Source organism: Coptis chinensis, chromosome 7 (assembly GCF_015680905.1).
Source record: "Coptis chinensis isolate HL-2020 chromosome 7, ASM1568090v1, whole genome shotgun sequence".
Lineage (NCBI taxonomy): Eukaryota > Viridiplantae > Streptophyta > Magnoliopsida > Ranunculales > Ranunculaceae > Coptis > Coptis chinensis.
The window spans coordinates 35,681,102-35,808,506 of record NC_141462.1 but is presented as its reverse complement, the minus strand read 5'-3'; the positions used below and the strand labels follow the sequence as shown (position 1 = coordinate 35,808,506).

The following is a 127,405-nucleotide window of genomic DNA, read 5'->3' as shown; positions in this document are numbered from 1 at the left end:
CACATACATGTGGTTGGGCACCCTATAATAAGTGGATGGCCATGCCTTTTGTTAGATATCTATTTGCTTCGAGATTTAATGTTGTCCTCGTACATTTAGGAAGTACGTACTGTCATCTTATCTTGCCACTGAGAACCCAAACAAATCCTGAGAGAGTAAAGAAAGTGTTGGGTACCGCTTACGTACAAGGATGTCATTTTGTCCATGTTAAACTTGTTGATGATTGTCCGGTTCCAAAACTGATGCGAAGATGGCGTAGAGCTCGACACTTAATTGCATATAGTTGGGATACTGCATTACAAGCAAGACAAGCGCAATTTACGGCATTGAACATTCCTAATTTAGTTTTGGAAGACGAGCACACTAATGATGGGTCCGAAATACCCAATAGTACATGTTATCGATTAAGTCTATTTAATTAATGTTCATGTGGTTGGAATTGTAATTTGGTTTTTGATACAATTTTCTTAAATTTGATGATATTCTTTGGTGGAATTAAATGTATGGATGTATGTTTGCTTGATTTGGATGGTTTGGATGTATATTATTTTATATGATTTTGTTTGGATATGAAAGTCCCAAAAAACCAAAAGAATTTTGTCAAGGTTATGTACCAAACGACGTGGCCACATCGCCAAAGCTACTTCCAAACGATCTGATCAAATCGTTCAAGAGCCAAAATTCCAGCAGAATCATTTTTTTGTCTCGAACGATCCCACCACATCACCAAAGGTACTCCCAAACAATCCGATCAAATCGTTCAAGAGCCAAATTTCCAACAGAATCATTTTTTTGGTCTCGAACAATCCCATCAGATCGCCAAAGCTACTTCCAAACAATTTCACCACATCGAGGCACTTTAGTTCCAAACAATGTTACCACATCGTTTGTCTTTAGTTTGAAATGATGTGACCACATCGATGCACTTTAGTTCCACTCAGTAGGGTTTTTGACATATGTATTCAACACAATTTATGCTAATTGAACATTTCAAATTGTGAGAATTGATTAAACTTTATAAATTCAATTAACAATACTTAATTGAACAATAATCGATTAAAACTGATCAATTATCAACCAAATTACATCGACTCAGTGTATATCTAAGTACAGATAGGGTTTAGGGTTTTGACATATGTATTCAACATAATTTATGCTAATTGAACATTTCAAATTGTGAGAATTGATTAAACTTTATAAATTCAATTAAAAATACTTAATTGAACAATAATCGATTAAAACTGGTCAAATTACATCGACTCAGTGTGTATCTCAGTACGGATAGGGTTTTGAAATTTCGGACTAAATTACGTACCATAGTCGATTTGGCAAAATTTTATTTTATTTTAATTAGTTGTTCTAAATAACTATCTTAATTTCAACCATATTTCATTCATAATTTCATCATTAAAAACCACTTGCACTGGATTTAGGGTGGGTTTATGGTTTAGGGTTTATGAAGAAGTGTTTTCGTACGAAAAATTCGTATCCAAATCGAAAATTTGAAAATATTTCATAGAATAACTATATTAAAATAAAAAATATTCCAATAATAATAATTTTAAATTTTCTAAAATTATTTGAAAATTTGTACAAATATCAACTCATTTGTTAGGGTTTAGGGTTTAGGGATTAGAAATTTCGGACTAAATTATGTACCCAAGTCGATTTGGCAAAATGTCATTCCATCTTAATTAATTGTTCAACATAATTATATTAAAATAAAAATAATTTAATCATATTAATTTTGAATTTTCTCAAATTATTTGAAAAGCCCACATCAAAAGCCCATCGATGTGGTGACATCGTTTCTAACAAACACCTATCGATGTGGTCACATCGTTTCGAACTAACAACTATCAATGTGGTGACATCGTTTGGAGCTAAAGAGTATCGATGCGGTCAGATCGTTCGAGACAAAAAAAAAATGATTTTGCTGAAATATTGGCTCTGGAACGATCTGATCAGATCATTTGGGAGTTCATTTCGTGATGTGGCCATGCCGTTTGGGACAAAATTTTGGCAAAGTTCAGTTTGGTTTAGAAACTTTCATATCCTAATAAAATCATATACACCCTGTCAAATCCAAAACAATAGCGATCCAAAACAATCAGTTTACTATAAAACTAAAGACAAATCCAAAATAACCAATTTACTATACAAATCCAAAACAACCATTAAACATAGACAAATACGAAGACGTTCATTTCGAACTTAAAAATACATCAATTCTCATAATACATTAAACACCGAATACATGCCAACACAACCAATTTCCTATCTAAGATGTATCAATCAGCGCGATATCGTCCACCAAAGAACTTGCATTGGGTAAAATTATATGCATTCATGAACTCGTCCCGTGCTTCCTCTGGAATCGCAGTCCCACTAAATTGCAAGCTTCTCTGGAGCAAGCGAGTAGTTTCATCGATGATGGGGTGTTGCTAAAATTAAAATGCAAAACTACATTAGTATATATATACATTTCCAAAAGACCAAAAAAAAAAAAAAAAAAAAAAAAAAAAAAAAAAAAACTAAACTAAACTAAAGTTCGAATATTAACTCACCAGATTATGATATGGACAACTCTATAAAGAGAAGTGAATAGGAAGATCACGGTTAATCATTCGAATATGAGTTTGCTTTTCGTACTAATACATGTACCTATTCTCACACTCGCAAGGATAAGTAGCAGTAGGTCATCGATTTTGGGGTTGTATCACGTGATTTTGCCATCTACCCCAGTAGACATGTGTAATACTATATTTCACGTCATAGCTACGTCCAGAAAGGGTTCTCGTCAAGGTCTTTGGTCTTGGGGGATCTGAGGGTACAAACTGAACCTGTCCCAACTGACGTGTAACCCTAGAAACATTGTAATGCTCCATAACATCAAGAAAACATATAAATCTCTCGAAAAAAGCTATTTCATCCATCGGGCGTGTGGCTCAGACATTATCATAGGGATACCATTCAACCTGTTAAATAGCATTTGATTGAGGAAATCAATCACTAACCACGTACTCCAATAATCAATTAATAAATATAATTCTTTACAAACCCAAATACTTACATCGGAATAAGTAAAATCATCACGTATTGCTCAAGTATAGTTCAATGCTTCTGTTGTGTTAGCATAACTCAACTGAGTAACTGAGTGCCTATATAAGAGTACGCGACATGCTCAAGTTATATTTCAAATTTGGGAATGGCCTGAACCTCGGGAAGTACTCATAAATCCATGCCTAGATTAATATAGACACCCAGTTAACATTCTAATAGATAGATAAAATTAACATTGAAAAGAAAAACGAAAATACTTATACCTGTAGGAGAGTTAAATAGCCTGAAACACCCTTCACCTTGGCACTTGTCGCAGTCCCAAGACCCCTGTGTACAAGTATGTCAGTAAGCCTACACCCCACGCGTAGTCTCTGATCTCGTTAAATTTCAATAGCAGCTTCAGATGACAAACGGGAACTACAGTTCCAGACGTGTCGGTGAATACAGTACATCCAAAGAAAAATAAGAGATAAGCTCTCACTGCAAACTGCAACTCTTTCTGGGTTGACGCCACAACAACCCCATTTTTATCTCGTAAATCTTCATCCGTCACCTTCCCAGCAAACCGCTTCAACAAGAAATCCATCTTAACTCTGGAAGTGAGCTTATTGGCTTTCATCTCTGCATTTACCATGTCCATGGGTATGCCAAGTGATCTTAGCACTTTTCAGTGTTTTTAGAAGTTGACTTACTACGTGCTAAAACTCAATAATTCCTTACTCACTGTTTTTTTTTTTCTTTGAGAATGTCAATCTAGTTCGAGTAGGGATTTCGTTCCAACTTCTAAGACAAGAATTTAAATGATCACAACTGGAATCTACACTTTGGAGAACTAAGTGAGAAGGATTTTATAGATAGATTTTTTTTTACACAAGTTATCTAAAATTTGTAAGTTTGTTTATAGTTAAATGAAAGAGAGAGAGAGATAGGGAAGGATTAATCCTACTCATGCAAGGCCTAGCTACAAGTCTTTTAGAAACAGGTCACTACCATCTCAAATCCCTAACATAATATACCTATCTCTAAACATATCATGCTAGCATGTAGAATTTAAATGATATTTCATCTCTGAAATATCATTCCAACTCCTAGTTCTACTTTAAAAACAATTGATCAGATAATTGTCAATCTCTGTCATCATTTTGGGGACGGGATGAAAAATAGAACCTAAGTATTTTAAGTAGTGATTTTGGAATCCTAAATTTGTAGCATGATCCTCACATGAGCATCATTAACCCTCCCCTTGGGAGAGTTTTAGCTCATGATCCTAGGATTGAATTAAACTACAAGAAGATATGTGAAATGAAAAAGAAAGAGAATGAAACAAGAAAACTACAACCTGTTTACCTAAATGAAGAAGAGTTTATTAAAAACTAGAGAGAGTTCCCCCATTAACAAGTTACAAGCTTTTCTCTAAAAACTAAGAACTAAAAAAACAAAATTAAAGACATGGATGTAAATGAAAAGTAAAAGTCAAGGAAGTAAAAGCTTCCAACTCCCAAAATCAGCCCCCCTTTACATAAGAGAGCCTTTTTCTCTTCTCCCACGTGAAACACTCTCCTCTCATTTATTTTTCACTTATCTACAACTAACCCCCATTTGACACCTTTCATTTTTTTAGATAATCATGACCTAAATCCAACTAACTCATTAACTTCATGCAAGGTGTCAAATTTTCACCAATTATTTGCACCTTTGTCTTGACTTGCATGATGACTCATCAAATCTTATGGGCCCGCCTAGTGGGTCCACGTACAGTGTCCAGTGGCAGTCCGGTCTTTTGGCATTTTTACAACTTCCCACCTATTTGTAGAGTTCATCGCGATGGCGATCGTCGGAGCAGCTCACTCTCAAATCGATTCGAGTCCCTGGTTCAAGAGATATGAGCTTCGGAAGTTTGATGCTTCTGTGCACATAATCCCGTTTCTGACTGGATTCTGTACTATTTGAGTCTTTGGGCTTTAGTCCGAATTTATTTTGCTTCACATGGGCTTGATCGGAAGGCATGTGTATACTCCCTATTCCGTGCTTAAATGCTGGCTTTATCATAATTTTTACATTAGTTGCTCCAACCTGCAAAAAGCACGAAGATGCGATTATTTCATGATTATTAAGCACAAAATTGACCGAAATGTTATGTCTCTACAGATTTTTATAATACAGTTTTGGGTGCTTATCACACCACTCCCAAACAGCATTTTGCTTCTCCTCAAGCAAAGAAGAGACATTAAAACAGATAAGTGGCCAAAACTGTGCATTCTAAGCTAAGTCTCGTTTCGCAGAGTGCGGTTGCATTGACCATATGCAACAAGGCCTTAAACCACTAGGAATTCCCTAGTGGACGAAGATTTATACCCTCGTGAGAGTTTTCAGAGAAGATACTCACAAACTTCATTTATACTACAATGACTTAGTAACAAAAGCTTGTTTCCTTAATTAATCTCAGATATCTATACATCTCCTTAGCGGGGAACGAGGATTAATTCTTTCGAAACTCAAGTTAATATGCATACAATAATTAAAACATCTACATATGAGTATGCATTCAGTGAATTTGCATTGAATGCACATGCTGTGGGCTGTTTTGGATCCTTTGGAGAGTGTACCTAAATGGGTTCTCACATGTATGTGTAGAAACACAAATTCTCTCATAATTTTCCCACTCGGGTTTTTTAACTCCGTGTGCGGTGTGGGCACACTTTTCCTCATATACTTTCGATGGCCGGTCGAGGAGAGCGAGGTCGATCAATCACATCTACTACTTATTATCACACCATCCTACTCCTAATTGAGCTAGAGGTCTTTATTAGGTATTATGGGGCTTAGGTGATAGTGTAGAAAGAAATGGAAGTGGAAGATCAAAAATGATAAGTATAAGAGAATAAGGTCTTCAAGATATTTACACTTGAGAAATTCTTGTTTTTCTTTTCCCCGCCCTACCGAGTTTTTCCATACCATGCTTTTTTTTTTTTTTTTTTTTTTTTTTAGGCTTAAGAAACATGATCCTGTTTATTTTTTTATTTTTATTTTTATTTTTCAAGAAGGTAACTAACTTTTATTTGGAACAAGTCTTCTTTTATTTTTCTACATTTCGTCCTATTTCTCATACTCATCACTTAGGTAGGTTCTTTTATTTGGGGTTAATATATGGGTAAGGAATTTTTGGTGAAAGTGAAAGGTTTGATGAAAGGTTCAGTGGAGTGACTAGCGGTAAAATTTGTAACAGGTAATAATTTATAGCTATGTCGATCCAAAGAATGCCTAAATTCTCGCCTAGGTTCGGATGGTGATCAAGTAAGTCGATGCGTGATTTTCTCTATTCAGAAAAACTACTCCTCTGTGTCATTACTCACAAATCACTCATATCGAGGCTTTTGGTTAGATTCTCACAGGATTGATAGTTTAAGTAGACTAACCGTGGTTTCCAGAAACTTATTGTCATGTACAATCAATGATACTCAGTGCATGAATACTCATAAAAAGATATAAAAACTATTGCGTACGTATTAGCTTAAGTTTCTTAAAAACTAATCATAATTCGAATGCTAATGTGAGACTTCTAGATAATTTTCATCATTGAAAAAGAAACAAGACATTGTCACTAATTACATTTACTAACAAGAAAATAGAAACTATATACAGACTACAAGTTGCACTAGTGTTGCATCCCCTGATTTTACGGATCCAGTCCAGTTGTCAGTTATTACTACAGGCTTGGTACCTAGATGACGGGACTCTGATCGGAGATACAGAACAGGTGGCGACAGCTTTGGGTATTATTCAGGAAGAAGGACCTTCTTACGGGTTGGTTCTTAATGTGGCTAAAACTGAGATATTTTGGCCATCACCGGATCCACGTCGCTTCACTCCTGGTCTCTTTCCTTCAGATTTGTCTCGGCCTCAACAGGGGGTCAAGTTGCTTGGAGGTGCGGTCAGCACGGATTCATCCTTTGTCATGGGCCTTGCTCGCAAGCGTGTTGAAAAGGCTATGAGTTTGATGGACCGTTTAGCTATTTTGGAAGATCCACAGTGTGAGTTAGCGCTCTTACGAGCTTGTCTTTGGGCTTTCTAAGTTGGTCTTCTGCGATTCGTACTTGTCCACCCGCTTCTTTCGAGAGGAGGCTGACTAAGACTTTGATCGGCATCTCCGCAGGTGTTCTCCAGGGTATTGTGGTTTCTGCTGGTCCTGGATTCGGTGATTTGCAGTGGCATCTATCGACACTCCCATTACGTCTGGGTGGGTTAGGTATTTATTGTGCCACTAATGTCTCTACTTTTGCTTTTGTGGCCTCTCGTTGTCGACTTCCGAGCTTTGAACCACATTCTTAGGAGTTGTGGTACGCGGTGCAATGGATGAGATTCTTGATGTTGCTAGCAGTGCATTGAGTCTCTCTCTACCCGATTTTTATGTTAACTCTCGGCTATGAATGCTACCGCCCCTCAAAACCACAAAAGTTTTGGCGAAGGCGTTTTTGATGATAAGATGGTGGTTTGGTCTTGAGAGGGAGTTTTGTTATCTACTCGCCGAAGCGGTTATTGGATGCTTGCAAATCGGAACATGCAAAGGATTTTCATTGGCTATTCCGATGGAGGGACTTGGGGCCGTATGTCGGTGGAGTATCGTTCTATTCTTCGGTACCGTCTCATGATTCCTTTGTACCCGATGGTGGTCTATGCCCCGTTTGCAAAAAAGAGTAGACTAGATGCTTTTCGGGGACCATGCGACACATTGTAGGTATTTCCTGGGTTTCAAATACCCGACATGATCATGTCGAGATATTTTATGTGATGCATTTTGGAGGGTGGGGTACAAGTGAAGAAGGAAGCTCCAGAATTTTTCTCAACGATCCCAATGAGGGAAGATCGACACTTCGACTGCGAGATGTATTGTCTACCGGTTAATACGAGGGAAGGCATCGCGGCGTGTTGATGTAACTGGAGCCTCTCCGTTGGTAGGGCTTGGGAATGGAGTCTTTGAGGTGGGAGAAGCAGCTAATAGAGCATCGGCAGGAAAAATTGAGAAACACGAGGAGGCTTGTAGAGCTAACCAGCATTGTTTCATTCCTTTCAGTTTTGACACTTTTGGTTTCTTGGCCCAACAGTCTGTTGAGCTCCTTAAGAGATTGCAGAAAGTTATGGACTGCAATGTAATGACAGCTGGTTCCAACGAGTTTGTATTTAGGAGGATAGGATTTGCCATTCAGAAAGGACTTGCGGCGCAGCTTGTTGCACGCTTGTCCTAATTATTTGTAAAACTCGTTATCTTTATCAATAAAATTTCCACTTAAAAAAAAAAACACAAAAAAACAAAAAAAAAACAAAGAAAAACAGTAGCACACTATATACAAATATATACAGTTAGATATATGTACAATTCCCTACTCAAGTTTACCATCCAGGATGTGGTGAAGGTCTGGCCTCTTCTTCATTGAAATGCATTTCTTTAGTATCGTGCAAAAGATAACGTATTCCCAAATGGTGGCCCATTCTTGTTCACCAGATTCGTTCAAATGTTTCATCATCTTATCATCGCTTGGATAACAACGAACATGTCTCAAGTATCGTGCAGGACGTTTCCATTGCCTAAACCTTAATGAACGAATTATCTTGTTTGCTGGGCACATAGAATCTACTTTGACCCAGTCATGAAAAGTAGCTGAAAACTGTGGGGAAATGTGTCTTCATAATTCGCAAGCGATTCTGAGGTAAAAGTATACACTGATCCCGAAAAGTACGAGCTCGTTTCAAATTGGAGATAACACAGTTTAAGATATCAAAGAATGTATGACCTCGAGCAAGCGCATTGAAGACTACACATGCAACATCATTGGCGGTAGAAAAATGCCAATCTCCCATGATGTTAAGAAGGACAAACAACATCGCATTTCCCATGTTCATGGTCATGCCGGGCTAAGGGAATGGTGATGTCTGGCCATCTGCCAAGTTTAGTTCCTTCATCTTTAATTTCAAGACCGTCACCGTATGCTGCGCGAAAAGCAGGCCATGAAAAGGAACGAGTAGAGTTGTGATAAATGTATGGCCATGTTGTTGCCGGCTCGTGATATGGAAGATCTAAAGTCAGGGCAAGTGTTGCCTCTGAAAAGACATGGTTTGTGCCACCAACTTTGATTGTGAATCCGTCTAAGAAAAAACCATGAGCAGCGTTGAATGCTGGTGTATCTTCCATATTAGCATAAAAGTAGGCCGCCAAACTTGGAGAATAAGTTTGGTCAGGGCGAATAACAAGGGAAGACCACCCGATGTTAGTAATGCAATCACGGAAATGAAGTCCATAAGTATTGGAATCCATCATGGCCTGAAATGATTGCTCAGGGATGAGTTTCGGAGGTGTCCTGTTTGATGAAGATGCTACGTTCGATGAAGATGCCATGTTTGATGGAGTGGAGTGATGGGGAAAGATATGAGAAGAAATATGTCCAAGAAAATTTTATTTGGATGGAGGAATGAGTATGCAAGAAGATAAAACCTCCCAGTAATCAAGTTTAAAAGAACACGTTAAAATTGTTATTATCACAACTTGAAATATGACAATCCTAGTAGGCATTTCTTACAAAAAGAAGATACAAAGATAACAAAAATTTTAATTAAAGGCGACCACGATGAAATACTTAATAATAATAATTTTGTTTTGTTTATTTTGGGGAAAGTTGAGTTTTGTAAAAAGTAAGCAAACCCCTTTTTATTATTATTATTATTATTATTTTTTATGGTTGAATGATGATAAGGATGGTGATGGGAATGCAGATTGTGGACAACAATCATTCGGGTTCATTAATTTGTTGGCTAAAATTTGGATTTGAAGGGTTCCCGGTTGCCGAGAGATCGTAGTTTGATTCTCTATTAGAAGAGTGTGATTTTCTAATGACCGAGAGTGAGTTTCAATAGTGCCTCTTGATCGGGATCATGCATCGCTTTGACGCGTTCTTGGAAATCCATAAGACTTTTGATGATGATTTCGACGGCGTGCGCGGAGTTCCCTCATTCCTTGATGAAGAATTTGAATACCTTCCATGGGATTAAAAATGTTCTCGATGGCACTTTCATCAAAGAAGTGTGCGAGTTTGAGTTTTGGCCATCCATTTCATCCGGCAGAGTATCCGGCGTCCAAGAACCACCGCACAGATCTTTGTGAAGTATTGTAACAAATGCTCTTTGAAGAGGTATTTTCGAGAAGCTATTTGGATAACCCCAACCCATCATAATTTTCGTGACTAAAGTAGGCAGAGGTGCTAACCTTTTGTTCTTCGGTGATTGCGTTCGGAGGTGTTGGATTATACAAAAATCATCTCTTTGATTCTGCATAATCCAAAGTAGGTGTAATTGAAGCTTGGTGACTTCAGATTGGTGTGACGTACCCACCACATTGTGTCCCAACCGATTGGAGCTGTATTTCGTTGATTTTGTTTCAAAGAGCGTTGAAGAACAACGTGATTTTTATTTCCGACTTCGCCATGAGATACGGTGGCCCGTAGTAATTTTTTGACGGAATTAAATGGGGACTCGAAGATCGACCCCCGAAGTCATTCATTGGAATTTGAAGTATGTCGGAGATAACTTCCTTAGTTAATTCAAAGCGTTGTCCATAGGCATGGAAACAGAATTTTCCATTTTCAGGTCCGCTAAATTGGTAGAACATCAAGACCAAATCTCGGAATAGAACATTCGCATGATATAGAAGAGGCATCCATCCTCGACGTACAATTTCGTGTCATAAAAGGAGAAAATCGGCCATCATCAAAAAAATTCAAGTAGTTCTTCCGGTACTATCTTTCTTGGTTGATCCATTTGGAAGGATAATTGATGGAAGGATAAGTGTAGAAACCGTGAAATGAGAATGGCTGAAATGAAGAAATTTATAGCAAATATAGGATCCGGTGCTAATCAGGATGTCAAGTGCATCTAGATCTCAACTTACAAGTGAAACATGTGATGTTGGTATCCCTAATTATGTAGACAACTATGGGTATCCATAGTATGTCTTTTCATGTCGGTGTCCAAAACAATTAATGAGGTCTTAAAATGATAGAGAATACGGAGGAAAGTTTCACAGGCAGTTAGACCTACGTAATTTCAAAATTTATGATCATACCTCAATAATAGAAGATAGATAGAATAATTTAGCTTCGTATGCGTGACAAGTGTTAAAGCGCATCGTGTAGCGTCGCGCAATCTTCTCTGAAAACAATAAGTTGAGTTTGATTTATTTTATTGCGTTATTGATTTTTCTTATTTGTTATGGTTTTGATAACTATTTTATGTTTATGATAAGGTAAAAATACAACTAATATACCCAATTTATTAAAAGGATGCTCCTCCATTTAGTGCACGTAACCCGCACAAATGGTTGAGAATTATTTAACACACCATAGTAATATACAAAGCGACAAAGGGAAAGACATATGGAGGTTACATAGATCTAGATATTCGGATGAAGTTATGCATGATCGACGAGAGAATAATGACAAAATCGTTATTGTTATACGAATCTGATGACACCCATTCCGTTGCTCCTTTTCCAATCGCTCGATCGGATCCATTGTTTTGAATGAAAAGATAATATGTGAAGATTAAGCTTTGGATAGTGAGAGAATGAGTGAAGGGTGATGAGGAGTGTCGGAATTTATAGGCAAAAATCTGACCGTTTTGGATATCTGACCGTTTGTGGATATCTGACCGTTTTTTTTTTTAATAATTACGATGCAGATAACATTTGGGTTTTGTGACCATACACGTGATTTGGGTCGGTTCTAATTTTTGGTCCAAGCCCAAATGAATTCCGGAAATTTCGCTTATGTCCCAAAATTTCAAACACGGAATTTCGATTCATTTCAATTCCAAATTAAACGAATCGAATGCTAAAATGATCGGCATTAAAAATGCCATCCACTGGAATATGAAGGAGGCACCTTCAACTTTTTTTTATTTTTTTATTATTTTTTTATTATTTTTTTATTTATTTTTTTATATTTTTTATTTTTTATATACAAATGTACAAGTGGAGATGAACATGGCAATGTACAAGGGAAGATGTATGTGTCATTATACAAAAGAACGTGACAACAACACCGGACTACAAGAAGAAAATCATTACAGTAAAATCAGGCAACTGTCATGTCGGCTCTGGGGCAAACCCAATCCAGCCAGACTGTGGCTTAACCTTTATGTTTTGGGGGCCTAGGGTTCAGGACGGTACCATCCCTGACCAATGTGCAATGGTCTAATAATAATATTACCCTTAGTACATATGGTATAGCCTCAAACCGCCCCGAACTGTCATCAAATAGAAAACTATTCGGGGTTGGCCTGGTGAAATCCATTGCTGTGCGATGGGACTATCCGATGTTGTTCATCACGACTCTCTTTGTGCACAATGCAAGGGTGAAAATAAAATACACGAGTATATACATGTGGAGTCTTTTAACGTCAGATCCTCAAGACGAATGTGAGTCTTTTAACGTCAGATCCTCAAGACGAATCCCACCCCTGCGGGGAGCAACGGACGACGGACGAAGTTTATCCCTGAGCTGGTGTCGGACAATAATATACCTTATACCAGCTCATATCGGATAGTAAATCAAGACACTGGACAGAAAGGTGTTTGACAATTCATACACCACCCCATCCTTCAGCGACGCCGCTTTCGAGCAAAAAATCTTTGCGACCATTACCTATTCGAGATGAGTGAGATTTACACCAAATGATGAGCTGGAGTTCGCGAGGAAGAGAATAGAAAAGGGAAGAGAAGAAAGGCTGGGAAATTTTTGGTACCCATTGTTTACCGAAGTCGCGTTTGCTTTCGATGAACGAAGACATTTATACTCGGTTCAAAAATAGAGTTTTTGTGGACTAAGGTTCAGGACGCTTGCAACCACACACTCTAGGAGTTTTGAGAGAAGAAAATAGAAGAGGGCTGGCTACCCTAATGGTGTACTTTCCTTGTTTTAAACACCGAAAAAAAAAAAATACACCCGTGAATCTTTAGTCTTTATAGATTTGGATCTTTGAGAAGAGTCTTTTCGACATCCGGAGAACGCAACTCATGATAATGTTTAAAGGCGTTGGCCATTTACTTGAAATTCATTTGTCATCGTTTTCATTTTTCAAAGAGATAGCCCCATAAGGTTTGACAGTAGAGACAGTGAAAGGACCAGACCATCGAGTTTTTAGTTTTCCTGGAAAAATGTGTAATCTCGAGTTGTACAACAAAACTTTTTGACCAATTTTGAATTCTTTTCTTAATATGTGTTTATCATGCACTCTTTTCATGTTGGCTTTGTAGGATTTCGAGAGATCATAGGCATCACTCCGAATCTCTTCAAGCTCATTTAACTGCAATTTTCGCTTCTCGCCTGCCACATCGGTATTATAATTTAGGCTTTTGATAGCCCATAGAGCACGATGCTCGAGTTGAACTGGAAGATGACAAGGTTTACCAAAAATGAGGCGGTAAGGGGACATGCCTATAGGTGTCTTAAAAGCTGTTCTATATGCCCACAAGGCATCAGATAATCGAAGAGACCAGTCTTTTCTAGATGGATTAACTGTCTTTTCTAAAATTGATTTAATCTCTATTAGAGACTTCTACTTGGCCAATCGGTTCGAGGATGATACGGAGTTGCCACTTTGTGAGTAACTCCATATTTCTTTACTAATGATTCAAAAATTTTATTATAGAAATGTTTTCCCCCATCACTAATTATAGCTTTAGGAACGCCAAATCGAGAGAAAATATGTTCCTTTACTGAAAAAAACGACCGCTTTATGATCATTCACACGACATGCCAACGCTTCAATCCATTTTGACACATAGTCAACAGCTACTAGTATGTATAGGAAGCCATGACTATTTGGAAAAAGGACCCATAAAGTCGATCCCCATACATCAAAAATTTCCACAATTAAAATTGGATTTAAGGGCATCATATTGCGTTGAGTAATGCGCCCTAGCTCTTGACAATGGGCCGGTTGCATGCTTTGCAATACTGCGTGTGCATCTTTAAACAGCGTTGGCCAATAAAATCCACATTGTAGGACCTTGGCTGTAGTTTTCTTACCACTGAAATGACCACCACAAGATTGTTCATGGCAAAAGGATAACACGTCATTATGTTCCTAATCGGGAATGCAACGGCGATATCGGTTGGTCGAACAATACTTAAAGAGGTAGGGATCATCCCAAAAATAAAATTTTCACAGTGGATAAGAACTTCTTTCGGTCCGTTCGAGTCCAAGATGAAGGGACCTCCTCGGTAACTAGGTAGTTTACTATATCAAAGCATACCAAGGAGATGAAAAATGGAATACAAATGTTCATCCGAAATGAATCGCAGATTGGTTCGGACTCATTATTGACATCATTAACGAAGTCGTGATAAATGGTCCGCTACCGTTCTCTCAACCTTTCTTATCTCTAATTTCTAGAGTAAACTCTTGCAAAGGAGGATCCATCGGATCAACCTCTTTGGCATCTTTCTTTGCTAATAGATAACGCGGCGCGCATGGTGGTGGTGTAGACTATTGTAGAAGAACCAACTAGGTAAGGACGAAACTTATCGGGGCATATACAACTGCTAGAAATTCTTTTTCGGTGGTGGTATAGTTACATTGAGCGTCATTAAGAGTTTTACTAGCATAGTAAATGACAATTGGTTTTGTTCTCGGCGTTGCCCCTAAGGCGACTCAATAAGCGTAGTCACACGCGTCACACATTAATTCAAAAGGTTTAGACCAATCGGTGGTTGAATTATCGGAGCTGTAGTCGTATGCACTTTAAGGTCTCAAAAGCTTGTTTGCAATCGAAAAGTGAAGTCAAAATCGACATCTTTAAGTAAGAGATTTGTTAAAGGTCGGGCAACCTTTGAGAAATCTTGAATAAATCTCCTATAGAACCCTGCGTGTCCTAAAATGCACGTATTTCCCGGCTGAAGTTGGTATAGGCAAGGAAGCAATTTTTTCAATCTTTGCTTTATCGACTTCGATTCCGTCCTTGAAACAATGTGACCTAGTACTATTCCTTTTGTAACCATAAAATGGCATTTTTTCCAATTAAGAAGCGAGATTTTTCTCTTCACAACGTACTAAAACCTTTTCAAGATTTGATAAAGCGGTTATCAAAAGAATTACCATATAATGAGAAATCGTCCATAAAGACTTCCATAAAATGTTCAACCATATCACTGAAGATATGAAGCATACAGCGTTGGAATGTACCGGGTGCATTGCAAAGGCCAAATGGCATTCGTTTATATGCAAAAGTACCAAAAGGGCAGGTGAACGTTGTTTTTTCTTGGTCAGCAGGATCTATGACGATTTGAAAATATCCTGAAAAGCCATCAAGAAAACAGTAAAATGCATGACCCGCTAACCGTTCAAGCATCTGATCAATGAATGGAAGTGGAAAATGATCCTTACGAGTGACTGCATTAAGTTTTCGATAGTCAATGCATATTCGCCACTTCACTGGAATGCGAGCGGATATGCATTCATCTTTATCATTTCGCACAACTGTAATTCCAGACTTCTTGGGAACAACATGGACTGGACTTACCCAAACACTATCTGAGATGGGGTAAATAATACCTGCATCAAGTAACCTTAAAATTTCTTCCCGTACCACATCCTTCATGGTTGGATTTAGACGATGTTGCGGTTCACGTGATGTCTTGGCATTGTCTTCAAGATGTATGCGATGAGTGCACACAGTAGGGTCAATGCCTTTAATGTCATCGAGAGACCATCCAATAGCAGAACGGTGTTCTTGAATGACCTTAATTAAACGTGATTCCGGATCAGCAGTCAATTGTGATGATATGATAATTGGGTGACTACCATCTGGATCTAATTGTACGTATTTTAAGTCCGAAGGAATAGGCTTTAAGTCAGGGGTGGGAGGAGTGGGTATTAAAGATTCTTGAGGAAAGTCGTCTTCCACAGAGAAAACAGATTTATGTTCGTCCAAGTCGCTTGATAGGATGGTGATAAGAGCCCAAAACTGTAGTTTTAACCCCTTAATAATCATACTGTTAGACCAATTATGTGAATAATAAGTAAGAGTTAATACTGATTACGTGTGTTTATGCATTTCAGGCTTCAAAGTCCATTATGTGCAGAAATGTGCCACTTTAGCGAGATAAAGGAGCAAAAGTCAGCAGAACTTCCGAATGCCATATCTTTGGACTCAGACCTCGGATTGAGGCCTACCTTATGTCAAAACGACCGGCTCGGAAAGAGCTTTGCAATGGTCCAAGCCTTGACCCAATCAGAGGAGCAGAAGTGGACGAAAAGTCTGTGGAAGCCAACTGCAGCTGAAGAGGCTTTTTGATTTGAAGAATTGGGTTTTGGGCACGATTCTCGGCCCAAAACATGGCTCCAAGCCCATGCACGATTTTGGATCTGGATGTATAAAACAAAAGCTTGACTCAGTGTTAATGGCAGTCAATGGCAGTTAGGTTAGGTAGATAGCTTAGAATAGAAAGTAGACATTAAAATAGCTTCTAGATCTAGATTTAATTGTTTTATTTAATTAGTTTCAAATCCTTTATTAGATTAAACCTTTGGATCTTGTTCTTCATTTGATTAGATCAATAAAGTAGTATTTTTATCAATTTTGATTTTTTCATTTCCATTTCTAGATCTAATTTCAATTCTTGTTCTTATTTCATTTTAGTCATTAATTTAGATTTCATTATTGTTTAAATTAGTAAATTTTAATGCTTATTATTATGTGTAGTTTTAATTTAAATGGAAATGATTGGAATGATTCAAGGCTAAACCTCCATTAGAGGGGTTGAGAAGCCTTGATGAAAGCTTGATTCCGTTTATCGTGAGAGTCGCCGTAATTTCTATTCCTATTCCCCGAGAAATAATTAGTTCACCATGAGAATGGGTTTAATTGTTCACATGCTAGTTATTAATTGGTAGAAATGCCATGTGTAATTAGGGATTAGGAAGAACCGATTGTTCGCGTAGCGATTTCAATTCGGATTCTGACGACTTCGTCGCTAGTGGATTAAGTTGAGTTAAGGTGGAATCAATCCCCTCTAACTCCTTAACATCGAAATCAACGTAGCATTCCCATAGTTGTCGATAATCGACTAGTTGCATCTTGTGGGTAGTTGCACCATAGTTTAGTTGCCCCTTCGTAAAGCTCTCATTGACTTTAAGTAGAGTATTGAGACTAGAAAACAAGCATACGGAAGGACTAAGAGTGGAACGAATCACTCTACTCCACTATATCTCATAGGATTGAGAGTAGAAGAAGAAAACTTTGATAAACGCTCTAACAAAAGATAGTTTAGTTTACTTACGTTGTGAATTCATCGTTCATTTCGTAGGTAAACTATTCATTTCACTCTTATCAGATGGTAGTAGAGTCAATTGGTGGTATTGATTCTAAAAACTCATGTACCTCCTTTGAATAATCATCAACATCAAATTCAGAACCGCCAAAAGAATGGAATTGGTGTACTTCATCTTCAGGAAAAGAGTTTGTGAAATATTCTTGTACGAGGGTGTCAATCATGTTAATCTCACCATCAATATCATTCTCTGGAATTTGTTTCATCAACTTGAACACATTAAACCTCGATGTAAAGATTTCGAAGGACATGGTCATGGACCCATCCCCTAGTTTATGAGCATTATTAGCGATTGCGAGGAATGGACGCCCTAATATGATAGGAATGGAGTCACGGGCAACTTACGTATCCAAAATGACAAAATCTACAAGATAAAAAAATCTTGGACTTTTACAAGGACATTTTCCACAATGCCTTTCGGATGTTTAATGGATCGATCGGCTAATTGTAAAGTCATCGTGGTAGGTTTAAGCTCATGTAGACCTAGTTATTTGAATAAGTAATAAGGAAGTAAGTTCACACTAGCTCCTAGGTCTAGTAATGCCGTAGCCGTATACTTATCACCTAATGTGCATGGAACTGTTGGTCTACCGGGGTCCTTGTATTTTACTATACCATTGTATTCAGTGATGGAAGGAAATTGTTCAGTAAGGAAAGCCTGTTGAGGCACATTTGTTCTTCTTTTTGTGGTGCACATGTCTTTCAAAAATTTTGCATGTTTTGGTAATTGCTTTAGGGCATCGAGAAAAGGTAAGTTTATTGTCAAATTTTTAAAGGTTTCCCTAATTTCATCAAAGTTTTCATCCGGTTTATTCTTTGCCAAACGGGCAGGAAATGGTGCCTTAGGGCGGAATTTGGCATAAGGGTCCACCTGTTCGTTTCCCAATTGTTTAGATTGTGATGTTGTTGAACTTGGTGTGTCCATTTGAGGGTCATTATCTGAAACAGGTTCCTTGGAACCTCCGGTATCGTTTGTTTTATCATCTGGCATACGGATTTGATTATCAACGGTTTTCCCAGATCGAAGAGTAGTGATTGCATTCACCTCACCTTGGGTTTGAGTACTTGTACCAGGTATATTGGTGAGTTCAAAGGCAGTGTTTGCTGGCTTAGGGTTCGGAACTGCTTGGCCAGGAAACATGCCTTTCTGGCTCTTGTCTTGTGCTAATTGTTGAATTGATTGTTGGATAGACGTTAGGATTTGTGATTGTTGGTTCATGTAAGCGAAGAACATCTCACTTGTCCTATCAGAGCAGTGGAGGCATAGGTTGTGCAACATGAGTTACTAGTTCACGATTATTCTTTGAGAAGTTGTTGATTATAGCCGAATTTGGATTAAATTTGGAACAAGGCTGCAGTTGTTTTGATAGTTAGCATTTGAATTACTTTGAAATTGATTTTGACTTTGTTGGTATTGCTGATTATTTCCTTGGCGGTATGGAATAAAATTGTTGATTGGTCGAACAGTGGATTTGCTAAAACCTGGAGGAGCCATTTGTTGGTTATTCGGCAAAAGTTTAAATTAGGATGTTGTCTCCATGGTGCATTAGGAATATTGAATGCACATGCCTCCCGGTGTTTGGTTAGGGGTAGCATGTAACAAGGGACAATAAGCATCAAGATGGTCCGGACTAAGACATAGAACACATGGGGAAGTGTTAACGCGTTCATGGCCTTGTTGTGGAAGTTGAAGCGTTTACTTGAACTACAAGAGCATCTACTTTTTTAGTGAGGGTTTCTATCAGTTTTTTCAACTCGGGATCGGGTTTTACCTCAAAAATAGACGTAGCTTTTGTAACATTATCCTTAGATGACCTAGAAGAATCAGTGTTACCCCAATGTGTACCTTTTTTCGCTTGTTTGTCAAGAAAAGTATATGCTTCAGTAGCTCCTTTGTCCATGAAGCAACCGCCGTTCATTATATCAAGAGTTTCTTTTTGATGATCAGAAAGTCCATTAAAGAATGAACGAACAAGGACAGCTTTGTCTAGTTGGTGATGAGGACATTCTAAAAGAAGATCAGTAAAGCGACTCCATGCTTCCGTAAAGGATTCATGAGGATTTTGACGAAAGAATTGAATTTTCTAAAGCATTTAATAGTTTTCTTCTGAGTGTAAAATTGAAGCATGAAAGCTTGAACAAGTTTATTCCATGTGTCTATGGATTGTGGCTGTTGTCCTGCTAGCCAAATTGACGCTTTATCCGCTAAAGTGAATGGAAACGGGCCGAAGCAAGAGTTGTTCCTTAGAGGCGGTTTGGATGGTGAAATGTTGTGGCTACTTGTTGTAGCCTCACGAAGATGATTATACGGTTTTTCATGATCCAAACCATGATACATAAGTAACAAACTAAAAACGTTTTGGAATTCGAAAATCACCGACAATGTCCTCAAGTTTGATGCGGGAAGAAGGTCCTTCCTGTAAAGGTCAGTATAGAAGTCCGAAGGGGCTTTCAAATTTCTTTGGATTTTCGTCGACCATAATGAATGACGGAAAATGTGACAAGGAATCTTGTTGATTAATAGATGAAGAACTTTGTGGAGGTGAGAACTTACGCAATTGCTTATCGTATTTTCTCCTACGATAAGTATGTTCAAATTCTTTAGTAGAACCAGACCTTAATCTCATGCAAGCATAAACTTAGATCTAATTGACAGAAGGAACTTATTATTACTTGAATTTTATAATTATGTTTAATCATTAGAGTTGAACAACGTAGGCCTAAGTTGCTGCTAACGTAGCAGTGAAACTAGGAATACTTGTACATAAACCAACAGCCAGGTCACAAGAGAGATATGATGGAGGTTTTCCGTGCAAGCACGGTTCTAATTCAATCTGTCAAGTTTCCTAGACACCGTTGGAATATGATTAAGAGTTATGGAATTAAAATTTATGCAAGGTCGTTCTTTTTTTTTTTTTTTTTTTTTTTTTTTTTTTAATTTTTTTTTTTAATTTTTTAATTTTTTAATTTTTTTTTTTTTTTTTAATTTTTTTAATTTTTTTTTTTTTTTTTTTTTTTTTTTTTTTTTTTTTTTTTTTTTTTTTTTTTTTTTTTTTTTTTTTTTTTTTTTTTTTTTTTTTTTTTTTACGATTTATACAAGGGTGAAAATACAAACATACAAATATGATCTACTCATACTATACTAGATGCAGTAGCATGTGAAGATACTCTACTCATACGTATAGCTATACGAATAGGCAAGGTTGTATCATCGATAAATATTTCCATACGTACAGGCAAATATACATCAGTAATACGTATATGTATGCTAATTTGTAAATCGATATTGCGTAGTCGTATATCTACAATTACAGGCAAATTTGAATTACTCATACGTATTTAGATATGGTAGCATGTGAAAATATTATACGTACGCATATATATACTAAAATGTGAAAACGTAAACTAAACAGGCAACGTATTTTACCTAGACTAAAATACGACTTTTGTATTGCATAATAATTTGATTTCGTCAATACTCATTGAGATTGCAAATGTCATATAGAGAGCAGCTTCACCCCTTAGGGTTTAGAAACAACTTACCTAACTTAGATTTTAACCCTCGTTGGAATGTTCTCCTCTTTCATGACAAAATCGACTTATTAAACAACACCATTTTCTAAAATGATGATTTTGGAGGGGAAAACAGTTGATTTTGACCTTGAAAATGACTCGGTGGAGACAGCGTGCGCGCCGTCGAGATCTTTCCGAATTTAGCTCACACGCGTGATTCAAAGAACCGTAGCCAAAGTTATGGCCAAAATACCAAAACACATCCTAATTACTATGTATAACTCCTAATTTATAGATGCTAACATGCAAATAATCACTCACTCAGTAATATATATGCTAAACATGTGACTTATATATATATATATATATATATATATATATATATATATATATAATATATATATATAACCATGCGAAACAGTTCTATTTTTATGTATATATACATTAATATGTAATTCATGACCGGTTAACATATATATATATATTCACAAAGTATTCACATGATTCATGCATATTACTAACCTAATACATAAAATATAGTCCATTAACTACAACATAATAACTACATACATGTGAAGCATGCAAAATATTTAAAATTTGGAACCCCGCAAGCTTCTCGCATAAGTCCACCAAATAAAAAAACGTGCACAAATGGACCAAATGTTTCACAGTAAGCTTAGTGATTGTTGTAGCCTAGTTTCCAGGTCCTAGCATTTGGAACCTGTCAGTTCAACCAAAACCGGAATGTTTATCAGTAGCAAAAATGCGGGAAATTTAAAAAAACGAAGAAAACATAAAAAAAAGAAATATATGAAAGGATGAGCGTGGGGGTTTCCCTTGGAGCAATTCAGGTTTGCAAAAGCAGTCCTTGGGTCTTTAGAAATGGCAGTGGCCATTTGATCTTAGCACTTTTCAGTGTTTTTAGAAGTTGACTTACTACGTGCTAAAACTCAATAATTCCTTACTCACTGTTTTTTTTTTCTTTGATAATGTCAATCTAGTTCGAGTAGGGATTTCGTTCCAACTTCTAAGACAAGAATTTAAATGATCACAACTGGAATCTACACTTTGGAGAACTAAGTGAGAAGGATTTTATAGATAGATTTTTTTTACACAAGTTATCTAAAATTTGTAAGTTTGTTTATAGTTAAATGAAAGAGAAAGAGAGAGATAGGGAAGGATTAATCTTACTCATGCAAGGCCTAGCTACAAGTCTTTTAGAAACAGGTCACTACCATCTCAAATCCCTAACATAATATACCTATCTCTAAACATATCATGCTAGCATGTAGAATTTAAATGATATTTCATCTCTGAAATATCATTCCAACTCCTAGTTCTACTTTAAAAACAATTGATCAGATAATTGTCAATCTCTGTCATTTTGGGACAGGATGAAAAATAGAACCTAAGTCTTTTAAGTATTGATTTTGGAATCCTAAATTTGTAGCATGATCCTCACATGAGCATCATTAACCCTCCCCTTGGGAGAGTTTTAGCTCATGATCCTAGGATTGAATTAAACTACAAGAAAATATGTGAAATGAAAAAGAAAGAGAATGAAACAAAGAAAACTACAACCTGTTTACCTAAATGAAGAAGAGTTTATTAAAAACTAGAGAGAGTTCCCCATTAACAAGTTACAAGCTTTTCTCTAAAAAACTAAGAACTAAAAAACAAAATTAAAGACATGGATGTAAATGAAAAGTAAAAGTCAAAGGAAGTAAAAGCTTCCAACTCCCAAAATCAGCCCCCCTTTACATAAGAGAGCATTTTTCTCTTCTCCCCGTGAAACACTCTCCTCTCATTTATTTTTCACTTATCCACAACTAACCCCCATTTGACACCTTTCATTTTTTAGATAATCATCACCTAAATCCAACTAACTCATTAACTTCATGCAAGGTGTCAAATTTGCACCAATTATTTGCACCTTTGTCTTGACTTGCATGATGACTCATCAAATCTTATGGGCCCGCCTAGTGGGTCCCGCGTCACGATGTCGATGGCAGTCCGGTCTTTTTGGCATTTTACAACTTTCCGCCTATTTGTAGAGTTCATCGTGATGGCGATCGTCGGAGCAGCTCACTCGTCGCGATTCGAGTCCCGGGTTCAAGAGATATGAGCTTCGAAGTTTGATGCTTACGTGCGCACATAATCCCGTTTATTTGGATTACGTACTATTTGAGTCTTTGGGCTTTAGTCCGAATTTGTTGGGCTTCACATGGGCTTGATCGGAAGGCATGTGTATACTCCCTATTCCGTGCTTAAATGTTGGCTTTATCATAATTTTTACATTAGTTGCTCCAACCTGCAAAAAGCACGAAGATGCGATTATTTCATGATTATTAAGCACAAAATTGACTGAAATGTTATGTCTCTACAGGTTTTTATAATACAGTTTTGGGTACTTATCACCAAGACCTTTGTGGAGGAGTTTCTTTGTCTGTTCCAGACTCAAATCAGTGTCCCCAGTCACTGCTTTGCCTCTGATCGGAACTCCAAGTAGTTGGAAAACATCATCCAACATGATTGTCATCTCGCCCCATGGCATATGAAAGGTGTTGGTCTCTAGATGCCACCTGTCTACAAACGCAGAGACCAATACAGGATCCTGATGCCTGTATACACCGAATACTAGAGCACATAAGCCTGTCCTTTGAAGCTCCTCATGAAAATGTGAGCAGTCTGAACACTCTCCGACAATATCCCATTGTACCAACTTGGATAAGTGCCCGTTACACTTCAACGCTCCTCGATCCGCCTAAAACAACAAAAACTCGGTATTAATGTATGCACAAGGTTTCATAATAAAAAACTTAAATACTAATAGATACTATATGATATTACCTATCCTTCCCAAACATTGTGAGCCACGTGCACTGCATAGTCATACAAAATATTTGTCTCATAAGGGCCACCTCCATAATTTCTTCTCTGGAACCCCAAGTCATTCTTAGACTTTCTCACAATAGCTTGTGGAGGTACAGGGGCTACCTCGACATTGTCCTCCTCCTCCTCACCCTCCTCTTCATCCTCACCTTCCTCTTCTTTATCATCAACCATTTCTTTGTCATCTTCTTCACCGTCATCTTCTTCACCATCATCCATCATCTACAACTACACTCTTCCCACGATCTATATTTACATCTTCTAAATCTACATCTTCATCTAAATATACATCTTCATCACTATCCATATCACTATCGCTTACATCACTTGGAACACTTTTCTTTCTTCTCTTTTTCTTTTCTAACTCTCCACCACTTACAACTACATTGATGGGATCATCCGCTTTTCAATCCCCTCTACGAACTGATGCCGAGGTGTTATCTCCCCTTTCTCTCTTTTTCTCAGGCGCCTCATCGCGACCTGAACTACTACTCCCCCCACCTAACAATTTCTTAGCACCCGTGTAGAAATTTTTCACTAAATTCTTTGTTCGAGGCATTGCTATAGAATAAATAGGAAAAAAAATAAGTATTAGTACATATAACAAAAGTTCAATCAATAGATGGAGAACTAGAATAACTTCATTTTCCAACAATAATCCACCCATGATTTAGCACCAAGTAAGGCATATAACAACTCTCGTATCAATAGAATGAGAAAACACAAAGTAACTCATTATTGACACTTAACAAGTACTCCTACTACAAACTTAATCACTTTCCCTGTATCCACACAAAAATACTTAAGCCATCCTTTAAGATATTAACAGACCCTATTTACATGCTTTGAGATATTAACATACCTTATTTATAGCTGCTATTCATGATTTAGTGAGCTGCTTCACTGTAGTCACTTTACATGTGTATATAGAGAAGCAAATACAGCTGCAGGTAGGGGTCTGCCTAATATAAGCCTAAGTCTTATTACAACCAAAAAACACCTATTAAGTATTTTAACTATGGCTTGAGTATTGGGTTAGCGGTCGTGCATTTTGCAATGTGCATTAGACAAACCTTACATACTTCCAGACTTACAAAGTAAAAGCTCTTTCTTGCAAAACATATCTCCTTATACAGTCAGAGTCTGTTTATACTCTCTACATAACAAGAACTAATAACCTACAAGAATACTTCTAGTGAACATCCAATCATTTAAATGTGGCACTAGCACACTGCTAAACCTTTATACTCCTTTAGCACAAACCTCTAGACTCTAGAAGTGCGATTAGTATTTTCCATATAATCTACAAGTAGGGAAAGTTTATCCCACCCCCTCAAAAAGTCCCCCCTTCTCCCTCCCCATACACACTTTCGTGCCCACTGTGTCGCAGTAATCTAGAAAATGCTATTGTTGATCCCTAAGCCCTAAACCAATTCCAATGACCCTAACAATTCATCTATATCATAAAATACCAACACAAAGTAATCAACCAACCTCTAGACTCTAGTAGTAAGAATCCAGTATCTACAAGCAGAGCAAGTTTAATCGACTTGAGAGCGGACATAAAGGGCTTAAAAACTCCCTCCATTCTTCTCCGCTCGTGCCCACCATGTCTATGACCTACACCAATTCCAATGACCCTAATAATAATAGCTACAACTCAATACCCTCAATACTCAGATATCCCTCCATACCCTTAACAATCACATAATTCACAGATCCCATCCACATACATGCAAGATACTTGAAAACTGGGGCTTACAATTTATGATCAGTTAAAAGAATCCTTATCTGTTACTGAATACAATTTATATAGCTTCACTTTCTCGCAGCCTTTCCCCACGAGGTAAAAGGTGATAAGGATTCTTTTAACCGATCATCTGAAAACTTTGTTATAAATTCAAAAATTAAAACTACTAAATTTGAACAAAAGCCCATCACACTAGTTGGTTCGTTTGGCATCACTAGAAAAATTAAGATAGAGAGACACTGCCAACAGGAGATGGTAATCATAGGCGAGATACTTTAAGCATTCATCACTTAAAATCTAACAATAGCAATACCTGAAATAGAGAAACGCTGCCAACAGAAGATTTCTTTAACATGGTCACCTGGAAGAAGACATTGATAAAGCAATTAAGTGAAGAAGACGATATCTCTAATCTATAATCAGCAAAATATAAAAAAATATAAAAAAAACACTAATTTTTTAGAGAAAATACCTTTGAAAGTGCGAGAAGAAGCTTGTGGAGTTCAGTTTTAAATATTCACAGTTGAAGTGAGGATGAGAGATCGAGAGAGACAAGCACAATTTTTGTTTTTGTTTGGTAACTGGTTATCTCAGTTGTGTTTTTGTTTGGGTTTGGTTACGGGGTCTGCCCAAAACTCTCGGTTGCGCCCAACACAAATACAGACCCCAAATTGGGCCGGGGTCTGCCCAACACAAAATGGGGTCTGTCAAAAACAGGACCCATATATAGGAGTAGCATAATAGTGAATATATGTTATTAAATGCATGTTTTGTTATAATAATGGCAACAACTACACACACATATACCATGAATTAATTATACACTGTATATATTAACTAATAAACGTGTACATTATAATATTTATATAAGTGCATATGCTTGATATATTACACGTGTATATGCATGTATATCTCTACTAGTAGCATCTCCTATAACTAACTTGGACCCTTAAATTCATCCGGGTATTTTTCTGACGCATAATACCCCTGGATGAATAATTAAATCAAATACCTAGATATTTATTAATGAGGACTACTTGGTCTTTTATGCCTTTGTAAATTCTCAGTACTTATATTGTCCTTAAATTAAAATGTTGCTTAACAGGAGTAATAGGTCTTTTCATATGGCGGTATATTAAAAAACCAATTCCACGCCATTTTGAATTGTACACCCACCATAAATTGCATTTAATTACCAATAATTTGGTAATTTAATTAAAAATGAAAAGTAGAGAATACAAAGGGATAGGGATGGAACCAAATATTATTTTCTTCTTTCTTGCACTGCCCTAAACCTATAATATCCCCACTCCCCAACCATTCTTTTCATTCCCAATTATTTTTGTTCACTCACTCTGCAGTCTCTTTGTATCCATCACTCCGGCACTCGTCATGGAGGAGGTGAATTAATATAAGGGATTTATACAAACTCTTGCGTCTATGTTAATATGATATATTTGGAATGAAGCTGAGTAGACGGGGTCAGTTAAATATTGTATCGGGAAATTGTGAATCGAAACCTCAAAACGTGGTTTTCGAAATCGGGTTCCATACTCAAATCATCTAAGGTTAGTATCTCTTTTTGTAGATGTATTCCCTTAATATTCATTGGTAGACCGTAGAGCAATCTAACATTTAATATACTCGAACAGATATGCTACACGAGTGCCATTTCCAGTAGGTTTGGTTAGTCGTTTGATGGATTTTGTATTATTTCCAATAGTTGTTTTACTCAATTCTTCTCAACCTTCCCCCTTTCTCTTCCGATATCTTCTTCTCAATTTTCCACAATTCCAGTCATGCTTTCTTTCTCTCATTTTCTCTCCTCTCCCTTCTTTCTTATTAGTTTTTTTTTTCCCACATCTAGCTTACACAACACAAGAATGCTCGAATGAATAGTAGTCGTCTTCAATTCTATGAACCGGGTAATTGTTTGATATTTTATCTTGATAATGGGCAATGGTTATGTGCAACTTGATTGGAAATATTTTGAAATAATGGTTTACCAAGTTTGATATTGTTTTTTTTTTTTTGGTTTGGATTTGGATTTTAATGTATTGTTGTGTGTCTCTTCATTTGCAGAAGATGATCTACATGCCATGGAAGTGTGGAACTCATTGCTTTACACCTGCCTATGTTGTATTCCTTACTGGAGAATTCATTATGAAAGTGCTCTATCTCATTTTGAAAATAGGCTCACATAACATTCATCATTTTTTCTGGACACCGATAAAAAAAAATGGGTATACTGTGGTACACTACTTAGCTTTTGGTGATGTGTATGTATACCTTTATTCGTAGTGTACTCTTAATTTACTGTAAGATTCAGATTAGTGTTACCAGATTCACTACCTCCATTTTAAGGTTTTCCAGTTTGTACCTACCCTTTTAGGTTCTGTACGTGCATCGCCAAGTATTATGCCCCCATGACCAAGAGAAGAATAACAGGGAAAATAGAGTAGCAAAAGGGGAAAAAACACCGACCTAGAGGCGATATAGTACTCTATCTGCTCCAGTCTGTCCCTCTCCCTCATTGCCTCTATGTGGTGGTGAATATCAACTCCCATCCTCCTGCCTCCATCTTTAGTTGGCGGCTGACTTTTAGGGGTTTGGGTTAAAGAAAGGATGATGGTTTAGGTTATAGTTTTGAAGTTCGAGTAAACACTAGATTTTTGTTTTTTACGTCATTATAAGCACATTTGAATAAAGCACTGAGTCTAATCCCTTTTGTGCACAGACCCACACATTTTAAGCCAAAATTAAAACTTTATAGATAATATTTGCAGAGCAAACTCTGATTGCATTCACGCTAAAATTGATTCAATTTAATGATAGTTGTTCCTGTTCTTCTCCTTTTGTCATAGGCATTGGTGTTCCACCACTTGAGAAAGTTATAACATTATAATTTTCTCATTTCTCTTTGATGCAGGGATGATGCAGGCAGGCTTGTTTGCACTAAGAGGCTAAGAACCAAAGATATAACTCATACGGTTAAATTGAAGAACTATTGGCAGGTATCCTTTTTACTGTTATTATTACTAATTATTATTAATTACCGAGAATTGTGTCATACTGTCATTATAGCTGTAATTTTAGCACCATATTAGTTATTGTTTTTTGAAAAAGCAGCAGGGTTTAGTAAAATGAATGTCAGCCTTTTGAAACTGAAACTATTGTATTTTCATTATTCTCAATTGCATTCAATGAAACTAAAAAATGGACAGACTCTAACTCGATAAGGATGAGAAATCCCTTGACTTATATTTTGCAGAGAAAACATTGTGTCTGGTCAAGTCTACATGCTTCGCGTGCTTGCAAAGCTAGCTAAGTACTATATGTGTGTACAGAGAACAAACTATTGTTCTGTGTATAGCTAGCTGTTTAGTGAGAGTTATCCAATTCCAGACTGGGTGAGGGTTCCCTTGCCACCCATAGGTGTGGCATACTTTCCATAAAGAGGTATATCATTCAAGTTATGTGAGTGGTCATATTTCTTTTTTTCATGTCCTATGTGCCATGTTTTTGGCTGGTCAGCCAAATAAGACTGTCACAAGATGAGCCTAATTTGGATGGTTCTTCTGGTCTATCATATCATGCCTTTTTATTACGTAATATATTTTGGTGCATGTAGGATGAGGATATTATGATCATTGAGAATTGCACGTTTTACTACCCATTTAAGATCTTTGGAGTTAATTATGTGCTCCGCCTACTGGATTAATTAAATAATCCAATTTGGTTTGTTGTTGGGTGGTTCGCTTATTTGTTCCTCAAGTTATTGTTGTGTTCTGATAATTTGGAAATATGTTGAAGCACGGAGAGGATTCCCTTCTAACAAATGTTGGTAATATAGTGGAGAGGCATGGAATGAATTTATGAATTTCCTTGGTTCTAGGTACATTGATGCCGTTTCAAGTTTTACGATTTCCAAAAGTTTTTTGTCTTTAAGGCAAAGGTATTATAAAAAAATCCCATTATAATTCTTTTTCCTGCTAATATATTAGTTGTCTTAATTGTCTTGAGGCCAACGTATTTCAAAGACGTGCTATATTGCTTTTGTATGATAGACTTAAAACCTTTTCTTAGTATGTAGTGTTCATGGAACATTATCCATAAAAGTATGTTGTGTTCATGCCTTCATGGATTTTTTATTTTTAAAAAAAGGAAGCAATTCTAGGTTCTCAGAGGGACTATCTTGACAAGGTGTAAACATTGAAGATTACTCATCTTTCGAGATAAGGCAACTTCAACTGATGTCAAATCTTGCTTAAGTCAGCCGCTCCGTGAAGTTAGCGCTTTTGGCATTGTTTTTTTTTATGTGTACATATCTATTATTATGATATCCTAACTATAAGTATGCTAAAATAAACTAGAACCCAAATTTAGTATGTTCATAGTCATATACTCAGCTGAAAAGATTTATTTATTTGTTATTCACATGCATAAAGGATTTGAAAACACAATGCTAGGTAGCTTATCACAAGGCTTCATAGATTGATATGGTCGTATTTACTTGACTATCCATAGGTCTAAACTTTTTAGTTGGCTTTTTCTTTGGAGTTTTCCTGCTTTTGGTAAAATCATATCCATTAACACAAAGCCTATAAGAGGCCTTCATGTATAGGCTTCTTTCATCCAAACATTTTGAAATATGTGTAAGATTTACTAATTAAATATTGATAAGGTCCAAAAATGATCTACAAAGGCTACTATATGAGATGAGAATTTGGTTGTCTCATCTCACAAATAGTGCTTCTACGGCTAACATTGTAGCATGAGTACAGGACACTGATAGAAATGACATACCCAAATATTCACTTTGTATTTACTTCCCTTCCTACTTGCTAATTGATTTGTATTAGAAATTGTTTCTGTTTCAAACACGCTAGGACTAATTAGGGGTGTCAGATCTTATGGGAAACATTTTATCTAAATGTTGTGAAGTTCTGATATCCTTTCCATCTAAACTTTCTGCGTATCTATTGTATATATATATATATATATATATGTTGTAGTAAAATCAGGAACTGACATGAAATGCCCCTGTTCTTGTTTGTGAGGGAGATACTATGCTTATGCAGAAAGTTTTCCTTGATTAACTTCTTCACTAACAGTTCTGCAGGTAGTGACACAGCACTTTTTGTTAATCTGACATTGATATATGCATTTGTATATGACTATATGCACTTAAACGTTAATAGTATTATTTGATTGTTTGTTTTCTGGCTGATTTAAGCACATGCACATGTTGACAAGTCAAAATGTGTATTCTTGTGTACATTCAGATACCAATAGAAGATTGACCAAATGTAATTTAACACATTTCTTATGGAGCACAATTAAGAAATTCATCAGCGATGAAGATGGGAAGACCTTTACCTTGCTGACAAGGTTGTAGTACTTCAGCCCTTACACATTGAAGGAGCCTGTAGGACAAACATACTTGTGGGCTATTAGATAACCTATAGCATAAAATAAACCTTAATGACTAGCCTTCCTGACCATCGTCCTATTTTTTTGTACTGTTTAAATGTTTCTTTATGCAACATAATTACTTGGATACATACGCCTCTTCTTTTTGTTGTCACAATGCTTACTCCTATCCTTCTTCATATGGTTAGGTGAAACCTTTGAAGCACTCTTTAGATTTGCCACCTCCAGGAAACAAAAGGCTGGTCGTACTTATATTTGCAGTTGTATGATTTTCCTGCGTCCCACCAGTGGAGCGAAGCAAGTAATGAAGAAGTGGATTGAAGAACTCCAGGGTCAGCCATGGTCCAGAAAAGCCAAGTCTAATGACCAACCCGCTTTCAACTGAGCTTTGAATAAAACTGCTAGACAAGTACTCAATTTCTTTTCTCTTGCTATTTCCCCACATTTTATATTTTTGTTGTATAGTGTGTTTGATTTGAATTGGAATAGGAGAAGTGTTTGATGGAGTGAGTATACGGTAGTTCTCCATTTATTATAAATAAACTTTTTTCTGTTTTTAGGATAACAAAAAGGAAAGAACAACTCTTAAAATAGAAATGTTATTCCTCATTCTCGACTGGAGTTCAAGATGAAAAATGATATACTTGAGATGGATCCTTGGGATTGTTCAATCTGTGTAACCGGTAGCTCATTTACAATTTGAACCACTTTATTTCTGAGTTCATGATGCTAGAATTACAAAAGGAAAATGGAGATAAATAACTGGAGAGCAAATTCGATCCTTATGGCGCTACTATTCATTAGAATGAATAAATAGAGAAGCAAAAATTCTCCCAAACTCATGAGGTGAAAGTGAGATACTTAGGTTCATCATTTGGTGATCGTCAAGAAAGTCAGTCAAATCGGGATGATCTGGATCACATAATTAGCAAGCAACACTTCTAAAATTGTCACCTTTGTGGCTTTGCCTCATCTCTTTCTCCTTGAATAGTGTGTGATTTTTTATGTTTACTTTTTTGGTGCTGGTCGATCTGTATTTGCTGCCTCAAGTGGCATTCCCTTAAGGAGGGTTATACTTCAAGAATCAAACATGGGTCCAGGAAACCAAGGGGCAGCATGTTATCATCCATAATAATTACATCACTAGTTCTGACAAGAAAATAAAGCTTTTTCATGATTTTGGACTCTGGTTGGTGGATGATCATGCACAGGAATCCCCCTTGGCAGAGTATAGAATGACCTTATTCACCAAACAAAGTACACATTTTTTTCGTCCACTAAGCCACAGTTACCAGGTCACTGGTTGCTGATGTTAAAAGGGTCCAATTTGCGTACCTTTGAAAATTCAGTAGATAACATGCAATTATATTCATCATTAGTTGCATGGTATCTTATTTGCTGTTTCCTTCCTGTGCTTATGAGAGAAACAAGGTGTGAATGTTAACTGGAAGGAATTGAAGCAGCTTTCTCTTGCAGATCAAGTAGGAGTTGCTTTTTTAACCAGTATATAATTATACTTGCTGGACTTCATTAGAAGAGGTCGTCTATGTGAATGCATCCAAAACCCCTTAACAACTCCACAACCCAATACATCTAGGAATAACACCATGTGAAATGTTTAGAATTGATTCCAATGATGTAGATTCATTGATTTGGAAGTATGGGGTTATGAAGTTGTTAACTGTATGCCTTACTTATAAGAATGATATTGAAGGACGAAGCAATGTCTGAAATCTGAAGTATGGACTAAAACAAAATTTTAAATGTCGTAATACATACTCTTAAGTTTAATTATTATTTAGCTTGACTATTAATTAAGTTTAATAAATATTGAGCTTGCTCTCTTCCTCTACCTCTTCCTTTCATTGCAGCATTGTGATGTGACGGAGAAAAAAATGGCCACAGAGTTTCATAGAGACAACAAAGCAAAGTTGTAGAGGTACGTATCCTTAGCTACTCTTTCTTCTGTGTACAAAAAATAATCTAAAGAAAAAAAAAGTCATCAAGGTTAGTTGTAGGCAGATTGATTATGCAAGCTAGACATATTACCATAGGTCTAAACTTTTTAGTTGGTTTTTTCTTTGGAATTTTCTTGCTTTTGGTAATATCATATCCATTAACACAAAGCCTGTGAGAGGCCTTCATGTATAGGCTTCTTTCATCCAAGCATTTTGAAATATGTGTAATTGCAAGCAAGCTCTTTGTAAATTTAGAAAAACCTTATAATTATGTCAATTCCACTTTTTCCTGGTTTATTTTCATGAGAAATAAATTTTCTTCTTTGTTAACACTTTAGATTCTGTTTGATCGGTGAGAACAAATATATATGACCGTTTATTTTTAAACATTTCCTCTTCTATAGGAATGAAATGTTGGTAGGCCATTACCATAGGTTTCTTCAGTTGATCCAAGCGCTAACAGTAGATCAAGAAGCTCTTTGAGCTATAAAAAGCAAGAAAGCGAACAACAGACTGGAAGTGTTACACTTCACCTCATCAAGCTATGTCATCATCCCACCATATTCTATCATGTTGAGAGAGGGCGTCTCCTTTATTGCGATATTTATTTTCTCTGAAGTTCAGCCCTCTCCATGTTGTAGAGACGTCAAATTGTTGATACTTGACTGACAATAGGCTCTCATCTTCTTAGATCTTGGCTCCCAAGGCAAATTGCCAAAATTTTAGTGTGTTTGTAAAGCGTTAGGACAAGTTCTTGATGTGTATAGACAATGCAGCCATATCAATTGACTTCACTTATGAGGAGTAGGTGGTTACAATGAGCAGATGGTTGCAGCTTCTTCATATACCAACTGGACAACACCATCATTGTTACTGCATACGAGAACTCACGCAACATTATCATTGCTACTGAGAAGAGGACAAGTCAGAGTGACTAACGCATGCACTCTTATTCTTATTGGTGTAATATCCTCTGTGGATTCAGTATGACCCTTTGTAATACATAGAAATGTTGCATAGATGCTAATATGCTATTGTAATCCATTCTTTGCAGTTTGCATGAATGGTTGACAAACCAATTATACGTAGTGGAGTTTGCATCCTTTTTAATAAGTTTTATTTATCATCCATGTGCAAAAGCATGTGCATTTTGGCTAGTATATGATAATGAATGCGTACAATGCTAACAATTGTTGTACATTTACTTATTCTACATATTAAAATTTAGCGTGCAGTGTGATATATATTTATATATATATGACGTACATCTGTACATATATAGTATATAATGTACACGTGTTCAATTTGAATTGCATATTAATACACGCATACATACATTTTGTGAGATGTATTTAAAATATTTAGAAAACTTTCAAAGATTATTGAATTTAGGACTATTACAAGTGTTATTGTTGCACCAAAAGCCAACTTTTGGTTTTTTAGTAATTTTAATGTATAACCCGAGAAGGAACCGAAACCCGAACTAGAACCGACTTAAAATTATGAGTATGGTTCCGGGTTTTTTAAATATAAGAAAAAAACCAAACCCTATATATAGGAACCGTTAAAAATATAACCGAATCCGAAACAGGTAAGAACCGAACCAATATCGACCCATGAACACCCCTACACCTCACACAATATATATGTCATCTTCCATTCCTATGCGGCAAAATCATTCTAGCTAGTTCTCTTTCAATGAATGAGGCATTCAAAAGTACCGTTGAGAGGAAGTAATTTCCATTATCCAAAAAAAAAAAACAAAAGAACATAAAGAGAGAGAGAGAAAAAAAAAATACAAAGTGATATTAATTGGAACAGATAATATTGGCCACCTCTACAAATTTCTTAAGCTCTCATTGCAATTCATTGAGTCATAGTTGGCTAAGTAGACATTGCAATAGCGAAATTCCCATTATAAGGGCAATACAAATGATCATAAGTCATTAATTATAATGGCAATACAATTGACTAAACTTTGTTTTCCTTTATTTTGTTTGTTTTTTCATTTACTGAATAACGTTACTTTTTTTTAGCATAGTTACAAAAATTTCATTTTTTTTTTTTCAATAAAACGTAAAAAAATCTTTGAATTGACTCATTAGTGATTTAAAATGAATAAATAGCAAAAACTGTAAAAAAAAAAAAAAGAAAGAAAGAGTGGTTTCTATCGATTGTCATTTTAACAATTTTGCCAAATTTTATGATTGTGGATAGCTTTTACGTGTATGTAGTATGTTTAGTATTTTATATCTAAAATTTCAAATGTTTGTAGGACTCTAATAACTCTATAAAGAATAACAAGATTTTTCCAATATGTTTTAGAGTTTTAAATTTATGCTTAAATTTAATATGTGCTCAAGTGTCATGTAACTTGATACACAATCATACACTCCACAATTAACATTGGATATTTTAATTAGTATGACTTTCTTGATGTTTTCCATTTTGTTTTTTTATAGAATATATAAGAATTTTGCGATTGGACTTTTTGTAGAATTGTTCGTTCACTCGTAGTCCTTCATGAACTACCAATGTATCACAAAGATCAGTTCAAGAATTGTTAAAATGTAATATGTTTTTTTTTATTGAGTCGAGGTCAAATGTGTTTATTGTTTTATTGATTTATAAATCAATTTTGAGTACGTACTAAATCATAAATGTATTTGTGCTAAAAATCTTCTATGGTAACTTCTATGCAAGAAATGTTGCAGTGCGAATTTTGGATCGTAGTTTGTATAAACATTTTAGAGGATTGAGATATTATGTGGTACAGCTGAAGCACGGTTTTGATCTATTAAAATTTTATATTTGAAATAAGTACAAAATTTATTGTATTTGGTCCATAAAGAAAGAAAATTAAAGAATCACAAGAAAGTCTCTGCCACCGAAAGTGTTTCTTTAAATGATGTTACCAAATTTGTTGTTGGTCTTGAGTATGGATTATCAGCTTTTTAGTGAGCTTATTTCATTTCTCCAGAAAAGATTTGGTGTTCAAATTTTGGGATTCGATACTAATGTTGTTGATGTTAATATGCTGACTATTGATGATATCGATGTGGTGGCTTTTGAAGCTTACTTAGACTAGCTGTTTGTGGTGGAACTGATAATTATATTTCAGAATATTTTGATAGTGTCTGAAAGCTTGTTTTAATAATTCGACCTATTCATTTCATTTCATTGAGTTCGCATTTTTTTTAAGGATTTTTGTTGTTATTTATGTAGTAAGTCTGATGGAGTTTTATTTTGTAGTTTGTATATGATGTTGCTTAAATCAAGGCTGAAAATCGTAACTCTTATATGGATCTTTGGATATATCCTTTCTGAATATTGAATTTTTTTCAAATTTAATACACATCATTTTTTCAACATTCAATTTGTAAATATTGTCGGATATACATTGTGATATATAAATACTTTGTCAAATGACCTAAAAGATATGCATTACCAATATGTCATCTGATATATCAGATATATACAATATAAAAAGTCAGGAGTCTAATATGTCCAATGATATCGATACTACCGGCCTTGGCTCAAATGAATACAATAAGATGGAATTGGTTAGAATAGTTCTCAAGAATCATAATGCATGCGTCATAATAATAGAGTTCGCAAATTTGCAAGGCCGAATTTTCGCATAGATCCCAAGTGTCAATTACACAGTAGTGTTAGTTACATCATTTTCTTTTGCTTTAATTTGATCTCTGTTCCTATTTAACTTGGATATGTTGCTTGTTTGGTTTGCCAATGTATCAATGGAATATTTAATTTTCTAGTTAGTGAAGGTTTGATATTGTTGAGATATTTATTTCTGGGATGTGTTAAGCTTTGCCATTAAAATATATAACCTTTTGAGCCTTTCTATATGGATGTCAATTTTTAATATGGTATTAGAATGGGCTATTGTGTTTGGTCCATGTCACTCGAATGTGTCTGTCCATAACGTAGTGGTACTTATTAGTAGCAACTAACTGGTCACAATTTCTCTCAACTAATCATCAAGTGATAAAGCTAATTTTATTGCAGACTTGCATCCAAAGTCCAAACACCCTTATTTCGACTTAGCTTGACTAATATTACATAAAAAGTCAAAAAATAGCACCCTAATACACAATACGAAACCCATGCTTGCATGAGTGCAGCAATCACACTTTATGACTTAGCAGGAACCAAACTTTAAGTTACAAGAAACAAAAGATGATTGCTGTGGTCATTAGAATTGTATGTTAGCAGTATTGCAGGCTTTCTACCTGAAGTTCTTGCCTTCAAAGGTCTGACCAAACTGCCAACTAGGGGGCGCAACATGCCAAGCGGTAGAGGTACGTCCATCACTTGCTGTGACTCTGAAGGTAAGTGACTGCTTAGTTAAGACGCAATCTGTTTGCCAATTTTGGCCCCAGTTACGTTTCATATGAACCCATCCTGTCTTCTTACCCTTCACTTGCACTGACTGGACATCTCCAGCTCCTCCAACATTCCATACCATGACCATGTTGAAATAAGTATTCCCACTGATTGTGAATCTAATTCCTCCTACCTTGTTGCATGGAACCCTGCAAAAAAAAAAAAAGCCCCGTCCCATTGAGTATATATATTCATTCATTTGGAAATTATAGTGGTGTTGTTGTGGTCTTGCTAAAGAAATGAGATAGACCTGCGATGTTGAACTGGAACAATTCCAGCCTTGTACTGGGCAATCTTAAGGAATGCTGGTTGAGAAAGATCAAAATGTGCACGAGGCGGGTTGCACCATCCACCATCGTCGTTTGATTGATCGGAATTCGGTGGGCAAAGGTTTGTAGCTGTGACTGTAATAGAGGCCTGCCCTGGCGTGCACCATTCTGGACTATTAATGCATTTGATCTCAAAACATGCTCCACATGCCGCTCCTTCGCTGAACAAAGTTGGGCTCACTGCTGCAGTTTCCAAGCCGTATCCTTGCTTCTGAGTATAACCACAAGCTCCTTCTACAAAAAGGAATAGTTCCATAAATGTTGTACATATAATAAACTACGTACAAACCAAGGCCAAAGCTTCAGTAGTTGCATACTAATATTATTAGTTGCCTGAACATAGCATGCACAACATAGAGTACGACCATGGTCTTCATTTATCTACTGCCTATGATCATTTTGCATATATAGTGTTGAATAACTACAATAAAAACAGTATAACGATATGTTTCTATGACTGAATTATAAATTTTGTATTGAAGTAAACAATAAAGATTTGATAGCAGGGAGCTATTATATTTGACATGACTTATTGGAATGTTACACACCACGATTATCGTACGACCCAAAACTTGTGATTTTTGGTATAAGAGGGAGCAGAAGGTAGGAGCATTCTTGTGAGACTAGTTTTGAGAGAATGGAAACTTATGAACTTAGGCAAAAAATTAAAAAAACTACATTGAAAGAAATTCACCTTTTAATGGTATTCTGAGATGCAAACTAGTATTCTATCAGAATGTTTTTTTCTATGAATTTGCATGTCCCATACTCCCATGTCCTTTGAATGTATTAAAAGTTTCCTCTAAATGTACATGATGAACAATTTGAATGCATTTCAAAGGACCAGAAAAATCACTTAATCTAAATGCATAGATATTCATACCCATTGTGCCTGATCCATCTGTGTTTCCATAGAATGTGGCATGAGCACCATTCCATGGCCCTGGTTTGAACTTTGGCCTATGCATCTTCAAAGGCTTACGAATGAGCATCATTCCGTGGCCCCCATTGCGATGGTGGCCCCCGTGGCCTTTTCGTATGTAATTGGTAGCTTGGACATCAGGGAGGACAAGAACAAGTAATAAAGATAACAACAAGAAGGCGTTCAAAGGCGACGCCATATTTCTGGAGGGTGCAGGGTGTCTGGATGGCCTTTAGGCTTTGTGTGATTTCTGCTTTATGAATCATTGTGTAAATTTTGGTGGCTTAATTATAGTACTATAATTTAGGTAGAGTTTGTTTTGGCTGCTTTGTTTTAGGGGATGTCATTGTATTAGGCCGGTTGCAGGTGCAACAGTATTCATTCTGCCTCTTTCTAACCCGAAACAAAAGCCTAGAGTCTCTCACGTTCTCTTATTTGTTTTGCTGATAGTGTACTCCATGGGGTTGGTTGTCAGTACGATTTAAGACCGAGCGTGGGTAGCATATACTATTAACGATAGATTTTTGTATTGTGTAGAGAGACTATTTTTGTATTGTTTAGAGAGACTAAGAGAGTATGGCTTGATGAAATGTTGAATACTAGCCAAAGGAACCAAGCTTCAGTATGGTCAGGCATGGGCCGCATGGCTTTATCAAATGGTGAAATTAGTATAGATTATCAGCTACAAATAAAAAATTCTCAATCAGCTGATCAAAGTGCTCCCTGTTTATGCATTTTCCATTTGAGCATCAAGAACAAGAAGCGACGGACGCTCGTGTTGTCATGACGACAATGTAAGATAAACACCTTCACCGGGATAAGAAGTGTTTTAGCTATCCACACTCCACAGAAAAAGGGGACAAATAAATTGTAAAACCCAAAATGTCATGAACTTGAACACTTGCAGGGGACGGGGTGCCTCAACATGGTAATAACATATGGATTTATTAGGTATTATGTATGAAGATGAAACAGAAATCATTTTCTCATACACAAGCTTAGATCAGGCACTCCTTGAAATTTCTCAGTTATCCAAAAAAATAAATAAATAATCTAAGAGGACAAATGAATGAAGGAAAGCCGAGTAGTCGATTCTTATTCAGGTCAGCCAGTTTGGAGCCATTTCAGTTCGTTAGTACCGGTGTATGAGTTGCTTGTAAGCATCCTTATTCTTGGAATAGTAGGCAATCTCTGCCTGCAGTATAGGAAAAAGAAACAAACATCAAGATCAAGATCTTCATCCTGCATTTGGTTGATCATATATTCATTTCTTAACTGACTTTACATAGTACCCCGATTTTATTTTACTTCTGTTTGAAAGTGGGATTGCAACGCAAGATCATAATACAGCAGTTAACTAAATGGTTCTTAGTTTTTCCAGACACGTTGCTACACTTGGTTAACGTGCAAAAAGTATACCTTTTGTTGCTCAAGTGTATACTGCTGGTAGTAAGGTGGTTGAAGGCCATGGTTGTCTGGTAGGTGGTCCAACACCAAAATCTCTTTCACAAACTTATTATGCGCTGCACCTTCAACTTCTTTTTAGGTTTGAATGACAGTGAAGCTTATTTGCACTTTGAAGGTATTTGCAGCCCACTTTCATGGAGACTTGGTGGTGGAATCATCTACCGGGACAAACCATGGCCACACGGCCACCTTTAGTTTTAGTATAAAGTATAAACACAAGCAGCAAACTTTGCTTTTATTGTGCATGGTAAAGAAGTGCAGCCTCTGGTATAGGGTGTAAGCAACTTTCAATGGATAGATTGAATAAATATTTAAAAACATTCAAAATACATTCTAGGAAGGATAGTATTAGGTGTGCTGCAATTCAAAGAATGTGAATACTCGTACCACAAAAAGAATCTTACATATGCTAATTTTTTTAACCAAAAAAAAAAGAAAGAAAACAAAATCTTACTCTAAAAAGTTACTCAAACTTTGATTACCATCTTCATTGTAGTTGGGAAAAAGCTCATTTTCTTGAAATATAAAAACGTGTGTAAACATTCTCTCTAGAATATCACATTCTTCATCATATTCTTCCATGACTCACAGTCACTATGTGTAAATAGAAACATCAACTAAGCAATATAGCATATATCTTACCTTGCGAACACCTACAACAGCTGTCACAAGCTTTTCTCCAATAAAATCTTTCAAAACTGTATCTTTCTCAAGAGCTTCTACTGATTCAGAGAGTTCATTTGGCAGTCTTGGAATGCCACCATCAAGACTATAAGGGTTGGTGTCTGTTCCATATCATTATTAAAGTATGAGACTACAGATTTTATTCGTTAAAACACCATATTACATTTTTAATATCTAAAATGACTAAAAGGAGAGAACTAAGGTTGTTAAACGAGGACTTTCTAAGTCCTTTAAAAATCAAAAATGACATTCAGCTCCAAATGACAAATGATAAAAACAATTGTTGCCATTTACCACAGGAATACTAAAAGAAAACCCAAGACCATAGTATAAGAAATGCCATAACATACCAATTGGTTCAGGTAAGCTCAGATGCCTCTGAAGACCATCAATTCCAGCAGCAATTATTGAAGCTAAGCCCAAGTGTGGATTTGCACACCCATCAAAAGATTTAATCTCGAAGTTGCTTACAGTTCCATCAGATATTCCTGGTGGGCATGCAGTTCTCAATGGAGCTTCTCTGTTTTCTTTTCCCCAACAATGGTATGCTCCACTCCATGTATTTGGCTGAAGCCGGTCATAACTGCATTATTAAATCCAATGGTCCAACTTCACATCACATATTCTTGTATACCGAGATCCAAAGCATATAGATGAACAATTTCTCAGTTCATTAAATGAGTAAATACTAAATAGACTATCCAGTTTCTAGTAGAGAGGTGATGTGGTTATACTAAGTTAATATATTGCAACAGCAAGCCTCTCAACAAAGATCCCCAGCAGAAATTTATGTTGCCTGTGCACAGAATGAACGGAAGACCAAACTAAGTAAATAAACAAAAATAACAGAGTCTCAACCTATTTGGAAGCGGAGCTATAAATGCCAGAATTGAAGGAAGGTGACTGAAAACACCAGCCATGAACTCCTCCCCAACCTTAGACATCCCATATCGAGACGAACCACCAGACGCCATAAATACATTTTCACCATTTTCCAACAGACTCACATGCACATGAGCTCCTGAGCCAATATCCTCCATGAAATACCTGACAAGGTGAGAACAGTCAGAATATGATGCTGAAAAAATAAGGAGGGCTTAAGCATTGGAAAAGCAGAAAGGTTTACTGATGAAGGGCTCTGAAGAGTTTTAAAAATATTAGTTCAGGAAGCAATCACAACAAAATTACAATTGAAGAACGTCATATGACCAAATGTCAATGACTTCTCGTGGAAGAGGAAGATGGACATATCCTAACCAAGATATTATAAAATAAATAATCATTACGATAAAATGGATTGAGTAACCGATTATGCTGATATTAGATCAAAGACATTGAGTGCCTGATAAGTTATAAACACACTTACTTGGGTACAAAAGTTGCTAGTAGTCCATGTTTTCTTGCAACAGACCTAATAACCTCACGTGTATAAATCAAGTTGTCAGCAGCATGATTACAAACTGTGTGCCCCAAAGCTAGTTCAAACTGTCCTTTTCCACATTCAGCATGATACTGCCACATTGAGAATGAGCACCATTAGATATTGAGAACAAGCGATTTTTTTTTTTTTTGCTCGGTAAAGGTGTATATATTAAAAATAAAATAGAAAAGGATGAGATATCTTTATGCGTACAACATGAACGGTGAAAAGAAACAAAGAGGAAAGAAACCAAAGAAAAAAACAAAACGAAAAACCTCTATGGGAGTCCTCATAGCATAATGGACTCCCATCTATAGACATAACTCTCAAAAGGTACCGTCCGGAACTCATCATAAATGCGCAGCCAGAAGCAAAGTAGCGCCTTGATGGTCAACACCACCTTCTCCCTAGGCAAAGACACCCCCTAAAAAATGCGGTTATTCCTCTCTAGCCATAGCCTCCATAAGATAGCAAAAGGTAGCATATTCCATACGCGTCTCCCTTTACAAGAATAGACATCCAAGTGCCATGATGCTAGTAAAGCCTTCACCGACTTAGGGCATACCCACGAAACGCCTGATTTCGAGACAAAGAAACACCAAATACTCCAAGAAAAAAGACAACTAAGAAGGATATGACTGACTGACTCACCATCCCTCAAACACAGAGGGTAGAAATTAACAAGCATCTCTTTAATACGCCTTTTCCTAAGATTATCCACAATCAGAATCTTGTTTAGAGATGCACACTATACAAAGAAAGCAACTTTTAAAGGGACTTTAGAACACCATATAATATGACTCGGGAAATCATGCAGCACTCTCATACCTGGACATTGAAGCGTTGAATGAAGGATGGAATAAAATGATCTACAAGAAAAAAATTCCCTTCTTGTCGATGAGCCACAGTCTTTTATCTCTATCCGGTCTCACATTAGGAGAGCCCCATATATCCCAAGGTTCCAAGCAATCGAACCATTATCTTCCCACATGAACTAACGAACTGGTTTATTCTTTGAGTCAGATAGAGCATATAACCAAGGTAACGCCATCATCAGAGTTCTCTCCTCCAACCAAACATCCTCCCAAAAGCGGATACTATCCCCACTACCTAGGTTGTAGCCAATGTTCTTGAGAAAAAACTTCCTGACCTTCTGAATCCCTTTCCATATTCCGCATCCATAAGTAGTATGAACAGGCCCGCTCTCCCAGCCCCCATTTCTTTCCCCAAACCGAGACATAATAACTTTCCTCCAGAAACTCTCTCTATCCTCTCCAAACCTCCAGAGCCACTTACCAAGAAGCGCTTGATTAAACTGCCGTAGACATCTGATACCCAGTCCTCCATCTTCTTTTGGCTTGCAAACCATGTCCCATCGCACGAGGTGAAATCTGTGTCTATCATCGTTGTCGTCCCACATAAAATTTCTCATGATCGATTCCAATCTATTGACAACAGTGGATGACATATATAAAAGAGACATATAGTACACCAGAAGACTTACAAAAAAGCTCTTGATAAGGATGACCCGATCACCCGTGGACAAAAAACGACCCTTCCATCCTGACAATCTCCTGCTAAACCGCTCTATAACCCCGTCCCAGATAGATACAGATCTGTACGAAGCTCCGAGAGGTAAACCCAAATATCTAGATGGGAGATAACCCGTGTTACACCCCACGGAGGAAGCCATAAAGGCCAGGTCCTCCTTTCCCGTTGCTCCAAAAATGGTGCTTTTCCCCATATTAACTTTGAGACTTGACACCGTCTCAAAACAGCACAGAATGCCCCGAAGATACCTCAACTGCTCTAAGCTATGCCCCGTAAACACCACGGTATCATCCACGAACTGGAGGTGCGATGTCAAAACCTGATTTCTGCCCACCCTGAATCCTTCCAACACCCCTAGACAATTTGCTCTGTTTACCACCCTGTCAAACACCTCAACCACCATGATAAAGAGAAGAGGGGGTAAAGGATCCCCTTGTCTTATACTTCTGGAGCTCTTAAAAAAACCCACTGACGTTCCGTTTATGAGAATGGAAAAAGATGCGGAAGAAACACATCTCCGAATCCGACCCCTCCATCTTGCCCCAAACCCCATCCTCCTCATGATGTAATCAAGAAAGTTCCAATGCACATGGTCATAAGCCTTAGCTAGATCAATCTTACATACCATCCCCGACCTATCCATCTTCCTTCGATCGTCTATGGCCTCGTTAGCAATCAAAACGCCGTCCAGAATCTAACGTCCAAAGACCAAAGCCCTTTGTTCCTAAGCTATGACCTTCGACAACACTTTCTTCAACCTGATGGATAAGACCTTAGAAATGATTTTATACGCACTACCAATGAGGCTAATGGGACGTAAATCAGATATGTCTTCCACTCCATGCTTCTTAGGAATCAACTTGATGAACGTGTTGTTAAGACTGTGAGCTAAGAAACTTGTCTCATAGAAGTCCCGCACCATTTCCATGAAGTCCACTCTAATCACTTCCCAAACTGTTCTGAAGAACTCAATCAGAAAACCGTCCGGACCTGGAGATTTATCATTTTTCAAACTCTTCATAGCCTCCCAAACCTCTTTTTCCTCCAAACCTCTTTTTCCTCCATAGGAGTCTCAAGCTCGTTCTGTTCTTCAGAAATGCCTGCCAAATCCAAATTATCCACCCGAGTTCTATAATTATGTGGCTCTCTATACAAATTCGAATAATACTCGACCACCCTCTCTCTAAGACTATCATCCCCCCTCACCTCTTCCCCCTCTATAATCAATTTATCTAAATGTTCCTAGCTTTCGCACACTGATGGAAGAATTTAGTATTAGATTGTGCCTCCTTTAACCACCTCTCTCCTGACTTGCGTCTCTATGACATTTCCTCCATTCTGGCCACGCTCTCAAAATCTGCCTTGAGGTTTATCCGTTTGTTCCACTCTTCCCCGAAAGACTGTGGTCTTCCTCTTTCATATCCAAGTCCCTGATGTTTTTCATTAACGATTCTTTTCTTTTTTCCTCTCCCAAAGACTGTTTTATTCCACATCTTGATCTTATCCTTGACAAATTTGAATTTCTTGGCGAAGATAATACTCGGTCGGTCTCCTTCCTGATTCTCTGTCCACCACCCCTTAAAACTATCCATGAAGGTATGGTCAGAAAACCACATGAGCTCAAAACGAAAAGGTGATGGTCTTCCTACCCCTACCTGTTTTACCAAACAAATAGGATGATGATCCGACGTCGTGCTTGGGACCACAAGCTGAATCAAACGTGGCCACTTTAACTCCTACTCAACTGAAACCAGAAATCTGTCCAAAGTAGTCAAAATAGGGTCCTCCTGCTTATTTGACCACGTGAACTTGCCTCCAGTAAGAGGGATGTCGACAAGCTCACATCTCCTCACCCAATCATCAAAACAGGTCATACTAGGGGTAATGCGGCTACCCCTTTTCTTCTCATGCGAAAATCTAATCACATTAGAATCTCCGCCCACGCACCATGGTAATCCTCTACTGAAAGCAAAAACATCATCCAATTCACCCCAGAAAAGGGCCGAAGACTCCCTATTCAAAGGCCCATAGACTGCAGTAACTAAACAAGATTCAAATTCACCACCAAACTTGCACACAACAGACATCGAAAAACTGCCCATCAAACTGTCTGAAACCTCCACTTTGTCCTTATCCCGGAGAACACGGATGCAGCCGCCGGTGGGGCTCCCACCGCCGGTAACTCAACCCACTCTATGTTATTCTTGCCCCAAACCTCCCTGGCATACCTAACATAAAAGCTTTGTAGTTTAGTCTCTTGAAGGAGCACCATGCTCGGTCGCTCTTTCTTTATCACCTCCTTTATGCTTGGCCTTTTTCTATCATCTCCCAATCCCCACATTCCAATTCAGAATTTTGTGATCCATTAAAACAAACTTTTTTCCCCCTTCTACTACTTCCCTCTATGATGTCCTCGCCATAATGAATGGCTGACTTAAGTCTAAGTAACTCCTTTGTCATCCTTTATCCTTGTTTAACCCCTGAAGGAGAAGCCTCTCTGTCCTTATTGCTCTTCCGAACTCCCGACCTTTTAGATTTTGTCCCATGCCCTGACGATATATGGATAGAACTGTAAATAGATTGTAGCATCTCCAGAACCTCTATCTCTTTTCCTTCACACGACAACCCCGAAATCCTGATTAAGTCTTCCGTATGCTTAGCAAACCATGATGACGAAGACTCTTCTATCGCCTGCTGATTCAGATCTATCATGTTAAGCGGTAGCGGTTCCCCAAAAACCCCTGTACCCTCCATCAAACTATCACCTCCCTGAGACTCGCCCTCATTCTCCTCTTCCCCCCTTCTATCACCACTGATATCAAAGAAACCCACATTATCTGCTCTACCCAACTCGCCGAAGGCCAACCCAGATTCATTCTGTTCCTGAGAAAGGATAATGATGCTATTACTGTGTTCCCATTCAATATCCGGTCTCTCTGTTAGGGGCCAAGAGCTAGGTGGTGCTACCATGCGTGAGAAGTTGGGCCTATTCCTATCAGTGAGACCCTGATCTTTATAAAAGCCATTGGTCACATCAGCAGAAGGTACTTTTTAAGTTAGAGAGATCAAGAAACCCAACACAAATAGCTGCAAAAACTAGAAGATGGGCCTCAAACTATAACAAACTGACATCTCAAACACCTCCGATGTGCTTAAATGCTACAATATAGTAAGTAATGATCAGGCATCATTTATATATTGCTGAAAGAACTTATCCACTCAGAACAAGTGATAACATAGGTATATAATGTGTAAGCGAAAACACTGGAAAAATCAACTCTAATCTTAATTTTATTGTAATTTTTTATTTTCATTTTTTGCTCGGTAAAGTTGAATTTTATTATAACATTAAGGCCACTCCAAAAAATGCTGGACATGTTTGGCGCTCCACTAAGAAGAAGCATAGTCAACTGAGGACAGAGAGTTGAACGCATAAAATAGCAAAATCGCCATTACTATCCCCATATAAACAAGGCCATCTGTGTCCAAATGTACAATTAAGGACATGCGAATCTACGTTTATCATGAGAATGGTTAAACATTATCCTTCAGTTCTACTTTCAGTTGAAAGAAATACTACTAGAAAAGAGTTAGGAATGTAGGATATCAGTAACCAAGAACATAACAAACGTAAATTGTTTACCAACATGTGGGATTTCCCAAAAAATCAAAACTAGCCTTTTTTCCAATATCTGAATTTACCAAAGGTTCCAATATCAAGATTCATTTTAGATTTGTATCGTGAAAGGACAGGCATTGAACATTTGAACATATGTTAAGAACATATATAGACCATACCCAAGTTGAAAATCGTTCCTATAGAGATAAGAATGATTCAGATACCTGTTCCACAGAGATTTTCAAGGCTTGGAGTGCAAAGCTAACTTCTTGCAATAAACTGGACGCAGAATCAAATGCTGAACTGGAGCAGTAGGGAGTTGAATCAAATGGTACCCATTCTTCTATCCCTTCCCTGTGGCAGATTTTAAGATGGTAAAAAATTAGAATACATTAATACATGCATTTAAGAATATATGTAAAATCAATTGCTTAACACCTTGAAACATTCTTCAAAAGATAAAACTCGTTTTCGAAGCCCACATCCATTTCCTGCAGAGAATTCAGGAATTAGAGAAAGAAATGTGTCGCTTTGCGGTGGAGTCAAAAAAATCAAAATTCATACCAGGTTAAATTTATCTTTCAAGACTTTAGAAACCCTTCTTAAGGCATCTCTCGGACAATACTCCCAAGCTTCACCAGGTCTAACTTGCATATCAGCCAAAACCATTTCTTCCTGTTGTGACCTATTTAAAAGACATCAAGAATTAAATAGATGGCGGCAGTAAGAGCACATTCTAAAGAACAATCTCATTGGCAAATAAGAATATAGGTATGATTATTTGGGTACTGAAAGTTGCAGAAAATGTACAACAACGTAGACTGTTTTGATGATGCCATTATTAACCCTCTGTTGTTCAACTAGAATGCAAAAGTCCAATACATTAGTCAACAAAAGAACACTTTTGTGACGAGCAGCCCCAGACCCCTGATACCATTCTCTGCTAACAGGCTGCACTCTAGCACTGTTGCTGTCACCCACTTAACCACCCCTGACAGAGGTTTGGGGATTCTCTGAACCCAAGGCAGTGGATGGAACTGGAACTTCTACCATAACCTTCACCCAAATGCTATGTGCCTTTCTAGCATACCCTAGAGGCCCAATTATCGAGAGTTTTAGTAAGAAACTTGCCGGATGGAAAGGGCGTGTTTTGTCCAAGGGGGATCATGTTATTCTGATAAAGAGCACCTTATCTAGTTTACCGGTATATTACATTTCCCTTTTTCGCTTACCCGTAAGTGTTGCTCACCGTATCGAGTCCATTATTGCAAACTTTTTGTAGGATGACACTGAAGATAGGCATAGATATCATTTAGTGGGGTGGAATAGACTATGCCTATCTAAGCATGATGGGGGTTTGGGCCTTCGTATGCTTCATGAATTCAACCTAGCTTTGCTAGGCAAATGGCTATGGCGTTTTGGGGAGGAAAGAGAGAGTTTGTGGAGGAAGGTTATCTTGTCTAGATTTGGGGACGATTGTTTTGGCTGGGCTAGCGGCCCCGTGACCATTCCTTATGGATGTGGGGTTTGGAAGGGCATTTCCAAAGTGTCCGACGCTTTCCAAAGGAACATTAGATTTTGTTTGGGGGATGGAGAGAGCTTTAGGTTTTGGGAGGATGTTTGGTTAGATGAGAAACCTCTCTTTTTGTCTTTCCCTTGTTTATATGCTTTATCAGACTTCAAGAATCGCCCAGTTTGTGTGTTCATGTGAGAAGATAATGGCCGTATTGCATGGGATCTAGGTATTGATGCGGAACTCTCAGACCGAGACATAGTGAGTGCGGCGACACTCACATGCAAATTGGATTCTATTCCTTCTGTGAGACCGGACAAAGATAAAACGCCCTTGGTCTATTAACAAAAATGAGAGTTTTTCTACAAAATCCTTTTACTTAGAGTTTCTCACTCTTCGCCCCCCTCCTTTTCTTACACCTTTGTCATTTTTTCCTAGCCATTTTATTTAGGGTGCTAAGGTCACTTTCTTTGTTTGGTGTGCTTCTTTGGGTCGTGTGTTAACTATTGATAACCTTCGTAAGAGACGCTTCAAGGAAACTTTGATCAATTTCTGTCCTTTAGGTTTGTCTGATGGTGAATCTGTGAACCATGCCCTTATTTTGTGTCCTTTCTCTTGGAGGGTATGGAGTGTTTTTAATTTTTTATTCATATGTCAGGGGTTCAATGGGTGTGTCCGGGTTCAGTGAAGCTGCTTACAGCCTCTTGGAATGTATTTGCTCACTCACGTAAGGGGAGAAGAATTTGGAGTATGGTTCCTTTTGCCATCTTGTGGGGACTATGGTTGGAGCGAAACAAGAGACACTTTGAGGGAGTTGAGGCATCTTTGGAAGAAGTCATTAATGGCTTTCTATTTTTCTGGTCTAAAGCGCATGAGGAGACCCAAGACATTCTTTTTGAGTACTTTGTGTATAGATGGGAGTCATTCATGTTTTGATTCCAATGTTTTTCTTCCTTTGTAGTAGGTTTCGAGGTGTGGAACCTAGGGAATGATCTTTTTGTTTTTTGTTATTTGTAGTTTGGATATCTCATCCGTTTTGTAATTGTTTTTCTTTTATCAATATATATATCCTAATTTTACCGATAAAAAAAAACATACCCTAGAGACCTAAAGCACACTCCCCATATCACATAATATCTACCTGAAATTTGTGTTGTTCCAAGTATAAAACATTCCAAACACAAAGTTATGATTTTGGATTACTGATTACAGAGGCAGTAAAAATCTGAGAAAAAAATTATTTTCGCATTCGAACTTCAAATAGATAGTTACCCATCACTGACATCAGATGTCGACTTATTCATGCTACACAAGTACGTAGAGTAAAAGTATCCTCGCAAAACTGTTTGAACAAAAAGAGAAACATATATATTTTAATTACCATGGAATCCTCCATTTGGTCGACAAATCAGGTATTATTCTGATCTCACCAACGCCAGTTAGATTAGTCCCATCAGCTGGTGCATCAGCACTTGAACTCATTCCCATAGATGCAAAAGTTAAACCTACACCATTCTTCTTGACAACATCATGAAACCTCTTTGATGGAACTGCCTGGAGCAACAAAACAAAAGATATAAAAATCTTTTAAAGATAAAAAATCTTTTATAGGTAGACACTCTTCATTCTCAATAACCATGAGAATAATATTATTAGTCCAATCATGGCAAACTCTGATGACTTTTACAGCAAGAAATTATAGTTGCAGTTTACTGTCCCTCCCCACTTCTAGACATGTTACTTTCCTACTACCTTCGTTCAATCCAAATAGTTCTTGATATTCATAAATTAGTCCCCCTCTAATAGCTTGAGCTTTTAGAGCAATTGGTGATCCAACTTGGTATGAGAGATTTGGCATACAAGAAGTCTTAGGACCGAGTCTTTTCCACATGACTGGGTATATGTGATTCATAATTTCTCCCCGTCTTATATAGGTATGTCCCACTGGACCTCCTCTTAATAGTCGAACTTCTATAGTAACTGGTAATCTCATAGTTATAACAGATGCAAGTTAAATCAGCAACATTGAGCAATAACAATCTAAGAAAAATATTGCATGATGAGCTTCCAATTTCAGCTAGCATAAACATTGCTTGAAATGCCAGATAAATAAATGTCAAATATAAGCTTAGATTATTCAGCATCATTTACGATCTCAGTTTCACTTTCCTTCTACCACATATGGTCCTATATAAATGCATAAATTTTTTTTGGCTACATAAACTTCTTTATAAAATTAATTGAAATACAAATGAATGAATCACCTTCATCAGGGGCCTCAAAAAATTCTATGGAGAATTTCCACATGAACCCCCTTAAAACACCGTGTCCTATTAAGGTCCACTTTATTGATAAAAGCATTACAAAATATGAGAATAATGTATGGTCATTACATGGAGAACATCCTAAACAAACAGGACCCTCAAAAAGATTAAAATGACATACTGGGGAAATAAAAGGATCCCCTGAACCATACAAAGCCTTTAGTTCCAACAACATTGCCACACAATGCAACCACAGCAAAACTGTTTACTACCAGATTAATGATGTTACTTCAATTCCTTGCAGCGAAGGACCTGCTATACATATTTCTAATACAATAGCAAACTGGATAAACCTGTGGCTGGATTGACAATAACCTCTACCTCTACGTAGAGTAAATGTTCAGTGACCACCAGTATATCCGAAACATGAAGTCATTTTAACTTGTAGTCCAAACTTTACAATTTACTTACAATATTAAGTATAAAAGATATCATTAACCATTCAGTTACAGAGTATAACGCTTATCCCAGAGTTATATTTTGTTATTTATACATCTTCCCGTCGGATATATCCAAATATAAAAATTGTGACTGAAGTTATTGTTGTTATGTATAACTTTTCCTTATCTCGATTGATCTTTCCCCATTGTACAATAGAAAGTGAATACCACTAGCAAAGACATAACCACTCGGAAGGCTATATTAATCAGGGGGGTTAAAAGCGGGCTTACTGATTCTGATTTCTCCTAACCAGATTTCATATGTTTTAACTTATTACCATATTATAACTTTTCCAGGAAAGGACGATACAGGAAAGAAAAAATTATGATAATGATATTAACACTAATGGAGGAGGAAAAAAAAGCAAACTCACACGACATCGATGTTGACCAGAAGCATCGACCCACATAATGCGAACAAATACAGTATCATCTTGTGACAACTTCCTCTCTATTGTTCCTGGGCCATGAGGTATGATATCCTTCGAGGATGAACCAGTTCCATCAATCTTGTAAAGCCGAATTGAATTTCGATTAAATATGTCTTCAGCTGCTTCCAATGCTTCAGGGATGGTAAGATCTCCCTCATCACATGCATCACGTAGAACAGAAAAAACAGCTTTACGTGCTCTCTTTGCACCTATAAAATCATCCAAAAAGGTACAACCAATTACATAAGCCTGACAAGATCAAATTGTGCTTAACAAATAGATCAGAATAGAAATAACCTATGAAGCACGGATACTTCTATATGGGTGAAGTATCCGTGTCCGATACGTATCCGACACGGATACGCCCGGATACGCCTCGGATACGTGTCGGATACGCAATTTGGAGTATCTGATTTTTTAATTAATTTTTTATTTTCCGATACGTGGGGGATACGCGGGGGATACGTGGGGGATACGCGGGAATAGTAATCTCACAAATTTTTTTTGGAACTTCAACAAAAAAAAAAAAAAAAAAGTGAAATAAAATCCAAGATAAGAAGAGATGCAAGAGAATAAAGATGAAGTGAATTAAGATGTAGAAAATGACTTAGTTGAAGTTGGACAACTTGATTGACAAATCCATTGTATTGTTTTGAACTTTTTTGTTGGCATTTGCTTGCAGTGTTATACACTTATACAAAGTTGCTACTTAATGTGTTTGAATTGGTCATTTTATGAAGTAGAATTGCCATTTTAATTTGAATTTGGTGAAATATATATATATATTATTCAAACGTATCCATGACGTATCCGTATCCTATATTTTTGAAAAATGTCGTGTCCGCGTATCCGTGTCGTGTCGTATCCGTGTCGCGTATCCATATCCGTGCTTCCTAGGAAATAACCATGTCGCTACTGATGTATATCTTTCAAAAGTAACCTTTGGCTCAACAGAAGTGAATATTACGTTCTCAAGCTGATTAAGTTTCGAAAACCTAACGATCTCTATATAAACGGAGAAAATATCTTCTTCAACATAGAGAACAAGAAAGAGGTTGAGTACCCTTCCCAAAAGCTTAGATGAATCTACAAAAAAAAAAGTTTGCAAACGTACCGACAAGTTTGGACTAAATTCACCCATATATGTCCACCACCACCACCAGCACAACCTTTTCCTCTTCTTCTTGTTACTTTTACTTCCCTCCCTCCCTTTCCTCCTTTATTTTATCCTTTCTCCTCTCTACTTCTTCTACTACCTTCTTTAACGCAGATGCTCACAGACAGCCCAGAACCCCTACATGAATTTGGCTGTTGTTCCTCTGTATCGCTGTGTAAGCATAAAGTCACGAGTGATCGAACAGTCTATCTGATCACGCATAATCGAAATCATATTTTGGTGGAACCCAACCAAATTCATGCACAATAATGTGCAATCAAACACCTTGGGAGGGGAAAGGGAGGTAGAAATAAATAAAGAAAAATAAAAAGCAGTGGTGGTGTTCAACATGGTTCGTGATGATAGTGGAGAGTAGTTTGGTTATTTTTAAATTTGTTATTCACGTGGAATGTTAAGAGCCTGGGAGGGGGTGGCCTAGTTTCTGCAAGCTTCTTGACATGATCAAAACAGGAACTGTTCACAACTTCAGATTTGAACTTCTGTTTTTTTTTATCGATTAGCTGTGTGCATAATTTGCTTCTTCACAGTGAGCATCTGCTTCACGCAATCAGGTCTTATTTTAATGACTTTGTATGTAGAATGTGATAACTAGTAGTAAACCACTGATTTCAGATGCACTTGTTTTTTACTTGACAGGTGATACCATCAACACTGAATTACACTAAATATTATAGTAATCAAACTTTCTAACTCACCTAAGTAGAAAGTTTCAGGAAATGCAATACCATCGGTACTGAACATCACCTGTAAATTGTAATATTTTCCAATTCCATCAATAAAAAAGAGAAATTTCAGGTACATCAATAAAAAGAATGCAAAGATAAGTAAAGTGCTACACATCAATATAACTGCAGATGAGGCCGGGGAAGGTAGTTATTAAAAAAACAGTAGTAAAAATATGCATAGGAGTATACACTACTTAAGGAGGGAATGAGTTCCCAAATCCATGTTAATTTAGTTGCATTATGATGAATCACTTGTTACATTTTCACAAATGATCTTGATTTAGCTTCCTTATTCATGCTAAGTGAAACCTCAAACTTTGAGATGAAAATTCGTCCAAGTCCTCACAATACTCATAATCAAAGAAAACATTCAAATTGACATAAAGTGAGTTGGCCCAAGATGTGGGATGGAAAAGGAACAGGTGGCTGAGGGCCCCAACCTAGTTAGAATGTCGTAACTCTAACATTCCTGGGCAACCTCAATTAGATAGTTAGATGGCTTGCAGAATGTTTATGGAATTTATTTTATGTAGGCATCATGTAGGAAAAGATAGGATAACAGCATGTTAGGAAAGTAGAAACATTCACACGAAGTACATAAACTCAAGTCTGCCCTTTGGTCCACTGAGTTAGTTATTGTTGAGATGTTTCGTATAGTCCCACATGGAATATTTACATTCAGTATAGTATAAAAATTTCTTGGGGCTATCCACTCATCAGCAATTGGTTTTGACGTGGAGTAAACAGGCCCTTTGGGCCATATACAATAGCCTGATCTGATACCATAGGTTGGAGAATCCCAACTCAAAACCAATTGTGGATGAATGGAGCGGCCATAAAATTTATTTATTTTAATTCAATGCTTTAGATACCTAATGTGGGATTATAAATCTCAATAGTTATCATTTTAAGCAACCAACCAAAGAGTATCTCTGACAGTTATATATCTACAAACAATATCATGGCCAAATAGACCTACTCAGATTAATAAAGATATTGAGTATTGTGCTATGTTGTCACCTTCTTTATAGGAGCCAACTCCAGTAGTTCTTTGACTGATGATACCATTCCATAGACACTAAGCTTTGGCACTGCCAAACCAAAGTCAAGATAGACCTGATTGTGAAAGCATTATTGAATCGGTTAAAATACTTAAATATTGAATGAATGCAAATCTAAAAGGTAGGATCCGTTGAAAATGAACTACCTGGTGGTATACAGAGGCTAGAAAAGATGCTTCTTTAGAAAAAGGATAGGATGCATGTAAAAGCACAATACGACATCTCGAGTATCTCTTGTCTTCAAGAAGGTCCCGCAGATGAAGAGGATTACACAGCCTCAAATCCAAATCCTTGTCTCCAAATCTGTTAGTGATACCAAAAGAATGATATGGAAAGTCAAATCAAGGTTACTGATTCTTAATATGCACCTAAAAAGGGACCAGTTAATTAAGTAGAGGACCAAAACCGAAGATTTCTGACTCTAACATAGTAGTGTTGAAATCTTGCAGAACACTGCTCTAAATATGAAGTGGCCCACTAGAATAAGGCACCTTCGGGAGGATACATGACCTGTATGTGTGTATGGTCCTTGAAAAATTTTGTGTTTTGAAACAAGAACGACATCACAGACTTGTAGGTTACCTCAACCTACATTTTGTTTAACGAGGATATAGATATGAAAAAAAACAGGCAAGTAGTTATTTTTTGTTATAAGTGGCACATTTTTTCATTATGATGATAAGTAGTCGATTAGGAGGACTGCTGTGTCAGTACAGGGAAAATCTTCGCTTTACCGATCAAAAATAAATAAATAAACAAATACATAAAAGAAAAGAAAAGAAAAAACTTAAAAAGAAAAGCAGTTTAATCTCTACAAACTAATTAAAGAAAAAGCTATCAAATGTCCCATGAATCTGACCTATGAACACAAGCTGAGCCGAAAAGAAAGATAGTATATGTATCTATCCTCAGAACCAATAAAAATGAGATTTCATTCTTAAGATGTCTAATAAGTAATAACCAACAAAAAAATATTGGGTGAACTAGTGTTACCCCCCTTCTAGATGAGCCAATTAGGATTTCCCCCCCACTAGATGGGAAATTAGGGTCTCCCCCCTCAATACACACAAAAAAATTTCGGTCAACCCACTTTGACTTTTTTTTTTTGTGTATTTAGGGGGGAGACCCTAATTTCCCATCTAGTGGGGTGGTAATACTAGTTAACCCAAAAATATTTAATTAAAATGCGAAGTGCATTGAGAGAAGGAAAAAAGAAAGAGATTCTATTTCTAATTCTGCTGAAACTCTTTGGTACCCTGTGTGTATCTGTAGAGGCAAGTCGAAAGACAAAGCAACGTCCAAACTGCACAGAACAATGTAGTCAATAAAGCTCTTATTCTGGATGCGGACAGGCTTCCCAGCTGCAAAGAAAATTGACAGAAGTTTCGTTTATGCAGAAAACAGATAACAATAAAATCATATGTAAAACATTATTTATTCCTCACAATTTTCCTCTTACATTTTAAGATATCACAAAGTCCTTCTGCGGCATCTTTCTTACTAACACATGGGTCTATTTCTAGACCACTTCGATATGCAGCTATGGTCTTCATGGCAACAGCTTTATCAGCAACTGTAAATAGATGTGCTAAGGAAAAATAAAGCGTGTGTACCGACTTTGTTTAGCAACATGAAGTGATTCCTGACGTCTTGTTGTTAGGGTATAAATCTCATAATAATAGTGTGAGCTTGTATAGTTCCCTTTGCAAATGATGTAAACCATCAGTTCAAGGCACAGACAGAGATACCATTATCAGTATTTACACACAGGCTCGTGAATTTATCACATTACCTATCATGTGATGTTATTCGTAAAAAAGGCTGTGACAACTGACAAACATCAGATGTGAAATCTCAAAGGATATGATTTTAACATTTTAACGAAAACATCCATGAACAGATCCAGTGTCCAATTTGATCCATTTGGTATCTCCTGAAAGGGAAAAACGGGGAAAAATAAATAAATTGTTAACAACGTAAGCAATATTGTGTGGTTTTACTTCTTTAAATAGCATGTAATAGTGAACAATGCTACTACATGAACATTAAACAGATTTCTGTGACTTTTATGATTCCTACCCTTTGAAGAGACATGAAATTATCAATGAGAAAATACAAAATTATGTTCTATGTGCTACACCTAAAGTTTCCATTATTATCACAAAACCAAAAAACAAAAAACAAAACAAAAGCGGGAAAATACCCAAATTTCATCCCTATCATGTTCTCTAAGGTGTTTGAGGCTTATGCCTTGAGATTTGATACAGAAACGGCTGCTGAAATGACATTAGCCTATGAACAGACCCTTCCCAACTTATATCTGCAGTCTGCACTATTAGGCTTCAAGGTAGCTCGAGCTACTTATGCATTGCTGATATTGATTCTACGAATTATGGAAAGCTCTCTATGGATCAAGGTACTGATTTGGTTTTTTCAAAAATAAATGGATTCTTAGGCACTTTCAAGGAAATACTCTGTATAGAGTCTAATTGCAAATTTCATTGAACGCTGTACTGGATATGGTGGAAGAGGAATAGCAGATTATTCAGAGATGAAGAAATACCAGAAAGCCAGATCTTCATTTCATATTAGTGAGGTAAGAATTAAGTTCTTCTTCAACTCTAAACACTTATATAATAGAATGTAGAACAGAAGGGCTGCCAAAAACATTTTTGGGAATCAAACATTTTACTTGCACGTCAAGGTCTACATCTCTCACCAGGGTGCCTCCTAAATGCAGGTTCCAAATCCTTATTTTTTTTTTTTTTGATAATTGAATTTTATTAATGGAAGGAATCAATTACATACCTACATATACTTACCACTTCAAACCAACAGTATTGATGTACTATGGTGACAGAGAGGATCACCATTAGCACAAACAAGACAGAAGCAAAGAGCTACACCAACTAGAAGAATACTCCAACCTGAAAGGATAACACTCCACCAGTTACAAAGCACTATTTATGATCCCCTGCCAATTAAGCACCAAGTCCCTGAACCTGTAGTCCTTCCTTTCTAGTGTTGCCGAGGACCAATACCATAAGAAAGCCTTCACTTCCACACAAGCTCTTTCAGCCGTAGTACACTTGTTTCTGAAGACTATTGTTTCTTGATTTCCACAATACCCAAATCACTGCGTACGGAGTCATTCTCCATACCTTAGCAGCGAAGCCAACTCCTCTGAGTTTAGGCCATGCCACTAGCCATTCCTCCAAAGAATCTACCCGAGCTATCCGAGGAAATGCAATGCATACCGGCTGCATAATAAGCGCCCACAATTCCAGCGCAAAAGAGCAAATGAAAAAAAGGTGAAAAACATTCTCGTGAAAGGTTTGACACAGAGCATACAGGGGAGATGTCCATTCCTCTACGAATAAGGAAGTTTGTTGTTAAAGTTCGTCCATGCACTGCTACCCAAAAGAAGAACTTGACTTTAAGTGGAATGGGGAGTTTCCAAACCAACTTTGTGGGGAAGCTTGTACTGCCATGAGCATTGCCAGTATTACTTCCCGTCAAGGCGTCATAGAAGGAACTAACAGAGAAAACACCATTATTAATCAAACGCCAACACCACAAGTCCCATTGATCTGTTAAGACAATGTTGCCTAACATAGCAGTAAATTCTGCATATTGTTGCATTTTCCAATCATTGCTAGCTCTCCTGAGATGAAGGTTCCAAGAGATACTAGTCGAATCCATATTGCCAAACTCACTGTCCATGCCGTTCTTCAAACTTGAAGCCTGAAAAATGAAAGGAAACTTCACTCGTAACGGTTCAGCACCAATCCATAGGTCCGACCAAAACCGAATGCTATTACCATTCCCCAAGACAAAGGATATGCCATTTCGAAAGTCAGGGAGAGGTGTGAGAATTCCTTTCCAAAGACACACACTATGTGAGTGTGTAACCTGGTTAGGCCATCCACCATACATACTACCTCTGTATTTCGCAACAATCACCCTCTTCCATAAAGGATCAACTTCATCTCCATATCTCCACGACCAACGTCCCAAAAGTGTTTTGTTCATTGTCACAAGGTTGCGGTAACCAAGACCACCACTCTCCTTGGGTGTGCATACTGCCTTCTACTTCACTAAATGGTACTTCTTTTTAACTTCTGTGGAACCCCAAAGAAAATCTCTAATCCTTCTTTTGATTCTCTCAGCCACACTAACCGGGATTGTAAGCAAGGACATGTAGTAAACTGGCAAATTTGCTAACACACTTTGCATAAGAATCAATCTCACACCTTTAGAAAGAAGTTTCCTCTGCCACCAACCCATTCTTCTTTGAACGGTTTCTATCACGGGATCCCATATCTTTTTATTCTTGTACGATGCACCGAGAGGTAAACCCAAGTATCGACAAGGCAGAGTATCAATACCACATCCCATAATTCGAGCCAACTCTTCCAGGTTATCAGCCTTACCCACTTCATACAAATTGGTCTTCGTCATATTAGCCTTCAAGCCTGACAACGCCTCAAAAATCAGAAGTACTGCTTTTACAACCAAAAGTTGAGACACTGAAGCATCTATCATAAACAAAATATCGTTGGCAAACTGTAGAATGCCCACCTCCGGACCAGTAGGAGCTGGTTTAAAGCCTTTCATATATCTCAAGTCCATAGCTTTTAAGGCTAAACAGCTGAGAGCCTCCATCACAATATTGAACAAGAACGGAGATATCGGGTCTCCTTGCCTCAAACCCCGATGGCTTCTAAAGTACCCTGTAGGCAAACCTTCAATGAGCACAGAAAAAGAGGCCAAAGAGATACTCAATCTGATCCACCCTCGAAATTTATCACCAAAACCCATCCTTTTTATCAAGTAATCAAGATAATCTCAGTTAACACAATCGTATGCTTTGGTTATATTCACCTTCAATAATATGCCACACTCCTTCATTCTAATTCTAAGATGGGTGTCGATACATTCATTGGCAACAAGAGGGCCATCCAATATCTGTCTACCACCAACGAATGCACTTTGCACACACGACACAATTGTCGGTAAAACTACCTTAATCCGTGTAGCCAAGACTTTGGAGATTACCTTATAAATACCACCGACCAAGCTAATAGGTCTATAGTCACCAATAGATAATGCACCCTCCTTTTTAGGGATTAAGGTAATGAAAGTTGAGTTGTTTCTTCTGTCCATAGACGTAAGCTCCTGAAATTCAGTTACAACAGCCATAAAATCTACCCGAAATGTTTGCCAACACTTCCGAAATACGGTCATTTGGGAACCATCTAGCCCTGGAGCTCTCTCCCCGCCCAATTCCTTAATTGCAGCCAAAATCTCAATTTCTTCAATTGGGACTTCAATACCCGCTGATTGCTCTTCAGAAACTCTGATAAATTCCATTCCATCCATCTCGGCAGCCTTCACTAGCGGATCCTCTGAATAAAACGCTTCATAGAACTCAACTATATGATCTCGAATGGCTGTTTCATCACTAACTTCATCGTTCCCAATAACCAAACGGTTTATACTATTAACTCTTCTTCTCGCGTTAGCAAACTTATGAAAATAGCTAGTATTATCTTCACTTTCTTTGAACGACCGAGTTCTAGACTTCTGCCTCCAACATATTTCATTCTTCCTCATGAGACTTCTCAGCTCACTCTAAAGACACGCCCTGTACACTTCTTCGTCTAGTGATAGTGTAGATGTTTCCTCTTTTTTGTCAAGCTCATCAATCTCTTGAGCCTTAGATTTGATAAGCAAGTCCACCCTGCCAAAAACTTTTTTGTTCCACACCCTCAATTTTTTCTTGAGTTCTTTTTATCTTACACCACCACACAAAGCTTGGAGGACCCTCAAAATCAAAAGAAGACCACCACTCATCAATCAAATGCCTTAAATTCTCATCTTCGAACCACATAAACTCCAAACGAAACGGTAAAGGTCCTCTTGTCGACTAACTGCAATCCAACAGTATAACCCGGTGGTCAGACATATATTTAGGATAGGCAATTTCCTTAGCTTGAGGAAATTGTTCATCCCATTCCACTGAAGCAAGGAACCTATCTATCCTATTCAAACTTCGTCTATCTGCCCATGTATACAAGGCCCCATTTAAAGGATAGTCGACCAAGCAGTTCCTAGAAACAAAATCATCAAACTTACGCATATATTTCGTAAGTCTACTCCCACCACTTCTTTCATGACTAAACCGTATAATATTAAAGTCACCACCATTACGCCATGGTAAATCAGACCACGCCCTTATATCTTCCAGCTCATTCAGAAAATGGGTGTGACTACTATCATCATTTGGGCCATAGACCCCAGTCATAAGCCAAGATAAATCGTTTGTTTAAAGATTGCACTTCACGGATAATGAGTATGCCCCAAACAAGCTGTCTGTAACTTCAACTAAGTCTGAATTCCATGCCACCATAATTCCCCCTGACAATCCACTTAAACCCATTGCTGGAACACATACATACTCCCATGGTTGTCTCCACAAATCCCCAAGAAGTGAGTGTTGTCCCGCCCCCAGTTTGGTCTCTTGTAATAATAAAATTACAGGGTTATGATTCCTTATCAGTAACCGTAAGTTATTGCATGTTTCATCGTTTCCGAGACCCCTTAAATTCCAAGACACAAATTTAATCGACATGGGTACTGATTTGGTTTTTTCAAAAATAAATAGATTCTTAGGCACTTTCAAGGAAATACTCTGTATAGAGTCTAATTGAAAATTTCATTGAATGCTGTATTGGATATGGTGGAAGAGGAATAGCAGATTATTCAGAGATGAAGAAATACTAGAAAGCCAGATCTTCAGTTCATATTAGTGAGGTAAGAATTAAGTTCTTCTTCAACTCTAAACACTTATATAATAGAATGTAGAACAGAAGGGCTGCCAAAAACTTTTTGGGAATCAAACATTTTACTTGCACGTCAAGGTCTACATCTCTCACCAGGGTGCCTCCTAAATGCAGGTTCCAAATCCTCTTCCATCATATATCTCGAGAAGACTGCAGTTTTCAAAGGCTTGGAGGTAGCTCTCTTGCTAGGTTATAAGAAGATTATATTACAGGGTAATTCTACCCCAAGTATGTAACATCAAGGGAAAATTTCACCCTACATGGAGAACCAAATGCGTCATTAAATACTCTAGCTGATGATTTTGAAGTTTTAAATGTCATGCATATTTTACAGGCAAGCGAATTCTATTGAAGACATTTAGTTAAAGCTTGCCCTAGAGCAGATGAGCCCATGCATATCTTCTATCCTTTCAATGGTGCTGATGAACTTTTGTATGTAAAATGGCAAAGTTGTTTAAGAAAATCTATTAGAGGTCTGCCTAACCCCACCTTGTTTATTCCACAAGAGAGTGAAAAAAGGGAAAAGAAAAATCAGCCCTTCCCCAAGTCACAGCACTACACACTAGTCAAGGATGTTGTACACCTTTTGGGAAGCACATGGCTTTCATGGTACCTACGTCAAAAGCTTAACGTTCACACACTCTCTCTGGTCATTGGCATTATCAAATAATAGTTCCTGGAATCCTTACATGAAGGCTCAAATGATAAATAATACCTCTTTCTTCAGATCCCAGTCTCTCTGAGCCCAAACTATCTGCAGCATCAAGTATCTCAAATCTCCTTGTGCTCTTCTCAACTGTTCCAGATTTCATATCCTCTTCCTATGCTAAAATACTCAGAACTTGCCTTCTTGGAGCGGTTATTATCTTAAGGATTTAAAAGTCAGAAAGACAAGAAACTATGGTTGTGGGTTTAACATCAATATATTAACTTGTTGGTATACTCGTTGATGACATATCTCCATAGAAAAACCTTGCTACCTACTGTAACCAAATAATCAACATCCATCTCAATCTTCTATTTGAAACTCAATGGAGAGAAAAACAAACATAACCTTGCTTCAAAAATCTAAGATACATCCTTGACTAGAAGTGGACAAGGACTCAAGGTTGATCATGGCGAGTATTTTCAGACAAAAATCAAATCAAACAATCTTGAAGTGGCTAAGGAAGGGCTTACATGAGAAGGTAAAAAATAGTGCCAAGTAGACAACTGGAGACATGACCCCCCGAACCCTTATGTCAGAAGTGGAAGATAGTCTGCTGATATGACCTTCCAAACAAGTATATTATGACAAGCATTATCTCCATCGACATTTTCTCATTAGGCGCAGAGTTATCAAGCCAAGAATGCGACTCACAAGGGGGAATGTGCAGTAAGTTCTCTTCAATCCAAACACAAACAATGTTCTCTGTCCTGCAAATCTAAGTGCTAGGGAAAGACCACCCTCATGGAAATCTGGCTAGACTAAAACACTAAAAAGGGCAATGTACTATTTGAAGTTTACCAATTGAAACAATATACTATTTTTTTGACCAATTTATGCAATGTACTATCTCAATTTGAGCAATTGACATAACGACTGTAATTCATGCCAAATTAGATTGCCGGAGTGACGACGTGTCAGGTGAAAAAAACCCCTAAATTGAAATTGACAAGAAATTCAAGATCACTTCAACATCTATTGAAGTAAGTTTTCACATTTTCATTGTATTCAAATCTTATTTTACCTCTCTTTACAATTTTGTGTTTTAATTTAGGGTTTTTTTTAACCTGACACGTCATCCGGCAATCTAATTTGGCCTGAATTACAGTCGTTATGTCAATTGCTCAAATTGAGATAGTACATTGCATAAATTGGTCAAAAAAATAGTACATTGTTTCAATTGGTAAACTTCAAATAGTACATTGCCCTTTTTAGTGTTTTAGTCATCTGGCTAAGATGTCAGCAACAATTACAATTAACACCTAGAAGTCAAGCAACAGATGGTTCATATTACCACAATAGATAGTTTTTGGTCACTACAATTCTAAATACTAAATATCCTCGGACATAAAATGGTTAAGTGCCAATACAAAACAGAACAAGAAAAAAAATATATCCGTAACAACAATGCACCTAACAAAATCACAAAATTGACAGTTTGTGTTATCAAATTGCATGTTACTTATTGACCAATGTTAGGAGGTCACTTGGGATGGGGGGATGGGTGGGTGGGTGAAAACATAAGATGGCTGTCCGTCATCAATCTGTTGACCATCACAACTCCCTACTTTTCTCCTTCCTCTTCCTCTGTCATCTCCATTTTTCTCTCATCACCAACCAACCACCAAAATCCCCCCTCTTCTTCTTCCTAACTTTTATAATACCGGGTGCTTGACCACAAGAAACAATGACTAACATCTCGAGCATCACAAAATACCTTGAGACCTAAAATCACCCAGTCTACAACACCCAAAATGGTAATTCAAATCACACACGATCACATTTCCCATGACAATATCAACATTTTGACATCACATTCTCTAAACTAAGGGTGTGTTTGTTATGATGGAAACACTATAGAAAGGAAAGGAAAATAAGAGTGGTCTACCTTTTCCATAGTTTTCAAGTCGTTTGTTTACCCATAGAAAGGAAATGGGCTTTTCCATATGGAAACAAATGGAAAAGGTTTTGTGTCTTTAGCTAACCCCTGAAAATTTTGTGGAAAGGAAATAGATAGATAGCGACTTACTACTAATACACTCCACTCAACAATACAATTATTCCTTTCCATAGCTTTTGCAAACAAACATGATTATTTCTTTCCCCAGTTTTTACTTTCCTTTCCCCAGTTTACCAAACACATACCATTTAAAATTATTTCCTTTCCATTCCATTCCATAGTGGACCACCCATTTTATTTCCTTTCCTTTCCATGAGTTAAAATTTAACAAACACACCCTAAATTGCAATTTAAAATTTAAACAATTTATCAAGTCAAGAAAATACTCACATTGTTAAGAATCGTCTCGGCCAAATGCTCGATTCTTACAATCCGACCAACAAAGGGTACAAAGCTCTTATGCCAATCAAGATCACACACATTCTCAAACTCAATTCCATCATCAATAAGTAAAGCAGAAATCTTGGCAGCTTTAAAACACTTTGAACTAATCGAATCCAATCCCAACGCTTTACGACACTTCTCAACTCCATCTAATGACTTCTCACAGTCATACAGTTCAGCAATATCCCTCACACTTCTCTGTAACAACAAATAAAGTGTCACTATTTTATAATAAACTATCAAAACTATGTAAAAAAAAACAGTAGGACAAAAACATGCCTTGAAAGAAAGAGAGTGTGGTACAGAGGATAAAGCATCACCATCAGCTTCAGAAAAGCATTTCAAGAAAGGGAATAAGTTTGAGTTTGAGTCAAGGGGAATGATATTGTGTGCATGGGAGTCTATTAGTTCAATGTTATCTACTGCTTCTCTCAGCTCTTCATACTTGTCCATTTTTTTCTCTATGTGCTTTACTTGTTCTCGTTCTCGTTCTTTGCTTATTATCAGGTTTATTTTCTTCTTCTTATTTTTTTTCCTGTTAGTCAACGGCTTTTATTGAAAGGTTGCACGAGCACGACTATGTTGTTATTATTGTTGAATTTCAGATGTGTCACGTCATGTGTTAGGATAAAGACAGGAATGATGCAGATAGACTCTGACAGATTTTGTATTTCTTTGCTCATGGGGTACTGTCTGTTCATTATTGAATTTGTACGTTCTTGTGATTTTTTGTTACCCTACTTTGACCCCAAAAAATAAAATGTACATTGTCTGTGTTCTACAATCTCCGAATTAAGTGACCAATTTTATCTTGGACAACTTCCTAAATCACTCCTCACCTTACGAGAAAAAATTCGCTCCGCTTGGGACCATACCACCAATCTATTATCTTTCTATTGATTAACCTTGAGTTAATTAAAAACTAATTAAATATTTATTTTTTTGCTCTCTCCAAATTATTCTATTTTTTCTCTATAAATTTTTTAATTTTTGTTTGTTTTCATAATAAAATAAAGAAATTATTAATTTCAATTAAAAATTAAAAACTTGCAAATTAATTTTTAATTTTGTGTTGCTGATTTTTAATGGGATTCTCTTTAGTTCAATTACAACATGAACTTCTCAAAGTTATTTTGTATGGGCTATTATTATCAGTATTTTGGGTTGTAATAAAATTGTAATTTGTAATTGTATTTATGTTTTTTTAATAATTATGATTAAATTTAAGAGTTTTTCCATAAATATTAGTGTAGTTTTCATTTTTTTTAATGTAAGGATATTATTTCTTTATAGAAAAAAAAAAGTATACAAAAAAAAAATTGAAATAGATAACAATAAATAACAAGATGGTAGATTTGTGGTAGATGGGTGTTTAGGAGACTTTTCGTTCCTAAACGCTTCCGAGCAAATTTTTTCTCTCATTTTATCCTTCATTTTCTATTCCTTTCACTTTCTCACTTTATTTAGTAATATATATATATTCTTTCAACTTCCCAAAATTCACAAAAAAAATGATATATACAAAGATCGTTTTGTAGATTTTAATTGCAAGATTTTGAATTTTAAAATAATTTGGTTTCCAAATAAATAAATAAAATAAAATATTGTTTTAAGTTGGTAAGATTTGGATTTAAAATAGAAAAAGAAAAAAAATGAAATATCTATATATCTCCACGGAATTCGACAATTCTTGTATTTTATGATTTACGATAACTCGGTTTGTCAACAAATTTTGGGAAGATAAAACGAAATATTTCTTTTGACCCATTAATGTTTAGGATCATGTCTATTATTCTTAGAGAATCCAAAATTTTTGAAAAAGGTTTAGTCAACCATGCATAAAGGAATTGGTGTCGCAAGTTTTAGAACGGATTTCCATAGTGTTAGGCAGGTGTATATATATATATTACTATTATTAGTGGAATAAACACAATAACACATCCAGTGTTAGCGGGCCTCTAAAACAAAAAGTTACACAAAAATTGGTGATGACTACCACATTGTTTTTAGTTTTATATTCATCTTTCACAAAAAGTTACACAAAAATTGGTGATGACTACCACATTGTTTTTAGTTTTATATTCATCTTTCTATTTCAACTATTATCTATATTATAGAGGTTACTATTGGTGTTTCATAAATATATTGGGGGCAAAATAGTTTTTTTTTTTTTAAAAAGGTTGAAGAGATTTTTTTTCAAAAAAAAAAGAAAAAAAAAAATCCCTATTGCAGGACTGTAGATAAGGTCACGATTTTTTAAGTAATTTAGACTTTAGATAGTATCAGGAATGTTCTTGTGAACCAGAGATTGTGTGACTATTCCTTTCCGGCCAAATGACACTGAGTCACTGACATATGCACAAATAAAAGCTCTAATGACTTCAGATTTGACTTTAGGCCCACACACAGTCTAAAATCTAAAGATACTAGCCTAGACCAAAGTGTTAGAACATCAATAGTAATCTCACTTTGTACAATCTAAACTTTGTTTATATTTAGATATCACAAAATTAATGATTCTAGCAATCAAACCAATGAACAGACGAGAAGAAAATCAAAACACAAATAAACTTTATTGTGTTATAGTGTTATACAAGGATCCTGTTATACAATAAACAAAATAACTTACTCTCTGATCTTGATATTGCTTAAATGACAAAGTTGTGTGTTGCAATAACACAAATCGAGATTTTTATTTATTATTATTATTATGAGCCTATTATTATTATTTTTTTTTTTTTTTTTTTTTTTTTTTTAACGATATATCATATATTAGAATGTGGGCCTGTACAGGTGGGGATGGTGCTTTTGTCTATACTTATAGTATCCACTAGCCACAGAGGAGGATCTCCTTCCCATTGATAAGAGTCCCTTAGCAGTATTGCTTTATGAGATAATATGTCAGCAGGTCCGTTTATCACACGGTTACTATAACGCCCCGTGTTTTTATTCTTTTATTTTCCTAATAATAATAATAATAATAGATAATAGATAAAATAAAATAGGATAAGTGTTAGTGGAAATAGAAAACGTGGGTTTATAGGATAAACCCTTTTCCTTATTTCGGTGGTTTTTAAAAACAGAAAAGAAAAAAGTAGGGTTGGTAAAAAATGGAGAGTTTTACAGAAAAGAGAGTTTCACAGAGAGGAAAGGGAGAAGAGAAGTTTCTTGTTGGAGATCTTGCTGACAGCAGAAAAGAAAGTTTTTCTGTTAGCTAGCTGATAGTCGGAGCGCGCTACAGGTGAGTAGAGAATACCTCAATTCATTTAAACATGAAATTTTCTTACTCTTACAGTATGTTTTGGGTTTACCGACAAAGTTATCTCGCTATCGGTTTTTACCTTTCTTCGCTCATGTTAAGTTTCTGTGTTTACTCTCTCTGTATCTATGTGGAGGAATTGGAGAATACCTATTGTGTTCACATGATAAATTTTACATGGTTTAACTACTGTTATCGTTGGTTCGAGATTGTCGACAGAAAATCTGCCCCAATCCTTTGAAATAAAATGAATACATAATTTGTTTATGATTACTGTAATTGTCTTGGTGGAACTAGATAAGTATCTAGGCGTTTCTTTGATTGGTATTGACGGCAATTTGTTGGTGTCGTGAGATTTGAACTGTTGAAGTTCGGGAGGAGCAGTAATGGCGTTCCAAAAAAAAAAAAAAACAACCAAATCGTCATGATTTTGATTGTTTGAATAATTTGTTTTGTTGGTTTTGTTGTGAGGTTAGGCTGTAGTTTGGATGGTTGATTGTTGAAGGGAGATTGGGTACTGGAGAGTGTGAGGGGAAGCTTTTACAGACATTAATGGCGTAGATTCGAGTTTTTATCGTATAAGGGAATTGAGATTGGTTGGTATAGGTATGTAGGGTTTTTAAAAAGGAAGCAAACCGTTAGGTTGAAAAGTGGTGGCGAGCGGTGGCTGGCGGTGGTTGATTGGTGGTAGAGGCGTTCTGGCGAGGAAGAAGAAGAGACAACGATTCTGTTTCTCTTTTTTTAGTTGGGCCGAAATTCAACTTTTGTTTTGGGCCGGTTTTAAGTTTTAGTGGGCTTGTCCATAGTATATGTTTCAGTTAGATATTTCAAGTTGGGCCAAATCAATTTATGGGCCGGGTTAAGGCTTAAGTTATTGAACCTGGTCAGTTTAGCTAATCGGTTTAAGACCAGAGTTGACTTTGACTGTTGACCAGGGTTGACTATGACTAATTGGCCCAGTTTGACTTTTAACTCGGATTATGATTCGGTCTATTAGGATAGATCTAGCTAGGGCTATTAGCATGCTTGGCTTTAGGCTAAGACATTTCTATATATACGTGTGTACGTGTATTAACTACTATGTGATTTTGCAGTATTTTATGATATACAACGTTATGACACTTAGACATCCATATAATTAATAACGCGTAAACCAAATACATGAATCAAGATACTCCTTCGTTCTCTAAAAGAATATATATAATAAATTTCAATAATGCGTAAACAAATTTACCGCACTCTTTTAGAACTCTCCACGCCTCAAGTTTTGGAAATGAGACTTATGACTGAAGATGTCATGTGATAGGTGGGCATTTATTGAATGTGTCATAAATGGTCATTAGCGTTATAATTGGATATTCATTGACTATGCCATGAATGACCCGGGTATTCATTGAATGTGACATGAATGACCAGATTCTTTGGACTGCCCTAGAGAGGAACTAAGGTATTCCCCTTGCGGGTTAGTTGTATTCCTTGAGTGTACGGGAATGTAGAGTTAGGTATTCTTTGAATGTGGCGGGAATGACCTAAGGCACATAGGTGGTGAAATATGTGTATAAGAAATGTAATTGATTAATTGATAAGAGAAATTGATTTGATTATGCGAGTGTTTGGGTTACTTTTGAATACCTAATATAATATCTACATATGTTATATAGAAGTTCTAACTTTCTTTTGCAGGAGGGTAGGACTTAATAACATTTTGTGCAGGGACGCGGTCCTACCCTTATACAGCAGTGGATATCGGTAAGTTTTAATTCAATGATTTAGATATTAAAACGAGTTAATATAATGGAAGTTTTGCTTAGGAAGAAACTATGCCGGTTGAAATGACGGAACTACCTGTCTTCCAAGCTGAGAATGATTAAGTTATGGGAAAATATAACGTGATTGTTTGGATAATTAAAGTATGATAATATTTATATGTGGTTAGTCTACTCATACCAAGCAAATTCCATTTTGTTGACCCATGTTTGCTTTGTTTTGGCAACGTGGGTGTGTTCTTGGGAACATAGGTAGAAGGCAGTGGAACCGCGGCGTTTGATTTGGATTTGATCTGGAGCAGTCCGGGAGTTTATTTTAATTAGGTCTGATCTTTTGGAAGTATGTAATAACGTAGTTTTCTTTTCATATGACATGAAAATACGATGTTGAAGACATGTTATTCTTAGAGTGGTTTGATGTTTTATTGGGACGGAAGATAGACTTTTTTTATAAAGTAATAAGGAGAATTTTGGAGATTATTTTTGTTGTTAAGATTCTTTATGATGTGGGTTTTAGGTTTTGACATGTGTTGTATCCACCCCGTCATAGCCTGGGTTTTTAGACAATTGAACCGAGTGATGTTTGAGATATTTATATTTCAAATATTCATTTTTTTAATTGTTTAGAAATTCGGGCTGTGACAGTTACAAAAAGATGTTGTAAAATATACAAAATGTAAGCTCAATGATTTGATATCCTTTATAATAAGCTTGGATTGCCATGCAAGATTAGATGTCTGATTCTCCCATTATGTAGTTATAGCCTGGGCATCCGTCTCTATCTCTAGATGTGAAATCTGTCTAGCTATGACCCATTGAGTGGCCATGAGAATACCTCTGCATTCTGCATCCTCTGCTGAGTTTGCATATCCTGTCCTGGTTCTTGCTGCTAAGAAGGAACTGTGTGAGTTCCGTAGTATAAAACCAATACCGAAACACTGTGTGTCACAAAGGTAGGCTACATCAACATTTAACTTTTGAGATGGGTCAGTTGGCGGTTTCCAGTGTGGTGGTTGGTTTGTGGGTGAGATGGTTTGGAGTTGAAGGATGGAGTTATCAGTGGGGTTGTTCATCCTGTATTTTCCTTTATCTTTTTTATGGGCTGAATTAGTTATCATTTTTGCTTGGAATTGGTTTGGTATTAATTTTTTAAACACCGCATTGCAACGTACTTTCCATATTGCCAAGGTAATATTGATACAGAAGGTACTCCATTTATCATGATTGAATTTCCAAAGCTTTGGTGGGGATAGCCAGATGTCGATCCAATGGCGCGTGGAGAGGTGTGCAATGGAATGGAAAGTGAAAACCCATTGAGAAGTGAACCAACATACCCTAGTGATCACAGAGTGGGCATTTATGAGTAGGTATGGGTACATGAGCCCCTATTTTTTCTCGTGTGGGAGCGAAATTGTGGTAGCATTTTCAAGCGAAGTTAATTGTTCTTGGGGAGGCATTGACATGTCAGATCTTGAGGAAACTCTTGTTTAGATGGTTTGGATCATTAGTATAGGGAGTGAGTTTTTTATACAGGATTGAGTTGTGAAAATTCCTTTTTTTGTGAGGTTCCACTTTAGATGGTCCTGTGTTGCTTGAGTATTGCTCAGATGGATAGTGCGGATTTGTATGATTGTTTCCGAACACTACACCAAAACAGAAAATCAGTAAAGCACACTTTTTTTGTTTACTAACGCTTTTTAGGCGTAACTAAGTTCCTAACGTTTATTTAGCGTTAAAATTGCAAATAATGTGTTAGTTAATTTTCCCGGATTTGAGAATTAATTTGTAACGTTTTTATAAATTTTTGTTTTGACAGGAAACCGTGGGTTAAGGTTAAGATAATAGAAACTAGATTAGCGAAAAAAAAAAAAACTAAATAAAGTCCCAAAATTAGAATTCTGGGTGAGAGGGAAAAAATACAAAATCGCGCTCTTCTCTCTTCTTTCTCTTATATTTTTCATCCCCTCTTATTGTTTTTCCAACGCCTCTCTCTCGCTCAACCAAATAAACACTTCTGCCGCCACCGACATCCAGTAGTTTTCTCTTCCTTTGCCTTCTTCTTATACGGTCTCTTAATTTTCATTATTTAATTTCTACTTACTGATTTGTGGTCTGCTTTTGGCAGGTTGATCTCCCACGAAGCTTTAATAGATCTCGACTACTACAGTATCGTGGAAGAGTTAATGGAAGTGGGGCCTGGAAAGTTAAAAGAGGATACTATTTTTTTACTTACACGCTCAAGATTTTAGATATGCCCTTTTCGAATGGTTATTCCTCACCCCTGTTTGTCTAAGACTCTATTTGAATCTATGGAGTCGGCATGCAATGGTGCTCTAGATGTGTGGATCTTATTTTCATTTTATAAACTTGTGTTTGACCTGTTGGCTAATTCTTTACGTGTTTTTCTATTGGGGTTGTACCATTAGTGCAACCAAAGAGTTCGGTTTTGATGGTCTTTGTTTAGTGGTTGTTTTGTGCATCTCTCACGGGATGAACCATGGATGGGAATGGATGGTCCATGAAATTGGTTGCTGAGGCCTCATTAATCGGGAGGACCAACTCCTTCCCCTACCCCACCTTTCATATAGTAATATCATGATAATTATAACAGGAAAAAACTTCTTATCACGTTCCTTTGAAATTTCAGTCACACAGTTCAACACCCTAATATACATTAGAAGTGTTATAGAAATTAGGAAGCATGCAAAGTTTGTTGTTTTGTGCCTTAGCAATAACATACATGACAAGTGTTAAACCTATTCCTTCTAATATTGCCATAGCAATAACTTTTGAATGGGGAAATAACTTTGGACAAGGCTATATGGCTTCTATGGTCCATTATTATCTTGCTACCTGAACTTTGTTTAACCTTAAATTTTGATTTTATATTTTATTTGGGTTACTTAACTTTTGCATGCCTGGAACAAATTATTTGGATCTTTTGTTTTTTATTGGCAGGCATTATCAGCTTTAGGGCTTAAGAGCGGGGGTACAGTTAAGGAGCGAGCAGAGAGGCTTTTTCTTACAAAGGTAATTGATTAACTAGTTCCTTTTCTAATTTATGCACTAGTTCCCTCAGCTGGTTGGAGGGTGGAACATACTTTGAAAGAGTTAGATTTAAGTTTTGCTTGTTTGCAGAAGTTTGTGCGCGCGTGTGTGTTGCAAGACTTGTGATAAGAGAGAAACCTTTCTCCCACGATCCGTTTCTGAGAGAGTAAAACGACTAATAAACATAACTAATGTGGAACCACTGAAAAAAAAGAAGATAAAAACTAGTTAGATAATGTGTGTGTGGAACCTAAGGCGGGTGCCCAACCTCCCAACTCTTATCCAAGAGGCCTTGAACAACATAGAAACCTATCTTAATGGGGGTACAAAGACACAAAAAAGATGATTTTGTCAAAAGCAAATATTAGATATCTTTTTTGGTGGATCTGATTAAACCTAGATTCGTTGTGCTTTACTTTTGATATTAGAGTATTGTTTGTTGGTGAAGTGGTTTTCAGATATTTACACCAAGCACATGATTTTACTTACATGTACCTAAGTCTTTTTTGTTTTTTACTTCTGGTCAGCATACACCGCTTGAGCAGCTGGTACATCCGTTATAATGCATATTACGATTGTAACGGTTAGTAACATCCATTGCTCTATGAATTTCAAACAGGAAGAGGTGCAAGTTGACAGTGAAAGTGATGACGATGAGCAGCAGATCTACAATCCTCTCAAGTTGCCAATGGGCTGGGATGGGAAACCCATTCCATACTAGTTATACAAGCTTCATGGTCTTGGCCAGGTATATTCCCTTGATTATACAAACCACTGGTTTTTTTTTTTTTTTTTTTTTTTATAATGCTAGTTTGTTTGTCACATTCCTATACTCCGACCGCGTTTAGCGATTGGGATGAAGCGTGACATAGGCATTAGCATCTTGATGCATGCACTGCATGTATTTGTCGGGGACTTGATGTACATATGAATATTTGATGTACATCAAGTGTATAGCAAACATATGTTATTACGTGAATCAAGATATGTACATGCATGAGTGAAAGCGTGGACTGATATTGACTTACTTTAGTTTTAGATTACTCGGTGAATTACGTCTTTTGCCCCGTGAATTCAAATGTGAGATATGTGGGAACCACGCCTCTTTGGGGTCGCAGAGCTTTTGAAAGACACTTTAAGGAGTGGCGCCATCAAAGATGGAATCGTTGTCTTGGTATTCCCAACACCAAGAATTTCAATGAAGTTACTTCAATAGAGATATGTTTTCTTAAATTATGATTATATTCCTTGAACAAGTGGAAGGTTTTGCCTTGGGATTATCTAAACCACAAAATTTGGCATTTAGTTAGCCGCTGAACCGCCTCGAAAAAGCAGATTTTACATTTTAAATGTAATAGGTGCATGAATGGTTCCAAACTTGCCTTTTTTTTAGGTTGGATTAGGAGAATCATAAATTCACACAAAGCATGATCTCGTTCAATTGGAATTGATATAAAATATTGTCTTGTCGATAAAAATACTCTTGTGATTCCACCGATAACATAATATGCTAAACCTTTGGATAACATGGTATGCTCTACTTGGAAATATAGCATGCTATTGTTCAGGAAAAAAGTAATAGTAGTATATAACCGACTTTTTGGCATGTGTGGGTATGTGTGCGGCCGATCTTATTTATTTGCATTGATGGGCTTTTCAACTTTTATCATGAATGAGAGTATACATTAGATATCATTATCGTATTTCTAACCTAGTGGCAGCTTAGAAGCCATTTCGATTATTCCCTGAAATTGTTGGACTCATTGTGACAAAATTTTCTTTATGGTGAATAGCTTCCGGTCATCTTATGATGGTCAATTAGAAACGGTGACTCTTATCACTTGGGTTTTGATTTTTGTTCTTAATACATGGTTTACGGGAACTCCGTCAATCAGTTCTCTAGTCGAGCAAAAGTTACACTTAAATGTCGTTTTGTAAATGAATTAGATCTAAATAAAAAATGAAGGTACCCCAAGTACTACAATCGGCGATTGTAAATGGGTATAGTCAGAATTCAGATGGGCCGGTTCGGTTAAGCGGCATTATAAAATGATATTTTTGGATAAATGCAATGATAAAAGTAGTAAGAAGAATGAGCTTACTATCAATCATCTTCTTGCTTGCAGATATTTTACTTTGTTGGATTTGGATTGTTCACAATTGAATCACTTGTCGAGATCTCGGTTATCCTGTCGGTTTTGTTACATATAACGAGTTATGTTACATGGACAATCCGTAGTTTGTAAAAATCTGTGTCGGATATGTATCCTTAGAGTTATGTTACATGGACAAGGCATAGTTTGTAAAAATCTGTGTCGGATACGTATCCACGTGTCTCTGTCCAACACATTGTATGTGATATATCTCAATTTTTTATATTTTGCCTTGTCGAGCACCTCCTATCAGTGTCGGATACGGACACACCTATCCGTGTCACTGTAACTTAGCCTTAAGAGTATTTTGGTATTCTTGGGGCCATTTTACGTATCTCATCTTTCTTCTAAAGCTGACAAGTATATATGTATTTCGAGGCGGTGGAAAAAGTGCCGCATTGACGAGATCATGTTATGTATGCGCAGGTTCATCGGGCATGTATCGAAAGGGAAATAATATCACATCTAGATCATCCTTTTCTTCCAACACTATACAGTTCTTTAAGGGAAGTTGCCATAGCTGGAACCCACGACAGCATGCTATAGTTGAATTTATAATTTATCCCATTGATGATGATTTTAGGAAAAAATGTTAAAGTTGAAAAAGAATTGAGGTACAATCCAATTCGAGAACTCATGGAATACATGTGACAACTAGATAGTTATAGTAGCACTTGTGCCTCTGCACCAAATGCTTTCCTTGAGATTGTGTTCGTCTACCATGGCGTGTATACTTGACACAAATCCTCGTATACCATGCCATGTGGTTTGCTTGTATGGTCCATGATGTGTAGGGGTTGCGATTCTGCTACAACCAGTTAGTCATCTTTCCATGTAAGTTGTTCATATAGAATGACTACTTGTTTGACGGGATGTTTTCAATAGAATACGAATAATCGTCATCATTCATATTGATTGCATCACTTGAAACCTTCTAGGTGTGCGCATTTGTACCTATGCTTTTAGTAATTGTTTGGTGGGGAGAAGATATGCATCCGTGATCTTTACATAAGCTTGATGCTATTTTATGTGTTTGTGATTGTTTCACGTTGCATTTTATGCTTCGCTTTCATGCATGTCTCTCGAAATATTTTTCTGCCTTTGAATCTCCGGACTCGTGCGGGTTATCTTGAATGATCCTTTCTTGGGAAAACGTGTTGAAGAAGGCAACTTTACTACAGTACCTTTAAGGGATGAGTTTCTCGAAAATGCCCGTCTTTTCATATTTGAAACTTAGTGCAAATACATCAGTGCATTGATATAGGGTAATTAAATGCGACTTGAATAATCAGTTTTATATGTAAATTAGTTTCACTTTGTTCGTCTAGTAATTTGTGACGTGTAGAAATTCAGTGTCCATTCATCTGTCTATTCATTTATATCTGACAGAACACTTGCGGAAAAGTTGAATATGACTTATGACGAGGCTGAAAGATGGATAGTGAATCTTGTGCGAAATTCAAAGCTTGACGCAAAGATTGATTCCAAGTCGGGAACTGTTGTCATGGAACCCAATCATGTGAATGTGTAAGTGTTCAACTGGTGTTCCTCCTGCTAAGCATTCATTTGCGTCTTTGTCGGCTAGCCCTTTCCAACTCACTCCCTTTCTTCTCTGATCTGACTTGCAGGTACGAATAACAACAGATTATTGAAAACACCAAGGCACTCTCTTTGCGTACTTACAAATACGCTAATCTCATTCTAGAATCTGCTCAAGTAGAAACTGCTGTATAAGGTGTCGTGTTTGCGAAAATTTCTTGAAAGCTCCAAAGAATTGTTGTGAATGATTTTGTTTGTTTTTGTTTACTTTGTTTAGCTATTTAACCTTAAAGAATTGTTGCAAATAGTATGATCATACCCGTAGATACACACTAGTAGTGTCCATGGAACATAGTTTTTTATTTATCTTTCGAATAGCATATGGGAACTGATTTTACACCCGCACTAATGAAACCCTTTATTGTGATTATAAGAGTGTAAAACACAATAGTACATTTTATGACTTGTGTCACTATTCATGAAAGAAATCCTAGAATTATCATTTCATTTGGTGAAATTACTCATTAAACATTGTTGCATTAAATATGGCATGGTCTTGTACCTAATGTTACTATACATTTCATCTTGATGTGACAGGTTTTGGTGCCTCAGGTTCCTGCAAAACGAAGAAGATCTATAAATCAACCACCTCCTATATTTGTAGCTGAGCCCATAACACAGTCAAATTCTTTTGTAGGAACTGAAGAGTACATTTCTCCTGTATGTCTCCATTGACCTTGTTCTTTTACTTTTTTTAAGTAGAATAATTTATATGGAAATTTATGTACGCCTATGCTTGACTTAATTAAATGTTCTGTGACAGCTTTTTTTGGACTCCATGAGCTTCTTTAGTAATAATCAATAGAACTGTTCTCTTACTCTTCCCATGGAATTAATAGAGTCTGTAGGGTTGTATATGAGACGAGAGAACACCTCCTTGCGTCAAATATTTTTCTGGAAGGCACAAAACAGTGTCAAAAGTAGGATCTTTGAAGACTACTTAAGTAGAACAGTTTATTGGAGTTTGAATTACTCATATTGTTAGGAGTATGAGACCCTGTTGCCACATTTTTTGTGAGTTTGGTTGTTGGACCAGTGAAAATAAATACTGAACTTTCCGATGTCTTGGAAGGGACAAAACATACTGCTACTTAAGAATTATGCTACCATACTCTGTTTTCTGAATTCCGTAGTTTGAGTATAAAGAGCTACTACTTAAGAATAGGATATAAGTATATATCTATATATACATATTTGTTTTCAACTGCTCGACTCATTTTTATTTATTTCTATTGGTGTATAGGATGAAAGAGACTTTTCTGATGATACCATCCCAAAGTCATCCCCTGATGCTTACAACTACTGAAGGTGAGCGTTTTGTACAAATGATGTGAGAGCTTGAGTTTAAGGACAAGTCCCATTGATTTGGAAAACAGTGTGTATTTCATTCGTGGCAAGTCCTATTTATGAAAGACGTTTTGGTAATGTTATTTTAATAAAAGATTATGTGATTAGATGCACTTGTGAGATTTCTTGTTTATATTATGGACGATTGTAAAATACCCAATAAGTGGGGGCATCTTTATGCAGGTTAAGTAGTCTCCCAAAAGGGAGGGGGTGGTTTTGGGATTTTTTTTTTTTTTACATATGAAATAGTTTTGTAACGGTTCTTCACCGTTACTAAGCTTTGCAATAAGTAACACAAAAAAGCGTTACTAACTTTATAAAAGCATTACTAATATTAGAAAAGAGTAACACAAAAAAGCGTTACTAACTTTATAAAAGCGTTACTAATGTTAGAAAAGAGTAACACAAAAAAGCGTTACTATTTTTATAAAACCGTTATTGATGTTAAAAAAGAGTAACACAAAAAAGCGTTACTAATGTTATAAAACCGTTACTGATGTTAAAAAAGAGTAACACCAAAAAGCGTTACTAATTTTATAAAACCGTTGCTAAAGAGTAATACAATTGAGTAAAGAAAACCGTTAGTAAATATTAGTAACGGTTAGAAACCGTTACAATAAATAATTATGTAACGGTTATAAACCGTTACGAATATTAATAACGAATTAGCAACGCCCAAACTGTGACGCATAAAAACCGTTACAAATCTTTTTAGTAACGGTTTCTGACTGTTAGGGATGTCCTGTTTTGGTATAGTGGAAGAAAAAAGGTTTTGGAGAAGTGGGATGTTCCACTAGATTGGATTGGTAAGGATTAGGTCTTTGACCTTTGTTAGAAGGGGGTATGAAATGATTATGAGGAGTTCTGACTGGGGGATTGCCTGGGATCCAATGGTCGTTGGAAACATCAGAACCATCACCAATATACCATATGACATGTGCCTTGATTTGCTTGATGCCTTTGCAAGTACTATGCCAAATTCAAGAAGAACCTTGTTTTGGTTTGGAATTTATGGCAGTACTGTTGGAATGACATTTAGCTTTGAGGATAGTGGCCCAGAGGGAGAAAGGTTCAGTGATTAATCTCCAAGCCAGCTTTGAAAGCATGGTAATGTTTGAGTTTTCTAAGTCACGGATACCAAGTCCTCCTTGGCATTTAGGGTTTGCAAATGAATTTCCAGTTTTTTAAGTATAGACCATGTGAGCGCTTATCTTCTTCCTTTTTATTATGTTCCCCACCAGAAGTCTCATTGAAGAGAGCCCATTTTTTGCAAAATCTTTTTTGGGATACTGAAGCAAGCCATTTGGTAGGTAGGGATATGTGTGTTGACATATTTAATGAGTACAGTTCTTCCTGCTTAGGAGAGAAGCTTACTTTTCCAACTTGTAATGCATTGTTCAACTTTAGAGATACGCGAATCAAACATATGCATTTTTGTTTTCCCCATGAAGAGAGGGCACCCTAGGTATTTGTCGGAAAAAGAAATGATTGTCATACCCAGGATGGGATGGAGGGATTGTTTATCAGAATGAGTCATATTTGCACTGAAATAGACACTGGATTTTTCAAAGTTAATAGTTTTCCCTGTGATAGCGGAGAATTGGTTAATGGTGTACGTCCATTAGCTCCATAACCCACTACTAAAAGAAGGGCTTTTTGTGTCACTTTTTAAGTGACACAAGAAGTCACTTGTGTCACTTTTGAAACTAATTTCGAGGTGACCTATAAGCCCCCGACACATAAAAGTTCTACCAAAAGTGACACAAAAGCCTTACTAAATGTGTCACTTTTGTTAATAAAAGTGACACTTAAGAATAACCTCTTGTGTCACTTTTTAAGAAAAGAGTGTCACGATTTGTCAAAAGTGACATTAGTTGTATCCGTTTAGGACCAGAGTGGGACATAATTTCGTTAAAAGTGACACATTAAGTATACTAGTTGTGTCACTTTTAGACCAGAGTGAGACATAAGTACGTCAAAAATGACACATTAAATATACTAGTTGTGTCACTTTTGAACCAGAGTGAGACACAAGTCGTCAAAAAAGTGACACAAAAGCCTCTTACTTCTTGTGTCACTTTTTGGGAATCAACTCCATATGTATGAAAAAGAAAAGCGACACATAAGAGTGGTTAGTTGTGTCACTTTGAATAGATATTATGTCACTTTTTTTCAAAAGTAAGACAAATGAAAATAATTTTTTTTAAAAATATTTTCTCATTTTTGTATTCGATCGTATTCATTTCTCAACCTGCATCCTATACGTCATAACCAAAATCCCATTAACCTGCTTTATGACATAAACAACATCCACATACATTTATCAAAACATCATAACCAAAATCACTTTAACCTGCTTTATGATACGGAAACAACATCCACTCGAGAAGAAAGAAACAACATTCAAAACATTGTACTTTTCAGGTAGTGCGAGTGATTGGACATGAATCAGCTTTGATGGAAATCTCAATAGTGAGACCACCAAACTAGAAGCTCTTTTTTATTTCGGGGAATTGTATGTTGTTCATCAGAAATGCACTAGATTTTTCACATAAAAATTGTGGTGGCCACTATTTACCTGCTGGATGTTAAAAGCGCAAAACTAAAATTCGTGGTAAAGGCAAACTTGTCTAAAAGATAAAGCATCAACAATAACAGGTATAAGAATCATTACTATATAAAAATATATCCTACTGTAAATATTTGTTTCTTTACTTAATTTACAATGAAAACTAACTAGTCGTGTAGACAATAAACATTGGAAAAAGGCGGGTCACATGCAAAACAATATTCCTAAAGACAACATAATGTAAACGTTGTCAAATTTGAAACATGAAAAACATACATTCAAAATCACATTGCTTAAGTAATACAATATCAGATTTTTTTTACAATACATGGACCACGTGTACAGCCTTGACTTTGAAAAGAGCGAGAAAAAGTAGAAACTCATTTCAAAGCACTTCACGGATACCATACGGGATGAAATCGAACATATATAACACAAGATGAGACATCACCTTGAAAAACAAATAAAATGAGTATCCGCTTTCATGACATAATTACCATGTGAACACCCCTCATTCCTCCAGTATGGCTAAATTTTTGCTTTTTCCACTTGTAAAGCGGCCAAGAATCTTGAGATTCGTAGGGTGCGATCTCCTCGGGGAAGATATAGTCGTAGTATTCCTCGTACCTGAAAATTATTATAAGAGGATTTTGCGTTACCATCCACAACAAAATACGAAGTTTACACTAATAACTGGAGCCAGCGAAAAAAAATAAATGCACGAAGGAGCATACCCGGTGAGGGTCCATCCTCGAAACGATCTCTCTCCCTTTTTTGAGCTTCTTGGCAACTTATTCTGCACTATGCCGACATCTCCAATGTCGCCAAAGCTACTCTCCATAGTCACCACTCCTCTAACAAAGATAGCTCTTTCTTCCTTGAGCTCGGTAGCGGAAGTTCTCAAGTGGTTAATAGCATTTTCAAACACTGGGAGTAAAATAGGAAATGTGAGACTCAATCTATACACCACTTTTCAAAGAACGGAAAAGCAATTCTAACATACTTCTAGCGTTGGAGGCCTTTGCTTCCTTTGTTCCGAGTAAAGCCCGGTCATTCTCTTACGCCACGCCGTCGCCTTGCCTTCAAACCCGGTGATAGCCTCAAACTTTGCAAAGCTGATCCACACCTTCAAGTGCTTTGTGCGATCAAGTAACCTCGATAGAGTTGTGCGGTTCTTTCATATTCCCCTTCCGATATCTCAAATCAATATATGCCTGTATAAATTAGATAAAATCATGATTAATAAAATTTACTGCCTTTGCTTTGCACTAACTAAACAGGAGAGAATATAGTAAAATCGTGATAAATACATTATACCACTTCTCTGTTTCTTGGATTCAGACTCATCGATACCGAGGGGTTTAATATCATGTATGATAATCATAGGAATTAGATATTCAGCATATTCAAGATAGACATGCCTTTTGTTTATATTGATTCAACGTTATGCCACGGAACCTAATCGAGTATCAAGTTTTCCGGATCCTCGGTTTCAACTTCTATTATATTGAAGCCGGGAACCAAACAAACAACATAAACATCAAAACTATTATTTCCTTCACGCGAAACTAGAAATTCTTCCAATTGAATCCCCAATTAAAGGTGAAGATATAACAAAATTGGATTTTCACTAGTCGATTGCCAAGAGAAAGGCTGATTAGATAAACATTTAGTTATCCCCATTCTTCGAAGCATGTGTGTTTGTGTCTTGTGGCAGCGTGTGTACTTGATTCAGCAAAGATGTCAAATAGAAATATTTTTTTCACTTTATGAAGAATATCATTTTAAGGCTAATACTGGGTAACAAGAATAAAAGTTTGAGCCTTTGAGAATTATGTTTTACCGTTCAACTGATAAGCCGACATTAATGCAACCATACTTCCAAATTAGTGCTTCAAAATCATTATTTGTTGTGTTATTCAAGCAATATATAGGTATCAAATAAGCCATGCTTAATCGAACAAATGTAGTTTCTCTTCCTTTTTTAACTATCAATTCTCTACTCCACCCCAAATCCACCCTTGAAAACATATTCAGACATCTTGACTTTTGTGCATTACATATGAAGTTATATTTTTCTAAAAAACACAGTTAATTATGTAGACTTTATAATTTACTGGCGATCTTATTCACTTGCTGGTTCTAACAAAGGTGTAAAAAAGAAATTATTGGTCTCACAAAATTCTGTCCCCTGAGGAGAAAGATTACTGTAATATTTTTTTTTCAAAAAAGACTATTGTAATTGACCTCGATTAAAGGGAACTAAGCAGGGAAAAGAAGCAAAAATTTCCTACCCAACCGATCCATATAGCCCCACAAACCTTATATGTAGATGTGTGAGAGAGGAGGCCAAAACTAATTAGGGCCGTACATAATTATTTTTCTCTCTTCTTCAGATTTTTGTCTTCTTTTCTTATTCAATAACTAAAATATATTTTGAGAGATTATACATTTTAAAAAACACAAATACCATTTATGTAATTATGGACTACAATCATTGTTTGATTTTCATATTCCAACCTTACCTAAAACTTGATGAAAGCAGTTTCATAATTTATATGTTTGACAATACAACCATAGCAATATTACTTTTAGTTTCAAGTAAAAACATTTCAATGATATCTGGATGCAAGTGAGTTATACAGATAATTTATATGTTTGACAATACAACCATAGCAATATTATCTTTACGCACCTTCCAAAGAAATTCGGCATATCGGTGCAGGTTGTGCTATTGCAAGTTCAAATATAGCTCTAGCCATCTCGGTTTTTTTAATGACCTCTCAATTCAGCATACTTGCTCCGGGCATAGCAATTTTCAAGAGCCCATTCAGGTATTTCTCATAGAGAGTTCTACATCGACTAATTTTTCCGAATTTTGCTCTATCTCGATATATTTCTTAAATATCTGTTTGTCAAGGCATGAGAGTCGATAAAACCTTACTAAAGAGAAACATATCGACTCAAAGTTATATAAAGAAAACATTAATAATACCTTGTCTTTTGGGGCTCTTCCAATAGCATTCCCCAAAAGCTTACGTGCACCATCAATATTCTTTTGTCGGATCTCAAATTGGGCGACAAGTAACCGGATCTTCGCAAATGAGAACTTTGAATGGGGAATCAGCTTCAAACATTCTCTACGGTACACAATAATACGATTCGAAGTTAGACACGACATCCGTTTACGACATTTGTTATTGGCATCACAAATTGGATCAATTGATAATATATCCTACGTTATCTATCGCAATGGATGGACATTCTCGATCTCCAAGGACATAAATGGATAAATACAGGACATAAGGTAATGAATCTTGCAACATTTATGCGCATTAACGATGCATCAAGTGTAGAGATTTTTCCTACAAGAACTATCTTTACTTTAACCACATCATGGTTAAGAATACATAACAAAAAGACAAAGACTTTGCAGCTATTAAACCAAAATTAACGAGTCTTATGTAGTACCTCTACAAAATTACAGTTTTGACTTGAATCAAACGGATACTCGGTTATTACCAATCTTTTGTTCCTAACTTCCTATGATCTTTTAATGCGCGATAGTCACATACTTGACATACACACATTTGTATCACTGCCAGCTAAGAAGACAGTATGCATGCAAAAATACATGTGTGTTTGATAAGAGAGAGTACTCAGAGGAAACCATCCTTTCATACCTCTTCCGTGTTTGCTCGACAGAAAAGGAAACTGTCATCAGCAAAAAGGAGATGGGAGATTTCTGGGCTGTTTCTTGATACATGAATACCATGAAGCTTCCCTTGTTTTCTCTTAAGGTTTAAGAGTCTCATAAGAACTTCCATACAGTGACAAATACTCTATCTTCTAACATAGTACAATTTGTTAGCAAAAATTAATTTAAGCTCATTAAGTAGTATGGTGAGTCGTGAGTAGTAAAACACATCTAAGGCCCTGCTGTTGGGGTTAATACTGATACCAATCGATCCCCACTACACAGATAACTTGTAATATGAAACACTTCTACTCCAGACAAATTCTAAATATCCACTACAACCTAGCTAGCATGCCCAACTCTATAAACAACTATCAACAATAAATAATAATATAAAGAAAAGAACAAGCATACCACAACACAAAGATATACCGTGGTTCGGCCAATGATGCCTACTTCCACAAGAGCTAATCATTTTATAAAGTAGGAAAGAAGATTAAAATCACTTCTTTCAGTCTCTCACCTTACTAGATCACTCCTCTATCTTTACAGGCTTTTTTCTCTGCAAATGTTATCTCTCAATCTTGATTGCTCTTAAAATTGGGTTTTCTCAGACTTGTTGTTCTTGTGTTAGGTTTTCCAAAACCTTGTTTCTATCTATATAGTAACCCGCAATCTCGTGGTTACTGTAGCAAAATAGAAACTACAAAATTAGACATAAGCGCGGGCGTGCCTTTGTCAAGGCAAAATCGAGCGTACGCGCCCTCTGATTTTTCTTCGAACTAAAAATCCAGTAACATGAGGGTGGGCGCGCTTGGTGCTTAGGCCAATTTGAGCGCGTTCGCGCTCAGGCTTCTCCACGTAGACGTCAACCGATTTCTCTCCTCTTCCTCATGTGAGGGATAACTCCAACAATCTCCCCCTCCCGAACAGTGAGGGGGGGATACCTCCATGCAATTTCCAAATCAACAAGAGGAGTGTGCTACCATTTCGGAGGTAGCACAATAAACATCAAACTTACCTTTCGGTAAGACCTTGGTCATCATATCCAACCCGTTCTTGTCGGTATGAATCTTCTCAATGCACAAATGCTTGTCTTCGAGTACTTCTCTAATCCAATGATAACGCACATGTATGTACTTGGATCTAGAATTAAAACTCGGATTCTTGCTCAAATGGATGGCGCTCTGACTCTCACATAGAACTGCAAACTGTTTATGCTTTAGCCGTAGTTCATCGAAGAACCTCTTCATCCATAACATCTATTTACAACACTCAGTGGCTGCAATATACTCGGCTTCTGTAGTGGAGAGGGCAACACACTTTTACAACTTAGATTGCCAAGAAACTACTCCCCCTCCAAAATTAACTAGATAATCGGAGGTGGACTTCATCGAGTCAACATCACCTGCCATGTCTGATAGGGTTATATACTAAAAATATTACTTTTGTATTAACTCTAATTATTTATATTTTGAATGAGAATCATATGGGCAAATGTTATGCATATTATATATGTTATTAGTTATATGCATGCGTATAATACTTTATGTTGTAGATGATATGGTGTGTGGTGACACACAGAAGATCATATCATCAGTACCTTATAAAGTATAAGTAAACATTCATAACCTAGATGGATTTGGACAAACCATTAGTACAGTTGTAATATAATATGATATTAGTCTATCTTGACTACAGGATTACACTAGTACACTTTGTGTGTATTGAACAGGACCAAGTGAAGTTGTTTCTCTTTATACTGACTATATAAGAGAACAAACACCTTTGTTATTATGGATGCTTGTCCTCTTAATCCGGATATAATAATGGGCACTTATGTGCATTGTACATTGCTTTAAATCATCAATGAGTGAGATTCATTTGTGAATCAACAAACTCGATGGATTGGGTAATGACATTGTATGTAAGGTGTGCTGTTGATTATAGAAGGAATCCGTGACTCGCAGGAAGTCGGGTTGATGATGTCCCCTTGAGGAGCTCATAAGGATTGTCATGTAAATCTTGCAGGTGGATTTAATCTGACATGACAATGAGGTTGAGTGGTACTACTCAAGGACATAAGAAGTTGATTAATGTAGTTGTCAGTAACTTGACTTAACCAATGGGCATTCAATATCTTAACACGGGGAGATCAACGAGCATATAATATGGAGCCCATAACCGTAATACATGTAATTTGGGATTAGAGCGGTAGTGCAACAATGGCCTTTAGTGGAATAAGTCATTTGTTGACGGACTTGGGTCGTGTGTTCTGGGTGAACATGGGAAGCCCAAGCCCGTTAAGAGACCTAACCCTAATTTCTCCTCATGGTCCCTGTTGTAGCCTATATAAAGAAACCTTTTTCTCTTGGCCAAAATATTCAGTGATTGCTCAAAAGAGGCAAAAAGAGAAAGAAAGGGCTGGTAGATCGTTGCCCACACAACGTCCATTCCAAGGATAGGAATACAATAGAAGATCAAGAGGTTGCTGATTCATAGAGCTTGGATTCTCAGAGATATCACAGCTATTCAAAGGTATTTTCCTAACCAAACCATGAACACCCTTATTCCGCTTCGCATGGGTTTTCACGGTTTGTAAACCATTCGATGCAACCATAATGGTTTCCAAGGATAGGAATACAACAGAAGATCAAGAGGTTGCTGATTCGTAGAGCTTGGATTCTCAGAGATATCACAGCTGTTCAAAGATATTTTCCTAACCAAACCGTGAACACCCTTATTCCGCTGCGCATAGGTTTTCACGGTTTGTAAACCAATCGATGCAACCATAACGGTTCCTACAATGTTTGCATCAGTGTAGCCTTCAAGTAAGGGCTTACTTCCACCAAAATACAAACACGATTTGGAAGTGCCCTTGAGATATCTCAATATCCACTTAACACTTTCCCAATGCTCCTTACCCGAATTTGACAGAAATCGGCTTACAATACCAACGGCGAAAGCAATATCCGGTCTTGTACACACCATTGCATACATCAAGCTGCCCATTGCGGATGTATAAGGAATCTTTTCCATATGACTCTGCTCATGCTCAGCCTTTGGACACATCTCTTTGGTAATGCGGAACTGGCCACCAAGCGGACAACTGACTGACTTTGCTTGATCCATGTTGAATCTCTTTAACACCTTCTCAATGTCGCTTTCTTGAGAAAGCCACAACTTCCCATTCTTTTTGTCACGAGTGATCCACATCCCAAGTATCTGCTTTTCTATGCCCAAATCCTTTATCTCAAATGACTTACTCAAGTCTTTCTTCAGCTTGGATATTTTGTTAATGTTCGGGCCAACTATCAACATATCATCCATATACAACAAAAGCACTATAAAATTCCCGTCTGGAAATTTCTGAACAAATACACAATGATCGGAAGCAAACTTCTTGTATCCTTGCTTCGCCATAAAGGAATCAAACTTTATGTATCACTGTCTCGGTGCCTACTTCAACCCATACAAGCTCTTTATCAGCTTGCATACTAGGTGTTTCTTGCCTTTAACCTCAAACTCCTCTGGCCGGTCCATGTAGACATCTTCTTCAAGGTCTCCATGAAGAAAAGCTCTAGCTGCTCAACCTCCAGGTTCATACTTGCGATCAAACCCAATACCACCCGGATAGAAGTCATCTTCACTACAGGAGAGAAAATTTCATCAAAGTCAATCCCTTTCTTTTGACTAAATCCCTTCACAACAAGGCGAGCTTTGTGCCTTGGGTGTGGATTATTCTCCTCATGTTTGAGTTTGTAGATCCACTTATTCTAGAGATTTTTTCTTCCTTTCGATTTCTCAACTAACTCATAAGTGTGATTCTTATGCAAAAAATCCATCTCATTATGCATGACCTTCAACCACTTCTCTTTGTCTATACCTTCAAGTGCCTCTTGATAGTACATAGGTTCTCTACCATCAGATAGTAACACATACGTATGTGGTGGATACCTGGTTGAAGCTTGTCTCTCTCTGTCTGACCTCCTTACCCTATCTGCTTGTGGCTCAGGAGGATGCACTTATGCTTGCTCAGGTGGTGGTTCATGCACTTCATCTACATCTTTTATATCAATAGGTTCTATCTCATCATGATCAATAGGATCATCATCATGATCTTCAAACCCATGGTTCTCTACATTCTCAATGCCTTCTGCACGTTCCACAGTAGGAACTTCTGGTTCTGAATCAACAAGATCATTAGTGAAAGCTTGTAGCTTCTCACCCTACTCAAAGTCTGGTATGGTTTGGTGTTCCAAGAACACAATATCTCGACTTCGGATTACCTTCTTGTTAATTGGATCATAGAGTTTGTAGCCAAACTTCTCATCCCCATAACCCAGAAAAATACACTACTTGGCTTTGTCATCAAGCTTGGATCTATCATCCTTGGGAATATGAACAAATGCCCTGCACCCAAATACCCTCAAATATCCATAATCAACATCTCTGCTTGACTATACTCTCTCTGGATAATCACTATTCAGAGGCTATGACGGCGATAGGTTTATCACATGCACGACTGTACGCATTGCTTCTACCCAGTAACTTCTGGGTAACTTAAAGTGAGACAGCATGCATCTCATCCTCTTTACAATGGTCTGGTTCATTCTCTCGGCTATTCTATTCTGTTGCGGTGTCTTGGGAACAGTTTGCTCATGACGAATCTCATGACTCTTACAATACTCTTCAAACATTCCTATGTACTCACCCCTATTATCTGAGCGAATACACTTCAAAGGCTTCCCTATCTCTCTTTCCACCATGCTATGGAAAGTCTTGAAAACGCCAAGTACTTCATCCTTGATCTTTAGACTATATGCCCATATCTTTCTTGACGCATCAATGAGAGTCAAGAAGTACAAAGCTCTCCCGTGGGACTTTACTTTCATAGGACCACATAAGTCAGTGTGAACTAGCTCAAGAACATTGTCCTTTTTGTGAGACGAGAACCTTTGGAAAGACACTCTGTGTTGCTTTCCTACCAAATAGTGAGTACATTTATTTAAATGTGTGCCTTTGATGTTTGGCAAGGCCTTTTGATTGACAAGAACTTACATGCCTTTTTCACCCATATGACACAGCCTCATGTGCCATAGTTCAGAGGAAGCTTTTTCTTCTGCCACATTTACTTCTGCTTTACACAAACTAGCATGTGTCTTGTAAAGAGAGCAAATTTTCTTCCCTTTGGCTACTACAATGGAACCTCTGCTCAGTTTTCATACCTCGTTACCAAACAAGTTTAGAAAGCCATCATCATCTAACTTCCCATCGAAAATTAGGCTTAGCTGAATGCCAAGGACATGTCTTACATCCTTGAGTGTCAAGGTGTATTCGACATTGGTTTCTATATGAACATCATCAATGCCTGCAATCTTCGAGACTCCACTGTTGCCCATCTTCACTTCACCATATTCACCACAGCTGTAGGTAGTGAAGAATCCCCTGTGCGGTGTGACGTGATAGGATGCTTCTGTATCTATCACCCACTCTGTATCCTGGCATGAGGTACTAAGACAACACTCACCACAATCTGACACAATTCTTACTAGACCATCATCGACTAGTGCGGTAGTATCTCTGCCTGAGTTTCCATTCCTCTTTACCATGTCTTTATGTACACAGTTATTCTTCTCATCCTTCTTCAATGTTCTGCACTCATACCTGAAGTGACCCTTAGTGGCACAGTAGTAACATGGCCTCTCTGCCTTAGGAGTTCTAGCTTTACCCCTAGATTTGCTTCTGTCATCACCTCTAGAATGAGATGGTTTTCTGCTCCTTCCTCTCCCCCATTTCTTTGTGACAAGAATCACTGAGTGAGAGGAGCTGCTTCTTGAACTCCTTCTAGTCTCCTCATTCAACAAAGACACGGTAGCCATCTCTATGGAAATGATTCCATCCTTAGCTGATCCGTGTAGAGAAACTGCTAACGTCTCCCAACTTTCGGGTAGAGAGTTTAATAGAAACAAAGCTTCAACTTCGTCTCCCATATTAATCTTCATCAAATGCAACTGATTGATGGTATTTTGTACTTCATTAAGATGCTCAAACATTGAAGAACCTTCTTGGTACTTCGTGCTGGCAAACTTCTTAACGAGCAGCACTTTGTTTCCACCCGACTTCCTCTCATAGAGGTCTTCGAGTTTCTTCCACAAGCCAAAAGTTGTAGTCTCTTGGGATACATAGTGAAAGACACTGTCGTCAATCCACTGTCGAATGTACCCAATTGCTTTTCTGTCAAGCTTGCTCCACTCAGCCGCAGCAATCGATTCTGATTTTTCTCCTCCATTCTCAATGGGTTGTGCCAAGTCCTTGCAATAGAGCAAGTCTTCCATCTTAGCTTTCCAAATGGTGTAGTTCTTTCTATTCAGACTAGTCATACAAGTGTTCACGGAATGGTCCATCTCTACAAGTTATTTTCAACTCAAACCTCCTCTCAGGAATTTGTTCAAACACCTTTTGGGCTAGGTTTGGATAACACCCTAGTTTAATCTAACCTTGGCTCTAATACCAATTGTTGGGGTTAATACCGATACCAATTGATCCCCACAACACAAATAACTTGTAATGTAAAACACTTCTACTCCAGACAAATTCTAAATATCCACTACAACCTAGCTAGCATGTCCAACTCTCTAAATAACTATCAACAACAAATAATAATGTAAAGAGAAAAACAAGCATACCATAACACAAAGATATACCGTGGTTCGATCAATAGTGCCTACTTCCACAAGAGCTAATCCTTTTATAAAGTGGGAAGGAAGATTACAATCACTCCTTTCAGTCTCTCACCTTACTAGATTATTCCTCTCTCTTTACAGGCTTTTCTCTCTGCAAAGGGTATCTCTCAATCTTGATTGCTCTCAAAATTGGGTTTTCTTAGACTTGTTGTTCTTGTGTTAGGTTTTCCAAAACCTTGTTTCTATTTATATAGTAACCCTCAATCTCGCGGTTACTGTAGCAAAAATAGAAACTACGAAATTAGACATGAGCGCGGGCGCACCCTTGTGAAGGCAAAATCGAGCGAGCGCGCCCTTTGATTTTTCCTCGAACTAAAAATCCAGTAACATGAGGGCGGGCGCGCTTGGTGCTTAGGCCAAATCTGAGTGCGTGCGCGCTCAGGCTTCTCCACGAAGACGTCAACCGATTTCTCTCATCTTCCTAATGTGAGGGATAACTCCAACACTTGCTTAATAACCCATTTTCCCGCTGACAAATCAATATTTTTCCACTTAAAAGAGTATTTGGCGCTGTTTGGATGTAATTTAGGACCTGACAAATTTTCCCTCACGTGCCTTGTTTTTTGGGATAAAATTTGCCACAGAAAAGATTTCTTATTTTCCCACTTCCAGATTTGCTAGGCAAATTTAATATTTTCCACTAGTATTTGCCCAATTAATTAGGTGGGAATTTTTATCAAGCACACCCTAATTGTTGAAAGAAGTCGGGTCAATACATATGCGACTTTTGTGGCGAGAAAAAGCCCCAATATCTACACTATATGATAGTCGGGTCTTCCGGAATACCCTTTCCAATATCGAGAAGGCAATTTAAGATCTCCTTATTTACTTAATTTAGAAACACCTCCTTCACTAAATTTAAGTCCCACTTTTATTAATATAATTTGAACAAGGTCCCTTTTGTATTAATAATTTAGAAACACCTATCTAATGTCACTTAAATTAAATAATTATCCCTATTTTCCCCATTGAAAATTAAAATAAGTCCTATTTTATTATTGATAATTTAAAAGAATCTCTCTAATATCACTTAAATAACATAATTATCTCCCATTTTGTTTTAAAAAAATAAATAGATGAGTCTCTCCTATATAATTACGATTTACAATTAGAATCCAAAGAAACCATGCTAACTATCTGTAGTGGGCAAATATCGTACCTATAAACATGTTCGTTTCGGTATTTTAAAACTCGAGATATTGGCATAAAGGCCAATATCTCGGTAAATCTCGTGGGTGTTTAAATTGTATTGCAGGTAGAAAGCGGGAAACGAGAAAGAAAGGCAAGGGACACGTGTCAAAGATTGACTGGGTCCAAGCCAAATCAGGACACTATATAAAGACTGGAAGAGCATCAGAAAAGGGATTCAATTTTTCATTCATTCATGATCCAAAAAATCAGAAAAGAGGAGAGAGAAATAGAGAGGAACAAAGAGAGAAATTGTAAACTGTTATCGCCATTTTAATAGAACAAATATTCACTTCATCTTCTTTGATTCTTTTCCCTTCATTCATTTTTGTTGTGTGATCTTAGAGCATAAGTAAGAACGTGTTCTTAGACATCACATTGGCGCCGTCTGTGCATCAAAGACAAGAAAAACTTTGCTTTTCTTTTTCTTCAATCAAGAATCCGAAGTGTTTCTTTGAATTTGAGTGAAAGAAGTGTGAAAAAGGAGTGAGAAGTGGATTATAATGGCTCCCAGGAAGAAAGCAAATAGCAAGCGAATTGATAACGATAATCAATCACATACAAGGAATACAAGAACTTCTGTAAGTTGGAGGTTACAGGAAGAAAATATTGAGGGTGAAGTTTCACTTCAGGAAGTATTGAAAAGATTGAAAGTGGTGAAAAGACTGAATGCTGTTTTACTTAAAGAGAACCAAGAGATGAAGAAAGGAGGTCTAAGTAATGCAGTAAGAGATCTTCATGAGGAAGACGAGGAGGAATGTAGTTCGAAGTCGGGTAGTCATTATACTGGAAAGGAATAAAAAAGAAAGGAAAGAGTTGCTAAAGTATCTCCAATATCGGAAATTTCGATACCACAACCTATCACAAAGGAGATGATACAAGAAATGATGATAAAGCAACTGGGAAATCAAGGGCTCGAGAAGACTTTATCATCAATAAGAAAGTTAGTGGATGATGTGAATAGAAATCCGATACATCAAAGTATTGAGTTGATGCCTGTTCCGCCGAAGTTTAAGTTACCTAAGTTCACACAATATGATGGATCGTCAGATCCGATGGACCATCTTTTCGCATATCGGCATCAGTTTTCGATATATAAGGGAACTGCATTTTTGGATTCATTGTTATGCAAATCTTTTTCTTCAAGTTTAAAGGGAAAGGCGTTGAAGTGGTTCTGTTCTTTACAAGAGGGTTCAATATCAAGTTATAGGGAGATTGAAGAAAAATTTCTGACCAACTATGGGCATCAGCGAGTGAAACCGAAGCAGGTATCGGCTTTGTTCCAATTAAAGCAGGGAAAGAAGGAATCTCTAAAAGGATTCTTATCACGATTCAAGGCAGAGGCGCAACTAGTAGAACATTTGGATAAGTCTGAAATGACGGCAGTAATGGCCTTTCAGACAGGGCTCATTCCTGCATCCGATATGCACAAGTATATGCTTCGAAAGGAGATTAAGACTCTGAGAGAGCTATATGATAAAGCTGAGAAAGACGTGCAAGTTGAAGAAGGTATTCTATCAGCTTTAGTTCAACCTATGTTGCAAGTATCTGAGGCAAGCAATTCAGCAAAAGAAGAGACCCATCATAAATCCGAAAAGCGAAAGGCGAATAATTCTTACTCAGAAGCTGACGGTCAATCTTCACAAAAGAAGAAGTTCGAAAGATCATTAAGAGAGGAGTTGGACCCATCCAATTATATCGCTATTAATACTACATTAGAAGACATTTTGAGAAGGGTAGGGAAAAAGCCTTATTTCCAACATCTGACTCATAAACCTCGGGAGATAGAAGATAAACCTTTCTGTAATTTTCATAAGGTGAAGAATCATGAGACAAACAAATGTCTTCAATTGTTGAGGGAAGTGGATCGATTAATGAGAGATGGAAAGCTCAGGGAGTTTAGAGCTGATGCCAGACCAGAGGTGGCGGTGGTGATGAATGATAAACCTTTAGGGGTGATTAACATGATATATAAGGGAGTTATTCCACAGAAGAAGATCATAAGGGACAAAATTCAAAAGATATCGACGGTCAAAGAGGTGTTGGAAGTCAATGTGGAACCAATCCCAGTAGATCCTGCTCTCATATCGGCAAATATACCTGGAGCTATTATGTTTGTACCCGACGATCTATCGAAGGTAATGTTACCTCATGACAATGCTTTGCTAATCACTTTAAGGATATCAGGGTATGATGTCCAAAAGATATTGGTCGATTGTGGCAGTTCTGTCAATATTTTATTTTGGAAAGCATATACCAGTATCGGATTTGATGAATCCCATTTAACATAACCACAGTTCAATTTGTATGGTTTTAATGGAACCTCAACAAGACCAACGGGAGAAATCAAATTGCCAGTAAGGGCAGGCCCACAGACCATTATGACTAAGTTCATAGTCATAAAGCATCATTCAGATCACAATGCTATTTTGGGAAGGAAATGGATACATGCTATGAGAGCAGTTCCGAGCACTTTTTATCAAGTTATCAGATTTCTGACAGTATATGGGCCACATGAGATAAGAGGAGACCAGTCGGAATCCAAGAAGTGCAATTTTGTTACTATGAAAGGTATGATGAAAGAAAAGCAAGTAGAAACTGGGGGCATCTCGGAAGTCGCCAAATAGCAATTAATGGAAAATTCATTTCCAAGGTCCGATAGTAAAAGTCGTCAGGAGGATGTTCAGTTTACATCAGAAGCGAAGATAGAGCCTGAGATAATCCTAAGTAAGACAATGGAAGAAGTGTAGAAGATCAATATTGGACAAAACAATGAAAGTTGTTTCACTTTCATTGGAACAGAGTTGAGTTCAGAAATCAAGAGTGATTTAATTGAGTTTCTAAAGGAGAATAAAGATGTACTTGCTTGGTTGATGGCTGATCTTCCTGGTATTAACCCTCAGATATGTTCCCATAGATTGAATATACGAGAAGGAGCAATCCCAGTTCATCAACGTCATAGAAGGGTTAGGCCGATGTACGCGCAAGTAGCACAAAATGAAATTCATAAAATGCTAGAATGTGGAATCATTAAAGAGATCAATAATTCAGAATGGGTTGCAAACATTGTGGTTGTTCCAAAAAAGAATGGCAAGGTTCGTATATGTGTGGATTTTACAGATGTTAATAAGCAATGCCCGAAGGATTACTATCTGATGCCTAGAATTGATGAACTGGTGGATAGGACAGCTGGATTCGAATTGTTGAGTTTTTGTGATGGTCATTTTGGGTATTTTCAGATTGTTATGTCAATATTAGATCAATTGAAAACATCATTCGTTGTTGAAGGGGGTCTTTATTGTTTCATTAGAATGCCATTCGGGTTGAAAAATGCTGGGGCGACATATCAACGGTTGGTTGAAAAGATGTTCAAACATCTAATTAAATATATTGTGGAAGTATATATAGATGATATGGTCTCAAATCAAAGAAGGCGTCTAACCATGTTCAAGATTTGAATACAGTGATATTCCGACAGTTTAATATGATTCTTAACCCTGAGAAATGTACTTTCGGGGTAAGTTCAGGAAAATTCCTCGGATATATTGTCACTAAGCGAGGAATTGATGTTAACCCAGATAAGATTCAAGCTATCCAACAGATGCCTTTACCCAGCACAAGGAAGCATATTCAAAAGCTTACAGGCAGAATTGCAGCGTTGAATAAGTTTATATCTCGAACTTCTGATAGATGTAAATCTTTATTCAAACTGTTGAAGAAGAATATAAAATTTGTATGGGATGACGAATGCGAACTCACATTCACCGAGTTAAAAAAGTATCTGCAAGAAGTACCAACTTTGATAAAACCAGAAGAAGGCGATACGCTGTTCTTATACCTCACAATCTTGGATTTTGCTATAAGCTCAGTACTAGTCAAAGTGGAAGACAGAGCTGAGCGGCCTGTGTATATTCAATCTAAAACAATGCTTGAAGTTGAAACTCGATACTCAATGTTAGAAAAATATGCATTAGCTCTCTTATATTCTACTCAAAGGTTAAAGCCTTATTTTCAGTCCCATTCAGTAGTAGTAGTGACAAATCTTCCTTTGAAGCAAACTTTAGCTAAGACAGCTAAGTCGGGAAGAATGGCGAAGTGGTCGGTTCTTATTGATGAGTTTGAGATTGAATATAAAAATAGAATATCGAAGAAAAGCCAAGTTTTGGCTGACTTCTTAGCAAATTTTCCTGCTGAAGATGAAGAATGAAAAGCTGAAGAAGAGAATCTTTTATTGGTACAAGAGAGTGATAATGCAATGGATGAGGATGATCCCTGGGTAGGAACAAATGGATGTAGACTTTTTGTAGATGGGTCATCAGGGCAAAAGGGATGTGGTATCGGCGCTGTGCTGATAACTCCAGAAAACCAAAGACTCGAGACAACAGTTACGTTAGGTTTTCACGCTTCTAATAATGAAGCTGAGTATGAGGCTCTAATAACAGGTTTGGAGATGGCTAAATCGTTGAATGTCAAAGACTTATCGGTTTTCAGTGATTCGCAGTTGGTGGTAAGCCAGATCAATGGAGGGTATGCAGCAAAATGTGATAACATGATAGATTATCTAAATTTGGTGAGGATGAAGTTCAAGGATTTCAGGAATATTGTTTTTCAGCATGTCGGTTCTATCTCGATAGGGGTGAGAACCAACATGCTGATGCATTGGCATATGTGGCTGCAATGCTCGAAAATGAGGAAGGGCGATTGTTGCATATAGGGGTTCAGCAAATTCCGAGTATTAATATAAGGCACACAGAGATAATGGAAATAGATATACTGGGGGCATCATGGATGAGCAATTATGTGCTATTTCTATCACAGGGAATGTTGCCACCAGATAAGAATGGGGCTAGAAGGATAAAAAGAGGAGCTGAAAGATATCTACTAATAGATGATCAGTTATATTAGAAAAATCCAGGGGGACTACATTTAAAATGTGTATTGGCAGAAGATTCTCAGAAAATTATTGCAGAAATGCATGAAGGAGAATGTGGCAATCATTCGGCAGGAAGATCGTTGGCTTGTAAGATTACAAGGCAGGGGTATTTTTGGCCACAAATGAGAGGAGATTTATGCGATATGCAAAAAAGTGTAGTCAGTGTCAGAAACATGGACATGCCATTCATGTGCCAGTAGAGGAATTACACTGTGTTTCGAACCCATGGCCGTTCGCGTTATGGGGGATGGACATTGTAGGGCCTCTCGTACCTGGAAGAGGAAAGAAGAGATTCATCTTAGCAGTAACTGACTACTTCACTAAGTGGGTAGAAGCGATAGCTTTGCAACATGTCAAGGAGCAGGACATTATTGGGTTTTTGTTTGAAAGGGTGGTTTGCCGATATGGGTTGCCGCATGCTATTATATCGGATATTGGACCTCAATTCATTGGGGGAAAAGTGAAAGATTTTTTAGAATCGTATCAGATCAAGCACTTTACATCGGCACCTTATTATGTTCAAGGAAATGGGCAGGCAGAAGCAACGAATAAGACCATTATGGACAACATCAAAAAGAAGCTGGAAGATAAGAAAATCTTGTGGGTTGATGAGTTAAATAGTGTGTTGTGGGCATACAGAACAACCCCTAGAGTAGCAGTAGGAGAATCACCATTTACGTTAGCTTATGGGATTGAAGCTGTAACTCCAGCTGAGATGGTAGTGTCGACATCAAGGACAATGCTTGTAGAAAAAGGATTGAATGATTAGGAGATGCAGACAGAGATCTTAAATTTAGAAGAAAGAAGGGAGCAAGCAAGAATGAGGCTTGATTCTTATCATAGGCAGCTCAGAAAAACATTTAATAAGAAAGTAAAAGAAAGAAGTTTCCAAGAAGGTGACCTGGTGCTGAAAGAGGTTACACAGGTGACAAAAGAAAAAGGAGCTGGGAAGTTATCGGTGAATTGGGAAGGTCCATACATTGTCCACAAAGTGGGAGTAAATGGAGCATATTATCTAAAGAAAGCTGATGGTGAATTGTTAGCAAAACCTCAAAATGTTAGTAATCTGAAGGTATTCTATCAATAATGTAAAGGTATTTCTATCAAATTTCATGAGCAATTAAGATGTGTATCATGAATTTTCAATTCAATATAAAGGGATTCAAGTTTAAAATTTCATTTTTTTTGTTATATATATAAATATATATGGTGTTAGCATATGGTAAAAATCCGGGTATCGATAGAAATATTGATATCAGGCATATTGTCAAAAAGTCCTAATATTGGTAGCAATATTGATATCAGGCATATTGTCAAAAAGTCCTGATATCAGAAACAGAGGCAGATATCAGGCATAAAAAGTCCTGATATTGGTAGCAATATTGATATCATGCATATTGTCAAAAAGTCATGATATCAGAAACAGAGGCAGATATCAGGCATAAAAAGTCCTGATATTGACAGAAATGTTAATATAAGGCATATTGTCAAAAAGTCATGATATCAGAAATAGAGGCAGATATCAGGCATAAAAAGTTCTGGTACCGATAGAATATTGATATCAGGCATATCGGCAAAAAGTCCTGATGTCAGAAATAATGACAGATATCAGGCATAAGAAGTCTTGATGTCGATAGAAATGTTGACATTAGGCGTAAGAAGTCCTGATATCAATAGACGTGTTGGTATCAGACATATTGTCAAAAGTCCTAATATTGACAAAAATGTTGATATTAGGTATAAGAAGTCCTAATATTGGCAGACGTGTTGATATCGGGCATATTGTCAAAAAGACCTGATATCAAAAACAGTAGCAGATATCAGGCATAAGAAAGTCCTGGGATTGGCAGAAATGTTGATTTCAGGCATATTGTCAAAAAGACCTGATATCAAAAACAGTGGCAGATATCAGGCATAAGAAAGTCCTGGGATTGACAGAAATGTTGATTTCAGGCGTATTGTCAAAAAGACCTGATATCAAAAATAGTGGCAGATATCAGGCATAAGAAAGTTCTGGGATTGGCACAAATGTTGATTTCAGGCGTATTGGTAAAAAAAAAAAAAAAAAAAATCCTGATGTCAAAAACAGGGGCAGATATCAAGCATAAAAAGATCATAGCTATCAAGCAAGATATCCGTAAAGGGGGAGCCATGGAAGATCATTTGATAATAAAGGTATGGCAGACTGGTTTAATTCTAAGTATCGCCGATACTATTATTTTAGTTGAGGATATCGAAAATTGTATTTTATTTCTGATTTAATTCTAAGTATCGCCGATACTATTATTTTAGTTAAGGATATCGAAAATTGTATTTTCTTTCTGATTTAATTCTAAGTATCGCCAATACTATTATTTTAGTTGAGGATATCGAAAATTGTATTTTCTTTCTGATTTAATTCTAAGATCGCTGATACTATTATTTTAGTTGAGGATATCGAAAATTGTATTTTCTTTCTGATATAGTTCTAAGTATTGCCGATATAATACAAGTAGGGGAAAATTTCAAATAATGGTGAAGTATCAAAACAAAAGATCAATGGAACTAAGAATTTAGAATAGTCAAGAACTATATAGTGTTAGCAAATTACAACTTTGGAGCAAAAAGAGGATAGTTTAAAGAGGATTATTCAGAAGTGCATCAACATCAGATAAGGTAGCCTCAGTAGGTTGAATAGCATCAGGTGGAAGCTGTAAGGTGGTATCAGCCACATTAGTTGTATCTCCATCTTCATCATCCGAAAGCATATTGTTCTCCATAAGGATGTTACGTGGAACAAAAGGCTTGAAGATATCCAACTTATCACCAAGGGAATTAACAGCTGCCATGACGTTATTGAATTTAGCATCGGCAGCTTCAGAGGCTTCTGCACTTTTCTGTCTTTCGGCAGCAAAATCATCAATCATTTTCTTCACAAGTTCGGCATGATCAGCCTCTTTGACCGGTAACATTTTCTCAGCTTTCTCAGGTTGTTGCTTCATAGCAGCCTTCAGTTGACGAATTTCCTTTTGGAAGCCATTGTTTTCTTGGGATAATCGGTCGAATTCTAATCGCTGAGTAGTCAGAGTTTTTCTAATGCGCCCGATTTCGCATTCTTGCTTATGAAGCAGATCAAATTGAGCCATGGCAAGTGCTTTCGCCTATAAAAATATCCAAAGTAGATAAGTACAAAGTAAAAAGACGAGATTGGTATGAAATAAAAGAAGACAAGATATAAGTACCTTCTCCATATTATCGTAAAACTCGGTAAGCCGCTCAGAGGAGTCAATGTTGAGAGCAGCAATTTTGTCTTTCGGAAGAATAGAGCTGCTAGTTAAAGCAACACCTAATTCAGTCTTATGAGTATCTTCGAAAAGAGAGGCATTTAAAGGGATGTGGCTGCCATCAGCAAGGTAAAATTCAGGTCTAAAAATTTCATGAGCATCGGCTGACGAAAAGGAGTTAAGGTTTTGACCATCGGGAAGACTACTTTCACCCCATAAGTGAGTTTTTCTTTTTTTAGAAGAGACATTAGTAGTTGGAGGGGGAATGGTGGTATTGGGTTGGGATGCAGAGGGAGGGTGATTTTTTAGGAACATTAGGAGGATTGGTAGGGATAGAAGGGGGAGCAGGTTGTTTATCAGCAGCAGGGGGTTTGGAGGAGGGATTCGGTGTTTTCTTTTTCCCTTTCTCAGATAAATAACGACTAGCGTTGGCATTCATCGGCATTCGAGGAGCCATATCTGTGTACAATAAAAGATGCTGATTAAATATATTTTGCAATATCGGATATTCATAAAAATCAGAAACTTTTTTTTTAATATCAGGGAAAAGATTGGGAGTCATGGTACAAGTGTTATCTAGATAATCGTATAAGCTTTTGGGAAGTTTAGGAGGCAATTCGTGCAAGGCAAATGAGGATATAAGAAAGGGTAGATCGTCTGAGGAATCGTTTAAAGGAGATTGAGGGGGAGTTGGAAACTGACCCATTTTTTGAAGAGCTCTATGTTTGAGAACGTAAAGAGGTGCCCGATAGTGGGAGATATCGGGAAGATGAACAGTAAATTTGGGATTCCCTTCTTTATCGGCACCCGTTTTAATATCAACATCAGCTTCAGTTCCTTCTAAAAGCCTCAATACTCTGTCGGAATTACCACGAGCTTTGGCAAAATGAGGTAGAAGTACTGAAAAGACGCAAATGAGAGTGAAATTAGATAAGGGGTTCTGAGGGCTAAAGAAGGAAAACAAAGGAAAAGGAGGACATACCTGTGGGATTGAAGACTTGATGTTTCAAAGGGGGATTTGCTTGGCTATCGGAACTTTCCCAGTTACCTAAAACAACAATAGGATACTGGGTCCACTGTTTGTCGCTATTGCGGTTTTTTCTAAGAATACCCTTAATGTTTCGATGGGTATGTTTTTTGGGATAAAAGTATCCGATAATCTTTTCACAGAATCTATAGTGCATAAGAATATCGGATAACCTAATACAGTCAGTAGCATATGTATCGGGAGAAAGGTGGCTGTTATAATAACTACATACAAACATCAGCCGCCAGAAGTTACCAGTACCCTAACTAGGAGAAATGTCTAAATGGTTCAGTACTTCACGATCAAGGGTGGATAGAGGAAATCTCAGACCAGCAACGAGTTGGCCAACAGTAATAATGATTCCATTCTTGGTACCGCTCTGGCATTGAGTAAAAGCCTGACTACCAGCATAATGTTGTAGATAAAGTGAAGAGGGAATTTGATAGGTGGTTTGAACTAAAGATAGATTGGCTCGTTTAATAAAGAAACTGGAAAGACCAGTTCTCCATCGGCTGGTATCTTCTATGGTATCACGTTCAGATTTAGAGTTAGTGGTTGCAAAAGGGTGGCATGGAGTACTTTCTACAACGTAAGATAGGTCCCATGAAATATGGGGCTGAGAGTTATTGTTCGAAGTCGAAGCAAAGTTTTGACTGAAAGGTCTATCGTCAGAAATTATATCGTCAGAAAGAATGCTATCCGATATGGTATTCTCAGAAGGGAGACTAGCATCAGAGATGATATCTTCACTGGCCATTGAAATGACTATACACAAAGAAGGAAGGACGAATGTATTTTTAATATCGGCACTTCAATATTTATAATGTTATTAGCTGCATGATATTGTAATATCGGCAAGGTCGATATGAGAATTGAATCATGGGAGATACAAATGAATAGAGTTATATCGGAATAAAGTAATGTCGGAAATATTGTGATACAGTAAAGCCAGAACAAACAAAAAGATAAAAACAATGGTAGGAATAAAAAGATTCAAACTTTATATGTTTTGAAGTTCAGGGTAGTAATATATGTCATTACATAAGCATTAGCACACGCGGGCATGCAAAATTAAGGGATTCAGATGTAAGCAACTAAAGCTAAGATAAAATATCGTATCTATTATTACTAATGCAAGTATATCAATGCATATGTTAGAAAGGTTAATAAAGTCCAGGATGAAAGAGCATACCTTATGGATTGCAAGAGGGATGAGTTCTGAAAAGTTGAAGAAGAAAAAAACCAGAGTTTTTTTTTTAGGTGTTTGGAGGCGTATTAAAGAAGCTAAAGAGATTGTGTGTTTAGAAAGCGTACTGAAGAAGTTAAAGAGGTTTAAATTTATATTTTTGAAATTTTGGACTGGGTGATTGTTTGGGCCCGATAGTTTTTATATCCGTTATTTGGTATAATTGTTTTTCGAAAAGTTGAAATTTCAAAGAAAATTTCAAAATTTTGAGAGGGGGCGATGTAGTGGGCAAATATCGTACCTATAAACATGTTCGTTTCGGTATTTTAAAACTCGAGATATTGGCATAAAGGTTAATATCTCAGTAAATCTCGTGGGTGTTTAAATTGTGTTGCAGGTAGAAAGCGGGAAACGAGAAAGAAAGGCAAGGGACACGTGTCAAAGATTGACTGGGTCCAAGCCAAATCAGGACACTATATAAAGACTGGAAGAGCATCAGAAAAGGGATTCAATTTTTCATTCATTCATGATCTAAAAAATCAGAAAAGATGAGAGAGAAATAGAGAGGAACAAAGAGAGAAATTGTAAGCTGTTATCGCCATTTTAATAGAACAAATATTCACTTCATCTTCTCTGATTCTGTTCTCTTCATTCATTTTTGTTGTGTGATCTTAGAGAAGAACGTGTTCTTAGACATCACACTATCGATCTAGATCCGCCGATCTAGGCGGGTGCGACTTAAGAAAACTGATGCGTATTATGATTTGTATACTTGTGCATATACAATCGGCCGGACTTTTTGACTTTTTTCTAAACCCGTCTGAACCGTCGATGTGACTTTTGAGGTTGTCCTTTTCCGTAGGTCACGCTTAGAATGTATACGTCCATATGCACATTTCAAGTTTTTGGTGTACCTACAAGTCCGGCCCATAGATATGCTATATCTGCCTAGTGCCTATCTACCATTTTACATTTTAATTGGGTCTAATCAAAGTTCGATGCTGACTCCAATGGCATATAATATCTTGCCTTGGCAACATCAGTGACATGTTTGAAGATTACTTCAGGCATAATGTAGGAATGATCTTTCACAAAAAACAGGCCAAAGATGCCACAACTTGGCTAAGTTCCAAATACAGAAGTCGTTCTCTTAGCAATATACTCAAAATATAATTGTGTTTAAACTTTAAAGCAACGGATATAACAAAGGCGAAAATCATACTATATAACAAGTATATAACTGAACCAAAAAATTCTGCATTGTTGTATGCTAGAATCCTTGCAACATAGAATTGAAAACGGCTGAGGTTACTAGAAATGTCAACTGAAGACGGTTGGATTGCCCATGAAGGTGTAGAGTCTGGGGGTACGAAGCCATCACAAGATCAGCGAAGTGGGTACTGCTCTCGACGTGGTATCTACCACTCACTTCTTCAACTCGGCGAACATAACCAAATTCCAACTCGTCCCGATCTTGATATTGCATCATTCGTTCTGTCTCAGTTTCCACATTCAGACCATGCTGGCTCACGAGTTGCACTAATAGACTCCGTCACCAGTAGACAAATCACCTATGCTCAACTACGGCAATCTATTAAGTCCCTTGCTGCTGGCTTGTACCACGGAGTTGGGATACGAAAGGATGATGTGGTGTTCGTCCTATCTCCTAACTCGCTCTTATATCCGACTATTTGTTTAGCAGTGCTCTCTATTGGAGCTGTACTTACCACGGCTAATCCTCTTAACACTGCCTCAGAAATTGCCAAACAAGTACTAGACTCTGGCACTAAATTGGCCATTTCAGCACCCGAAGAAGTTCATAAACTAGTACCTACTGGCGTGCCTACACTAATCACTACTCGTTCCACGGATGAAAACTCACTGTCAGTGGAGGAGCTCATTGAAGGAAGTGATCCATTACAAGCACCAAAAGTCCAATTCCTTCAGACTGAAACTGCAGCTGTGCTATACTCTTCAGGTACAACAGGTGTAAGCAAAGGTGTCATCTTAACTCATGAAAACTTCATATCCATCTTGACTCTTCTCAAGTGGACAGCTCAAGTTACATCGTCGGAAGACGATGTGTACTTGTGCTTCATTCCTATGTTCCACATCTACGGACTCGCATTCTTTGGCCTTGGGTTGTTTTGTGTGGGAGCCACCATTGTGTTGATGCCGAAGTTTGATTTCCAGGCTATGCTTGACGCCATCAAAATGCACCAAGTTAGTAACATACCAGCAGTTCCTCCAGTGATTCTTGGGTTGGTTAAGTACACTAGTAACAGGGACTTGTCTTCACTGAGGAGAGTAACTTCAGGAGCTGCACCTTTGAGTAAAGAGGTGGCAGAGAAGTTCCGGGAAAAGTATCCCTGGGTGGAGCTAAGGCAGGGATATGGATTGACGGAGAGCTGCGGTGCCACAAGTTTTTTTGTCCTGCATGATCAGGCAAAGGCCCTTCCAGGCTCGGTTGGGCAATTGCTCCCAAGTTTTTCTGCCAAGGTTATTGATGTAGAGACTGGGCTGCCACTGCCAACCTACAGAGAAGGGGAACTCTGGATAAAAAGTCCAACAGTGATGAAGTCATACTTAGGCAATGATGAAGCCACAGCAGCGACGATAGATTCAGAGGGATGGCTTCATACTGGTGATCTTTGTTATTTTGATCAAGATGGGTGCCTGTACATTGTTGATCGAATTAAGGAGCTGATTAAGCACAACGGTTACCAGGTAAACTACACAAGTATATTTTTTCACAGTGACAGGTGAATGAATTAAGCATTTTCCACATCAATCAAACTCAACTAGAATCAAAACCAGCTTAACTCATAACTGCATTGGTTTGAATCACAAAGCAATACTTCCAGTAAAACTTTTTATCAGTCAATGAGACGAGCTTATATCATCTTAAACGCACCTGCAGGTGGCTCCGGCAGAACTGGAAGCACTACTTCTGAGCCATCCCAAAATACTTGACGCAGCAGTTATACCGTGAGTTTCTGTTAATCCCCAGGCCCCCAACGTCTCTCTCTCTCGCTCTCTGTGGCTTTGATCAAATATATTTCTTATATACTTTTAGGGTTGAAGACGAGGAAGCAGGGCAGATACCAATGGCCTATGTGGTACGCGCAAATGATTTTGACCTCACTGAAGACCAAATCATTCAGTTTATAGCAGGCCAGGTAGGTGGTATTTGTCCCTTCAACCTAGCTCTTATTGGATCTTCTACCTTTGATCATTGCTTGAATGCTTGAATCATGTTTTCCAATAATTATACTTCGTCGTCCAAGTTTACTTTCACTTCTAATATTCCTTCATTGTTGATAAACTTTCAGGTCGCTCCATACAAAAAGGTCAGAAAAGTTGGATTTATTAATGCTATCCCAAGATCAGCTGCTGGTAAAATTTTGAGAAAACAGCTAGTGAACCAAACTCAACTCTCTCTCTCCAAGTTGTAAGTTCTTTCGTGTACGAGTTTTGGATCATCAGAAGTTTGTTGTGTTGGATCAGCCCCCGTCACATTATCAGTTGCCTTATTTAATGATTAGAAGCCTGATTGCCTGAAGCAGTTAATATGATTAAATATTAAAACTACAGTTATTTTTTTCTACGATCATCTTTTGATGCTCATAGCCTAGGTATAAAGTTTGTGGAGATGCTCTAGCATTACCAAATTTTCCATTGAAAGGAAGTATGCTTTACCGTGACAGTCACGTTTTGGTGGATAAGCTATCTAGTTTGATGGTGTTAAAACGGTAAATACAGCAACCCTCCGAGACTGTGAAGTATTGAACCTAACTGAAAATTGAAAACCGAAGGGAAAACAGGCCACCGATACATGCTGAATGGGCAATGTCAGACAAAAATCAGATCACTAGATACATGCTGAATGTGCAACTGGTGAATAAAGCCCAACTAGGCATTTTTTATACATGAAATCTGACTACTGATACATGCTGAATGGGCAACCTGAAAATGATATAGAAAGTTGACGACAGTTGCACCTGGACTTCGTCAACCTATCACACCTTGGCTAAATCAACAAACATCGTTAGTGCAAACAATACTGCGATAGTGAGATCTGACTCTTTTGGATCGGAGGATCCACCCAAAGCCACACTGATTTGCAGCATATTCCAAGGTTATGACCTCTATAATACAACTCATTGCTTTAGCTGATAACTATGAATTTCCGCCTTTGTCGGACATCTAGGGAGTAGGGACCTATTGCTGTGTAAAAGCCAAATGTTTCTAAACTCGTTCAGGCATTTGCTACACAAACAACACAATGTATTTCAACCCTAACAAAGCCCATCAGCTGCATAAAACATGATCTTATGAGATATCATAGTGTGAGAGGTTCACACTACATAATGGTATTTCCTAATCAATTTTACACTATAATCAAAACTCACATTTCTAAGTACATATTTGTGCAATTACAAATAATCTGATCTAAACCGCAAAACCTTTTTTACGAGTATCTGATAGTTTGGACTTTTGACTGGTATTATTACTGTCTGTTTGGCAAATCATAGACTCACAGTACCGCTATAAATAATAACTAAGTTATGCTGGTAAATAGTTTTAGGGCCACACTTCATCACAAGCTGAACAATGTACTAGAAAATGTGACATTATATATTGTGGTTCTACTACAGCTGAAACATTTTTAACATGAAATTCAGAGTGCTGATTCTACAAAAAAAAATTAATTAATTGGGGTCTAAAGACCATTTAACAGAAAAAGATAGTTTGATGATACAAATATAACAGAAGAATGATTGTCGCATCTGTTTCCAAGAAATTTCTTTGTGCATGCAGGTGCATGCAGACTGGGTAAACAAAGAAGACTCATTTTCTGAATGAGGACTGGTTTAGTTCTGCTAAAACAAAACCATGTCATTCATGTAGTAATAACTATGACTGCAAGCCTGTAGTAAGTTTACACTGATCCAATTGAGCATATTATTGCATACCTCTTTTTCGTATCAGTTTTCAAACCTCAGAAGTTTTACGAGTTGTGTGTGCTGCCACCAATCCACTGCCAAACACCACCCGGATTTTGCCTTTGGGGATCCCCAGCCGCACCAAAGTCCATATCTTCTTCCAAAGCAGATCTCTGTTTTCTGAGTACCTTAAGTTCATCCTCAATGGACTGCAAGGACTCTAGGCTTTTCTGTAAATTGGCAATTTGTACCTAGAAACACATTCCAATAGTTCCCTAATGATCCTCAAATAAATAATAATAGTAATAATAATCAATGAATATCAATAATTAAAAAGAAAGAAAAACAACCAAATATTCGAAAAGAAAGAAAAAAAATGAAGAAGACGAGAACCTCCAGTTTAAAGCATCTTGACATCTCAGCTGTCAGTTGACCTCTGACTGAGAGTAGTTCCTTCAAGAAAAGTATTTAAAAATGAGAAAATCTAACATAAATGCTAAGGAATGACATTTGTTTTACACAAGATATACCTTGGACAACTCATCATGGGTCTCATTCATCTCATTTAGAGTTCCTTTAAGCTTCACGTTTTCTGTTCTGACTTCTGAGAGCGATAACTCCAATTTGGTTTTATCTGCTGCAATGGCATTTACATCAACTGTTAAGCCTTGTTGGGAGCTTCCATTTTGCACTCCCTTGAATGTCTCATTTTCAATGTTCGTGAGTTCTAACTTCTTTTCACCCTTGCTATTTAAGGCATATGCAGCAGTAACGGATGCTGCTGCAGCAGCTGCGGCAGGTGACTGGAAAATCTTAGGCCGTGATGAATAACTCGGTTTAGGTCTCAAGACAAATACCTATTTGTGTGGCATCCAGAGTAAGAGTCAGTGATCAGCACATCAAACTTTGGTACAAAATGTTCCCCAAGTTTCAATACACAAACTTGCAGGAATTGCGAATAAATAAGACATCTTAACAAGGAAAGGAGCCCAGTCCAGCGGCTACCGGTCAAGACTTGGGAGGTTGGGCTCAAGGTCTTGAATGTTTGTAGCATAGAATGCTCAAAAAGAGATCGTGGAAAGAAAATCATCGTGAATGCTCTATGCCTTCAGACGAATTTTAAATTTATATTCTCGATTTTTTGCAGCTAATTAGACATATAATAATGTGCAAATGACTATGACTTTAATTGCGACCAAACATCACTTCTCTACTGTTGCATGGAGATGGATGGAGTATGTTACTAAAGGAGAGAGTCCAATTGCAGCTACGATTTTATCAATCACATATAGGACTATAGGAAGACTATCTAAAGATTCTAATACCTAATATAAAACTTAGAACTGAAAAATAATGATACTCAAAGCAGTAATAGTAAACACACCATAGAAGAGTCCGCAACAAATACACTGCAACTGAATTAGCTCATGTAAGTATAGACATTCATCTTCATAATATAGGAGGAACACACAACATTTTGTTTGCAATGCTTATCTAGTTACTCCTAAAAACACGACTAAGATGTGCAAAAAGAAATGGCAACAATTCGAATGAAAGACTCACATAAGTACATAACCACTTTGATGGAACTGTCAGTGTCGTATCATCTGCCAATATCCACTAACAAGCTCTAAGAGATATGAGCTAGTAATATACTTGATGCTATGAAAGAAAGACACGGTCCCACGAACAACCCAGAAAAAAGCGTGTCAACATGTGTTTGACATGTGCAATATTAGAAAATTCCTAAAGAAAAGATCCTTCTTACACAGCTTTTCTGCACTGAAGTGCTTAAAATATACAAAAAACAAGAGCATAAGAGGACTCAAATAGGCATGTTAAAAAAAGTAATATGCAGCAACAATAAAACTCTCAAAGTATATCCATCTGTGGGAGAACATACCTCATTGTTATATTTACCATAGTATCCACCAAATGCAATCAGAAGGTTCTCTCCATCTACTGCCGTGGAGCAAAGACTAAGTCCCTACAACATCAACATTAAGAATTAAGTTTCTATTAAATGTGTGTATGTGCATATTGGAAGTCAACTCTGTGTTTGACCAAGAAAACGTGTTACAAAATTAATCACATTAAGAATGAGGTGGGCGCATAATATTAGTTGTGTAAGAATGTAGCCAAAAGTTGTTACACATTCTACGAAGCATCCCAACACAGAACTTTAGAATGATGTGAAGTTCTAGTAAACTAATTTTCATCATAAACAGTGTTCAATCCGTTCTTGAGTGTGACCTTCCAGGCATAAAAGGTTGTGTAAAAGGATTAAAAAAAAAACAGAGAATAAAGTTGAATCGATCATGAGAGCAGATGAACTCAATCATAGGAAGTGGTCGAGCTCATAAGGTTTCAGAATAATGGATTACATGTTCGGCACTTCAGCGTTAAGGGACCAATTTCTCTAGTGAGATATACGTCAAGTAGTACACAATGTGGTTTGATGTTGCAGAAAGCTTTCTAGAGGTTGTGTAACTATATTTTCTGGTTGAGATAGAATGAAGAGAGGGTGTGTAACTAGCTACAAATTGATGAAAGAATGCCAAGGCACTAATTGATGTCACTTCATACTTCATACTACTCACAACTGGAAACCAACAGTCCAAATGTGAATTTGTTCATAAATACCTATATTTTACTCAAAATTACAGTCAAGTGTCAGTAATTTTGTTGGCTGTCCAGATAATTATACGGTGTTTAACAAACAAAACAATGAACTTAGCAATGGTAGATCTTAGTATGTCCCCCAGAGCACCAAAACAAGAAATCGACTTTGACTGGACAAAGCATGTGGTGAGCAAAAGAATGCAACCTCACTGGCAAGTGGATCCCGTTCCTTCACATTCGTCAACACTGACCAAACAAGCTTAGACGTGTTCAACACAAGCGTGTCCGAAGCACCTGTGCAAGAATCAGTAGTATATTGATTAATGGACCTACATATAAAATGTTGAATATAAATTATGTCTAAGAACAACATTAAGGACTTGGTGTTCACAATGTTCCTCATACCACTTCTGTTATCTCCACCACCAACTAAATACCAGTTTCCGTCTATGGTAATACCAGCATGACCTGCCCTAGGAGTGACAACCTCACCCTGAGTGTGTGGTTGGGACCACTCCTTCTGCAAAAGTAAAGACACTTATCAATTAGAAGATCGAAGTAACAAGTCAGGAACATATTCAAAACTTGAAACCGACAAGACAGCTTGAGATCTAAGACCATAGTAATAATCTAACAAAATGTTAAAATTACTATAGAAAAGATAAAAATAAAAGAAATAAATCCTCAACAAGCCTTATAAGATATAAACCTAAATGCTAATAATTTTATATTTTTACCAGGTAAAACAAAATTTTTACTAAATAGAATGTAGTGTGATAGAGAAGAACACCTAAGAACCAAGAGATTACATTATAGAGTAGCCAATAGAAGGTCTTTCTACCTAAACATGACATCATTACGGAAAATGCCCCTCTTAGTGGGATCAACGGAAACCCAATTCCAAACAATTGTCTTGATACTACTAAGAACACGACCAAATGGCTCTTGCCCTTCTCTTTAAATAATCTATTATTTCTTTTAAGCCACACTCTCCAACATATCATGTGGAAAGAACTCTCCACAAAAGACCCCCCTATAGGAAACCCACATGCTACTAATAAATACCGAAATGTGAATACATAATTCATTTACCAAATTAGAAATGAACTACAAGATGAAACACATACTGTTTGCAAATCTAGTATGTGAAGATCATTGAAACAGGTTGAATGAGAGCAACCGCCAAATATTAGAAGGTAGCGTTCCGCATGTACTGCTGCCGTGTGATCAAATCTCGGCACCGGAGGAGAGTGTCTGGCGCAGCAGAAGAGAAGTATTAAAAGCTCTTCTGAAAGAGCAAGTAATACTGATGTAAGACATATAAAAGCATATGTACTTACAGGGTTTCTAGCACATCCCATGTCATGGTCTCAAGATCAAGAATATGAATATCATTCAGTAGCTTTCTACTGGTATGTTCTCCACCAAACATTATCAATCTAGAGCCCACCAATGTTACAGATTGCCCTGCACGAGATATCTGAAAGGCCTCACATGCATAACATTTTGGAGCACCATAAGTATCAACTTCAACTCACAGGAAAAAAACAAAAATGCATAAACCTTCAGCACCAATGCTACAAGAGAAAGGGTATGGTACACCCAAACCATTCAAGTAACTTACCGGAACTTTTCCAGAGGTCTCTACAACATGGCACTGGTAATTTTCTAAATCAATTGTTCGAACTACAAGAAGTCCAACGACATGGTATAAGAATCACAAAAAACTAGAGGCAGCCTCAAAGATATCACAAGTAACTATCGAAAGAAAAACACACCCGTAACAGAATCAAGAGAATCCTTTGAATGTCCACCAAGAAGAAAAAGCTTGCTTCCCCAATTAACCTATCATAAACATAGTACAATTGTCAGGTAACTTATGGATTTAATATATTAACATAGGTAAAATGAAAAAAATAAAAATGGTCATGCATTGGAAACTTTTACCAGCCTGTGACCTGAAGTGGCAGGAAGTAGTTCAACTACACTATCAGAGTATGAACCGGCATTTAGCTTTAGAGTAGACCATGAGAAAGTTCTAATATCAAACATCTGCAGTTTCAGCCCAACATTACAATTGCCCAGAATAAACTTAAAATAATCATATATAAAACTCAATATAGAAATGTATATACCTGAAGATCAGATAGGTTCCGTCCATTACGACTCCCTCCAACAATATAAAGTTTTCCATCAGCCACTGCTGCTGCATGCTACAAATATTAAACAACAACAACACATGAGATTCCTCAATGAAAAGGTGAATTGACAATAGTTTGAGGAAGCAGACCTTGTAGCGAGCCGATGGGCGTGAACCAGACACGGGGACTGCTGCCCATTGGTCATATTCCAATTCTGACAGCCAATTATTAATATCTGATTCTTGCATACTGTCCATTCAGTTTCAAACATCAAATTACGAATTATATATATATATATGTAAATTCAAAATGGGCAAACTGACCTGACCTATGATCCAATCTATCTATCAACTGTTGGTACTATGATGAGACAAAAGAGTACGTGTGTTTAAGTAATCAAGTTAACACGTTTGACTTCACTTTGAGTCATTTTGCAAACAAGTTTACGTTGACACGTGCGATACACGTTTTCCTTTTTCAAGTGTTTGACCGGCCATTACACTAGTTTTTTGTTTTGGGAAAGTATTCCAAAACAATTCCCCTAATGTAATTAAGGAGAAAATATATTCCTAGACTGAAAATATTTGAAAGTTGGGTCTATAAATAAATGTTGAAATAACTCACACTATGACACTGTCTACGTATTTCATTTCTTAGAGATAATTTACTAGTTCTCATGGAATCACATGTTCTATTCATCCTCCTCTTGGCCATCATGATCGAAGGTATAGATAATATGTTTTTCATTTCGTTTTTTAGGCTGAGTCCAATGGCTCTCTATCCCTTTAAAAGTAGTGTTAAAGTCAATAATAAAAAAAATTTAAAAGTCGATAAAAGAAATTTAAAATAGAAATTTAAAAGTGAAATTTAAAAGTCGATAAAGTGAAATTTTAAAGTCGGCGTATTTTATTCTCATCTATTTTTTTCATTATTATAGATATAAGTAAAATAGAGATAGAAAAAATATCGACTTTTAAATTTACTTAACTTTTTACTTTATCGACTTTTAAATTTCTACTTTATCGACTTTTAACACTACTTTTAAAGGATGAGAGCCATCGACTCAAATTTTTTCTTGGTTTCAAATTGGCATGTGACTGCGACTTGTGGACACGTACTGGCCTGTAGAATACTAGAGTTTCAACGAAGTTCAAGTGTTGAACGGGTGTGACAAACGCATCAGGGTTAAATGGCACCCCCTAGTCGTAACTCATATTTCATCAACTTTTCAACTAAAGAGCTACTCGCCTACTCCCACAAGATTTTTTTCTAAAATGAATCACCATGATATATAGCAACATCAATATATATATGCTAATATGCTATTATTGAGGGTAGTCTCCAATTAGTATTGGCGTATGTTGAATTGTTGAGCAGAATAATTGGTTTAAAATTTGGAACTTCCGATCCATGCATGTTCAGCTGCTAATCCTGCTATACCCAAATTTGCAGATCAAAATATGATTGCCTTTTGATATCATTTTGATTTTGATTTTAATTTAGATCTACGTACTACTAGTCAATCCATATAATAGAGGCTTATAGATTAATTCCATGATCCATAATTATAAACATGAAAAAAATGATGGCGATCATGGGTTTGTTTTGTATGTATATGTATAACATTTAGTTGACCATATTTCACTTTCAAATATGTCACTATGGGTTTTACTATTAGCATCATTTTTTCCTAAGTTCTGGCTTGCTAGGCATCATTATTTTCAATCGATGAGTGACGACTTTTTAAATGCTGGATTTCAGGCTCGTGTGCTCTTGCTACATTAACATTCAAAAACAATTGTCCATACTCCATATGGCCAGCTACATCAGCCAGTGATGGCCTACAACAATTGTCTTCAACTGGGTTCGAACTTGGACAAGGAGCGGGTCATATTTGGGCCAGAACAAGGTGCGTTCTCAACGACAACATATTTGGATGCACTGTAGGCGACTGTGGCTCGGGTGAAAAAGCGTGCAATGGTGCCAGAGGGGTTCCACCCGCTACCATTGTTGAGTTTGCTATAAAGGTTGATGGTAATATGGATTCTTAGGGCATCACCAATGCAGGCCCTCATAATAGAGGGCCACATCAGCGTTTTGAAGATATGTATAGAGGAGAGAAGGGACATAGAGGACCCTTATATTTTGTGTCCTACAATGCTAACCTTTAAAATTAATTTTAAATCTTGTATTAACTTTCAATTCTTGTGAAATTGGCATGGTGTAAGTGTAGATAGCCCAAGACCCGTAGGTTTTGGGTTCGAGTCCCATTTGTAACATTTCATTGTGATTTATTTTTCTTTTTAAATTTGGTACAAAAAGTTTAAAAAACAGACAACTTGTTCGGGTGGGGTTTCGAACCTGGGATATTTCCCAATATATGAGCAATTTTGACCAACTTTGCTGGTACCACTCAACTGAAATTATTATGACCCATTTTGGTGTTATCTCGCGAAACGGACCGGGACCTCTATAAATGTGATAGAAATAGAGATAGTTTTAAAGGATGGTAATTATAGGGGCCAATATAGAGGCTGCATTGGAAGCCCATTTATGTATTGTTCTCTTAAATTTGAAGATACAGGGCCATATCAAGGTCCCATTGGTGATGCCCTTACGATATAAGTCTTGTAGATGGCTTTAATTTACCCGTTTCGGTGACACCACAAGGTGGATCAAGTTGCATCACAGCCACTTGCTCTGCTGATGTGAATTCGCTCTGCCCGGCTGAGTTGAGTCTGAAGGGATGGAGTGGGGGTACCATTGCTTGCGAGAGCGCTTGCCGAGCTTTTAATCAACCCCAATATTGTTGCACAGAGGATTTTGAGTCTCCAGAAAAATGCAAACCAACAAAATATTCGATGGTTTTCAGGAATGCTTGTCCCCAGGCTTTTAGCTATGACTTGGATGATAAGATCAGCCCATATACTTGTCCTACTAGAGCAAATTATCTAATTACCTTCTGTCCGTAGAAGTTTGAAGTTTCCTGCTTTAATTTTCACTTGAAAATTACTGATATATAAGACCGCAACAACACACTACGAAAGGCTAACAAAATAGAATAAGATTGAAGTGTCCTTTTTGAAGATACTGAAATTCCTTGTAGTAGCAAAATTGTAGCAACATACCACTGTGAAATGGAATCGCATATGTTATTAGGTACTAAGATGTTAAGATCATTAGTCGTCTTGATCGAAATACTAAGATAGTTCGAACAAGTAAGGTTGCAAATTTCATTTGAATTGATTTTGATTATGTCCTTGTGTTCTATTAAGATGTATTATTTGGCTATGGATTCACCGGCCAACCCAACATAAGTTGAGGCCATTAGCTCATGAATGTAACCCACTTTGTAGTGGTGTTATCCTTACATGAGGAAGAAGGAAAAAATAAGTACTGTTCGTGTGAAGATGTCAGAGCGCGCACCCTTGCCGTGAAAAAGAAGATAGTTTTTTTTTCCAGCCTCTCACGAAACATGCCTACTGGAGTTTGGGAAACTATAAATATAAGAAGGTGCGCGCGTGTTCAAATTGGCCTTGCCGAGAGCGGGCCCGCACTCATGCCTAAACATGTCAGGTTTTGATTTTTCTACAGTAAATACGAAATTTCACAGACACGCCGAAATTTCAGATTACTATAAAAACAAAAGTTATATTTTGGAAAACCAAGTCTTAAAGAGAAACCCAATTTTGAGAGCAACCAAAATTGAGATGAAACCCTTGCAAAGAGAAAAAACTTGTAAGGAGAGATAAGTGATTTAGTAAGTTTAGAGAGACTTGAGAGGAGTGGTTGTAATCTTCCTTCCCATACTTATAAAAGGATTTTTTCTTATGGAAGTAGGCATCATTGGCCGAACCACGTTTCATCTTATGTTGTGGTATGTTTTACTTTATTTATATTACTATTGCCTGTTTGTGATAGTTATATTCATAGTTTAGGTTTGTGGTTATTAGGTATAGTGAAAGTTTAGATTTTTATTGGAGTAGTAGATTGTCCAAGTGCAAGTTATTTTAATGGAGATCGATTGGTATCGTTTTCCCCAACAAGTGGTACTAGAGTCGTGGTTAGTTTAATCACAAAAGATAGTTATCCAAATCTTGCCTAGAAGATGTTTGATAAAATTCTTGAGAGGAAGTTTGAGTTGAAATAGTCTATTAAGATGAACCATTCATAATAACCTTTGAAGATAATCAAGATGTCGAAATAATGGGGACACTTAAAGGGCGACCAGGAGTAACTTAAGGCTATTATGCTTCCTGATCAGATGCACCAATTATTACTTAGAGTGGTAATTTTTGGTTGTAAGAGTTTCTTATCTCTTTCTTCCCTCTAATTCCTTCCTGTTTAGGCAATTTCAGTTTTATCCTTTTCAACCAATTCGTGGTGATCTTTCCTTTTTACCAGACATTATGGCGAGTGGTCATAACAATCAAGATAGTAACTCTGCTCCTTCTTCGTGGAGTGCTCTTTTCCATGGTTCGGGTGTGGTATCAACTCTCACTCCTTTGAGGAATTTCTCACCAATCCTCAATGATGGGGTTGCCATGGTTCCAGACGAACCGGTCGACCAAGGGATTTGGCAATCACTACAAGAAACGTCTTTGGTGACAAAAAAAATTGTCGCTGAAAATGGCATAAACGTCGCTAATAGGATTTGGCCACGATTTTTGGAGTGTCGTATCATCGTCGCTAATGATATAGTCGGCAATGATATAGAGCAGCGAATATTTAACGTCATCAAGTATGAGATCTTTACCGACGATTTTTGTCATCGCCATTGTTTCATTTTCGTTACTAACTCATTTTTCTGTTCTCAAAACAATAACGTCGCAAAAGATATATTTTTGGTGACGTTTTCAAAATCGTTGCCATTAAGGCCTTACTAGCCACATTTCCACCGCCGGCAAAACTCCAAAAAACTTGAAAATTTTAGTATCATTAGCGACATTATAATCGTCGCTACAAGTCCAATTTTTTTTTTAAAAAATAGGTTTTATTAGCAATGTTTTTGCCGTCGTTAAAGATAAAAGTAATTTGAAACTTTGTTCAAATAAGCGGCGTTTCTATCGTCAATAAAAGTCTTAATTATTTGAAATTTTTAAATTTTTATCAGCGCTTCCACTGTCGACAAAAATAGAACAAATTTGAAATTTTGGTATTATAAGTGACGTTCTGATCGTCGCTAGAAGCAACAAATATCTAATTGTTGTGTTTGCATTCCGACATTACATGCGCTGCTGAAGATTAATTTCATCAATAATAACGTTGCCAATTGTGCACTATTTGTACAAATTATTTTTCATCTGTCCCTTCCACCACCCAAACTACTATTCAACAAATAAACCTAAAAAAATACAACCATAACATCAATTATCAAATAATAAGCAACAAATTTTCTATAAATAAAAGTGAGTCAATTCACTCCGTAAAAAATAAAAGAGAGTTGCATAATTTTTTCTAAACTCTGTCTTAATAAAAGTATTAAAAAAAAAAAAAATCAAACATCCCTCAAGTACGTTGCTTGCAAATATAACTGTTTTCACTAAAAAAAAACCAAAAAAGAAAGACATAAAATAGCATATAGATTCATCCGAGGCTCTTGCAATTCCAAACTGCCATTATTTCTTCACAAAAAATTAATTCCAACCCACTCCTCTTTTGACGTAAGATTATCTGTACACAAAATTGTTATCTATTAGACCACAAAAAAATTGATAAACCAAAAATATATTAGTTTCATCACATCAAAATTAAAATCCGATGAACCATAAATAATTACGTAAAGTTTAAGTTTAAGATGAATCCAAAGAAGTAGTGCTTGAAACATGGGCCAATCATTATTTCAAGAACTTTAAGGTGTGCCTTAATCGGATATAAGACGATGATATGTATCACTAAAGGACCAACAATGTCACATCTTATAAAACTACTTTTCTTTTGTTGGCTGCTAATAAAGTGTTCAGCATAAAAGAAAAATGTAAAATATATTTAAGTGAAATCAAACCAAAACATCAGCTCACGAACACAACTAAGACAGCCAAAATTCAACTAAGATAGGCCAGCAGACATGATGCAGCACTACCAGCAGACAAATAAATTAGCCATCATCCACTCATATAGCAGTAAAAAATAAACGAGCGCCAACACAAATCATAAAACAGAGTTAAATTTGTAAATCATACCACATTGAAGGAGGACCGCCAAGCTTCTCCATGAGATAGTCCAACCATGTCCAAGACCCCGTAGCTAGCAAAGTGTCAAACATGAAGTATCCATCATACAAAGTATGTAAACACAACCAAAGTCCTAAACTAATGAGTAAAAAAGTTTACACGTGCTTCCTAAAACCACCAAGTTAACAACCCCGCTTAATTTTTTTAGCAGCACGTCTACAAACTGCAACAAACACAAATCTAAAGGATTAGGCATAGAACCAAATAAGTAACAAAAAGAAAAATAGCGAAGTGTGAAACACAAAGTATGGATAATACATGGTATATAAACACAACCAAAGCTCTAGACTGCAGCCAAACCACAAATCCCTTAAGTCAACCACACTACTAGTGTCCACTGTGCACGTACTCATTTTCTAGTATTGAATTAAATATTCCATTTATCCTTTTGTCTTATCACGCTTTCCAGTGGAGATCGGAAGGGAAGTTCTTTACCGACCAATCTAAGGGCGAAGAGCTCTCTGCTTCAAGTAGTGCACTGGAAAATAAGGCAGGCAGTGTGCTTAATCAGTGCGTAACTAATATCAGAGGACATTCTCGGGCAGGCCGCTGCCAGATCAGAAAACAGAGGAGTAGTTTTGACTGACTAACGCCTACTTTTTATCTCTGCGTGTTTAACAAAGTTTTATCAATTTGTCAGACTGCGCGACAAACTTGAGTTATTTCACATGTCTTTTGAAAGGGAAAAAGAAATTAAAGAAAAACAATGAACTAAAGGCTGGAGGGTTGAAAATACTTACACTCCAAGAAGGAAAGGCCAAACCTCTGCTCTGATGCTAGGATCAACACCCTATGTCCGAAATAAGAGGATTTTAAAATCCAAAAATAATCTAAAGCAAGGATAACCAATTAATTAATTAAATTAAACTAAACTAGACTTCAGTTTGTACTTATCGCGCCCAAAGAGTTACATATAGGTGAAGATACTATAGCAGGTCCCAGTGAGTTAAAGTTAGTAATGTCTGTGGGAGTTGTTGTCAGTAACAAAGGCAGCGTTTACGGCAAAACAGGGCGCGAGAATTTAAGAAAACAAGAAAAGGGGAACTATAATTAAAAAAAAAACTTACTCCACTGCGGACTTTCTTTAGAAACTTCACTCCACCATCACGGAATTTTCCTTCAGTAGTGAATAGATTTCTCCATTGTTGATATGAAAGGGCATTCTTCCTTCTACGGGACCATGGTGATTTGAGACTACCCCTAAAACAAACAAGAAAAAAAGAGTCAAGTTTCTCAAAAAAGATGCTAATGATATAACTAAAAGCGATAATAGAATTTAAGGGGCAACATACATCTCATATCGCAGTTAACCTAGCTAATTAATATGAATGCAGAGTGATTCCCTTTGTTAGCGATTTGCAAAGTAGCTGTTTGTTATGAGTGATCTCTAGCGCACAAGTAAGAAAATGACAGCTCTAATTAATTTGCAATCATTTGGTGTTGTATCAGGTGAGTTCCAAGTGAGATGGTGGTTGGGGATTCTCAATTAATAGAAGATAAAGCAAGCAGGAAATGAGATATAATAATAATAATGAGAAACCCAAAAACTTGAGACTTGAGAGAGAGAGAATAGAGAGAGACAGAAAGACAAGTGTAGTGTTAAAGTAGTTTGAGATCGGATCTGAAGTGAGTGGAAAAATAAATGAATTGTAAAGAAGAAGAAGAGGATGATGAATTGGGCAGAGGGGGTGATGAATTCGTGTTAGTTTGCCCAAGGGATTTCATTTACTAAAGACCAATATATGATAGCGAGAGCTCCTATCTCTGTGTGAGAACCTGCAAAGCAATGCTTTATCAGGTAACCAATATTAAGGTAGGGGTTTTTGTTGTTAGGATTGATGTGGCCTCACCTTTCGCCACCCCAAGCCAAGGGTCGGAGTATTGATTAGTACAGAGAAAGATAGAAGTGTGTGAGAAGGGGAGGAAAGAGACGACTTTTAAATTTGGTTGTTTTGTTTTATTTTCTTTTCTATTTTGGAGACTATTAGGGTTTCTATTTAATTTCTTGTTCTGTTTTGTTAAAACAATCGGCGGCAATAGCAAAAATAGAGCGGGCTCGACGAAAAAGTATAGCGCCATAAATAAGAAATTTTGTCCACTAAACTAATGAGATATTTTCCGACGATAATTTTGTCGATTAGCGACGTATATTATAGTGTGGTTGAAACCCCATTACTAGCAAATAACGTCGGTAATAAAATGCAATCGCTAACGATCCTAAACGTAGTTATATTGAAAAATCAATTTACGACGTTAATTTCGTCGCCAAAAATCTATTTTCATTCTACTAATTACGATTACCACTTTTGCCAACGCTAAAAACGTCGGCAAAAATATTTTTAGAAGCAAGTTAAAATAGTATGGGTGACGATAGTAAATGTCACCAAAAGTGACTATTAGCTACGATATACTGTCGTCGCTAAAACTTTTGTCGCCAAAGACCCTGTTTCTTGTAGTGAATGGGATGACTATCTTGTTGGGTATTTCCTAGATAAGCGGTTGTCATTCCCATTTATTAAAGATTTTCTCACTAAGACATGGAAGCTTAAAGCAAGCTTTGACATTACAACTGATAAGGAGCTTTTTTATTTGAGCTTTAACAATAATAAAGATCGGCAGATGGTATTGGAATCGAGTCCGGTGTTTATTGCAGGTAGAATATTTGTTCTTAAGCCGTGGAGTGTTGAGATTGACTGCCAGCGGAGTGTACTCAGCACAGTTCCAGTTTGGGTGAAGCTGCATGACCTTCCAAAAGAAATGTGGACATTGAATGGTTTATCCTCTACTGCCAGTTTGATAGTAGGGCCAATGTTCATGGATGACGCAACGACAAAAAGAAAGAGACTATCGTTCGCAAGGGTCTGTGTAGAGGTCCCTGTAAACCATAAATATGAACCTACTGTTCGGCTTAAGGTGAAAGGACGAGAAGTAGTAGTGGGAGTTGAATATACATGGAAACCGTTGTCATGTGAGAAGTGTAACAAGTTTGGCCATTCCACAAGTAGATGTGGGGCTAGAACTGTGAGGAGATGGAATGCTCGTAATATGGAGAGGGGTGAAACCAGTGACACTTCTAACTTAGAAGCTAATGATGGTGGGATTGAAAACCAGTGGAATAGCACCAACTTCGGGGTTAACACTCAGATTGGGATAATATACCCAGCCCTATAAGAGGCTCAGAATAATGCCTTAGTTCCTTATGTTCGACAGGAAGGAGGAGTTAGTGGGGCTGTTCCAGAGCAAGGACCAGTTCGATCAATTGATCCGTATAATGGAAATTCCCTTGTTACTATTCCAGCAACAGGAGAGATGGGTATTACTATTCCAGTTGCAGTCAATGGGGAGGAGGAGTACATACCAGACCCTGGGTACTCAGTGGGAGGTGAAACTATAGTACAGGACAACCAAGCTAGGAATGGTAACATATTTCTCATATTACAAGAGGATGAAGATTCTCCTATGATCAATAATGAGTTGGTGGTTCAAGATGAAACAACAGTTACGGGTGAATCACAATTCCAAGGAGAACAGGTTTTATATGAAGCAGCTGCTCTGGAGGAAGAAACCATTAATGATGACCTCTCCGATACTGAAAAAGAATTTTTTGATGATGAGCATAGTCCACAAAACATAGTTCTACTTCCTTTGCAAGTGATAACAAGGTCTCAGACTAAGCAGTAACAACATCCACATAATTCTAGTAACAAAGGGAAGGGTAAGAACAAGGGTTCTGGGAGGAAGGGGAAACATAAACGTTAGTCATGTCGAAGCTCTCTGTATGGAATGTACGAGGCCTTAATGACCTCAGTAAAGCTAGTTATCTGAATAAATTTAGAAGGGAGAATAACTTAGGTCTTTTAGCTATGGTAGTGACGAAAGTCAGAATAGAGAAATTTCAGCTTATCAGTAGTCTCTGTTGTCATTCGTGGTCTTTTGTAAACAACTACAGTAGCAGTGCTAGTGACAGGATCTGGATATCGTGGGATCCTGGGGTTATAGCACTATCGAAAACCAAGGAGATTGAGCAACTTATACACTGTAAGATTGATATGCTCCTTACATTGAAATCTTTCTTTTTTTACTGTGATATATGCAAGTAACAATAGTGCAGATAGATCAAGGCTATGGACTGAAATTTGCAATATTCACACTGGCATACAAGGAGAGTGGTGCGTTGCAGGAAACTTTAATAATGTTTTTTATTCTTTTGAACGGATTAGTGGAGAAGCAGTGCACCTTAGGGAAACCACCCCTTTCAAAGATTATCTTGTCACATCTGAGCTGTATGATCTCAAAGCTATTGGGGCGTTCTATACGTGGACTAATTTTGATAGAAAGTGGTTTAAAATTGATCAATGCTTGGTGAATAATGCCTGGAGTACTACATTCTCCTACTCTTATGTTGAATACCTTCCCTCGGGTACTTCAGATCACTCTCCTATAGTTATCTCTATCATCAACAGAGCTGCTTCTAGTCCTCCTTTCAGGTTCAGTAACTTTTGGATCCTCCATCCAGAGTTTTTGGCCACCTTTTTGCAATGTTGGAGTGTGCAAGTGAACGACAGCCCTCTATTCATTCTGACGCAGAAGCTCAAGCTGTTGAAATGCAAGTTGAAAAGTTTGGCAAAATTCTTCTGCTCGGACATAACTAAGCAGACTGAGGCTGCTAGGAAGGAACTCAAGTATCTACAAAAAGCACAACAAAGCAATCATGTGGATGTTCTATTATGCATTAGGGAAAAAGAAGCACGCTCAACCCTCTATCAGCTTATCATCATGGAAAGGGAGGCTCTCAGGCACCGTACTCGATGTGACTGGATGAAATATGGAGATAAATGTAATGAGTTTTTCCATAAGATGCTTAAAGAGAGAAAGGGTCAAAATTTGATCTGGGCTCTTAATGACTCTACTCGTACTAGAAGAGAAGGACACGAAGAAGTCTCCGCGGCTTTTGTTGACTACTATAAGACCTTATTGGTAGGGCTGGCAATGGGTCGGGTAAGAACCGATACCCGATCCAATCCGAACCAATAAAAGCGGATCTGGGACAGGCAGTTAGTATATTGGATCGGTTTTGGGTCTTGAAAATTAGAACCAGACTCTTATTGGATTGGTTCTGGATTAAGTATGTACTGAACCGTTATAGGCCTGATCCGATTAAAAATTTTAGTCTTATTCTTCCTAATTTTCCTCCACCATATATTTATATTACCGCAACATTACAATATTTAAAGTTCCAAAATAAGATATGCAAAATACATATGTATTATTACGATATGTTTTTTACATAACAAAAAGATGGTTTCTATCTACAGGAAAATCCTCCTTTACAAATTTGGATTTAAAATCATTCATTATGCCTTTTGGATTTGTATATCTTGTTTTTGTGTTTAGCAAAAAAAATTATTTAATATTTATATAACGAAAATTAGGATCTAATTATAAAGAACTCGGTTCACCGGATTGAAATTGAGCTTATTGGTTCGGAACGGATCGGATCCGGAATCAAAAAAAAGTTTTCAGTTCGATTCTGGTTCTTTAACTCAAATATCCATTCAGGTCGGGTTCGATTCTGGTCTGTATTGTTTAAAAACGGATCGGTTTTGGATTTGCATATATCCGGACCGATCCAACCCATTGCCAGCCCTACTTATTGAGACAACCATCCCTAGCTAGTTGTGATCCTAACTTTCTTGAGAGGATCCACTTTCCTAGGGTTCTGTATCCAGCTGAAGCAGAGACTATGATACAAGATTTTACAGAGGCCGAGATTCAACAAGCTCTGTTTGAGATGGAGGATAATAAGGCCCCAGGACCTGATGGGTTCAGTGCCTTTTTCTTCAAGAAGAACTAGCAATGGGTGAAAGATGAGTTTGTTCAAGCTATTCTTTCTATTTTCTCTCTTCAGTCGGTGCATAAAGGAGTGAACTCAACTCACTTGTGCCTCATCCCGAAAGGTACAACACCATCCAGGGTGGAAGAGTTCCCACCGATTGCTTGCTGCAATGTTCTCTATAAGTGTGTATCCAAAATGCTCACTAATAGAATGAAGCCATTCATGTCTGAAATTATCTCCATGCAGCAATCCGCCTTTATTCCAGGCAGATCCATTCAGGATAACCTCTTACTAGCTCATGAGCTAATTAGAGGATACACGAGGGTTCATAGGACTAAAAGATGCTCTATCAAAATTGATATCACCAAAGCATATGATACGGTAAGCTGGCAAACTATTGAGATGGTGATGGCAAGGTTTAGATTCCTAGATAAGTTCATTGAGTGGACTAAAATGTGCTACTCTTCACCTTTTTTCTCCATTTTAGTAAATGGAATGCCTCAAGGATACTTTGCTGGTGCTAGAGGACTTCGTCAAGGGGATCCACTTTCTCCTTATCTATTTGTCTTAGTAATGGAAGTGCTTGGTGGCATGTTGAGAAATAGGGTGGCAGCTAAGGAATATTCTTACCACCCTAAATGTAAGAAATTGAGCATTACGCACCTTAGCTTTGCAGATGACATCTTACTGTTTTGTAAAGGTGATTCCACTACAGTTCAAGCTGTGAAGAATACCATTGAGGAGTTCTCTGCATGCACTGGTCTGAAGTTGAATAGCCAGAAGACTACATTGCTTGCGGGTAGTATGAGTCAACATGAAGCTCAGGAGTTAGCGGATATCATGGAAGTGCAACTAGTTCAGCCACCAGTAACATACTTAGGTCTTCTTCTAACTGCTTCTAGAATGGGAATCAAAGAATGCCTGCCTTTGATCAAAGTGGTGACAAAGAGGATATCAAATTGGAAGAATAAGTCTCTAACACATGCTGGAAGACTCCAATTGATACAATCTGTCCTTTCTTCTCTTCATGTCTATTGGGTGAGAACCTTCATCTTACCTAAGAGAACATTGAAAGACATTGCAAATATTTGCAATATATTCCTTTGGTCTGGGACAGACATGAACTCCAAAATGCATCGTGCAAGTCACACTACTCTCAGACTTGGTAAAGATCATTTTGGGCATTGTGGATCCGAAAACATGGAATAAGGCTGCCTACTGTGGCCTGGTATTCAAAATTACGAGCTATGAAGATTCTTTATGGGTTAAGTGGACAGTTGAACACCATATCAGAAACTAACACTTTTGGACTATGAAAGTACCAACTGATGTCTCGTGGGTCTGGAGAAATGTCTTGAAGCATAGGGGAGCAACTCAAAGTTTGTAAGGCACCAGATAGTGAAGGGTGGGCAGACCTATGTCTGGCATGATCCGTGGTGTCATGATGCTCCACTAATTCAGTGGGCAGAAGTAGTACAACTTCTTCATGTTCTGGATAATGCTCTTGTGAGTGAGCTTATTACAGATGGGAGATGGAACCAGATCATTACCAGTTTGCCAGACAGTGAGCTCAAGAGGAAAATATAAGGTACTGAATTGAACCCTCTACTTTCTCAAGACCAAGTAATTTGGACTCCAACAGTATCGGGTAGATTTACAGTCCAGTCAGCATACCAGGCTTTGAAGCAGATCCGAAACAAGGTGAAGTGGTACATGTTGATATGGGGCAGGCTAGTTCTTCCAAAGCATTCATTTACAGGGTGGCAACTCTTTGCAAATGCATTACTGACCCAGGACAGGTTGGTTAAGAGGAAGATATTGACCTAGTCGAATTGTTGTTTTTGCAACTCCTCAAGAGAGCATTCAAAACATTTGTTCTTTGACTACCAGTTTACAAGAGGAGTTTGGGAAAAAGTGAAGAGGTGGATGGGTTTGATCAGTTACATTAAAGCTTCAACCTCTGAATGGTACAACCTGCTGCGGTTATGTCGATCCGCTACTATGGAATCTGAAATCATTAAAGCAATTGTTTGTGCTACAGTTTACGCCATCTGGAGAGAAAGGAACGCGAGGAGATTTCAGCAGCAACAACGCACTGAAGATCAAGTTTTTAGCAAAGTGCAAAAGGAGATGAAGCTCTATTTACAAACTCTGCTGAAGGAAGTTCTTGAGACCGCGGCAGCAAGACTGCTGATTGATAAAATTGGTATACAAGTCTCCTTTACACAAAAGAACCCCAGCTGGTGCTCTTGGCTTAGGCCTAAACTAGGTGAGTTGATGATAAATACTAATGGGTCTATTACCAAGGAATCAAATGGATTTAGGGGCGTGATTAAAGACGAAACAGGGGCAGTTAAACTCGCATTCACAGGCAGTTATGCTAAGAAGTCAGTTATGACTCAGGAGCTCTTAGGCATTGAAGCTGGTATGATGGGTGCGGTAGACATTAGAGCGACAAGAATAATCATTGCGTCTGACTCACAATGTCTTTGTTAGGCGATCATAGGCAAATAAGGCCTCCTCCTGGTAATCGCTTCTTTAATATTGTGGCTTCCGTTATTGCTTTGAAAGATCAGTTTGAAGTAGTTGAGTTCAAACATGTGTATAGGGAATCAAATCGGGTAGCTGACTATTTGTCAAAGCTATGTAAAGTCTTACATGACTCTGTTTTGTTTTTCCACCCTCCTTTGGATGGTGCCCTGACTAAACTTGTAATGGAGGATGCGCAAGGTAGAATGTATCTAAGATTATGATTAATACAGGTTGTGGTTTGCCGAACCCCTAGCTTCTTCAAAAAAAATATATGGACCATTTTATAAACATTCGCATGACTAGTATGAATAGAGGTAACTACACTATTTGAAAAGTCAAAATGGAAGACTTGCTCTATTGCA

The 127,405-nt window shown here is 37.2% G+C and overlaps 4 protein-coding genes, 2 long non-coding RNA genes and 1 pseudogene across 10 annotated transcripts; 3 read left to right on the top strand and 4 right to left on the bottom strand.

Annotated features, from left to right (window-relative positions):
• Positions 1 to 36,991: 36,991 nt before the first annotated feature.
• LOC147487313 (expansin-A3-like) lies at positions 36,992 to 38,913 on the bottom strand. Its single transcript, XM_086574987.1, has 3 exons — positions 38,607 to 38,913; positions 37,645 to 37,957; positions 36,992 to 37,543 (listed from the first exon to the last, which is right to left on the bottom strand). The coding sequence occupies exons 1-3, from the start codon at positions 38,842 to 38,844 to the stop codon at positions 37,237 to 37,239; spliced, it is 858 nt and encodes a 285-aa protein (XP_086431113.1). The 5' UTR covers positions 38,845 to 38,913; the 3' UTR covers positions 36,992 to 37,236.
• A 658-nt stretch (positions 38,914 to 39,571) lies between these two features.
• NODGS (nodulin/glutamine synthase-like protein) lies at positions 39,572 to 65,492 on the bottom strand. The gene is made up of 18 exons (XM_086574986.1): positions 65,232 to 65,492; positions 64,899 to 65,150; positions 56,924 to 56,990; positions 56,517 to 56,633; positions 56,313 to 56,418; positions 55,204 to 55,360; positions 55,017 to 55,112; positions 53,967 to 54,015; positions 52,038 to 52,303; positions 50,281 to 50,453; positions 47,951 to 48,071; positions 47,825 to 47,877; positions 47,611 to 47,740; positions 42,163 to 42,308; positions 41,655 to 41,843; positions 41,147 to 41,379; positions 40,755 to 40,897; positions 39,572 to 39,840 (listed from the first exon to the last, which is right to left on the bottom strand). Exons 1-18 carry the CDS (start codon positions 65,403 to 65,405, stop codon positions 39,778 to 39,780), a joined length of 2,535 nt encoding a protein of 844 aa, XP_086431112.1. The 5' UTR covers positions 65,406 to 65,492; the 3' UTR covers positions 39,572 to 39,777.
• Positions 65,493 to 76,817: 11,325 nt separating this feature from the next.
• LOC147487311 (uncharacterized) lies at positions 76,818 to 78,165 on the top strand. The gene is made up of 3 exons (XR_015200692.1): positions 76,818 to 76,913; positions 77,315 to 77,437; positions 78,021 to 78,165. It is a non-coding gene; the product is annotated as an uncharacterized LOC147487311 (long non-coding RNA).
• A 25,683-nt stretch (positions 78,166 to 103,848) lies between these two features.
• LOC147487310 (beta-phenylalanine coenzyme A ligase-like) lies at positions 103,849 to 106,338 on the top strand. Its single transcript, XM_086575278.1, has 4 exons — positions 103,849 to 105,460; positions 105,654 to 105,721; positions 105,810 to 105,912; positions 106,066 to 106,338. The coding sequence occupies exons 1-4, from the start codon at positions 104,051 to 104,053 to the stop codon at positions 106,186 to 106,188; spliced, it is 1,704 nt and encodes a 567-aa protein (XP_086431404.1). The 5' UTR covers positions 103,849 to 104,050; the 3' UTR covers positions 106,189 to 106,338.
• Positions 106,339 to 106,567: 229 nt separating this feature from the next.
• LOC147487309 (Galactose oxidase/kelch repeat superfamily protein) lies at positions 106,568 to 112,908 on the bottom strand. 5 transcript variants are annotated; one of them, XM_086575284.1, is made up of 15 exons: positions 112,771 to 112,908; positions 112,592 to 112,691; positions 112,437 to 112,514; positions 112,249 to 112,353; positions 112,080 to 112,146; positions 111,926 to 111,987; positions 111,642 to 111,781; positions 111,429 to 111,555; positions 110,707 to 110,821; positions 110,507 to 110,595; positions 109,583 to 109,666; positions 108,210 to 108,536; positions 108,073 to 108,132; positions 107,710 to 107,930; positions 107,351 to 107,613 (listed from the first exon to the last, which is right to left on the bottom strand). In XM_086575284.1, the coding sequence occupies exons 2-14, from the start codon at positions 112,688 to 112,690 to the stop codon at positions 107,745 to 107,747; spliced, it is 1,539 nt and encodes a 512-aa protein (XP_086431410.1). In that variant the 5' UTR covers position 112,691; positions 112,771 to 112,908; the 3' UTR covers positions 107,351 to 107,613; positions 107,710 to 107,744. The 5 variants fall into 5 exon arrangements, with proteins under 5 accessions (XP_086431408.1, XP_086431410.1, XP_086431409.1 ...); XM_086575282.1 differs by lacking the exons at positions 107,351 to 107,613; positions 112,771 to 112,908 and adding an exon at positions 106,568 to 107,048 and having other exon boundaries at positions 112,592 to 112,699; XM_086575283.1 differs by having other exon boundaries at positions 107,351 to 107,930; positions 112,766 to 112,899.
• A 1,285-nt stretch (positions 112,909 to 114,193) lies between these two features.
• LOC147487308 (glucan endo-1,3-beta-glucosidase pseudogene) lies at positions 114,194 to 115,521 on the top strand (annotated as a pseudogene).
• Positions 115,522 to 117,812: 2,291 nt separating this feature from the next.
• On the bottom strand, positions 117,813 to 120,665 carry LOC147487307 (uncharacterized). Its single transcript, XR_015202444.1, has 6 exons — positions 120,526 to 120,665; positions 119,743 to 119,875; positions 119,416 to 119,465; positions 118,775 to 118,838; positions 118,625 to 118,688; positions 117,813 to 118,115 (listed from the first exon to the last, which is right to left on the bottom strand). It is a non-coding gene; the product is annotated as an uncharacterized LOC147487307 (long non-coding RNA).
• Between the last annotated feature and the right edge of the window lie 6,740 nt (positions 120,666 to 127,405).

Excerpts from the sequence above, each read along its gene's own strand:
- LOC147487313 (XM_086574987.1), bottom strand. The coding sequence starts at position 38,844 with ATGGCGTCGCCTTTGAACGCCTTCTTGTTGTTATCTTTATTACTTGTT. Across the intron at positions 37,958-38,606 it reads AGATGGATCAGGCACAATGG|AAGGAGCTTGTGGTTATACT; the intron begins GTATGAATATCT and ends TCCTTTTTGTAG. Across the intron at positions 37,544-37,644 it reads GTTCCAGTTCAACATCGCAG|GGTTCCATGCAACAAGGTAG; the intron begins GTCTATCTCATT and ends TTTTTTTTGCAG.
- NODGS (XM_086574986.1), bottom strand. The coding sequence starts at position 65,405 with ATGGACAAGTATGAAGAGCTGAGAGAAGCAGTAGATAACATTGAACTA. Across the intron at positions 56,634-56,923 it reads TTTCGTTAAAATGTTAAAAT|CAGTTGCTGATAAAGCTGTT; the intron begins CATATCCTTTGA and ends CACATCTATTTA. Across the intron at positions 50,454-52,037 it reads CTGGTCAACATCGATGTCGT|GCAGTTCCATCAAAGAGGTT; the intron begins GTGAGTTTGCTT and ends TTGTTGCTCCAG.
- LOC147487310 (XM_086575278.1), top strand. The coding sequence starts at position 104,051 with ATGTCAACTGAAGACGGTTGGATTGCCCATGAAGGTGTAGAGTCTGGG. Across the intron at positions 105,461-105,653 it reads TTAAGCACAACGGTTACCAG|GTGGCTCCGGCAGAACTGGA; the intron begins GTAAACTACACA and ends ACGCACCTGCAG. Across the intron at positions 105,722-105,809 it reads CTTGACGCAGCAGTTATACC|GGTTGAAGACGAGGAAGCAG; the intron begins GTGAGTTTCTGT and ends ATATACTTTTAG.
- LOC147487309 (XM_086575282.1), bottom strand. The coding sequence starts at position 112,699 with ATGGACAGTATGCAAGAATCAGATATTAATAATTGGCTGTCAGAATTG. Across the intron at positions 111,988-112,079 it reads TTCTCTTGATTCTGTTACGG|TTCGAACAATTGATTTAGAA; the intron begins GTGTGTTTTTCT and ends GACTTCTTGTAG. Across the intron at positions 111,782-111,925 it reads AGACCTCTGGAAAAGTTCCG|ATATCTCGTGCAGGGCAATC; the intron begins GTAAGTTACTTG and ends GAGGCCTTTCAG.